Source organism: Bos indicus, chromosome 7 (assembly GCF_029378745.1).
Source record: "Bos indicus isolate NIAB-ARS_2022 breed Sahiwal x Tharparkar chromosome 7, NIAB-ARS_B.indTharparkar_mat_pri_1.0, whole genome shotgun sequence".
In the NCBI taxonomy this organism is placed as follows: Eukaryota; Metazoa; Chordata; class Mammalia; order Artiodactyla; family Bovidae; genus Bos; species Bos indicus.
Window position 1 is genome coordinate 27147847 of NC_091766.1, and position 144179 is coordinate 27292025.

At 40.5% G+C, this 144179-nt stretch overlaps 1 protein-coding gene and 1 pseudogene across 10 annotated transcripts; both read right to left on the minus strand.

Moving 5' to 3' along the window:
• Positions 1–1752: 1752 nt before the first annotated feature.
• GRAMD2B (GRAM domain containing 2B) lies at positions 1753–121385 on the minus strand. Of its 10 annotated transcripts, none has more exons than XM_070793233.1 (14): positions 121134–121382; positions 31319–31438; positions 28277–28388; positions 25733–25799; positions 24709–24812; positions 20759–20854; positions 18842–18913; positions 18649–18729; positions 15847–15958; positions 15056–15178; positions 14360–14447; positions 11902–12006; positions 6360–6453; positions 1753–2980 (listed from the first exon to the last, which is right to left on the minus strand). In XM_070793233.1, exons 1-14 carry the CDS (start codon positions 121259–121261, stop codon positions 2939–2941), a joined length of 1344 nt encoding a protein of 447 aa, XP_070649334.1. In that variant the 5' UTR covers positions 121262–121382; the 3' UTR covers positions 1753–2938. The 10 variants fall into 10 exon arrangements, with proteins under 10 accessions (XP_070649334.1, XP_070649333.1, XP_070649332.1 ...); XM_070793232.1 differs by having other exon boundaries at positions 14360–14450; XM_070793231.1 differs by having other exon boundaries at positions 15032–15178.
• Positions 121386–134999: 13614 nt separating this feature from the next.
• Positions 135000–135553, minus strand: LOC139183902 (large ribosomal subunit protein eL27-like; annotated as a pseudogene).
• Positions 135554–144179: the final 8626 nt, after the last annotated feature.

Here is a 144179-nt window from a genome sequence, read left to right on the forward strand (position 1 = left end):
ACAAAGGGAAAAGGGATTGGTGAGGAATAAATTAGCAGTTTGGGATTAGCATATATAAACTACTGTATATGAAACAGATAAACAACAGGGTCCTAGTACAGGGAACTATACTCAGTCTCTTGTAATAACCTAGAGTGGAAAAGAATACAAAAAGGGTGTGTATATGTGTGTGTGTGTGTGTGTGTGTGTATATTTCTGAATCACTTTGCTGTACATCAGAAATAAACAGAACATTGTAAATCAGTTATACTTCAATTAAAAAAAAGAGGAGAGACAGGAATGCATTTATTGTTTGAAAAGATTGCTCTTTCTGCATCTGTATGTATGTGTATGAATAATTTTTATCTTCGAAATAAATTAGGCTTAATACATAAAAAATGTGTCAGGGATGGTTTTAAAGAACTACATAAATGAATAGCTGGGAAATGCCTTGGAGTGTTGTGTATATTTAGGAAAATATCTTCAACATTCACACAGCTTGAGAGATCAATAATCATGTCTCCTTTCCATATGTAAGACTGGTCATTTCTACTCACCTAAATAGTATGTTTTTAATCACAGATTCTCTATGTAAGTCTGTCTGAAGATAGGTTCATCTGTGTCATATTTTTATCATACGGAATTTTTCTTTTTCTGAGTTACTTCATTTAGTATGATACTCTCTAGTTGCATCCATGTTGTACAAATAGCATCATTTTTTGTGGCTGAGCCGTAGTCCGTCGTATATATGGACCACATCTTTATCTATTCATCTGTAGATGGATGTTTAGGTTGTTTCCATGTCTTGACTATTGTGAGTGGTGCTGCTACGAACATAGGGGTGCATGTATCTTTTTGGATTAGAGTTTTGTCTGGATATATGCCCAGGAGTCAGATTTCTGGATCATATGGTAGCTCTAGTGTTTTGAGGAATCTCCATACTGTTTTCCATAGTGACTGCACCAATCTTCATTCCCACCAACAGTGTAGGAGAGTTCTCTTATCTCCACATTATCTCCATGATGCTTACCTTTTTAATGCTATTTTCTATGCCAATTTTTGACAGTGCCATTCTACACAGTGACATAATTTAAGTGCTCTGCTACTATTCAGTACATGTCACTAATGTTCTGCCCTTAAGGCTTCAAAGTATATTTTTGTATGTAAATCTTTGAGGAAATCTCTTATTGCTTTGGGATAAATTCCTGGATAGCCTTACTAATTTAGTGAAATAAAGGCTCCTCACACAGTTGCAAAATTTCTCTCCAGAGGTGGCTGACACTCTTGAATCTTTCATGGTTTTAACTATAAAACACTGACGTAGAACTTTGATAACACCGGACTGTCAGATATGCAAACATTTTAAGAAAAAATGAATACGGTTCCTATTAAAAGAGTATATTTCTTGCCCCACGAGGCCATCAGCTTTAGAAAGATTATCACATTTAATTCTCACAATGACACTTTCCCTTGGTACTTTTATCCTCATCAAAATGGGGCAAAATAACCAAATATCTTGCTTATAGTCACATAATTCAAAAATGTGGATCCAGGAATCATGCACTGATGTTCTGATAACAAAGCTCATTTTCTTTCCCCTGTATTGTTGTAACATAAGAACGTAAATCAATTTTTTTGCAAGTGAATACTAGGGAGGAAAAAAGAATGGGTGATTTGGAAGTAGTAGAGAGGGATGAGAAGCAGTTAAAAAGCAGTTAAAAAGTCTTAGTTACAAGAATTTACAGACTGACAAAAGACAGTGTTAGCAAGGTATTTAAACCAATGAGTATTTATTAAAAGCCAGGGGCGCACCAGGCACAAGTCCTGTCCACTAGGCTAACAAATACAAATGATGTAACCAATTCACTTATTAGCTTATCTGATTAAACAAAATACATTTCATAGAAATGATTATAAAATGCATTATAGATAAACAGAATATCTTTTATATTAACAAATCTTAGGGTACCTAAATAATTATTAATAAAAACCAGCCAATCCATATGGTAAATAGAAGTTAGCAAACTACCAGTTATATATTTTAGTCAGCAAAAGAGTAAAGCATGTTATCATCATGCTGATGGGTTTCACCATTAATTATAGACATCCTGTTTCAAAACAAACACAGTCCACCTACAATCTTAAAAATGCAGTATCTTCCATCCAGTATCAAATCACTATTATATTTTTTGGTTTAAAGATTAGTTTTGGTTTCAGAGTCAGTATATATTTAGTACTTTAGTCTCAAGTCTCACAGATTCTTGACTTGGGGTGGGTGAGAATTAATCCTACTAAGTATTAATGAGAGGAACAAAACAAAACATAAAATGGGATTGTTTAATCAGCTTTGCCTGATTTTCTTGCCAATACGCAGCTGAGACGTTAAGATACACATGTAACTTAAACCAGAACATAACATCAGAAAGGGAAAAAACCCCAAAACTCAAATGCTACTTGTTTGAAGCAAGTTTGTCCATGAGAGTTTTTTTTTTTTGCCCTTTTGGAAAGTCATGGCAAATTCTTTAAGGAACTGTATCGAGTTTGTTGGCACATGATTTATCCCTTCCGTTGAAGGCTGGCTAAGGCGGGGGTGGATACATGAGAGAAAAGGCTGATGGGTAGGACTGAAAAGGCTGGAGTGGAATATGTTTGCTGACACAGTCACAATAACCTGCCGAACCACAATCATCCAAGTGTCCGCCGGGCCCTTCTGAGACCTCCAGAGACGGGTGTTTTCTTCAGGCACCAGCGCTGAAAACTTCCTCAGAGAGTCAAGGTCAACTTTTATTGCACAGGAACCAGAATTATTCCCCATTCCCCCCTTTCCTGAGTCTGAGACCTCCAAGGGCAAGCGAGGCTGCCCGCCCGCTAGCTCCTCTGGCCAGCAGGGAGCACTCCACCAGAACACCCTGGGAGCACCTACTTGAAGGGAAGTGCGAGGTACTGCGTGGCTCGAGCTTCAGTCACCATTCTCAAGCAGCTTTTGTAAGTTGTTTTGTATCTTGAAATAATAGAGAGAAAAGCTCCTGTTAGTCCATAGAGTGGAGTATACAGTAATGGCGTATTTGCGGGGGTTCATATAATGCTTGAGATTAATCTCTTCTACCTTGAATTAAAAGCTACACATGGGTTAAATTTAGATCAGGCAAATAAATGCACTATCATGGCACAAAACTGTTGGACAGTCCACTTTAAAATGAAAAAAGACAGGGCAAAAAATGAAAGAATGGCACAAAGGTGACGATGTCAGTAGAGACTAAGAGAAATAGAACAAAAACCTTGGCAACACCAGGTGTGACCCAAGTGCACTCAGAGGCAATGGGAGACTGTCGTTGACAAAGCCCATCTGATGGTCTGAATCGGACAAACCACAATATAACATTCCCCAGAAGACAGAATTTCACAGGACACTGCCTAGCTGTGGATCTCAAGACCACAGGATAGTGTTGGGCATTGAAAATGGGTTTGGTAAATGTGTGGGTAAACGAATTTGAAAGAATCCAGAGCAGGGTGTTTTTAAGGATCAAGACTGTGAAGGGAATAGGGAACTCTGTGGAACAAGGGAAAGAGAACATAGTCTTCTTTTGCAGGAATATTCTGTGATGTCCTACTGGTATCCACAGAGTAAATGGAGAGGAGGAGGTCTAATAAGTATGTCCCAGGAACTTCATGTATGCTCACCTTAACCACACACACGTTCACACACACAGGCAGGTTTTCTATGCAAAGGAGATAAACGGGCAGTTTACAAAAGGAAATCCATATGAAGAATATATGAAATGATGTTCAACCACAGTATTAATCAGGAAAATGTAAATATAAACCATGAGATCTGACTTCACACTCGGTCTAGGATGTGGGAGGGGGCCAGAATGGCTTAAGATGGTGTCTACATTAGAGAATCTGAGGAGACATTTGAAGATAATTAGTGAACAAAGTCTTGTGCAAGTAAAAAAAAGAGGAAGGAGTTAAAATATTCTTCAATTTCCCACAGGAATGATTGAAAGGGCAGTGATGCCATGAACAGAAATGGGTAAGATATAAGCAGGCAGATCAGGAGGCTGAGACATGACCAGTCCCTGCGGGAGAATAAAAGAGAGTTGCTGGTGTTGAGTAGAAACAGCCGAGACGTGGCTCCTACCTCCCCATGGCTGCTCCACCTCCGCCATGCACTGCTAGGTCATCACCAGCCTGCCTGGGGAGGGCGGGGCTGGGGGGTACAGCCTGAGTAACAAGCACATGGGTGTGCCCTGGTGACTTTTTATGCCAAGATTCCTATGAGCAATGAGTGCAACTTATGATTATTTATAAGGTCAACACATTCATTTTGACCCTAAATCCCCTCTTTCCGCTTCTGCTTTGGGACACAGGTTTATGTTGGCACCCTAGCCAAGTGGCTGGGTTCTGCGCAAGACGTGGCCAGCTGTCTCTCCTGCTTTCCTGTCCCTCATTACAGAAAGTGTTGTCCCTGCCAGGATCCACAGGAGAATGGAAGAAATGCACAAGAGGGTGGCTGGGTTCTGCATGCTTCCCAGTCCAAAGAACATCACCAAGTGCCAGCATGAACAAAAGAGAAAATTATCACTCCATTCTCCAGGTCAGCATGGAAGTCAAGCATGTCTAAAGTGAAAGTCACTCAGTCATGTCCAACTCTTTGTGATATAGTCCATGGAATTCTCCAGGCCAGAATTTGGAGTGGGTAGCTTTTCCCTTGTCCAGGGGATCTTCCCAACCCAGGGATCAAACCCAGGTCTTCTGCATTGCAGGCAGATTCTCAACCAGCTGAGCCACAGGGGAAGCCCAAGAATACTGGAGTGGGTAGCCTATCCCTTCTCCAGCAGATCTTCCCAACCCAGGAATTGAACTGGGGTCTCCTGCATTGCAGGCAGATTCTTTACTAACTGAGCTATCAGGGAAGCTCTAAACATGTCTAAGCATTTCATCAAAGAAATTTTATCTTCAATTCTAGCAACTAATGTTTTAGAAAGGAAAACAGTTCTGGTTGCTACTCCATACCTTCTCTAGCTTGATTATGGATCGAAAAGAGAGAATGTCTGAGTCTGCCCACTGATACAGTAATTCAGTGGGAATTATCTGTCATGCCTTGGTTTAGAATAGAAACCTGTGGACTCCTTTGCTCTCCATACTTAAGTGGTTAAGTGCTAGATACCATTTGGTATCACAGGACAAACTTAATTTGACTCATTTGTGTTTTATGTTTCTTCCCAAGTAAGCATAACTGTACTATTATGGAAATCCACCAAATACCAAGCATTTGTGGCAGCAATTAGAATTGAATAATTCACTAAACCTTTCCTGAGATAAGGATCAAAACAAAGCATCAGATGGGAAGGAATAGACATGCTGAAAGAAGAGAGAAGAAATGTTAACAAGGTTTAACTTCAGGATATTTCTGGCTCCCACCATCTTCTCCTGTTTGCCTCACTCTTCAGTGACCTTATCCCCATGTCAGATATCACTTATCCTTGGGGCCTAGGACAAGAGAATAATTTCTAACCAAGGAGGAAAACCACAAAATCTACTATTAATAACAAGGAAAATGAGCTGAAACCTATTTCTTTGTGGAAAATCCCCTGGCGAGGTTTAGTCATTTCAATGGCTTGTTGCACACCCATGTGTGTGTAACCCCTGCCCTACGGTGGTAGGGGGCCTATAGTACCAACATAAACCTGTGTCCCAAAGCAGAAGCAGAAAAGAGGATTCTGGGTCAAAATGCATGGATTGACGTTATAAATAGTCGTAAGTTGCACACATTGCTCACAGGAATCTTAGCATAAAAACTGTCACCAAGCAGTAAGACCAATCTAGATAGCATATTAAAAAGCAGAGACATTACTTTGCCAACAAAGGTCCGTCTAGTTAAGGCTATGGTTTTTCCAGTGGTCATGTATGGATGTGAGAGTTGGATGGTGAAGAAAGCTGAGCGCTGAACAATTGATGCTTTTGAACTGTGGTGTTGGAGAAGACTCTTGAGAATCCCCTGGACTGCAAGGAGATCCAACCAGTCCATCCTAAAGGAAATCAGTCCTGAATATTCATTGGAAGGACTGATGTTGAAGCTGAAACTCCAATACTTTGGCCACCTGATATGAAGAGCTGACTCATTTGAAAAGACCCTGATGCTGGGAAAGATTGAGGGTGAGAGGAGAAGGGGATGACAGAGGATGAGATGGTTGGATGGCATCACTGACTCAATGGACATGAGTTTGAGTAAGTTCTGGGAGTTGGTGATGGACAGGGAAGCCTGGCATGCTGCTGTCCATGGGGTTGCAAAGCGTCAGACATGACTGAGCGACTGAACTGATTGACTGAGGCAGTAAGTATAGTGACTGCCCCAACACAGGAAAGAAAGCACTCACCTTTTCTAATCTCATTATGTTAGCTGTAAGCTCTTGGCACAAGGCCTCCACATTTAACTGTACTTGTGACCCCAGGCCAGATGGTGCTGTCTGTCTGTAAGAACCAAGAGAAAAATTACTGTGGGCAGGAATGGCAAAGAAACAAGTGGAATGAACACATTTTAAATTTATTTGAACAGAAAACTAGGTTATAATAGAAGACAGTGTGCATTTAACCTGCTAACATCAGAAAGGCCCTGCAGTAATCTACAACTCCAGACTAGATGTTTAGGAGACTAATTCTACAAAGATCAGCTGGAAATCTCTTAAGCTATTTTTGTCTAAGTGGCTGTGTTGTACCTCGGCTTCCAAACAAGAATCAATTATTCTCAAGCATGTGGTTTCTTAGACTCCTTTTATTAACCGCTGATACTTCCTCTCTGTCCATGATGGCATGCATTTTTAAGGACTATTGCTTTTCTCAGTCATATTAGTACTGTTTATGGGAGAAGCAATCATTTACACTAGAACTTTCATGTTTGAGCTTCCCTGGTGGTTCAAACGGTAAAGAATCTGCCTGCAATGCAACAGACCCAGGTTCAATCCCTGGGTCAGGAAGATCCCCTGGAGACGGGAATGGCAACCCACTCCAGTGTTCTTGCCTGAAGAATTCCATGGACAGAGGAGCCTGTCTTTAATCAAATTTCTGTTGATGTATGTGACTTCTGTATTTCCTTCCTTGAGACCTGCCATATAAATGTTAATTGCCCTTGTCTAGTAATATAACTGATTATTCACTATTTACCACTCGAGTGTTAAAGGCATGGGCTCTTACTCTGGGGTCCACTGGGGTCCTATACCAGCTAAAACTGTAGGACATTTAGAGATATGTATACATTTTCCTGGAGAGCTGCTCAAAAACCATTGATCAGATTTTCATGTTAAGGTCAAGCACCATTGTTTGTATTTTCTCTGTTTCTTGGTTGTAATTTAATTTTAGCTGTAAAGTGTTTTTAATTTAAGTATAGTTGCTTTACAGAATTTTGTTTTTTGTCAAACCTCAGCATGAATCAGCCATAGGTACACATATATCCTCCTCCCTCCCATCTCCCTCCCCATCCACTCTAGGTTGATACAGAGCCCCTGTTTGAGTTTCCTGAGCCATACAGCAAATTCCTGTTGCCTACCTATTTACATATGGTAATGTAAGTTTCCACATTAGTCCTTCCATACATCTCACCCTCTCCACCCCTCTCCCCATGTCCATCAGTCTGTTCTCTGTGTCTGTTTCTCTATTGCTGCCCTGTAAATAAATTTTTCAGTACCATTTTTCTAGATTCCATATATATGTGTAGAATATGATATTTATCTTTCTCTTTCTGACTTACTTCTCTGTATAACAGGCTCTAGGTTCATCCACCTCATTAGAACTGACTCAAATGTGTTCTTTTTTATGGCTGAGTAATATTCCATTGTGTATATGTACCACAATTCTTTATCCATTCATCTGTCCATGGACATCTAGGTTGCTTCCATGTTCTAGCTGTTGTAAACAGTGTTGCGATGAACAATGGGATACATGTGTCATTTTCAATTTTGGTTTCCTCAGGGTATATGCCTAGGAGTGGGATTGCTGGGTCACAACTTAGCTGCTACTGCTAAGTTGCTTCAGTCGTGTCCAACTCTGTGCGACCCCATAGACGACAGCCCACCAGGCTCCCCTGTCCCTGGGATTCTCCAGGCAAGAACATTGGAGTGGATTGCCATTTCCTTCTCCAATGCATGAAAGTGAAAAGTGAAAAGTGAAAGTGAAGTCGCTCAGTCGTGTCCAACTCCTAGCAGCCCCATGGACTGCAGCCTACCAGGCTCCTCCGTCCATGGGATTTTCCAGGCAAGAGTACTGGAGTGGGGTGCCATTGCCTTCTCCATCTTCCATAGGGGCTGTATCAATTTACATTCCCACCAACAGTGAAAGAGTGTTCCCTCTTCTCCAGCATTTATTGTTTGCAGACTTTTTGGTGATGGCCATTCTGACTGGTGTGAGGTGATAGCTCATTGTAGTTTTGATCTGCACTTCTCTAATAATGTGTGATGTTGAGCATCTTTTCATGTGCTTGTTATAAGCTGTGAAGTTTTTAGATGGCACTAACTGGTCTAATTTATTTTACATAGGATCCATTTTTGAGCCATAGATACTTGGTAACTTATTGATGATTATCTAAATGTTAAGAAAGCAAACATGTTTTTCATTGAGCAGAGGTGAAACAGTTTTTTCTTTAACCTTGATCCATAGTATCAAAGTCTTATATCCCAGAAAGGAAACTGAGTTTAAATCTTAAAAAATATATGTATTATTTATTTATTTGGCTGTACTGGGTCTTAGTTGCAGCATGTGGGATCTAGTTCCTTGACTAGGGACTGAATCCGGTCCCCTGCATTGGAGTGTGAGGGCTAGCCACTGGACCACCAGGGAAGTACCTGGTGAAATCTTTTGGTTTCTAAACGAGGGATATGAGACTCAAGGTACTGATTTATCCACATGAAATTCTGATAGTCCACAGGCTGTGAACCCACTAACAAAGCTAGTACAATGTATATATTAAAAAAAAATGGTTCTGTACCAATGAAAGCAGATTACAAGTGTGGGTTTAGCTACCTGGGCAGCATGGATGGATGACCCTGGATAAAGTAAGATACAGAGGAAATTCAGGTTCTGTTAAATTACTCTATTAACAGACTTTCCCATCATAGATGTTCCCTGACCTCATGTCATATGTGACCTCTATGAGTTTCCTTTTAAATGATTGTTTTTCAGACTGTTACCTCCTCTTGGGTTGACTAAATAGTAGAATAAATATTCCATTTGACTTTCATTAATAGAATTTCCCCCTCATTGTCACCAAGTTAATTAAATGATAACAGGACAGGAGGTACATTTCCCTAATAAAATCACTTATATCATTTATAGTGAACTAATACTAATAATAGTTTACAGTAATGTAGAGTCACCTTCTAGCTCTAGGTGTATTATTAACATTCTGAACAACATGGGAGAGAGTAAGGGCAGGGTATAAATCTGTCCCAAACCATTCATTAGACTTCTTATTATTGCTTCAAATGTATGTTCATGGTACAAAAATAATCTGTGTAACAGCATACACATAAGCCATAGAACAAAACTTTTAGGTAACTGTTACGAGTGTCAAGAAAGGCCCCAGAATGATATAGCATAATAGTTCTTAAAGTGTAGACCCCAGACCAGCACCAGAAGCTTGGAGAATGGGCCCTGCAGTCTATTTTAATAAGCTGTCCAGATGATTCTGATACACAATGAAAATATACTGACTCCCTTCTCAGTTATTCCTTACATGCAAGGAACCACTGGTAGACTAAGTTTCTATGGTCATATAGACCTGAATCCTGATTCTGTTATTTCTTTTTTTTTTTTACAAACTATTTCTCTGAGTCTCAGTTTTCTCATCTGTAAAGGAGGGAATAACACCTATCTTATAGGGTTACTTCCCTAGTGGCTCAGATGGTAAAGCGTCTGTCTATAATGTGGGAGACCCGGGTTCGATCTCTGGGTTGGGAAGATTCCCTGGAGAAGGAAATGGTAATCCACTCCAGTACTATTGCCTGAAAAATCCCATGGACAGAGGAGCCTGGTAGGCTATAGTCCATGGTGTCACACAGATAATACTATTTAGAAGCACTTTTTCAGCTAGATGGATATGTCTGGGTTTGTTACAGGGATTAAGGGAACAAGACTACAGACCTCACAGAGTAAATTTCTCCCAGCATATATCTGAACCACAACCCCTCAGGATCAGAAACTGGATTTGGGCTTTCCTGGTGGCTCAGACGGTAAAGCGTCTGCCTGCAACGTGGAGACCTGGGTTCGATCCCTGGGTCGGGAAGATCCCCTGGAGAAGGAAATGGCAACCCACTCCAGTACTCTTGCCTGGAAAATTCCATGGACAGAGGAGCCTTGTAAACTATAGTCCACAGGGTCGCAAAGAGTCTGGCAAAACTAAGTGACGTCACTTCACTTCTTACAGGGTTATGGTGAAGATATAATGAGAGAACATTGTTGGTGTGTGAAAGTATCTATTTCAACAGTTTCTCTAGCACATGATACATACTCTATAAAGAAATATCTCTACTTTTAAAACTTTAGCTAGCAGTATGCTTTTATTTTACTTTTTAGGGAATGTGTCAAAATCCTCATGTAAATAGGTTTATAGGAAAGACTGCTATGTCAATAGATTTAATTCAGTTCAGTTCAGTCGCTCAGTCGTGTCCGACTCTTTGCAACCCCATGAATCGCAGCACGCCAGGCCTCCCTGTCCATCACCAACTCCTGGAGTTCACCCAGACTCATGTCCATCGAGTCAGTGATGCCATCCAGCCATCTCATCCTCTGTCATCCCCTTCTCCTCCTGCCCCCAATCCCTCCCAGCATCAGAGTCTTTTCCAATGAGTCAACTCTTCGCATGAGGTGGCCAAAGTACTGGAGTTTCAGCTTTAGCATCATTCCTTCCAAAGAAATGCCAGGGCGGATCTCCTTTAGAATGGACTGGTTGGATCTCCTTGCAGTCCAAGGGACTCTCAAGAGTCTTCTCCAACACCACAGTTCAGAAGCATCAATTCGTCGGTGCTCAGCCTTCTTCACAGTCCAACTCTCACATCCATACATGACCACAGGAAAAACCATAGCCTTGACTAGATGGACCTTTGTTGGCAAAGTAATGTCTTTGCTTTTGAATATGCTATCTAGGTTGGACATAACTTTCCTTCCAAGGAGTAAGCGTCTTTTAATTTCGTGGCTGCATTCACCATCTGAAGTGATTTTGGAACCCAAAAAAATAAAGTCTGACACTGTTTCCACTGTTTCCCCATCTATTTCCCATGAAGTGATGGGACCGAATGCCATGATCTTCATTTTCTGAATGTTGAGCTTTAAGCCAACTTTTTCACTCTCACTTTCACTTTCATCAAGAGGCTTTTTAGTTCCTCTTCACTTTCTGCCATAAGGGTGGTAATTAGTTGGGGCCTATTAAAAATACTGTGGTAGAAAATCTTTACAGACACATTCAGTGAATTACTGGTCACATGGATCTTTATAGTGGTCAAGAGTTTTATAAATAAGTGAGTTCCTATAAAGAGCTATAAATGATGAAATGTGCTGAGTTACTTGAATTGCTTCTTTTATATGAATGACTTGACTCACTGCCATTTTACAAAGATAAACTTGAATATTTTAATAAATGGGCCAAGGTCACAACGGAGCTTAGGATAAGAGAACAAGATAATGTAAAATTAGGCTTGTTTCTTGCCTTCTTGTTGGCAACACTATAGCAAGTCAAAAACATGCAGAGTCAGGTCATTCATTTTTTTCTCCAGGGTCCACCTACCTCTTTATTTTCTACATGTACACTTAGCAAAATGTCTCACACAGAATGTATCCTCAATTAATGCTTGCCAGAAGGATGCCATGCTCAGGTCAAACATTATACCAATGTGAAAAGCAAGCAGAAGACAGCACTGGAGGGAACTGTCTTACTCAGTCTGATGGGTGTCCACAATGGAGGTTAGTGACCCCAGCTGCTCCTCCAGAGTATTAATTCTGTATCTCATGTAGAAGGTCGAGATGATCAGTGCACAGACACTGGAAAGAGATAAAAGAGAAATCATCAATTGGTTAATGGCCAGGGCCTGACTGATGTTCCTAAAGCAAGAAATGTAAAATCTATACATTCGAGGCAAGGAATTTACCCAAACTAACTTGACTACAGAGACTCTTGAGGTCTTGTGACTCACAAATTCCCTGCTTTATCTGAAAACCAAACTGGGCACATCCTCCTCGGTTGTGAGCAACAGCTTCGAACTGGGTCAGGCTATTTTCAGAAGAACAACTGGTTACAGAGAGGAAGCTGAGGGGGGATTTAAAAAAAGTCAATGCCTAAGTTTTTATTGAAGGGGATTAGTTGATTTACAGTGTTGTGTTAATTACTGCTGTACAGCAAAGTGATTGTTATACATATATTTATATTTTTAGAAACAGTCTTTAATACTATTTTTTGATATTCTTTTAAAATATTTTCCATTTTTTCAACATTCTTTTGTATTATCCTGTGGTTTATTATAGGATATTGAATATAGTTCTCTGTCCTATACAGTAGGACTTTGTTGTTTCTCCTATACAATTATATTTTATAACTGTATATAATTTGCATCTGCTAACCCCAACCTCCCACTTTATCCCCCCACCCTCTCTCTCTTAGAAACTACCAGTCTGTTCTCTGTGTTCATGCTGCTGCTGCTGCTGCTAAGTCGGTTCAGTTTCGTCCGACTCTGTAAGACCCCCATAGACAGCAGCCCACCAGGCTCCACCATCCCTGGGATTCTCCAGGCAAGAACACTGGAGTGGGGTGCCATTTCCTTCTCCAATGCATGAGAGTGAAAAGTGAAAGTGAAGTTGCTCAGTCATGTCTGACCCTGTGCGGCCCCATGGACTGCAGCCCACCAGGCTCCTCCGCCCATGGGATTTTCTAGGCAAGAGGACTGGAGTGTGGTGCCATCGCCTTCTCCCTGTGTCCATGAGTCTGTTTCTATTTCACAGATAGGTTGATTTGTGTCATATTTTAGACTCTGCATTTAAATGATATCGAAATGATATTTGTCTTTCTGATTTACTTAGTATATAATCTCTAGTTACATCCATGTTACTGCAAATTTCATTCTTTTTTATGGCTATTATTCCATTGTGTGTGTATACACCATATCTTTTTACATTCATCTGCTGATGGACATTTAGGTTGCTTCCATGTCTTGGCTACTATGAATAGTGCTACTAAGAACATCGGCGTGCATGTGTCTTTTTGAATTATAGTTTCGTCTGGAGATTTGCCCACGAATGGGATTGCCGGATCACATGGTAGTTCTATTTTTAGTTTTCTGAGGAAACTCCATACTGTATTCCACAGTGGTTGCACCAGTTTACATTCCCACCAACAGTGTAGCAGGGTTCCCTTTCTCCACACTCTCCAGCATTTCTGAGCTTTTTAACAATGGCCATCCTGACTGCTGTGAGGTGGTACCTCACTGTAGTTTTGCATTGCAATTTTCTAATAATTAGCAGTGCTGAACACCTTTTCATGTGCCTCTCGGCCATATGCAGCTGTTCTTTGGAGAACTATCTATTTAGGTCTTCTGCTATTTACCAATTGTGTTGTGGTTTTTTTTGTTGTAGTTGGGTTGGATGAACTGTTTATGTATTTTGGAAATTAAGCCCTTCTTGTTCACATCATTTGCAAATACTTTTGCCAATCTGTGGATTTTAATTTTGTTTACAGTTTCCTTTGCTGTGGAAAAGCTTGTAAAATTTTGACTAGGTCCCATTTGTTTATTTTTGTTATTATTTCTATTGCCTTGGGAGACTGAGCTAAGAAAACATTGCTAAGGATGTTTTGCCCATGTTTTATTCTAGGAGTTTTATGGTGTCATGTCTTATGTTTAAGTCTTTAAGCTATTTTGAGTTTAGTTTTGTGTATGGTGAGATGGTGTGTTCTAACTTCATTGATTTACTTGTAGCTGTCCAATTTTAAGGGGATGACATTTTAAAGTTGTTTTGGTTTCTAACCGGAGGACATTGGATAGATGAAAAAATAAACAAGAACAAAGATGCATCATATTTCAGGCAACAATTTCTCTACTAAGAGTATCTACTCAGAACTTAAGTCCTGGATCTGGCATATTTTGCTCTTTTTTCTTCTCTTCTCCGCTATTTATTTAAATAAAAAGGGATGAATATGAAAACATGACCTAAGTTTAAGAAAAAAATGTTGAAGTAGGAGATGAAAATTGCCCCCCGAAAGATCTGGGTCACATTAGAGACATTAGAGATTCATGGCTCTTAACAATGTGAAGAGATTTTTCCTTTAGTGAAATGAATCATTTTCTTAAGTCATTAACAGTAAAATACAAGTCTTAAGTCATTCACAATAAATACATTTACTTACACAATTGCATAGAATATAAGAATATGGTGGAGAGTTGGACATTTCTCAGACTTTACTCTGGGTATGATTCCAGTGGTTTCTGACTGACCTGCTGAATGGAAAACAAAATACATGTTTTAAAGTGATAACATATCTCCTTCATGCAGCAGTATCCCTATAGGGAAGAAGTACTTGAGAGACAGAATTATTTCCAGGCAATTGGAATCAGAGAAAATACTACCTGAAGCCTTCCAGTTTTCATTTCAATCAGTAGTTACAATTCCTTCCCACATGTTTCATTCAGTATTTTTGTTGAGAGCCTTCTCTGTGCCAAGCCTTGGGATAGTGAGTGACTGGTGAACAATAGAGACCCCAGCCTTGATCTCCTACCGGGACAACTGGTGACCAGTTATGATAATAATCAGTAAATAATAATTAAGTAATTTAGTTTTATGGGTAATTTTTGAATCATAGTCTCAATGTATTCAGAATGATGAAAGGTCCTCTACAGAAGCTATTCATCTTTGCATCCCTTACAGTAAAGCACAGAACTGGGTACTGTCTGTTGAGTGAATAAATGAACTAATATGCAAAGACCTACAGCAGGAAGAGAGGAGAGGGAACAGGAAAGGCAGTCATAAAGTGAAACATGAGGACCTTTTAAAGTTACAAGCAGATGCCCCCACTACCCACCTGGCATCATAATCCGTTCTTTACCATGCCCAGGGAGACTCTTGGCTTTTCCCTCAGGTACTCTGTTCACAAGGGGATCTGCCCGAGTTGGTTTTGCTTCTCCCTTGGAGACATTCAGAACTGTCTGGGATTCTGTCACGTGGAAATCTACCAAGATGAAACAGGGCCGGGTAAGTTTTCCCTCCAGTGCGTTGACACACGTAGGATCAACCACAAAGCAAATCAATCCCTGAATATACACATAATGGTCAGGAATATAAATGGATCTTCTCACAAGCTGGTTGAGTGGTTTGGGGATGAAATTCAATGTTTAAGCAAATAAGAAATAAAACGATACAAAGGCAGTTTGTCCTTATCCCACTGACTCATGGGGATCATTCGGCTATAATAATTAATAATATTATAAAGAAGAGGTAAGAAAATATTGCATGTTTCTGTCTTTCGACCACTCCAATATTGTGTCTATTTGAGAGATGATTTCCCCCCCCAACCCCGACACCACACAGCTTGTGGGATTTTAGTTCCCCAACCAGGGATTAGACCTGGGCCCTCTGCAGTGAAACCGTGGAGCCTCAACCACTGGACCATCAGGGCATTCTCAAAGAGACATTTGTTACATGCATTTAAACAGAAATGGGTTTTTACCACACAGGCAATTCGTTTCCCTTGAACTTTCAAACTACCCTTTGTTTAGAGTCCCATTTTAACTGTAAGCTCAGAAGATGTGTTGTTTATTGGTTGGTTTTGTTTTTGGTTGAGGTAAGGATGTTTTGTGGAGAATTACGTTTCAGTAAAGATACAAAAATCTCCCAGACCTCGAGAGTTCTCAGATTCAGGGGTCTGAGATCCAGAACTACTGTATCCTTCCATGTCTTGCCTTCTTCGGCGCACCACTCCATCCAGATCTGAGAATTCATCATTGAAATCCTGAAGGGAAATAATGAAATGCAAAGAGGCCCATTATCCTTTATTCAACATGTAGGCCTTTCACTTAGGCCTGACCTATAAAATACAAATAAGGAAGGATTACCCCATCCTACTGGGTTTCCTCAACAGATCAGAGTATCTGATTGCTGATTTTCTGGGCAGTCAGAACTCTGTTAACACACAGTGGCCAACTTGTTTGAAACAACAAATGTCTAGGGAAAAAACTGGAATGCTAATGGCAGAGAAGCTTCCGGGTAAAGCTGGAGAAGTCTCATTTGCATTTTGTAATGAGAAAAAGTGACTGAAATACATATATATAACAAAAAAGTTGCCAGAAAGTTCTAAATGTATGTTCTAAATGCAGAGTCCTTTGGAACGCAAGGAGATCAAACCAGTCAATCCTTAAGGAAATCAACCCTGAACATTCATTGGAAGGACTGATGCTGAAGCTTCAATATTCTGGTCACCTGATATGAAGAGCTGACTCAACGGGAAAGACCCTGATGCTGGGAAAGAGGTGGGTGACAGAGGATGAGATGATTGCATGGCATCACTGATACAATGGACATGAGTTTGAACAAATTCCTGGAGATGGTGAAGGACAGGGAAGCCTGGTGTGCTGCAGTCTCTGGGATCACAAGAGTCAGATGTGACTTAGTGACTGAACAACAACAAATGCAGAGAAAGGTTTTTTCAAATTATAGTTTTAACAGAGGTATTGGAAACAGAAAAGGGAAAATGGCTTAAGCAAACTGGACACTGAAGGGAGAGTTTTAGCTTTTTTCTTCCCTCAAACAAATCAAAACAGGGTCAGTAACATACTTCTAAATGACAGAAGGGTTATACAGGAGTGTGGAGTTGGGAAAAAGTGGGATGTTTTTGCTGTGTACCCTACTTGTTCCCCAAAGTGCTCAAGAAATGAAGAGACAAGAGGCGTCACTAAAATGTGCCGGTGAAAGTACAATTAAGGGATTAGGCAAAGGTACCGTTAGGCGAGCTTTTCACAATTTATTTAGCGACCAAGTGAAGAAAAGGAAACATGGCCTGTAAGCAAATTACCAACATCTCACCTTCAATTAGCTGTCTCTTGATCATTTCAACAGCCATTGCAACTTCATGCAAGAGTTTATGGGGGAAGGAAAATTAAACAATTCAAATCTCCTCAATTTAATAAGTATTAATGGAATGCCTACCATAGATCAGGCAGTATGCAAAGCTCCATACCTATGATTTCATGACTGCATTTAATTTTCACAGCCATGTAAGGAGCTTGGCATTTTACCAGATGAAGAAACTGAGTCAGAGTAATTAAAGAGCTTGCCTGATGGCATAGCTCAGCTGGGTGGAACTGAGATTTGAAACCAGGTGTGATGGATTCCAAATCATAAGTGTTTTATCCTATTTCTCACTGTTTTTTTAAGGTAGATTTTTTTTTTTAATTGAGATAAAATTCACCGATTTAAGTATACAATGTAGTGGTTTTCAGAATAATTAGATTATTGTACAACCATCACCCCTGTCTTATTTCTTGATATGCCCATCTCCCCACCAAAAGAAACTCTTTATCCATCATCAGTCACTCCAGTTTCTCCCTCCTTTCGTCCCCTGGTGACCACCAATGCATTTTCTGTCCCTATGGATTCATCTATTCTGAACATTTCATATAAATGAATCATACAATATGTGGCCTTTTGTGTCTGCCTTCTTCCCCTTAGCATAATGTGTTCAAGATTTATCCATGCTGTATTATGTATTGATAGTTCTTCCTTTTAGGTCAAATAATATTTCACTATATAGATATATTACATTTTATTTATCCATGTATCAGCTGATGGGTATTGGGGTTGCTTCTACTTTTGGGCTGTGATGTATAATGCAGCTATGAACATTCTGGTTTAAGTTCTTGTGTGAACATGTTTTCAATCCCAGTACTTTTTAACAGCTCTGAAAAAAAAATAAAGATGTGTAGATGCTGAAACTCTGGACTCATCCCACTTCACCAAAGGTATTAAAACATTTAACAATCATCAATTCGGGAATAACCATTTGAACAACATGGCTGGGACTTCTTGGTCTTATATTATACCATCTCAGGTATAAATCTTATACAAATTGGGGGGAGCTATTTCCCATTAGAGATTTACGCTATAGTCAAAACGTCTAAGGGAATCAAAGAATCTCTCTGCCTTTCACTTGGGCATTACAGCTTTCTTCTTCCACAGTTATTTCTGGGTATCCCTCATCATCTACTAAGCTGTAAAATCTTTGAAGGTAAGAACTAGTTTTGATTTTTCCTGGTGTCTTTATGGCTATACTATGCTAGCATGGTGCCTTGAACGCAGAAGACGTTCAATGATTTGTGGGACTGAATCATGCCCTCCCCAAATAAATTGGTGAATCCCTCTAAACAACACTGATAAATACATCAAGATTTGATGAATACCTTTGTGGACCTGTAACTGGCCAAGTCAGCCAACTAACCTGTTTCTTTTCTTTTGCAGGATGGCTCTTCAATTACCTGAATAAGTTTATGACTTCCTATGGTCCTCTCTTCTTCAGGACAGAAATGCCCTCTTCAACTCTGCCTCAGACACCATGGTCCTACGTTCCTCCCACACCCTGGTCATGGTGTAAGGAGCAGAGCCACTGTGGGACCTTCTTGCACTGTGATCATTATGTAGGCAACTCACCAGAGGCAGAGATGAAGGGCGGTCTGCCCGGAAACTGTTTTCAAGAGAAGATGGACTGGGACCACTGCCAATACCTGTATTCTGAAATTATTGAAACAAAATTATTTTTACAAAATGGAAAAACCAGATCAACTCCCAAACTAAGAAATACAGAAGAGAGAGAGCAGCTGAGGCTCAGAGATGTCATACTCACTTCTAAGTGTCCACACACAGATTTCAGTAGCTTGTAAGTTGAATCTCTGGAGAGTAAGGAGACAAATATGTACTGAAAAACAAAATAATAATTATTAACAGATACTGCTTGACTAGACAAGAGTTAAAAATTTTTTCTATCCATATTTTTTCAAACAATGTAGCCTATATTCTATATAGAGTCTATACTCTCCTTCCTCTCACCCACACATAGAGTTTTTATTCCATTCCTGGAATAAAGTGGATATGTTCTCCCACAATAGCAACAAAACTCTCAAACCGAACTTAAATAATAGAGAAATGTATAGCAAAAGGAAAGCTCTGATACCCTAACCTTGGTGCCCCAGACAAGCTTGGACAGAAAGGGACCTGAATAGTAAAGAAAGGCCCGTGGTGTTTTTGCCAAGTCCTCTTTTAAGTCTCTCTCCCGCCCCTCCCCACCTCCTTTTGAGAAGGTATTTAACAGTTCCCAAGGGTCTGCTGTCTCTGCTCTGACCTAGATTTCCATTGAAAATTTCCCAGCCGCTCTAACAGGCTCATTTTTTTTCAAGCCACTTCCAGATTCTTTCTTGCACAAATATGGAGATTTCCTAGTGGACGCTTATAAGTAAGTTATGAGAAAGAAGTAAAGTCAGAGCTAGACAAGTCATTTGGAGACAAATAACATAAGGAAAAATGATTTTACCATCAACCACATGTTAACAATAAAAAGGCTCACTCTTTTTCCATCTGTTCGAGTCACACAGTCTTTTCACACTCGCTTTCCAAAGTTTGTGACTACCCTCTCTTGCTCACCCATGAGAGAACTTGATATACTTTCCAAGCAAATACTGTATTCCAAAGTAGTTAACATGATGGGTTCTGGCGGTAGGTGGACCGAGTTGCAAATTTTGGCTCCTTTACTTACCAAGTGGGTGACACTGGGCAAATTGCTTACTTAATGCCTCTTAGTTTCTGTTTTCTTAACAGTCCCTACCCTCATAGTATGGCAGTGTGGAATAAACGTGTACATACAAGGAAAGTATCTTGTGTTTGTCTGGCAAGAAGTATCTGATGCTTGCTAGCCATTAGTATTAAAAAAAAAAAATTCTCACAATAGGTATCAGCATATTTCCTAACTCATCAGAATAGCTTATTTTAATCTTCCCTTCTCTTTCCTTCCCTCTTTAAGTTATTTAGTAAGGTTAGAAATTAGCTTTTATGCTTTCAGAAAAACAATAGGGAAAAGATTAAAAAAAAAATTCAAGTGAAAAATGAGTAACCAAACCATTCCACTGCCTCTCTCTTGCCAAGATGAAAGAAACATTGCTCTCCATGCAAATATTTCAGGTTGTCCATGCCTGGGGTAGCCCAAGGCCAATGACAACTCCAGAACGTCTGTATCAAAGAAGCAGAGAGGGAAGCAGAGAGGGCCTAGACTGGGCCTGAAGCTGCACCCGAATAGCAGACCCCACCTTTATGTTTTCAGGTTGGCTCTGGAGAGGCACCAATGGAGTTACAGGGAGACTGGCCACCCCCACCCCAGGGACTCCTCCTATCACCCTGCCTCACCCTGTAAGGAAGGCAGTGGTAGTGTTTTAAATAATAATAAAGAAATGAAATATATCCCTTTAGCTTGACCTGACCTGATAGATGTTAGGGAAAGGGAAGTTGGGAAAGAATTTTAATTTTTTGGACCTTGGTCAAGCAAGTATAATGAAGTCAGCAGGAAATTCAAAATAGGCAATGATTAGAATAAATCACCTTGTCAGGGGAAACCACACTATACAAATGTCTGAAACTGTGATTTTAAAAATTAGTCTTCTAGAGTAACTCCCAATTCATGGTATTTATGGTTCAGGGTCTTGGTACTTGGCAAGAGGCCTCTAAGGCAATGAAACCCAGACAAGGACAAAGCAGGGTGCCCACGCGTACTCACCCTGTCTGTGACTGTTGCTATAATCAGGGCATTTGGCACCAAGAGGGCAGTTTTGGTTTTCTTTATCAAGGTTACTGAGAAAGCTGGAATCGAGATCTGAAACAGAATCACTGAGTTAACATGGGTTCAGGCTTCACAGAGCAGCATTCCAAATCTTCACGTTAAAGGAAAAAGAAAAGATAAAACCAACAGCTGGCTCTTCAGTCTCCATGAAGCAAAGGGAATCTTAAAGAGTGGTATGGGTGTGTCACCAAGGTCTCAACCTGGTGTTTGCAAAGCAGGAGGATAAGTGTGGATCACTGAGTCTGTTGAAGGGTTTGGTGGGAAATCTTTATCTTTAGACATGGGAACAGAATGCAAAATGTACAGTCATTTTAAAGGTGATCCTAAGACCCTAAAGAAATTACGTGCTTTTGGTTACCCACTCTGAGCTCATCTCCAACCACCCTGCTCTCCTCTGTCCTTAGGGGAAGAGGCTGAAAGCACTGGTGTAGCAGACCCATTTGGAGACAGGAATCCTGGGACCTGAATTCTCAGTTCTGTTACTATCTACATGACCAATCCAACCTTGTAAGCTGTCCTTTCTTGGCCTCAGTTCCCTGATTTATAGGGACAGTCTTAACCTACTTCCCAGGATTTTCTGTGGATTAAATGAGATAACAGATGGAAAATACCTAGCACTCAATAAAAATATCATTCATTTCATCTGTCTCTTAAAAAAGAGGATGGGTGAAATAAAAGAACTAAGTTCTTTTCTGATTCAAACAATAAGAAGTAATGACAATTACAGCAGCTACCATTATCAATACCTATTCACTAGATGACAATTTTATTTAATTATGACATTCCTATAATATAGATATAAAGAGATAAGGATGTTTGTTTAGAGAGGTATATGACTTTCACCAGGGCTTTCCTGGTGGCTCAGATTGTAAAGAGTCTGCCTGCAATGCAGGAGACCTGGGTTCGATCCCTGGGTCAGAAAGATCTCCTGGAGAAGGGAATGGCTACCCATTCTAGCATTCTTGTCTGGAGATTTCCATGGGCAGAGGAGTCTGGTGGGCTCCAGTCCCTGTGGTCTCAAAGAGTAAGACATGACTGAATGACTAACACACATGACTTTCTCAGGGTCATAAATAAGTTACAAAGGTAGAATCTGAACCAATCTGATCCAAAATAGGGATTCTTTTTTATACAATGTACTGCAAGAACGTACCAGATGCCATAAATAGTAGATGTTCCTCATATTTTAATCAAACCTGGTTAATTTTTATGAGATCAACCAGGTTTGATCTCAAAGGAAAATGGATCATATTACTTTGATCCCTGAAAACAGAGGCACCCACACTCCTGGTAATAAGGGCCTGAATTTACCCACGGGTGCACACACTCACGTGAACATACATTTTGTAAAAATGCTTTATATATTCTGAAAGAAATCAACAGGGTCGGTTGGAGGGGAGGAGGGCCTTATGCTAGTACTTCCAGCTTGAACGACCAAAACTGAACTTGTAATTTTCTTATGCTTAAATTTAGGATATTTGTGTTCATACTGAGGTTTACAAGATGGAGTTGTTCTACTGCCCAAGATGGGAAGATTATGAAGAAAGAGGGGCTGATCTAAATTAGACACTAGAGGAAAGAAAGCTATTTCACCAAAGAACTCTACCCACAAAACTTTTGAAGTTGGGGAAATAATTCAGAAGCGATACACTGGGATTACTTTGGAAAAAAGAACTTAGTATCTTCCAAGAAAGATGATGATATAACAATGAGTCTAATTTCGATTCTCAGCAGCAACACGAATACACAGTGACAAGAGCTATAAATTTGGATTTTTGCAGAATCTGAGGCATGGAACACCCTTAAGATGGAATTTTCAATCAATTGCTTCATAAGTATAAAATGACAACTAGATAACACTGGAGAAATAAAGCATGAATCATTTCTCTGTTTGAGCTTAGATGGAATGTGATACATGCCTTTAATTTTACTAGCATCTGAAAATACACACAGGCTGAAAAGGTCTTGATTAAATTAAGGTTACACTTTATTATTAACATTTCTCCAGGGTAGGGTGCTCAGAAAATTCCCCTTCCTGGTGCAGATTGCTTGGCTCCTTTTAGTTCATGCTAGATTGCGTTTGGCCAAGGTCTGTTGGCAGGGAGCAAATTCTGCCGGAGGACTGAAGCCCAAGTTTCCATGACACCATCCTCAGTGGAGAAGGAATGTGCAAGTCACTATTGTGGTTCTTATCTTCCCACCCCTCTTAGATTAGATACAGCACAGGCAAAAGCAATCCCATGTGTCCTTGTCTTGAAAAATCCAGGTCAATCCTTTTTTTTTGGTCAGTTCTTTCTTAGCTAGAGGAGGGATTTTGAAACCATTACTAGAATAATATTAGCTTGAAACCACTTACTGGCTTTGTGAATTCCTCATCCCTTAACAAAGGCTAATTCTTTATTCTCTAATGTTTTCAATCCCTGCTGCTTTGGTCAGAGGTGTTGGCTTTTGCTATTTCTGAGAATTATCTTTATCCCACAGAACCGGAAGTCAGTCTCCTTATCCACTCTATGCACAAGAGCTTATAATCCAGAAATCTAGAAACATGGTGTAATATTACTCAAATCGCTTTCCATTATACTGATTCAAATAATACTGTGAATCTAAACTACGTTTATCTCAACACAACTCTATACAATAAAAATTACATGTTTGATGCTACTCTGCTGACTCAACACCAACATAAAGAATTTCCACTATATTTGTTAAGTGGCCTTTATTTATAAGACTGCCAGTAGCTTTAGGAAGAGTATTTAAATAAAACATATCTACCAGTCAAAACAAGAGGAGTTTTTAATCAGCTACTTCATGAATATAGAAGTTGCTTATTCATAATCATGAATCAGAATGATTAAAAACTCACCACGGTCACGCAAACCCCAGGTGTTTCTTTGCCTCCTTGTTCTGCTGGCCTGGCTGAACTGTGTGATGTGACGTCATAGCTCAAAGGGAAAGAATGTCAGTGGGAAGGAATAAGCTTTTTCCTTTCTTACATCAAACTCCCAAGGGCCTTGTTTTAAAAGGCGGTGCCCTGGGAAAACTACCAACTCCTTCAGGCTCTTCTCCTTAATGGCTCAGGTATCATGGGACTCTGCTCCCCCAAATCTGTATTTAGTGAGAAGGAAAAGATGTCAGTCCGCGTCTACTGGAGATTGTATGTGATTCCCAGACCAGGACCAAAAAGCTCCAAAGCCTGCTCATTTTGTATTAGTGACAAAGGGAGCTCTAATAAGTAGCTTATTTATAGGCCTGTTTACCTAGATTTCTCCTGGTAACTGTGTGAATATGGTGTAAAATTTTTTTTTTTAAAGAACTGTTTTGGGTTTAATGTATGTCTTTGAAACAAATTCTCCATATGAAGAACTTTGAGTGTGCTGGTGACATCTTGGTAAAAAGGATTTAAGGCAGGATTTTAGGAGGGATATATGTAAGCAAGGAAAAGAATGAAAAGAGTGTAAGTTAGGGAAAAAGAGAAGTTTGTGTCATCTAGAGGCATTTAGGGGGCTTCCCAGGTGGCTCTAGTAGTAAAGAACCCGCCTGTCAATGCAGAAGACGGAAGAGACACTGGTTCTATCCCTGGGTTGGGAATATCCTTTTGAGAAGGGCATGGCAACCTACTCCATTATTCTTGCCTGGAGAATCCCATGGACAGAAGAGCCTGGCAGGCTATAGTCCATGGGGTCACAAGGAGTCAGACATGACTGAAGAGACTTAGCACTCATGCAGAGGCATTTAGAACCTGTAGTATTTGGGACTACAGTAAAGGAAACTTGGTATAAAGGTATCATAATGACACAAATATTTATAAACATTGCTACATTTAACAATTAATATTAACAATATGTAAGAAAATGCAGGGTTAGTTTTCTTTTTCAAAAAATACTAACCTTAGTGTCTTTTCCAAAGACCTTGGAATGAAAACAAATCCAGTTTTCTGATACAAAGAGCTTCCCTTGGTATAATATTTCTTTCTGTAGAGCACATGTAAAACCTGGGAAGATATACACAGGTATAACATCATTTACAATTTCCATTTAAGATGAAAATTGTATATATCTGTTGATGACTCAGGGATGGGCAGATAACACACTCATGCTCAAAAGATCTCTCCCCTGCTTTTCCGTCATCTTTAGTGGAATGAAGCTAGGAGATGAGAGTTTGTTTTTTAATTCCAAGTCTTACAAACTTCAGTATAAACATCACAACAGAAAGGCAAGTCTGTCATTGAAGATGAGGGTTCAGAATGGTGCTTCAAAAATCTCCGTTTGGGGACGTGTGTCACCCTTGTGCTAATGTTGACACTGCTGCCTGCCCCTCCTTCCCTGGGATGGTCATAATGACTCTTTTGAAATAGATGGTCTCATTGTGGGAAGAGCGCATGACCCACACCTTCCTGTGTGGAGACAATGGCAGGAACCCAGCACGCTGCCTTAGCCTTGTGTACTGAGGGAGGCTGGAATGGAACCCTGGGTCCCTCTGCTCCCAGGAGGAGACAAGCAGGTGCTGAATGGCGTGCTGGGCCGGGTGTTTAGGTGTGACCGCTGAGCCCTGAACAGTGCAGGGGTCACCATGTCTGTCGACCTAGGTCTGTGTTGCTTTCTTCCAGTCTGGTCTTGCTTGGTCTTGTTATCCTAAAACTCAGCACAGTCTAATCACAATGCATGTTAGCACGAATATGGAAGGCGAGGACATTCTGGAAACCTCTGGGATAACTCTGTATCACATGGAGGGAGTCAGTTCCCCATTCTCCTCTCTTATCTCTCAAGGTGCTGGGTGAGAGCTGAGTGAGGTCAGCATTACTGTCACATCATGACTTTCAGAAACCTATTCCCCTTGGTGATTCAGTCCCCAGGCTCTTTCACCCCCAACACCAATTAGCATCTTTTCAAAGTCAACCAGGTCAGAACTTACTTTGTCTCAAAGGTTCCTCCGTGGGGACATCTAGAAACAGTTTGTGGAAGTGCATGTTTGCTTTGTCCTACAAGGAAGACAAAACACAGACAGAAGTCACTGTTCTCAGCATTCTTGTCAAACATAAACAAATTTTAACTTCAATCGAAATTATATAACAAGTCTCCCCACTCTTAAATAAAGAATCTTTAGGAATTCCTTCTCCCTGATCTTATAGTCTCCAACACAGTCCTTCAGGGAAAAACAGTGGAGGTCACAAAGGTTTCATTTTCCAACAAGATTAGTGACCTGCTGACTCGACATGTATCTATAATCATGAAGTAGCTGGTGGGCAGCTTTCTGCAGAAGTGGCTGGACAAGGGTATCCCTAATAAGAAATGAGGTACAACTGTCAGAATCTCACCAGGTAGTGTGAATCCCAGGGCACTCAAGATCCCAGTGAGTACTCTCAGAAGAGGGTAGTGGTTAAAAGCTCTGTATCAGATAACCCTGAGTTTAAGTCTTGGCTGCACCTCTTCTGTGGTATGTGATCCTGGCCTAGTAACTTAACCTCTCTGGGCCTCAGTTTTCTGTATCTGCGTCAGAAGGATGTCCTAGGGCTTAAATGGGGTGATATATCTCCAGGACCTGCTCTGGGTGTGTCCCTATCACTATTACTGTGGTGAAGGTATTTCCTTAACCAGTGTTGGGGGAGATGACAAATAGGATTTCACATGAAAGATTTAGCTCTCCAGGGCAGTGAAAGGCCCAAGAGTCTGAAATGCTACAAATCACTTCATCTTCAAGGCACCTGTTTCCAGTTATGATAACAATGTACAGACAGCACTTTACAGCCTGTAAAGTGAAAGTGAAGTCACTCAGTCGTGTCCGACTCGTAGCGACCCCATGGACTGCATCCTACCAGGTTCCTCCGCCCATGGGATTTTCCAGGCAAGAGTACTGGAGTCGGGTGCCATTGCCTTCTCCTTTACAGCCTGTAAAGGGCATTCACAAAACACCACTCCCAGCTCCACAATAACCTGGGAACTGATGTTCGTACTGCACCGTCCACTCCCAGCTCCACAATAACCTGGGAACTGATGTTCGTACTGCACCGTCCAGGGACCTGTGCCTCAGGGACACTTGGGGACTTAACTGGCTCCACACATCTACTGAGAGGTAGAGCTGGGCCCTCTGTCCACAGGATCACTCTTCTTCAAAAGCATCCAGCAGGCAGAATCTTATGAGCAGAAAAGAGATGCCACAAATTGGCCCTTGATGATTTACTATCTAAACTAGAAGTGGTCTCAATGGCATAAATGGTCCTAGTATGGCCACAAAGGTCATTCATACGACAGACAGTCCCCTCGAGACAACTAATTCATGGATGAACACTTCACATAAAGTAGGTTCGCTCATGCTGCTTCTTGGAGTACGTCTGGCATCCAGAAAGTTCCCTCTGATTAAAGCTAGACGTTGTTCTAAAACTTATGGTTACCAGTGGGGAAAGTGGGGGTGGGAGGGAGGCATAAATGGGGAGATTAGGATTGACATATACACACTATTCTAAAGAAACAGATAACTAATAAGAATCTACTGGATAGCATAGGAAACTCCAATATTCTGTAATGGCCTATCTGGGAATAGCATCTAAAAAAGTGGATATATGTATAACTGATTCACATTGCGGTTCAGCAGAAATGAACACAACACTGTAAATCAACTATACTCCAGTAAAAATTTAAAAAGCTAGGTGTTCTCTCAGAGCTTTGCTGAGATTTTCTTTTTAATGGCTACAGTGAGTACTGGCTGCATGCTTGATTTAAAAATATCTGGGCAATGAAATCTTCAAAAATGTGGATAAAAATCAAATTAAAAAAAGGCAGGGACTGATCTAAATTAAACATGACATGATAAACAAATGCAATGCATGGCTCAACTGGATTCTAGAGAGTGGGGGGAAAAAACACCTCTGTAAAAGACATTGACTACTGGGACAACTGTGGAATCTGAAAATGGATTTTACGTTAGTAATATCTTCATAAATTTACTATTTAGTTAAATTTCTCGGGTGAGTCAACAGTTTCTTGTTCTAGTTGTTAGGAGACACATATTCAAGTATTTTAGGAGTAAAGTGTCAAAAAACCCCAGTATGTCATACTCTATGCCACAGATCTGTCTGGGTATATTCTTCTGGAGAAGAATCATCACCCTGCTCCAGGCTTTGCTCCTCTGTGTGTACTTGGGAGGCCTTCTATTCACACAGATGCCTTATCAGGCTGTAACTGCAGTGTGAGGATGTCACAGTTCTCCTGCGCTTGGCTAATTATTAGACAAGCACATGAATCTGGGTTGGCCCCTGCTCTCTGGGTACTTGTCAGAGTACGGGGCCACAGTGCGGGACTCACTACCATTCAGCACATGCTGGAAGGTCAGCTGTGAAATCCCTTGTTCTCTAAATCTGTACCAGCGTTAGTCCTGGCCCTTGCGTTCCTTCCTCCAGCTGGCTTCAAATCAATGCCCCTTTTGCCCTCTGAGACGATACACATCTCGTTCCTAAATTACCTGGCTTGAAGATGAGGACTTTTTCCTTTCAATCTTAGAGTCATTCTTGCTTTCAGTTTTACAGTCGCTTTTCTCATTTGCTACAGGGGTCCCATCGAAACTGGATTTTGACCTGAGGAAAGAAAATCCAGGGAGTCTATAAAATGAAATTTTTTATGCTACCCACTAATTTTATTACTACATCTTAATTATCACGCCAGCTCACAACAAAGCCTTTCATTGGTTTTTCTCTTCTAGATATCAATGATCACTCAGTACTCTAAGGGCATTTACCCAGCAAGTGATGTGGGTGACGGGGTGATTTCAGCAGCTGGTCATCCCAAACTGCAGAAATCATATCTTATGGAAGAAAGAAGTATTGATCGAGCTGTGAAAGTAATTATATCATCTCAAAAGTACGTCAAGCAGTATACAGAGTAGTACTGGAGGCCAATAATGGAAGCTGCAGCTACAGTTCAATCCAGGAATATTTGGTTTCAAAATTCTGTCAATACTTCTCAAGTGTTAATTCAGTGAGGTGCTGCATTAAATGCATCAGAACAGACAAGACAGTCTTTATCCTTAAGGAGCCTGTGCACACATCAAGCATCTCTTTAAAAAGGCAGGATGTGATACAGCATCAAAACAATGCCTATCACAGGCGTTAGGAGGAGATACAGAGACAATAAGTCCAACAGGAGGGAAGAGAAGAGACCAACAGGACAACATGGGTTTAATATACTTGGCCTAACAGGATGAGCAGGAACTGGGTATGAGGAAAAGAGAGACAGATCATCACAGAGTGGGAATAAAGAAGTGAAATCATGATAAAAAAAAGACCATGTTTGGAAGTCCTTCCTTTGTTCTCATAAGGGCAGAGGTCAGAGCTCCCCGACTTCTTTCCAAAATGATTCCAGTCCTGCTTCTCCATTTGGGTAGCATTTGCATCTTCAACCATACAGCAAAACACAGCCATGTCAGTGTGGATTGAGTGCATGACTTTTAGAGGTATATGCATGAACAAGTTTCATGATACAGCTATATAGATTTTTTTCTGTTTCTTGGGGGGAACACGGCACATGAAATTCATGATTCCACAACAGGATTCTTTAGATCAAGGTGCAGTTAAAAACAATGTTTGGTTCAAAGTGAATTTAAGAAGACTCTTAAGCAATTGGGGTGGCATATGGGTGTGACCCAGAAATAGAAATGAAGTTAGAGAGACTTTAGGCTCTGGTTTTCTCAGCTATGAGGCTATGGAGCATGCAATGCCCCAGGCCTCTGCCAGCCCCTACAGTTTGTGTCCAAGATACTATCATTCAATTCAAGGCACAGAGATTTGGATTCAAGTACTGGCCATTGAACCAATTATGGATATAAATGCCTTTAGAATTCTAGGAATTACTTTAAAAAAAAAAAAAAAAAAAAACTATGAGTAAACATTTGTACTCTACTTGAAAATAAAACTTTTTACAAATGTCAAATTACCTATTATTTATATTAGCCACTAATTTGAATTTATCACCTCTATTGATTCAAATTAATAAATGTTAATGGTACTGTCAAGGCAATGATCAGACCTTTCGAAGAACTGTCGCAAATGTGACAGAAGGGCCATTGTGCCCTTGGTTCCAAGTGGCACAGGCAGAAGGGTTTGTCTGCACAGCACTGGCCTGAAGTAAGGGTGGGAGGGATGTTCATTTACACACATGATTTCTTTGTGCCTTTTCAACTTCTCACTTCTTACAAATGACTATGAGCAGGACCTGAAGCCTAGTGCAAATATTTTTATTCAAAAATTCAGAACTTCCAGACAGTGAGAGCAGAGCCTTCAACCAAGTGCAGAGCTCTCTGCACTACACAGATCAGACTTTGGAGAAGTTTCACAAGCCCTGGTGTTTGGTGTAAGACGATGAGTGTATTAGTCTCGTGTAAAGCCTGGGGAAGGTGGAGTTACATGTGTAGTGCATTTCAGAGCACCTGTGGTAGGCAGTCAATGGTGCCGAAAGTCACAAGAAACAACGGGCTTTATGTCTTTGCTGAGTAAGGCAGGATGCTCTGACAGGAAAACAGCTGCAGAAAGAACGGTTGAAAGTGAGATGCGCCACAACAGACTTGCAGAAAAGATGTAGAGAGAATTGGGAGTGGGAGAAAAGAACACGCAGGGGGCACAGTAAAGACTTATGCTTGGTCCTGAGTGAGGAATAGATTAGCAGAGAAGACGTGGGCTGGGGTGGCCAGGAAGGAAGGGAAAAGTAGGAGTTATTGAATCATCAGCAGAGGCCCAAAGTCGTAGAAGGCAGCAGTTCTGACAGTTCTAATAAGGGGAAGAGAGCTATCACTCCACTCGGTGTAGATGAACGGCCGGAGTTACTTGTGATTGATCGTTGGCTTAACCATTCTCCTTTAAGGGCAGAAAAGCAACTTGAAATTCCTACTTCTTTCTTCCATGTGAAAAAAAGCACATAATTGGTGCCCCTGAGAGTGATGGGGAGCAGAAGTCCATGTCTCAAACCTCCTCTCTCCTCACAGTCCCACGATCAAACTGAGCCTGGTTTCCAGCACTGGCCCCCGGAAACAGGCAGTGCACACCCTGCCCAGGGATCCCGGGCAAGGCTTTTTCCCTCCTCTCATTTCTGCAGCTGCCAGGGAAGCGAGACGGCAGCTGTGCACACCCAAAGGCTGAGCACACAGTTCAGCCGGGGTGGCCTCATCAGTAACGCTGCCAGTCTTTCCAGGTGCTTTCTAACTCTGTGCCACCCAGGCTTTATCACGTAGCAAAATCAGTGCTTAAGAAAGGGGCAGAAAGTTTGCAGAAGACTGGGGTGGGAAGGAGAAGAGAGACTGCTAGGAAGAGCTCAGAGAGAAAGCAGGTGCCAGTGCCTGGATGTGAAGGAAAAACACCTCACTTCTCTCTCAGGGGTGTTCCCTGCCTGTAGGAGAGCTTTCGTCTTAGCCACCACCATAAAACTAGAAATACCAGCTCTTTCCAGCAACCCCTCCCTCTGAAAAGCCAAAAAAAAAAAAACAAAAAAAAACAGAGGGAGTCATGTGAGGACTCACCGCAGGGAAATGGTTCTCTTCTGGTCCTGGGACTCGGCCTCGCTGGATGGGGTGGGAGACAGCGCTCCTGGCGACCTGCATACCTTCTTCTTCTCCTCCACACCATTCTCAGCCTCTGAGCTGGGGAAGAGAAAACGCTTCACCTTAGACATCCAGGGTGGGGAGGATGGAAAGACGATGACGTGAGCTCACTTTTCTGAGAGTGGAATGACTTTCAATCCTGCGACAGGCTGAAGTCAACAAGGACAGCTGTGCCCTTCCCATCCCTCCATTCTGGCCCCTCCGCTGGTGCCAGAGGAGGAGGAGCTCTGGGTCATGCTGGCTTCAGACACACCTGCAGGTTTACATGGAGGTAAATGTCCGACTTTGTAGGGACTCGCTGGCTCCCCGGTCTGTCGCCCATGAGCCCTGTACTGCCTGGCTCAGCCCTGCCCAGCACGGAGGTGGCAGATTACCTGGAGGCTGGGAGGGCCTCTTGAACCTGCTCACGTGTGGCCTCCTGCCAGGTGTGAGTTGTCCCCCAGGAGCCCCCACCCGTTTTGTTTGCATTTGTCACTTATCATCTTTTGTTGTAGACCTATAGGACTTGGCTTGGGTGGTTGCTAATTTTACCAAGTGCCTCTCTCAGCAATTACTATCTCTAATCCACACCACCACCTAGGCTAGGTGGGAATTACTACCCCCATTTCACACAGGAAGAACCTGAGGCTCTTACATGGTGAATTACTCACCCCAGTTCATAGAACTGGCCTGTCTGAGTTGTGATTCAAACTCAGGTCTGTCCATCTGAGAGGCCTTTGTGTAGAAGGCCATACTCAAATTTTCTTTCTTTGCATTCATCCATCCCCCCAACCACCTAATCTATCCTCTGAACCCTCTTACTAGTTCTGTGATGTGGAAGCCCCAGGCTGGGGTGAAAATCTCATTGATCTTTATACTGACCTCAGGGTCTAGGACAGTGCTGGTATGTAATCGTGCCTAATGGGCTTTCGGAAAACTAGGTCTGACCTTGGTGAAAGAGGGAGAAGACGGGACAGTAAGTCAGAGGGCCACATGCTGAACCATTAAGGATGGAGGAGGGCCAGTGCGGTGGACACAGGAAAAAAGTTCCCACAACCTAGTCAAGGAAATTGAATAAACCAAAAAAAGAAAAAGAAATCCACTCGAGAGTCCCTCTTGAAGTAGGGAGACAAAGTGTGTGTGGAACTTCAATAATCCACTTTAGCATTCCTTCAAATATTTACCAACCTCTCTGAAGGGTCAGATTCAGGCCCATCCTGGACAGCACCTTTGTGGACTCAGAAAGAGCCATGCCCAGTCAAAGGCACCCAGGAAACGGTGCTGTCTGTCTGATTTAGCCCAGTGGACACATGGCCTGCCAGAGAAACGGTGCCCCTCGCTCTGGGCAGAAAGAGCCCAGTGCCAAGACTTGGAGGAAGCATTTTGCTTACTGTGGTCATTTGCTGGTGTTGATCAATATGGGATTGACAATTACTGATTCTGTAATGTCTATGGCCAATTCAATTTGGGGTTTTTGTTTACTCAAAGATGCTAAGGAAACTCAAGCAAGCTAATTCCTAACACTGGTGAGATGATTCTTGGAGGCACCCCTTAGCCCAGAGGTCGTCTTGTCAGCAGCAGACTCTAACTGCTAGAATCCGAAAAACAGAGACTTGCCTGTGCTTGAGTGAGGAGGGCGTAGGGGAAGAAAGAAACCACTTCCTCAGTGCCTCTCAGTCACCGTAAAGTTACCATCAGTGAAGCTGAACTCTCACTGACAAGGCAGATGAAATAACAGGTCTCACTTAAGTCATGAAAACAAGGAAATCACTTTAAAAAACAAAACAAACAAACCAGAAACAAGAAGATAAGGTTCTTTCAAGGACACTGACTATAAGAATTAACTAAAAAAAAAAAAAAAGCCAAGTCAAGGATCCTTTTCTCTCAACAAACACTTGTTTATGGGTCCCTGCTAGCCCTGCTGGTGAGACGGATAAATGAGTTTCCATTTTAAGGAAGCAGAGAAGCGGGAGAAGATGCTGGGAACAGGGGATCCATCTTCACCAATCTTCTCCAATCTCGAACCCAATTTAAGCATCAGTTATGGGCCCTGAAACCTTCTCAGTAGGGAGTTTCTGAACAATTGCCATAGAGAGACAAGGGTGGCAATGCTTGGGAGATAAGACAGACACACTTATACTAACCAAGCCTGACTTCACCTGCTAGGCAGTAGCATATGTATTACCAGCTACCACATTGAAACCAGTGATGGTTTCAATAATACACTGCCACACACTGTTACACAATCTATAAATTAAAAAACCAGGTTGACAATCCCTATCAACAGTCTGATATTCCTTACTTCCTGGACCTCATTAGTTTGATGATGAGTTGATTCAGACTTCACAATGTTTCAGAATTAGAATTTTTATGTGGAGTCCACTATTATTCCTCCTGGAGAGTCTCTGAGTTTAGAGTAAACTCAACACCTCTCTCCTGTCATTTCTATCTCCCAGGCTCTTTGCCTCTCCTGCTGAGGCTGTGTTGTACTCAGGCACCATCACATCTCAGTGACGATTAGGTTCTGTCTCAGGTGAATGATTATACTGTATCTCAGATAAATGCAAACAAGTGCCTCACTTTGGTTCAGTCCAGGAAGCTGTGTTCCTTCCTAACTACAGTGATAAACCTGTGTTTGTCTCCCTTCAAGTTAAATTAGTCTAAGCTTGGGCATAAAAAAGGTCACTAAATTCCTTTATGGTAGTACCAGTGAGATAGTTTTACATCTACTATCATTTAAAAAACTCCCTGATTATCATTTCTCGAAACCACAGTCTTGCCCAGCAAAGGTTAAGAAGGGACCTGAAGATAGCATATGTTTCACCAGAAAATAAAATCCTGGAAATTGGATGGTCATGATTAAGGTCAGGTGTGTGAAAGCACAATGACACGGAAACCCTGTGCTGAAAAGTAGGCTGCCCCTGGACTTGCCAAGATCTGTAGCCTCAGACTTGCTCCTAGTATGCTGCCTGCTTGGCGACCCCGTGGCCGGTGGGCAAGAGTGGCTAGTACTTGGGAAGCAGAGCGATGGGCTGCAGGGACAGAGGAGGACCCTGGGGACCACTGTTCAGCAGCCATACGGTAACCAGAATCATAGTAACGGGAAGCAGAAAGCAGCATGGGCTACACAAGGTGCAGGAGCTGGTGATGGAAATTGGTACCTCTCCAAGACCTCTGAGCCTCTCCCAAGTGCAAAGCAAACTCAGTCTAGTCTGGGAGCAAACTAGATTTTGTAAGTCAGGAAGAATGGTCTTTCATTTACAATTCTGATGTAAGTATATCTTTATCTGGAAACGTTACATTGTATTTATCTATTGACATATTTATTCCTGAACAGGTACTAGAAGCACAACAATACAATTCAAAGTTACAAATGGAAAAACAAATCTCCCCTGTGCCCACCCCTGTTTCACGGTCACCCTGTTTCTCTGCAGAGGCACCTACTGTTCCCAGCTCCTGTGTATCCTTCCAGGGAATCTGAGTGCCCACGAGTGTGTGTGTGTTTTAAGCATAAGTGATAGCATGCTATTCTATACCCCTGACCCCCTTTTTTTCAACGTACGATATCTTGGTACTCTTTTCCTATTAGTACCCATAGAGCTTCCTCATTCTTTTTAATGACAGCATAGAGTTCCACTGTAATGGCTGACTTATAATTTAACCAGTTCCTTATTTATGGGCATTTAGGTGATTTCAGTCTTATCATAAATACAAACATTACTAAGAATGTCCTCATATGTTATTATGTGTGAATACATCCACAGGATAATTTCCTGGAAATGAAACTGCTGTGTTAAAATGTACACAAATAAAAAAATTTTTATAGTTATTGTCAAATTGCCTTTAGTAAAGGTTTTGTGACTCACACCCATAATATGTATCAGAGTTTACACATTTCTAACAAAGTGTTAAACTTAAAAAAATAATCCAGAGTGCCTAGCAGGTACCTAGCACAGAGAATAACAATCTTACCAATGACTAGTGTTAAAGTTTTTTTTTTTTAAACTGCTAAAATTTTTGATCTCTACAAATGTGAGAGGTAAAAAAAAAAAAAATCCCATTATAGTTTTGATTTACATTTCTCTTCTGATGAGTACGGTTGAGTGTATTTTCATATGTGTTCTTTATTTCCTGTTTTGCAAATTAGCTATTTGTATGTACATTTTGCCAATTTTTCTGATGGGCTGCTGATAGAAACATTTAGGGAAAACAATTCTGGTTATAACTGCATCACCAAATTCTTGGCAATATCCTGGAATTGACCTTTTAAATAAATAAACATTTAGAAAAGTTAAATGGATATTAGAGGTCAGCATAACGTTAAAATAAAACATTAATGACAAGTTAACTTTTCCTTTTTTCTGGATAGGCTTACTGGCAGATTTTAAAAAGAAAAGCCAAAAACATAGTATTCTTTGGTTTCAGCAAAACCTGTGATGAAACCTGACAGGCTTCCAGCTCGGGATGGAGAACAGGAGCACAGGTGTTTGCCTCTCCTTTCTGAGGCCTATTAAAATGAGAAATAATAATCCTGCTTACAATAATGGTGGGAGACCATCCACAGAAGATGATTTCCCCATATATCTGGAAAATGAAAGTGAAGTACAACATGAACTCATGCAGCAAAGCAGAGGAAGTCGTATTTTAGAATTTGGGCATCAGTGGAAGATAAGAGAATAGCAACCTATTTCTCAGAATCCAATAAGGTGTTATAAGAGGAGGATGTAAGAAGTGTGGAAAACATTAAACAAAATTAAAGGTGTGTGTGTAGGTGCTCAAAATCTCTGCCCATCCTCCAACTCACCACCCCCTGCCCGACCTCAACACCGAAATGTCAGTCAGCTACTCAGCCTGTGACAAAAAAAAAAAAAAAAAATTAGAAAGGTTGTCAATTTATTTTTTTAATATAAATTTATTTATTTTAATTGGAGACTAATTACTTTACAATATTGTAGAGGTTTTGCCATACATTGACATGAATCCACCATGGGTATACATGTGTTCCCCATCCTGAACCCCCCTGCCACCTCCCTCCCCATCCCATCCTTCTGGGTTATCCCAGTGTACTAGCCCCGAGCACCCTGTCTCATGCATTGAACCTGGACTGGTGATTCGTTTCACATATGATAATATACATGTTTCAATGCCATTCTTCCAAATCATCCCACCCTCACCGTCAAAAGGTAGTCAATTTAAAAAAACGAATAATTTAGCAGCAGGAAATCAGGGTACCTAGTATGGAGGGTGAAACCCCAGAATAAATCCCTTCTCTTTTTTCCATTTTGAACAAAGTGGTCCCAAGCTAAGTACCAATTCCCTATCCATGTTCTATTGAACTACTCTAATTCCTCATCTGACCCCCCACCGCCCACCAGTCCCTCATTCTTACATATGAAATGACAGCAAAGGATTGCTAGACCCTTGAAGAAAATCTGAAGTCTTAAAGAAAAGACCAGGATAAACCAACAAGAAGGTAAAACCCCTAGAAAACTGACTTCAGAGAACAGAAGAAAATAAACAAGCAAACAAGAAAAAGAGAAACCCAAAACCTTCTAATTAATATCTTCAGAGAGAAGACGGAACTCATAAAACAGACCACAGTATTATGCAAAAGGACTGAGTTCAAATCCTTAATAGCCTACAAAGCACTTCCAGATCTGCCCTCTCTGCCCCTCTGGATTCCTCTAACTCCCTTTTCTCAGTTTATGCTCCCACAAGAAAATCTGTGCACTGGCTGTTCCCTCTGCCTGGAGTGCCGTTGTCCCCATTAAGGGCAACACATAATTTTCTCTCTCCTTTCCCTAAGTCATTACTCAAATATTATGTTCTTAAGAAACACCTGAGGTAACAAGGTAAATTTGGCCTTGGAGTACAGAATGAAGCAGGTCAAAGGCTAATAGTTTTGCCAAGAGAATGCACTGGTCATAGCAAACACCTTCTTCCAACAACACAAGAGAAGACTCTACACATAGACATCACCAGATGGTCAATACTGAAATCAGATTGATTATATTCTTTGCAGCCAAAGACGGAGAAGCTCTATACAGTCAGCAAAAACAGGACCAGGAGCTGACTGTGGTTCAGATCATGAACTCCTTAATGCCAAATTCAGACTTAAATTGAAGAAAGTGGGGAAAACCACTAGACCATTCAGGTATGACCTAAATCAAATTCCTTATGATTATACAGTGGAAGTGAAAAATAGATTTAAGGGACTAGATCTGATAGGGTGCCTGATGAACTATGGACGGAGGTTCGTGACACTGTACAGGGGACAGGGATCAAGACCATCCCCAAGAAAAAGAAATGCAAAAAGGCAAAATGGTTGTCTGAGGAGGCCTTACAAATAGCTGTGAAAAGAAGAGAAGCGAAAAGCAAAGGAGAAAAGGAAAGATATACCCATTTGAATGCAGAGTTCCAAAGAATACCAAGGAGAGATAAGAAAGCCTCCCTCAGCGATCAATGCAAAGAAATAGAGGAAAACAATAGAATGGGAAAGACTAGAGACCACTTCAAGAAAATTAGAGGTACCAAGGGAACATTTCATGCAAAGATGGGCTTGAAAAACAACAGAAATGGTATGGACCTAACAGAAGCAGAAGGTATTAAGAAGAGGTGGCAAGAATACATAGAAGAACTGTACAAAAAAGATCTTCACCACTCAGATAATCATGATGGTGTGATCACTCACCTAGAGCCAGACATCCTGGAATCTGAAGTCAAGTGGGCCTTAGGAAGCATCACTACTAACAAAGCTAGTGGAAGTGATGGAATTCCAGTTGAGCTATTTCAAATCCTAAAAGATGATGCTGTGAAAGTGCTGCACTCAATATGCCAGCAAATTTGGAAAACTCAGCAGTGGCCACAGGACTGGAAAAGGTCAGTTTTCATTCCAATCCCAAAGGAAGGCAATGCCAAAGAATGCTCAAACTACTGCACAATTGCACTTATCTCACAGGCTAGTAAAGTGATGCTCAAAATTCTCCAAGCCAGGTTTCAACAATACATGAACCATGAACTTCCTGATGTTCAAGCTGGTTTTAGAAAAGGCAGAGGAACCAGAGATCAAATTGCCAACATCCGCTGGATCATGGAAAAAGCAAGAGAGTTCCAGAAAAACATCTATGTCTGCTTTATTGACTATGCCAAAGCCTTTGACTGTGTGGATCACAACAAACTGTGGAAAATTCTGAAAGAGATGGGAATACCAGACCACCAGACCTGCCTCTTGAGAAAGCTGTATGCAGGTCAGGAAGCAACAGTTAGAACTGGACATGGAACAACAGACTGGTTCCAAATAGGAAAAGGAGTACGTCAAGGCTGTATATTGTCACCTTGCTTATTTAACTTCTATGCAGAGTACATCATGAGAAACGCTGGGCTGGAAGAAGCACAAGCTGGAATCAAGATTGCTGGGAGAAATCTCAATAACTTCAGATATGCAGATGACACCATCCTTATGGCAGAAAGTGAAGAAGAAATAAAGAGGCTGTTGATGAAAGTGAAAGAGTAGAGTGAAAAAATTGGCTTAAAGCTCAACATTCAGAAAACAAAGATCATGGCATCTGGTCCCATCACTTCATGGCAAATAGATGGAGAAACAGTGGAAACAGTGGCAAACTTCATTTTCTGGGGCTTCAAAATCAGTGCAGATGGTGAGTTCAGCCATGAAATTAAAAGATGCTTACTCAATGGAAGGAAAGTTATGACCAACCTAGACAGCTTATTATTAAAAAGCAGAGAAATACTTTGCCAACAAAGGTCCATCAAGACAAGGCTATGGTTTTTCCAATAGTCACGTATGGATGTGAGAGTTGGACTATAAAGAAAGCTAAGCATTGAAGAATTGATGATTTTGAACTGTAGTCTTGGAGAAGATTCTTGAGAGTCACCTGGACTGCAAGGAGATCCAACCAGTCCATCCTAAAGGAAATCAGTTTTGAATATTCATTGGAAGGACTGATGTTGAAGCTGAAACTCTAATACTTTGGCCACCTAATGTGAAGAGCTGACTCATTTGAAAAGACCCTGATGCTGGGAAAGACTGAAGCTGGGAGGAGAAGGGATGACAGAGGATGAGATGGTTGGATGGCATCACCGATCAATGGGCATGAGTAAACTCCAGGAGTTGTTGATGGACAGGGAGGCCTGGCGCGCTGCAGTCCATGGGGTCGCAAAGAGTCGGACACGACTGAGCAACTGAACTGAACTGAATGAGACCTATTTATGTAATCAAAGGGTTGGAAAATAGCATCAAGATACAGAAATCTGAAAAGAGAAAATGTAAGAGGGAAAACAAGACATGTTTAAGCCAGGTACTTCCTTATCAAATGAACAGGAATTCTAAAAAGAAAAGAAAAAAAGGAGAAGGTATTATTAAACAAAAAATATGAGTGGTAAAGAGGTCAAAGAAGGGCAGAGGTTCCTAACTTCTTATTCTAAAAAGTTGGGAGTCAAATTAACTTCACAAGATATTTTGGTCAGGGTGTTTTTTAAAGAGGCAAATGCATGAAAATAGGAAGGAGAAAGTGATATGCAGGAAGAGAGGCAAGCAGGGAAGTTAGTATAAATGAGTTGACACTTATGTTCCATCAAAACAGGAAGCTGAGAAGTAGAGAATTAGTAAGCAAGAAAGAACAGGATGCATACATTTTTATAGATAATGAAGTAACACTACCACTAAAATCAAGCATTGTTAAAAGTTATTGGGGAGGCAGATGAAAAACTTAGCAGTTTGTTTTTTCTCTGGAGTAAGGCAGCAGAAAGAAGCAAATTAAACTGTAGTTAAGTTTGGTTCTTAATGAGAGAGGGCTGTGTTTAGACTTTATTTGGTTGGTGGCTGCTGCTGCTGCTAAGTCGCTTCAATCGTGTCTGACTCTGTGCGACCCCATAGACGGCAGCCGACCAGGCTTCCCTGTCCCTGGGATTCTCCAGGAAAGAACACTGGAGTGGGTTGCCATTTCCTTTCCAATGCATGAAAGTGAAAAGTGAAAGTGAAGTCGCTCAGTCGTGTCCGACTCTAGCGACCCCATGGACTGCAGCCTACCAAGCTCCTCCATCCATGGGATTTTCTAGGCAAAAGTACTGGAGTGGGGTGCCATTGCCTTCTCCTATTTGGTTGGCAGTGGGGATTAATTGAAGATTTTTAGACAGAAGGGATGAAACGATGAAGATGAGATATTACTCAGTGCTTACCTCTTCTGGCACATACAAGGGGCCTGATGATACACGTCCTCATGGAGGGTTACACTCGCATCAATGTACAAGAACAGGGAATGGGCGCAGGTGGGGGCTGGAGACAGTGAGAACACAGAAAGGCAGATGGGGGAGGAGTCTGACCTCCAGAGAGGCAGACGCTGGAGAGATAATTGAGAGATAACACCAGATCAAGTGGGAGAACAAGCAATGAAGAGGAACATCCAAGATAACCCAAAGGTTATCTGGGGAGTGGAGAAGATCAGCACCACCAGGGATAGTTACAGCGAACACAAGAAGAACTGTAGTTTTGTGGGAGTGATTTTGCAAATCTAGTTTGCCATATAATAGACATATATTGGTAGCAGGTAAAAAAACTATATGAAAACCAGCAGAGCCCAGAGAACAACAAAAAGATACTGTCTTCGCAGAGGAAGGTTTCTTTCAGTTGGAAATGATTTCTGTTGAGTCCCAAGCACACTGCCATAGCGAGTGAAAATGAAAGATGCTCATTCATGTCCGACTCTTTGTGACCCCATGGACTATACAGTCCATGGAATTCTCCAGGCAAGAATACTGCAGTGGGTAGCCTTTCCCTTCTCCAGGGGATCTTCCCAACCCAGGGGTCAAACCTAGGTCTCCTGAATTGCAGGCGCATTCTTTACCAGCTGAGCCACAGGGATGCCCAAGAATACTGGAGTGGGTAGCCTATACATTCTCCAGTGGATCTTCCCGACCCAGAAATTGAACCAGCGTCTGCTGCATTGCAGGCAGATTCTTTACCAACTCAGCTATCAGGGAAGCTCTAAATCTTAGCTGCAATATCAGGGCTGGAGGAATGGCTGAGCACAGACCACCAGCTGGCCCCAACATGGCCCTATAACCTGGTTCCATGAACAATCATATTATTCATTCCTACCTTTATACCTACTCCCAATTCTATTTTCAGCATTACTGGTTGGGGCATAGACTTGGATTACTGTGATATTGAATGGTTTGCCTTGGAAATGAACAGAGACCATTCTGTCATTTTTGAGATTGCATCCAAGTACTGCATTTCAGACTCTTGTTGACTATGAAGGCTAGTCTATTTCTTCTAAGGGATTCTTGCCCACTGTAGTAGATATAATGGTCATCTGAGTTAAATTCACCCATTCCAGTCCATTTTAGTTTACTGATTCCTAAAATGTCGACGTTCACTCTTGCCATCTCCTGTTTGACCACTTCCAATTTGCCTTGATTTATGGACCTAACATTCCAAGTTTCTATGCAATATTGTTCTTTACAGCATTGGACTTTACTTCCATCAGCAGTCACATCCACAACTGGGTGTTGTTTTTCCTTTGGCTCCGTCTCTTCATTCTTTCTGGAGTTATTTCCCCACTGATTTCCAGTAGCATATTGGGCACCTACCGATCTGGGGAGTTCATCTTTCAGTGTCCTATGTTTTTGCCTTTTCATACTATTCATGGGGTTCTCAAGGCAAGAATACTGAAGTGGTTTGCCATTCCCTTTTCCAGTGGACCATGTTTTGACAGAACTCTCCACCATGACCAATCTGTCTTGGGTGGCCCTACATGGCGTGGCTCATAGTTACACCAAGTTAGATAAGGCTGCAGTCCATGTGATCAGTTGGGTTAGTTTTCTGTCACTGTGGCTTCCCAGGTGGCTCAGACGGTAAAGTGTCTGCCAGCAATGCAGGACACCCAGGTTTGATCCCTGGGTTGGGAAGATCCCCTGGAGAAGGAAATGGAAACCCACTCCAGTACTCCTGCCTGGAAAATTCCACGGATGGAGGAGCCTGGTAGGCTACAGTCCATGGGGTCACAAAGACATAACTGAGGGACTTCACTTTCACTTTCTTTCTTTTTGTAACTGTGGTTTTCATTCTGTCTGCCCTCTGTTGGATAAGGATAAGAGGCTTATGGAAGCTTCCTGATTGAGGGGGACTGAGGGGGAAACTGGATCTTGTACTGATGGGCGGGGCCACACTCAGTAAATCTAATCCAATTTTCTGTTGATGGGTGGGGCTGTGTTCCCTCCCTGTTGTTTGACCAGAGGCTAAAATCAGGTGGAGGCAATGAAGATAATGGCCGGTGCATGCACTGCTGCACTCAGTGCCCCCAGTCCTGCTCAGGGGGGCCACCACTGACCCACGCCTCCGCTGACGACTCTTGGACACTCATGGGGAAGTCTGGGTCAGTCTCTTGTGGGGTCATAGCACCTTTCTCCTGGGTCCTGGTACACACAAGGTTTTGTTTGTGCTATTCAAGAGGCACAAGATATAGAAAAGGCAGAGGAACCAGAGATCAAATTGATCCTTTGGATCATCGAAAAAGCAAGAGAGTTCTAAAAAACATCTACCTCTGCTTTATTGACTATGCCAAAGCCTTGGACTGTGTGGGACACAATAAACTGTGGAAAATTCTGAAAGAGATGGGAATACCAGACCACCTGACCTACCTCCTGAGAAATCTGTACGCAGGTCAGGAAGCAGCAGTTAGAACTGGACATGGAACAACAGACTGGTTCCAAATAGGAAAAGGAGTACATCAAGGCTGTATATTCTCACCTTGCTTATTTAACTTCTATGCAGAGTACATCATGCAGAATGCCAGGCTGGATGAAGCACAACCTGGAATCAAGATTGCTGGGAGAAATCTCAATAATCTCAGATATGCAGATGACACCACCCTTATGGAAGAAAGCGAAGAAGAACTAGAGAGGCTCTTGATGAAAGTGAAAGAGGAGAGTGAAAAAGCTGGCTTAAAACTCAACATTTAGAAAACAAAAATCATGGCATCTGGTCCCATCACTTGATGGCAAATAGATGGGGAAACAGTGGAAATAGTGACAGACTATTTTTTGGGCTTCAAAATCACTGCAGATGGTGACTGCAGCCATGAAATTAAAAGATGATTGCTCCCTGGAAGAGAAGCTGTGACCAACCTAGGCAGCATATTGAGAAGCAAAGACATTACTTTGCCAACAAAGGTCCATCTAGTGAAAGCTATGGTTTTTCCAGTAGTCATGTATGGATGTGAGAGTTGCACTATCAAGAAAGCTCAGCGCCAAAGAATTGATGCTTTTGAATTGTGGTGTTGGAGAAGACACTTGAGAATTTCTTGGACTGCAAGGAGATCCAACCAGTCCATCCTAAAGGAAATCAGTACTAAATGTTCATTGAAAGGACTGATGCCGAAGCTGAAACTCCAATACTTTGGCCACTTGATGTGAAGAACTGACTCATTTGAAAAGACCCTGATGCTGGGCTGGGAAAGATTGAAGGTGGGAAGAGAAGGGATGACAGAAGATGAGATGGTTGCACAGCATCACTGATTCAATGGACATGAGTTTGAGCAAGCTGTGGGAGTTGGTGATGGACAAGGAAGCCTGGTGCTGTAGTCCATGGGGTCGCAAAGAGTCGGACACGACTGAGTGATTGAACTGAACTGAATTCTGTTTTCCTTGATTTTCTTTCAAAGCCTAAGGCAACTCACAATAACTTTAAAGTGTGTTCAAATATTAAGATTTTGATTCTGAAAGAAGAGAAGCTCAACTCAAACTGGCTTATGTTTTTATTTTTTAAAAAGCCATCCACAAGGGCTTCTGTCACTGCTTGAGGATGAAGTTAACAGTAGAGAAGAGCTGCAGCTGCAGACACAACCTTGGAGACACGCAGCAGTGATCTCCAGGGTCTCCCTCTCCAAGTCTTCTGGGACATCAATGCCCCATTCATCCCCCTGAGACACTGCCTCCATTATGTCATGCCCCTGTTCCAGAAGTAACAACGGCTTCCTATTGAGCATGAGAATGAGGCATCTGGATGTGAGTCAAGACTCTCCAGAGTTTTGCAGTCTCTCTCTACTTTCTAAAATGATTCCTCCATTCCAGCCATGTTGGGCCTCTCACCATGGTGGTTTAGTCGCTAAGTTGTGCCTGACTCTTGCAACCCCGTGGACTGTAGCCTGCCAGGTTCCTCTGTCCATGGGATTCTCCAGGCAAGAATACTGAAATGGGTTGCCATTCATTTGTCCAGGGGATCTTCCCAACCCAGAGATAGAACTGGGGTCTCCTGCATTGCAGGCGGATTCCTTACTGATTAAGTCACCAGGGAAGCCCATAGCCTTACTTATGTATTTCATCCTTCCTCTGTGTATGGCTCTTGGCTCGTCTAGCCTAGACTGTCCTTTCTGCTTCTTCCTAACGACCCACAACTATTCATTGTTCCATGCCTAGGACATGTCCCTCTTGATATTAGCCCCTATCTCTTTACCTCTAATGTCTGGACATAAAAAAATTATGTAATTAATATTCATTGACTGGACAATTTTGAGTATGTATAGAGTTCAGAACAATAATCAGCACTGGAAAAGGGGCTTGAGCTTAAATTTAATCTCAAGAACTATGTACAAAACTCCAAGTGTGATTTTAAATTCTGTTGGAAGAGGACCAGGCTGAAGATGGAAGAGGGGAGAAAGAAAGTCATCTTTTCCTTTCATTGATTCATTGATTTCCTTTCATTGATTGTGTGCAAACTTATCTTTCAAAATGATCATTAGTTAGGTGAATAATAATTTGAAATATATGAAAACTGACTGTCTTCATTGTTGGAAGAAACAATTGTAAGCAAAATCATAATCAAACTAAGTAACTTCTCGACAGTGGTATTTTGACGCCAAGCACAACTGGAAAACAACAAAAGAAAGTGACAAGAAAATGAATCAAGGAGACAGCAATTGACTTTTCCAATTTCCAGGAAAGGTAGATTGATGCTGCTGATAGCTCTGTTTTGTTATTTATACCCTCAGCATGTAAACACAATTTTGTATAGTACATTGCTCATGCTAACAAAGTTTCTAAAATATATATATCTCCTTCAAACTAATAATCTTCCCAGGGGCAAGAACTTTAAATATTTTTTTGTATTTCTATCTCTACTCTTGTTTTGAAAGTGTTCTTCCACCAACTGACACTTTTAATATACCTAAGATACGTTAAAGGAAATCTATTTAATTAAGGCTTTGGCCAGAAGGAAGTGTTTGGGAACGACTTAGATTTTTAAAAGTGTAATGAGAAACTTACCAAAACAGAAAGATAAGAATGAAAATTTCAGGTAGGGCATGAAATGCAGGAAATTGCAGCCCACTCCAGTACTCTTGCCTGGAGAATCCCAGGGACAGAGGAGCCTGGCTGCCTACAGTCAGTGGGGCCATAAAGGGTCACACACGACTCAGCAACTAAACAACAACACAGGATTAACAAATTTTCAGCTATTATGGCAAATATTCAAAAAATCATAAATATCAAATAAGATTGGAAATTACTCAGGTACTATTGATTCAGTCAGTTCAGTCGCTCAGTCGTGTCTGACTCTTTGTGACCCCATGAACCGCAGCACACCAGGCCTCCCTGTCCATCACCAATTCCCGGAGTCCACCCAAACCCATGTTCATCGAGTCGGTGATGCCATCCAGCCATCTCATCCTCTGTCGTCCCCTTCTCCTCCCACCTTCAATCTTTCCCAGCATCAGGGTCTTTTCAAATGAGTCAGCTCTTTGCATCAGGTGGCCAAAGTATTGGAGTTTCAGCTTCAACATCAGTCCTTCCAATGAACACCCAGGACTGATCTCCTTTAGAATGCACTGATTGGATGTCCTTGCAGTCCAAGGGACTCTCAAGAGTCTTCTCCAACACCACAGTTCAAAAGCATCAATTTTTCGGTGCTCAGCTTTCTTTATAGTCCAACTCTCACGTCCATACATAACCACTGGAAAAACCACAGCCTTGACTAGACGGACCTTTGTTGACAATGTAATGTCTCTGCTTTTTAATATGCTGTCTAGGTTGGTCATAACTTTCCTTTCAAGGAGTAAGAGTCTTTTAATTTCATGGCCGTAATCACCATCTGCAGTGATTTTGGAGCCCAGAAAAATAAAGTTTCTGTTTCCACTGTTTTCCCATCTATTTGCCATGAAGTGATGGGACCAGATGCCATGATCTTAGTTTTCTGAATGGCAAACCACTTCAGTATTCTTGCCTTGAGAACTGTAGATTAAGCACACACAGAAGAAAACTAAACCCACTGTCAAAAGAACCCCATTAAAATCCAGAATATATAAAAAAAGTTAAGACCTCTATTTTGGGTTTTTCAGAAGTAAGTGGAATCCTTCTCACAGCAGATCAGTTTGGAACCCCATTTTAAAGGAACAGAGGATCAAGAACTGGGAGGATGAGGATTGCAGGCAAAGTCATAAAAACTTTACAGTATGCAAAGAAGGAGGAAAAAAAAGAACAAGTGCTTTGTATCAGGAATGCCAATGAGAAGGTATCTGTAGTGTTAGAATCTGGGAGGTGAGTAGGACTACAAAGAACTGGGTGTCTGAGGTGCTGTCCTTAAGCCTGGAGGGATGAGGGTGCAGCTGAGCAGAGGAGTTCTGAGTCTGCAAGAGACTAACAGAGCCCTGCCACGGTCTCCTGAAATGAGGCTCAGCTTTATGGAAATGCGACTCCTAAGAAGATTGGTGTGTATTTTCTGATATGTGGGTGCTGGAAGAGGATCCCGTTAGGGAGTTCCATTTTAGAGGCACTCTTCCAGGAAAGAGAAGGAATGAGGACCAAGTGGTAAATGGGAAAAGGAAGAGGAGGGAGAGACACCCCAAAGGGATGGAGTCTTAGTACACTGCATTGGTAGAACAGTGTTTTATGTTCACGGAAATTCCTTTTGAGTTAGACTTCCTTTCTCTTGTTACCATACCTACAGTAATAACTTTTATCTGGAGAGCAACAGAGAAACAGAACGTACCATGCCAGAAATGCATGCATTTAGCCAGAAGGGAATATTTTACCACTGAATAGCACAGTAACATTTAAGGTTAAAGAAAACTCTAACACTACAAGGCCATTTAGAAGTTGACTTGGGAAGAGAGAAACATTTGCTTTGTTTTCAGGAATCCTGGTCCCTGTGGAGACCAGCTGTGTTCCTCCGGCCCTTAGCTATTGCAGGAGGTGTTTGGACTGGAAGCATTGGAGATATGAGCTGTCTCCTACTACCCTGGTGGCCATCTGTGATGACTTAAGTGTTTTCTTTCCTCTTATACCCTTCATTTCCTGGAACTCTATCTTTCAGTTTCATGTAGGGGAGGAGGAGAAAAGATCAAATGCAAGAGAGCTGAAAGACCAAGGTACGTAGGCATTGAGAGTTAAAAGTTGCCACAAGAGTCCAAAATAGTACCAGAGAGCCATCTAGAAACTTATTTCTCCTTTGATTCCCCCCACTTAAAACTGGCAGAACCACTGTCTCACTGTCCTGTATTCTGATCTCAAGGTGCAGAACTACATGTGTATGAGGACAGCTCGTGATGGAGCACACAGGAATTTCCCAGAGGTCACTGGGAAATGCCACATCATCCCCGGTGAAGAAAATGGGCATGGGACCTTCTGGATGTCATTACCACAGCGGAGAATTCTCTCTGCTTGAGTGCTAGACAGTATTACTGAAACTCAGGATTTCTTCCTAATGAAAAAGTAATGGGACTCAATTTCTAAAGAAGACAGAGACTATCACTTTTTAAAAAATGGGAAAACTCTACATTAGAGAAAACAGTTTTCATTAACAGGCTTTGGTTTAACCAAAACACTTCCAAACTAGACATACTTAGGGGAAGAACAGTTCATGCTACCCTATGGTGAAAATAAAAGAGTACATTTTTAATTATTTCAATATGGAATTCCATAATTATATAATATATATAAGTAGTATATATCAGAATATTAATATCATAAAATATCATTAAAAGAATACATATTATATGCTGTATAACATGTATTATATAATATATAATTGATATATGTATCAAAGTATGGAATAATTGTAGAACTAGCAACTCTGTTGAAAAGAAATGCTTATAATTATAATTAATGTAATTTATACATAATAATGAGTACCTCTTTCAAGGAAATAAATAGTAAAAGTCTAATAAATCTTACATCTGATATCCTTATTTCCTATCCTTTATCTCTCCCACTACAAATATGCATTTTCTCTACCTGTGCTAAAACATATATTGCTTTGGAAAACACCTATTCTTGGCCCCTCCCCTCTTCCTTGCCACACCCTCCTGGTGGACTTTCCAGATGACTTTCCAGTTGCATTGTTCTTAAAGAGCATTCACACCCACACCACCATGCCATACTAGTCCTCATGCCAACCTTATGAGCCAGGTATGTAAGACAGGGGTTATCCATATTTCACACATAAGGAAACTCAGATGAAAGCCTTGAGTGACCAAAGAACAATCTGAGTGACTGGAACCTCCATAGTTCTAATACTTTGACTATCCGTCTCCTACCAAAGCTAGTCAGACACCAAAAACTGTGGATTTTACATCCTTAACATATTCCACTTATGACCCCTCCTGCTCTTTCCCAGGACTACTGGGTTAGCTAGGGTCCTGTGTTTCCTGTCCATACCCCTAAACTTCCCCACCTCATCTGAATGATATCCAACACTTTCTCCTTCCATCTGTGTGGAAGATCACGTTGTCCTGTGATCTTTGAAAAGCCCAAATATACTATAACATTCACATCATCTCCCCAACCTCACCTCCACTGCCTACAGGATAAAACTGAAGTTGAGTACAGGAGGCGTTCTGCAATCTGGAGCCTCCTCACTGGCATTCACCCTCTTGCCATGTTCTGTCCAGCCCTGTGCTCGGGCTGCCCAAGCCTTCTTTCATGGTTCTGGCAAGCACTGGGCATCTTCCAGGATTTAGCTCTGGCTGGGGTCTCCTCCTACAGGAAGCCTTCCCCAGTCCTTTCTGTGCCCTGAGGACCAACCCTCCTTTACTTAATGATTCTCCCCAGTACCCTAAAAGGTACGACTGCCATGTGAACTGTATGCTTTAATATGGGGTTTAAGAATTATGAATGGGCTACTATTTGTTCACCTTTACTCTTAGACCGTAACCCCTGGAGGGCAGGGCCTGGGTATTATCTATCTCTGTATGGGACGTGGGGGTGGGGCCCGGGGAGGGGGGACTCTATTCATTTCATGTTCCTTATATCACAACTGAGGCCAGATATATTATTTCTAGCCCAGAACCCTTTTTTAACTACAAAGACCTTATAAATAGCAATAAGAAGCGATATACTCCACTGTGAATTCCTGGACTCAGGAAAACTGGCATGGGAAAGATCAGGGAACTTTTCTGCTGGAGGCTGGGTCATATTTGGCAAACTTAGACGAAAACTTTGGAAGGAAAGTTATGACCAACGTAGATAGCATATTCAAAAGCAGAGACATTACTTTGCCAACAAAGGTTTGTCTAGTCAAGGCTATGGTTTTTCCTGTGGTCATGTATGGATGTGAGAGTTGGACTGTGAAGAAGGCTGAGCGCTGAAGAATTGATGCTTTTGAACTGTGGTGTTGGAGAAGACTCTTGAGAGTCCCTTGGATTGCAAGGAGATCCAACCAGTCCATTCTGAAGGAGATCAGCCCTGGGATTTCTTTGGAAGGAATGATGCTAAAGCTGAAACTCCAGTACTTTGGCCACCTCATGGGAAGAGTTGACTCATTGGAAAAGCCTCTGATGCTGGGAGGGATTGGGGGCAGGAGGAGAAGGGGACGACAGAGGATGAGATGGCTGGATGGCATCACTGACTCGATGGACGTGAGTCCGACTGAACTCCGGGGGTTGGTGATGGACAGGGAGGCCTGGCGTGCTGCGATTCATGGGGTCACGAAGAGTCGGACACGACTGAGGGACTGATCTGATCTGAGACTAAAACTAATCAGTAGCAGTTTCAGTGGGGCCATGCCCTGCCTTTCCAAGCCTGCCAGACAAAGATCTGACAAACGGAACCTGCAAATGTTGGGGGCAGAGAAGAAACATTCCCATTGAGGAAGCTTCAACCATTCCTTCCTCCCAAACTGGGTGAAAGGTAATGGACTCAACCTTAGGAAGGGCAAATGAGCTGTCATACAGCTGGGAGGGGCTGCTACACCTTAAGTGGCTTTCCTTTAAGAGTTTAAAGGGCAATGCTTGGTTATTGCAGATTCTAAGAAATAGAAAGAGAACAGGACTGCTTTTCTTCATTTTGCACCTCTGAACTGGATTAAGGCTCAAGGAGAGGAATCAATGCTGTGACTTTCTAAGAGTAACCCAATGCATGGTTTCTGGGAGTGGCATCTTCACAAGGGATATTTATCATATTTCAGTGTCTTGATAAGAGCCTGACTTTCTCATCTCCACACCAGATCCTCCCTTCCACAGCATGTGTTTAAGCAGCACTGTACAGAGCTGCTCTCTGTCACATCAAAGTTGATTTTAGAAAACACATTCTGTTTTCATTTAAAAAAAAGCAGAGGAGGAGGAAATAAAGGAGTTTACATGAAGCTAGGTGGCACTGACAAGAGGAATAGTGGCAATTTTTGAAGATCAGGCATAGATTTCATCAGAAAAACTTGGACTCTCTACTTCTTGGGGTTAGTAATTTACATCATGTGTTGTGCTGTGCTTAGCCGCTCAGGAGTGTCCGACTCTTTGCGACCCCATGGACTGCAGCCCACCAGGCTCCTCTATCCATGGGGATTCTCCAGGCAAGAAAACTGGAGTGCGTTGCCATGCCCTGCTCCAGGAGATCTTCCTAACCCAGGGATGAAAGTCAGGTCTCCTGCATTGCAGGTAAATTCTTCACCAACTGAGCCACCAGTGAAGCCCAAGAATACTTAAGTGGGTAGCCTATCCCTTCTCAGGGGATCTTCCCAACCCAGGCATCAAACTGGGGTCTCCTGCATTGCAGGCAGATTCTTTACCAGCTGAACTACCAGGAAAGCCCAATTTACATCATAGCTGAGTAATTAAAGCTACCCTTTCACTTACTTTCATAAATGATTGCAAAAATTTCCAACCACCTACTTTGAAAATTTTATAAAATATAGTAGGCAGAAGAATGATTATCTACTCATAGCTCAGATGAGTATCTTTTTTCACCTGTATCTCTGTCCATTCCTCCCACTTCATATTTTTGTGCAACAAATAGCCACATTATCTTCACATCTGTAATTAATACATAGCTGTAAAAGATAAGCACTTTTTCAAAAAAGATAAACACAATACCAGTAACATTCAAAAAAGGATTAGTTAACTAATTGTAATCAACAAAAAACATGTGAAATCTAGCTGTTCTTCAGGGAAGGTTTTGGCATTACAAATTATTATTTTTTAGAATAAACACTTTATTATTTCAGGGTGGAAGACAATTTCTTTCTTTCTTTTCTTTTTTTGCCACGCTGTTCAGCGTGTAGGATCTTAGTTCCCTGACTAGGGATTGAACCTGTGCCCCCTGCAATGGAAGCACAGAGTCTTAACCACCGGACCGCCAGGGAAGTCTCTAGCATTATGAATTATTAAGGAAGAGTAGCAGAGCATGCTACCATAAAAGATGTCAATTTGGTATTATATAATGATTTTGAGCTACTTGTAGGTACCTGAAGAACAGCGAATTCCAGGAGGGGCTTTCTCTGAATGTCTCATGTCTGCCTGAAGACAGATTCTCCCAGAGGAACTCAATTGCCATAAATCTCCTCCCCAAGTCTCATCAACCAGGGAGGACTGACTTCATCAGAGAGGAGACTAGGAGCTTACACCACACCCAGACAAATTCTGTCACAATTATAACACCTCCCGTTTATTCTATGGGCCCTTCATCTTTCCTAAAAATCATTTACTCTCCCCCAGGAGGACTATATCCTCTCTCCTCTTTCTTTTTTAAGATGGTATTTAATCCTGAATTCTACAACCACCTGGAGTTACTCATTTTCCCCTGGGGAATCTCCCAGGTATACATGAATTCTACCTGTTAATAAACTTCTCTTTGCTTTTCTCTTGTTAACCTGTCTTGTATTATAGGTGTCTCAGAACCTATATATATATATATATATATATATATATATATATATATATATAGCTAAGAACTCAGAAGGGTAGAGAGAAAATTATTTTTCTTGCTGTCCAGTATTTAGGACTGTAGGAACTGAATCATCTCTAAACAGAAATGGATATTTGAGCATCCAATATGGGATCTGGGAGAGTTCACATTTCTTGTATGAGTCCATGTGGCTGTTACCAGCTTGGCAGTAGAAGGAACCCACCTTGGTATCTTTACTTGCTAGGCGTACCTTTTCTCTTGGGAGCCTAGGTGCCCTGGCTACTCTGGGGAGAGTAAAAAACAGACGTGAAATTCCCTAATCTCAATATGTGGGCCAGATTAGGTTTTCTTGGGGGTGAAGGAAAAAAGATTCAAAATTACATGGGTTAACATGAACATAAACGAAAGTGAAGTCGCTCAGTCATTTCCGACTGTAATTATGAGCAAAGAGCATCCAACTGAATGAGCTACGGTAACTCTAGGTGGGACCATGGAGTCACGCCTGTAGCCTGCCTGCGCCTCATGCAGCAGCTGCTCCTCTCCAACCTCCCCCCGCTCACATCCAAAGGACAGCCTCGAGAGAAACCTAAGCAGAGCAGACACAGTTGGTGATGTGATAGTGCAGCTGCCATTTCCTCTGGCCCATCAACAGTAGGTGTCAGCGAAGCCTCGGGCTATCCTGGCACCGAGACTCTCTGGGCTTTCCCACACATGTGGTCCTCTGCCTTTGAGAATTTACAGCGTTAGGTCACACCTCCTGAGCACAGAAGAGTGTCAGTTCTGCACCATATAAAAAGCAAGCAGGATGTAGGTTTGAAACACAATCTGGAGTTCTAGGTGCAAACAGCAGCACTCTCAAAGCATTAGATTCTACCTCACACGGGTCAGAATGGCCATCATCAAAAAGAAAAGGGAACCCTTTTGCACTGTTGGTGGGAGTGCAGACTGACACAGCCCCTGTGGAGAACAGTATGTAGGTTCCATAAAAAACTAGGACTAAAACTACTCTATGACCCAGCAATCTCACTACTTGGCACATACCCTGAGGAAACCATAATTGAAAAAGACACACACACCCCAGTGTTCACTGCAGCATTATTTGCAATAGTCAGGACATGGAAGCAACCTAGATGTCTACTGATAGATGAATAGACAAAGAAGTTGTGGTACATACATACAATGCAAAAAACTCAGCCATAAAAAGGAACGAATTTGAGTTGAACTGAGGTGGATGAACCTAGAGCTTGTTATACAGAGCGAAGTAAGTCAGAAAGAGACAAATATCGTATATTAATATATATATGGAATCTAGATTAATCTATATATTAATCTATATACGGAATTCCACATATATATGTGTATATATATATGTGGAATCTAGAAAAATGGCTCTGATGAACCTACTGATACGTGAAGTAACTGAGGGTGTCTCTCCACCACAGCAAGGTCAAAGTCATCACTGTGTCAACCTCTCCGCGGGGACAACAGTAGGTGACTGGGTAGAAGGTGTCTTTGGAAACACAAGAGAAGAGAGATGTGAAAGAGGATGTGGGAGGGCTCTGGGTCCTCAAGGTTTTGCCTGGATCCTATTTTCTTTTAACTAGCTAATGGAACCCTGGGCTCAGGACACAAATATACAGACTAAAACAACACGTACCAAAACCAAGACCGAGAAGACAAATTAGGCTAAAAAATGTTTCTGTCCTCCAGGGTGTGTATTTTAGGTGTGCTTGAGCCATGCAGTTTCTGGTAAGATCAGTCTGTGAATTCTACAATTTAGCGGTTCTCAGAGTGGGACCTAAGGACCTTCTATCTCAGACCCATCTGTGGTTAGGGGAGGGTCTAACCACACGTTAACGTAAAAATGCACGTTCTTAGCCCACCTTCAGACCCCTTGAAGTCTTATAATCATTAAAATCTTGAAACTACTGAGCTGAGTGTCAACCAAGCCAAGATTACTGAGCCGAGTGGAAAACAACTGACTTTTTTTTTTCTTTAAAACCAGCAATTGTATGATGAGGACTGGAAGAGAAGGGTTAATTTATCAGCACAAACAAGTACTTCTGGAAAAATAATCCCCCTTACCGAAGAATGTGTAATTATACTTTAGGAATGAAGTTTCTATGTTAGTTAAATGTACTATCTAAAACTCTTTGGTAGACACAATTACTGGTTGTTTTTCTTTTCCTTTTTTTTTTGCTTTGATTTATGGTTTAAAAAAAAAACAAAGCAAAAATAAGATGGAGAAGCTCCAGACAGTCAACAAAAACAAGACCAAGAGCTGACTGTGGCTCAGATCACGAACTCCTTATTGCCAAATTCAGAATTAAACTGAAGAAAGAAGGGAAAACCACTAGACCTTTCAGGTATGACCTAAATCAAATCCCTTACGATTATACAGTGGTAGTGACAAACAGACTGAAAGGATTAGATCTTACAGACAGAGTGCCTGAAGATCTACGAATAGAGGTTTGTAACATAGTACGTTTCCAAGGCAAACCATTCAATATCACGGTAACCCAAGTCTATGCCCCAACCAGTAATGCTGAAGAAGCTGAAGTTGAACGGTTCTATGAAGACCTACAAGACCTTTTAGAACTAACACCCAAAAAAGATGTCCTTTTCATTATAGGGGACTGGAATGCAAAAGTAGGAAGTCAAGAAACACCTGGAGTAACAGGCAAATTTGGCCTTGGAATATGGAATGAAGCAGGGCAAAGGCTAATAGAGTTTTGCCAAGAAAATGCACTGGTCATAGCAAAAACCCTCTTCCAACAACACAAGAGAAGACTCTACACATGGACATCACCAGATGGTCAACACCGAAATCAGATTGATTATATTCTTTGCAGCCAAAGATGGAGAAGCTTTATGCAGTCAACAAAAACAAGACAAGGAGCTGACTATGGCTCAGATTATGAACTCCTTATTACCATTCAGACTTAAATTGAAGAAAGTAGGGAAAACCACTAGACCATTCAGGTATGACCTAAATCAAATCCCTTATGATTATACAGTGGAAGTGAGAAATAGATTTAAGGGACTAGATTTGATAGACAGAGTGCCTGATGAACTATGGACTTAGGTTTGTGACATTGTACAGGAGACAGGGATCAAGACCATCCCCATGGAAAAGAAATGTAAAAAAGCAAAATGGCTGTCTGGGGAGTCCTTACAAATAGCTGTGAAAAGAAGAGAAGCGAAAAGCAAAGGAGAAAAGGAAAAATATAAGCATCTGAATGCAGAGTTCCAAAGAATAGCAAGAAGAGATAACAAAGCCTTCCTCAGCGATCAATGCAAAGAAATAGAGGAAAACAATAGAATGGGAAAGACTAGAGACCGCTTCAAGAAAATTAGAGATACCAAGGGAACATTTCATGCAAAGATGGGCTCGATAAAGGACAGAAATGGTATGGACCTAACAGAAGCAGAAGAAATTAAGAAGAGGTGACAAGAATACTCAGAAGAACTGTACAAAAAAGATCTTCACAACCAAGATAATCATGATGGTGTGATCACTCACCTAGAGCCAGACATCCTGGAATCTGAAGTCAAGTGGGCCTTAGAAAGCATCACTACGAACAAAGCTAGTGGAGGTGATGGAATTCCAGTGGCGCTATTTCAAATCTTGAAAGATGATGCTATGAAAGTGCTGCACTCAATATGCCAGCAAATTTGGAAAACTCAGCAGTGGCCACAGGACTGGAAAAGGTCAGTTTTCATTCCAATCCCAAAGAAAGGCAATGCCAAAGAATGCCCAAACTACTGCACAATTGCACTCATCTCACACGCTAGTAAAGTAATGCTCAAAATTCTCCAAGCCAGGCTTCAGCAATACGTGAACCGTGAACTTCCTGATGTTCAAGCTGGTTTTAGAAAAGGCAGAGGAACCAGAGATCAAATTGCCAACATCTGCTGGATGATCGAAAAAGCAAGAGAGTTCCAGAAAAACATCTATTTCTGCTTTATTGACTATGCCAAAGCCTTTGACTGTGTGGATCACAATAAACTGTGGAAAATTCTGAAAGAGATGGGAATACCAGACCACCTGACCTACCTCTTGAGAAACCTGTATGCAGGTCAGGAAGCAACAGTGAGAACTGAACATGGAACAATAGACTGGTTCCAAATAGGAAAAGGAGTACGTCAAGGCTGTATATTGTCACCCTGCTTATTTAACTTATATGCAGAGTACATCATGAGAAACGGTGAGCTGGAAGAAGCACAAGCTGGAATCAAGATTGCTGGGAGAAATGTCAATAACCTTAGATATGCAGATGACACCACTCTTATGGCAGAAAGTGAAGAGGAACTAAAGAGCCTCTTGATGAAAGTGAAAGTGGAGAGTGAAAAAGTTGGCTTAAAGCTCAACATTCAGAAAACGAAGATCTGGTGCCATCACTTCATGGGAAATAGATGGGGAAACAGTGGAAACAGTGTCAGACTTTTTTGGGGCTCCAAAATCACTGCAGATGGCGATTGCAGCCATGAAATTAAAAGATGCTTACTCCTTGGAAGAAAAATTATGACCAACCTAGATAGCATATTCAAAAGCAGAGACATTACTTTGCCAACTAAGGTCCATCTAGTCAAGGCTATGGTTTTTCCTGTGGTCATGTATGGATGTGAGAGTTGGACTGTGAAGAAGGCTGAACACTGAAGAATTGATGCTTTTGAACTGTGGTGTTGGAGAAGACTCTTGAGAGTCCCTTGGACTGCAAGGAGATCCAACCAGTCCATTCTGAAGGAGATCAGCCCTGGGATTTCTTTGGAAGGACTGATGCTAAAGCTGAAACTCCAGTACTTTGGCCACCTCATGCGAAGAGTTGACTCACTGGAAAAGCCTCTGATGCTGGGAGGGATTGGGGGCAGGAGGAGAAGGGGACGACAGAGGATGAGATGGCTGGATGGCATCACTGACTCGATGGACGTGAGTCTGAGTGAACTCCGGGGGTTGGTGATAGACAGGGAGGCCTGGCGTGCTGCGATTCATGGGGTCGCAAAGAGTCAGACACGACTGAGCGACTGAACTGAACTGAACTGAACACAATACAGGAGGCGGTGATCAAAACCATCCCCCCCACCCTCCAAAATGCAAAAAGGCAAATGGTTGTCTGAAGAGGTTTTACAAATAGCTGAGAAAAGAGGAGAAGCAAAAAGCAAAGGAGAAAAGGAAAGATAAACCCTTCTGAATGCAGAGTTCCAAAGAATACCAAGGAGAGATAAGAAAGCCTTCTTAATTAAACAATGCAAAGAAATAGAGTAAAACAACAGAATGGGAAAGACTAGAGATCTCTTCAAGGATGTTAGAGATATCAAGGGAACATTTCATGAAAAAATAGGCATAATAAAGGACAGAAATGGTATAGATCTAACAGTAGCAGAAGAGATTAAGAAAAGGTGACAAGAATACACAGAACTGTACAAAAAAGATCTTAATGACCCAGATAATCACGATGGTGTGATCACTCACCTAGAGCCAGACATTCTGGAATGTGAAGTCAAGTGGGCCTTAGGAAGCATCACTATGAACAAAGCTAGGGTGATGGAATTCCAGTTGGAGCTATTTCAAATCCTAAAAGATGCTGCACTCAATATGCCAGCAAATGTGGAAAACTCAGCAGCGGCCACGGGACTCGAAAAGGTCAGTTTTCATTCCAATCCCAAAGAAAGACAATGCCAAAGAATGTTCAAATTACTACACAATTGCACTCATCTCACATGCTAGCAAAGTAGTGCTCAAAATTCTCCAAGCTAGGTTTCAACAGTATGTGAACCAAGAACTTCCAGATTCTCAAGATGAATTTAGAAAAGGCAGAGGAACCAGAGATCAAACTGCCAACATCTGTTGGATGATAGAAAAAGCAAGAGAATTCCAAAAAAACATCTACTTCTGCTTCATTGACTACGCTAAAGCCTTTGACTGTGTGGATCGCAACAAACTGGAAAATTCTTAAAGGGATGGGAATACCAGGCCACCTTAACTGCCTCCTGAGAAATCTGTATGCAGGTCAAGAAGCAACAGTTAGAACCAGACACAGAACAATGGACTGGTTCCAAATTGGAAAAGGAGTATATCAAACCTGTATATTGTCACCCTGCTTATTTAACTTATATGCAGAGTACATCATGTGAAATGCCAACTGGATGAAGCACAAGCTAGAATCAAGACTGCCAGGAGAAATATCAATAACCTCAGATATGCAGATGACACCACCCTTACGGCAGAAAACGCAGAGGAACTTACTATAATCATAGATGTTGTTTGGGCTTCCCTTGAGGCTCAGCTGGTAAAGAATCCACCTGCTATGAGGGAGACCTGGGTTCGATCCCTGGGTTGGTAAGATCCCCTGGACAAGGGAAAGGCTACTCATTCCAGTATTCTGGCCTGGAGAATTTCATGGACTGTTAAGAGTCCATGGGGTTGCAGATCAGACATAAGTGACTTTTGCTAAGATATTGTTTAAAAGTTCTTTACATCTTAAATAGGGTTTTGAAGGAGCTTATTTCAAAATGATGACTGATGTAAATACTGAGGTAAGGAAGGCAGCTGAATATGAGATTAGGAGTTAATGGGTTAATATGGTAAATTTAAATCCAATAGCTTGACAATACATCAGGGAGACAAGTTATGAGCCTTTCTTCTGTCATGCAGATTTAGGCTGGATATTCTTACAGGCTTATCCTTTCGGAAGAATTTTAGAATCATTCTGTAATTAAAAAAAAAACACATTTATTTATTTGGCTGTGCTGGGTCTTAGTTGCGGCACAGGGGGTCTTTCAGTTACAGCATGAAAATTCTTAGTTGCCGCGTGTGGGATCTAGTTCCCTGATCAGGGATGGAATCGTTCTCCCTGCATTGTCTAGCCACTGGACCACCCTTAATGTTTCTTAAGAGAGTCACTGATATTCTGTTTGGTTGTACTGAATTTATAAATTTAAGGAATGAAGCTATCTTTATAATGTGAAGGTTTCCTTTTAAAAGGAGGTAACCACTCCGTTTAAGTTGTCCCATTTAGTAGGTATAATTCCATGGACTGTATAGTCCATGGGGTTGCAAACAGTTGGACATGACTGAGTGACTTTCACTTTCACTTTAGTAGGTATATAGTTTTACTTTAAGTCCTAACATCTATTTCTGGGAGTTTTCAGCTCTCAGGGTCTTTTCTTCCTCCAGTTTACTTTTCAAATTAGCATTGTTAGAAAGTAATTGATTCTTTAAAAACATTTTATTGGCTTATAGTTGACTTAAAGGGCTTCCCTGACAGCTCAGCTGGTAAAAAGTCCACCTGCAATGCAGGAGACTATGGTTCAATGCCTGGGTCAGGAAGATCCTCAGGAGAAGGGATAGGCTACCCACTCCAGTATTATTGGGCTTCCCTGGTGGTTCAGTCTGTGAAGATTTGCCTACAATGCAGAAGACCTGCGTTTGATCCCTGGGTTGGGAAGATCCCCTGGACAAGGGAAAGACTATACCCACTCCAGTATTCTCGCCTGGAGAATTCCATGGACTCTAGAGTCCTTGAGGTCACAAAGAGTCAGACACAACTGAGCGACTTTCACTTTCACTATAGTTGACTTAAATGGTGTGTTAGTTTCTGCTGTTAATTTTTAAAATATTTCAGATACCACATGTATACCTGTGGTGAATTCATTTCGATATTTGGCAAAACTAATATTGTAAAGTTTAAAAATAAAATTAAATTAAAAAAAATATTTCAGATAATTAACTTATTGAATATTCTTGTTTCTAAATTTGTTAGCTTACTTGATTTTAAACACTAAAATTAATTTTTACCTGTGCTCAGCATACAGAAGGTCCAACCTCCTGTGAGTTACACTGACCTAGTTCTTTATTGCTTTCATCCTCTAACATACTGGTCATGTTCCATTTCTTGAGAATGTTGACATCTTGGTCCTTCAAAGTCCAATGTTCAAGAGGGATGGCATCCAACAACTTGGCATTAAGTCCAGTGACCTTTATTTTCACTTCACAATTTCCCAGTGGCTCTGTAGTAAAGAATCTGCCTACAAAGCAGGAGATGTGGGCCAGATCCTTGGGTCAGGAAGATCCCCTGGAGGAGGACACAGCAACCCACTCAAGTACTCTGGCCTGAAAAATCCCATGGACAGAGGAGCCTGGTAGGCTACAGTCTAACAGGTTACAGAGAGTGGGACACGACTGGGCAGCCATGCACAGAATACAATAGAATAAACCACCACCAGTGTCTTGCTTTCAACATTATTCAGATTGTTCCATCCAGAAATTGAGGACATCTCTAACTTTCCACTCTCAGCCTGTTATCTCTCCAGTTTCCACCTCATGTACTTTTTGGCCTCACACAGACTACAGTCCTTGATATTTCCATGTTCTTCTAGTTGAATCAATCCCTTCTGGATTTATTTCTTGAAGCAGCTCAGACCACACATATATATACACACACATGACTGATCACCTTTAGTTTGCAGTTATGCCCATTCTTTTGCACAGCCATTCAGCACAACTACCCCAAGACCAGCTCTGCACACTGTTAAAGGGGGAGAACTCAGCCCTTATGCTGGACTGGTACATTTGTTGTCAGCTGGGCCCTTGCCAGTTCTCTCCCATTCCCTCAACTTGTGTGCCAAACATTCTGCAGGCTCTCAAGTCCCTAACCAAACACAGTTCATACCTTTGGATGAAACGGTTTACCTTATCACTGTGCTGAGTCAACTGAAAACTGAAGTATTCAGACAAGGGTATGTCTTCCCCTGACTACCATCACCTAAACTTCCATCTACTGCATCATACATTCCTCCAGTTGATGTCCAAGCCCACTTTCTGATACCTCTGACCTTGTTCTATCAGTTATTCTATCTTTGGGCCACATCTTCATCTTTTCCTCTTTGCTGGTTCTTTCTCCTAATTTATATACAGGCTCACGAAGCTCTCCATCAAAAAAGCCAAAATCTTATGTAGTTCTCACTTCCTAAGGGTTACCTTCCTGTTTTTCCTTCAGTTCTCAGTCAAGGCTGTCAAAGCCAGTCCACCCATGCTGGGTCTGTTTCCACATTTCCCATTAACCCACTCTACCACAGTCTGGCCTCCATTCCCACTGCTTCACTAGTATTTCTCTGGCAGAGTTCACCAGCAATCTCTACATTGCTAAATGCCGGTGGCATGGAAGGAGCTCTCTCAGTGCTGCTGTTGGTGGCACCTCTCACTGTTGACTGTATCTTGAGATTTCCCTTCTCTTGTTTTTTCCTCCTGTTTCTACACCATTCTGTTTGTTTGCCTTTGCTTTATTTTCTGCTCTACTATTTATTCTCCATCACCTTTGCAGCCTCTTCTTTGACCTTTATTTCAACGCAGCATCATTCCTAGGTTCTCTCTTTGGTCCTCTTTGCTCCACTGGGAAATTCCATCCATTCCATCCACTGGGAAATTCCACCCACTGGATTTTAACTATCACTTCTATGCTGGCATTTCCCAGCTCTGTGTCCCAGCTCTGACCTTCTGGGGTATTTTCTGATACCAACAACCAATTCTCTGATTCTCCAGATACCAACTGGATATCCAACAGTCCAGTTCAATTCTGGCACTAATGGCCCACAGTTGGATCCAATCTCATAGGTTAAGGGCTTGACTGCCTCTGCTTCAGATGTCAGCTGCAAGTCCCAGGCCAAGTGGCTATAAATCAGAGGTTTCCAAGCTACCTCTCTCCTCCCCATTCGGTTTGATACTTTGCTAGAATGGCTCATAGACCCCAGGGGAATGCTTAACTTACATTTACTACTTTATTATGCAAGACGACTCAAGGATAGCCAGATGGAAGAGTTGCATAAGGCAGGGTATGGGGGTGTGTGGACTTTTCATGTTCTCTCCGGGTGCACTGCCCTTCTAGTATCTTGATGTGTTCATTCACCAATCAAGTGCATCAAATCTTATTATACTACTTAATCTCTTGGTGCCCTCCCCTCCCAGGAGGCCAGGGATGGGGCCAAAAGCTCCCAACCTCTAATCACCTGGCCTTGCTGGTGGCCAGCCCCACCCTGAGGCTATCTAGGTGTACTGCCCTAAACCATCTCATTAGCATAAACTCAGGTGTGATCAAAACGCATCATTATGAATAACAAGGGACACTCCTTCCTATCAGGAAATTCCAATTCTGGGACTCTGTGCCAGAAACTGGGGATAAAGACCAAATATATTTATTACAGAACAAACCTCCACCCCAATCTCTCTTTTCCTATGTTCCATGGCTTAATTAACAGCATCACAATCCATGCAGCCTTCATGGAGAAAGAAGATAAGAGTCTCTCTACCTTCCTTCTTCTGTCAATCCAATCCATCACCTGGTTCTTCCGATTTTATCTCCTTGACATTTCTCAAACCTGTTCTCCCATTTTCCTACTAAATTAATCTCATTTGGATTGTTTCACAGACAGCTAATCCTTGCTTCCTATTTTGTTCTCCATCAAGTCTACTTTAAACCTTGCTACTGGACCTGAAAAACTAAAACTTGACTTTATCACATACCTGTGTGAACCTTTCAGTGACTCCCATGTCTTATAGGTAAGTCCAAGCTCCTTCTCATGGCATACAAGGTCATCCTCTGTGACCTTCCTTCAGTCCATTGCGTCTGCCCAGGTACTGCCACTGAATATATATTTTATGTTCTAGTAATATTAGTTCCCCATAATCACCAGACTGTTTCACATTACTCTGCATTCATCTAGGCTATTCTGTTTGGAATAAATGATCTCTCTAATTTTTTTTTTTTAGCTAACTAACTCCTATTCCTCCTTCAAAATTTGGGTATCACCATTTCTTCTAAGAAGGCTTTTATACAATCCCTGCACTGGGCTGGTTGGTTCTCCACTATTCTCTTAAAATGCCCGTACAATATTCTTATTTATCACAATAGGCTGAAGTTGGTATTTAGCGTCATGGTAAGATACTGCTCAAGTTATAGTGAAATCTGCTGTGATGTTCTTGAGGGCAAGGTCCACATCTACTATATCCTAATATTCCTATAACACACTATAGTGCTTGACGATAGTATCAAGCACTTAACACAAAAACTGTGCTAAATTCCAACTACTGCTACAAATAAAAGTACTTTAAAGGATACAAAGTGTGTTAAACTGCTGTGTGTGTGTGTGTGTGTGTGTGTGTGTGTGTGTGTGTGTGTGTGTTAGTCAGTTGTCTCCGACTCTGGGACCCCATGGACTGTAGCCCGCCAAGCTCCTCTGTCCATGGAATTCTCAGGCAAGAATACAGGAGTGGGTTGCCATTCCCTTCTCCAAGGGATCTTCCTGACTCAGATACCAAGTCAAGGACACCAGCTTACTCTTTCCAATTAAAATGCTGTTAATACTTACTAATTGGAAAGGATAAGCTAGTATCCTTGACTTCGTATCCGAGGAAAGGGCTTTTTAACTTTAAATTGTCTTTTGTATTCAAGTGCTATATATGATTACTTTCAGATTTGAAGTAGACCAGAGAAACCTGCAGTGCCACTGGTAATGAATTTGCTCCCCGTTTGTGTTATATAGGTTTTACATTGTTACTTGCTTAGACCTTTCTACTACAAGTTGTTCAGAAGGCATTGTGGTCCTGTCACCTGTAGCCAAAGGGCAAGCCAGTGTTGTCCAAAACCGACATGGATGCTGATGTGTATCTATAAATATGTGGGAGGGACTTGAGGTATGTTTCAGCGGCAGTCTGCCTTAGCCAAGTATAAGTTAACCAAAAAGAAGGAAAAAAAAAAAGAGGCCAAACCAAGTAAGAAAGCGAGGATTCTATTCTTATTCAAAACACTTTCCTCAGCGTGTTCAGTCTGATAGAATTCTTCACATAAAGGCTCCAGAAGAGCGCAGAGAAGTAGGGCAGTTTCTTCAAAGAACTCATACTCTTCAGGTTGGAAGGGATTGAACAAATCAGGTCACTCAGCCCTCTCTCTTTATAGAGGAGTTAATTGAAGACCAAAGAAAACAGCTTCCCCAAAGTTCAAAGAATCAACAGTATAGCCAAAGCCAGAAGCGAAGCACAGAGAGCCAAGCAGGGGAATTCTATTGGTAAATGGGGGCTCCAGGTCCTCCCCAGTTCTGCTTTCCTGCCCCGACCAGTCAACAGCCCAGCCACAGCAGACCCTAAGGATTCATCGAAAACACACATTTGAACTTCCAAGCCTGCCCTTGCTCACCCCTCACCTGGAATAATTTTTCCCTTAGCTGAGGACAAATTCTTTCTTACCCATCAGCTGCATTTTAGACACCAGCACTTAGCTCAGCTCACCTCAAAAAAAAAAAAAAAGGCCAGAAACAAAACCCGCAAACTTTTCAGAAGCCAGGGGTAGAAGAGAGATGGAAGTCTCCTTACTGTGGTGCCCCCAATTCCTTGACGAATCTATGTCTGGCACATGACACTCAAAGTCTCTAAGGGAGCTGTGTGGAGGTAATGAGCTATACCATTTCTATTAGCATTTGAGAATTATTGCGGAATTTTTATCACATAATATTGCTTGTGTGTGTGGGGTGTGTGTATGTGTGTGTGTATGTGTGTTCCACGCTCCTCTCACCAGACTGAGAGCTCCTAAAACTCTCACTCAGATGCACTGTCTACATCTCTCTCAGTCATGCATTCCCAGCACAGAGTACATGATTAAGAACGAGGTCCCATCTCACGCCGGTCAGAATGGCTGCTATCAAAAAGTCTACAAACAATAAATGCTGGAAAGGGTGTGGAGAAAAAGGAACCCTCTTACACTATTGGTGGGAATGCAAACTAGTACAGCCACTATGGAGAACAGTGTGGAGATTCCTTAAAAAACTGGAAATAAAACTGCCATACGACCCAGCAATCCCACTGCTAGGCATACACACCGAGGAAACCAGAATTGAAAGAGACATGTGTACCCCAACGTTCATCGCAGCACTGTTTACAATAGCCAGGACATGGAAGCAACCTAGATGTCCATCAGCAGACGAATGGATAAGAAAGCTGTGGTACATATACACAATGGAATATTACTCAGCTATTAAAAAGAATGCATTTGAATCAGTTCTAATAAGGTAGATGAAACTGGAGCCTATTATACAGAGTGTAATAAGTCAGAAAGAAAAACACCAATACAGTATATTAACACATATATATGGAATTTAGAAAGATGGTAATGATGACCCTATATGCGAGAGAGCAAAAGAGACACAGATGTAAAGAACAGACTGTTGGACTCCGTGGGAGAAAGTAAGGGTGGGATGATTTGAGAGAATAGCACTGAAACATGTATATTATCATATGTAAAACAGATCGCCAGTCCAGGTTCGATGCATGAGGCAGGGTGCTCAGGGCTGGTGCACTGGGATGGCCCTGAGGGATGGGATGGGGAGGGAGGTGGGGGAGGGTTTCAGGATAGGGAACACATGTACACCCATGGCTGATTCATGTGCATGTACGGCAAAAGCCACCACAATATTGTAAAGTAATTAGCCTCCAATTAAAATTAAAAAAAAAAAAGAAATGCTTGCTTAATTACACTGAATTAGAGAAGAGTAGAGATATGTTACATAGAAGTTACCAAACAACACGAGATTCAAATCAGATCTGAGATATGCTATGATAAGGAATCCATTCCAACTCAAAAGCAAGAAAAGGGAATAACAAAATATGCTTGTTTTTAAGTAGGCTCCAGGACTGGTAGGTAGTAGACCAGTCGGCTCACAGATATTAACTAGCAGGTAATTAGAATGGGAAAAAAACAAGAACAGAAAAATGGAAAGCCTCACAAGCTTCATAGCTAATTGATTGCTATCATATGGGAAAGGCATGAGTCATGCCTTGAATACACCAGTGGGAAAGTCCATCTGGTATAAACTGAGGATATGGGGAGTGGACCTGAGAAAATATAATGTGTATACAAATTCCCACAGTGTGTAACGAAGCAGAAGAGAGAACAAGATGATTGTGATAGCTGAGCCTTTTGCTTACGTCACTGTCTATATACACTGAAGAAGATTTTAGAACAGAACAATAAGTAGAACATTTTACTGTTTTCATAATGAGGTTACAAAGTAATAAGCCTAAATTGGGTGTAGAAATTGGTTTGTAAGTCTCATCAGAAATTCCGACTTATTATTTTATAGTCACATCTTTTTGGATCAAAAATGATCTTATCCATAGACTGGTTTAAAGGTGTTTAAACTATTCTTATTCACCAAATTTGGTTTCAGGCTGTTTCCCAAAGTTGAATTCATTTTCAAAGAAAGAGGATTTGCCAACCTTATGACTATTCAAAGAATGAGCTCCAGGCTCTGAAAGTAACTTCACAAAAATTTCAAAAAGATTCTGTGCAATTGCAGAATTTTTACAAAAGTTCTTGGTCCCTTCGGCAATTATTTAAAAAAATTCACATGGTTTTAAAAACAAAATCGGTCACATTACTTCACAGAAACACTATGTACTTCTGCAAAGAAGAACCTAAGCATGGTTTTTAAAAATCGGAATCTGAATGACTGCTATGCAAATCACCATGTGAAGCTGGAACTGAAACAATAAAGTTTCAGGTCTACATAGTCAGGTCTGAGCTCAGATAGAGACAAAAGAATCCAGAAAGGCACCTGTGTCTGACAGTACACAGAGCACTGGCTCCCACCTGGCAGCTACAGGTGCTCTCTCTACTCTGTCCTCTAAAAGACCATTAGAAATACTTTCAGTGTTAGAACTGTAGAAAGGAAGGAAATGAGAAAGAAAGGAAATGAGTCTTGGTTTTATAGTTGAGAAAGCAGACCTATAAAAGTTAACAAATCTAAACTGGGCTGCACAGATACCTAATGGAAGCCACTTTGTCTTCTGCATTTTTTGCTCTTCCCAACTCTAGTGAGCCTGTAGAATTAATGATTTTAGGAGCCTGGCTCAGATTAGACTGCCTATATTTGAATTCTGGCTCCAACATTTCAACAGCTATTATAAACTTGGGCAAGTCACTGTGTCTCTGTTATGCATAAAAATGTGATGGTAACTGTCCCTTCCATTGTACATGTATATATATACAAGTACTTTGAAAAGGATCTAGCATATAACAATAATATTATCTCATCTCATCTAAATATATCAGCTGCTATATTTGATATACATTTTCTGGAGCTACCTAGTTTCTTCTTTGAAAGAAATCTCAAAAAAAAAATATTCCTTTCCTTTACTCTTTTTTGTATGGGGAAAGGCCCCATCTTCATCTTGGTGACTGCCATGACACAGCACAGTGCCCAATACACAGAACTCCTTAATAAATGTCAGCTGACAACATGAGCAAATCTCTCTGGTCCTTATCAACTGTTAAAATATTGCCTTTCTCCTGGCTCATATACCATTTATTATTCTCTCATCTCAGGTTCTGTTGAGAAGTATGACATGTGGTGATTTCAGAATTTGAATTTAGAAAATGTGTTGTGATTCTTTGTATATAACAATTTCAGAAAAGATTCTGATCAAATCAGGAAAAAATATAAGCTATCTACCAGGTTCATGTCAAAACTAGTTCAACTTCAGATGAGCGGAAGGGGAAGAGGGAGGGGAAAAAACATTCTTGACAGTTTGCATAGGCTCTCAGAGGACCACCTTACATGTTATACAAACATTTAAGTTGTTAAGATCTAATGAGGAACCATTTTCCTATGAATTACAGAAACAGTACAGTGATAATAAAACTTGTCATGATGAATAGTTTTCCTTCACTGTTGACATGGCAACTCAACTCACAATGCAGCTTTTATAGCTCTACACATTAGATGTTTCAAAATAATCTGTAGGATCATAAGATAACTGTTTTCAGATAATCCTTAACAGTAAAAGACACAAAAATTAGAGTATTCTGAGTTCTTCCCATTTTTTAACTCATTGAACAGGATGCAAGACACAATTTGAAAAATCTAGAAGGTAATAAACATGGATATAATCATAAACCTGACATACACAGACTTTAAGAAAACACCAACACTTGTACAGAGATTAGCATCTCCATTAGGGAAGGAGAGGCATGTCAGCCACCCAGCTTCAGTGACAAGACACAGAACAGCACCGGGAGAGACAAGGAGGAGCATCTTTCAGGAGAGAAGGGGGAGATTAGACAGGTCAGTGGTGAAGTACCATTTGTTTTTTCATCTTTTCAGTATGACTCAATCTTCCTCTCGTCTTTCTAAAGCTCTTCTATTCTCTCCCCATCTGCTTACTCATTGCCTCCAATGTCACATTTCCATTTCTCCATTTCTGTTCTCTGCTCTGCTCTTGTCTCGTCACTACTGTGACTTTTATCTAGTTGTTCACGAGGTAGTCCAGATTTCTTGCTGCTTCATTTGACCAGAAGTCTTTCTAGGCTCATCCAGGTAGGACAGAGGCAAAAAAAAGATTAGAAGATGAACTGGTAACTTGAGGATAGGTCAGTAGGACATCAACTCTTCCATCTAACACTCCAAGTCTACCTGGCTAAGGCAAACCTCTGTTCTCATGGATTTATTTATTCATCAATATTTAAACTCTGTATGTCATCTTGCTCACGCTCAGTCACTAAGCTGTGTCTGACTCTTTTCGACCTCATGGATTGTAGCCTGCCAGGTTCTTCTGTCCATGGGATTTCCCAGGCAAAAATACTGGAGTAGGGTGCCATTTCCTTCTCCAGGGGATCTTCCCAACCCAGGGATGGAACCTGTGTCTCCTGCATTGGCAGGCGGGTTCTTTACCTCTGAGCCACCAGAGAAGCCCAGGTCACCTAGATAATTAATTATTCTGCAAAGAAGTTTGGGAAAAGTTGCTCATGAGAATAATGGCTGCTGTTTATTGAGCTCTCTTACGGTGTACAGTCCAGATACTGTAGGATCACACTTAATCCTCCTGACAACCTCATGAGGTGCTTCATTGTGCCAAGTACAGCACACTTAAGAGTCATACTGGGAGGTGGCTATTCTAAAGAAAAAGAAAAATCAACAAAAAAACTTGACTCTGGCTTTAAATGACAATAGCATAAGAACAAAATCCAAAGGGACTTCTCTGGTGGTCCAGAGGATAAGACTCCATGTTTCCAATGCAAGGGGAACAGGTTTGATCCCTGGTCAAGGAATTAGATCCCACATGCTGAAACTAAAGATTCTGAGGCCCCAACTAAAAAAGAGAGCCTGTATGTTGCAACTACAAGATCTTGCATGCCGGAACAATCAGTGATCTCAAGTGCCGCAAATAAGAGCCAGCAGCACAGCCAAATAAATAAACAAAATACATTATTAAAAAAAAAAAAAAGAACAAAACCTGAACTCTTGGCAAGTGGTTACCTTTGAGACAAGGAACAGGAACTGTCAAGTAGAAGAGAGGAGGAATACTTTCACTTTTCATTTTATACCTATCTATACTGTTTTAATTTTTTAGCTTTTAAATATGTTAGCACATATGGGGGAACGCTATAGTCTTGTTTAAAAATCTCTTCTTTGTAAATTTCATCATTAAAAATAATCCAGTAATAAATGTTACCTGCAAAATTTTAAGAGATTGCAAAAACAGGTCCCAAGTATGACAGCCTGAGTTAACTTTTTAACACTGTCGTTTGGGGTAAGTTTTCAAAATCGTAAGTATTAATGTCACTCAGTTAACAATGCAACAGATACCTGTTATGTTATTAAGTGTAAGGTACTGACATATCTTTAAGGTGCTTACAGTCTTGTTCCCCTGCTATGTGGAAGCACTTTCTCTTACATCTAACCACGGGCCCTCATACACTGCTAGTGGGCATGTAACATGGTGTAGCTGCTTCAGTAGTCTGCCAGTTCCTCAAAAAGTTAAAACACAGAGTTACAATATGATCCAGTAATCACATTTCTAGGTACATGCTTGAGAGAAATGAAAACATATATCCACAGAAAGACTTTCACACAAGTATTCAAGGCAGCATTACACATTATGTTCATGAACAGGTGGACATACAGACAAATGGTCTATCCACACAGTGGAATACTATTCGGGAACGAAAAGGAATGGGCCACTGACACATGCTACTTCATGGATGAACCTCAAAAACATGATATTAAGTGAAAGAAGCAGACACGAGAGGTCACAAATTACATGTGACTCTATTTGTATGAAAAGCTCAGAAACAGGAAATTTAGAGAGACAGAAAATAGTGGGGCTGGGGATGAACTTTAACTATTTTTAAAACTACAATTTATGTCGTGCTAATGGTAGTTAGTATAAATGGGCCCAATGGCTCTTAAAGGGGAAGTGTGTGAAAATGTTCTAAAACCTGGTTATAGTGATGGCGCACCACTCAGTAAAGTTATTACAAGTCACTGAATTGTCTACTTGACACAGGTAAATTTTATGATGTGTAAAATATGCCTCAATAAAGCTGTTAAAAATCACCAGCATCTTTGGTCATCGTGTCCCATCATGAATGTGGGAACCTCTAGTATGTGTGGAGTGACCAATGAGAACATATGAATTAGTTTATTAATAAATTAGGGACTGGAGTTTAAGTTGGTTCTGCTTCTCTTCTAAGGGTAAATAATCAAATTTAGGCATAGATAAAAATACCCTCTTTTCTTTAAGGAGTAAGAAGTCACTTTAAGTCACTCAAGTGGCGGTGGAGGAGTTTCTCCTGAGGACCTGTGCTTTATGGCACTTGAAAACGTGTAAAATGCCTAAAGCTGGGCACTTAAAGAATTAGGAAGATGCTGAAGGACAAGTCTACTGAAAATTTAGCTAATGGAAACAACTCAGCAGTTTAAAGATGAGGAGCCATGAGGCAGAGCTTCCCCACCAGCATCTCTTACAAGCGTCCTATAATAATAAATCTATTAATATTGCTTATCAAAGGAAAAAAGATGAGGAGCCATGCAGAAAAGCTCAGAACCAGGACGCAGGATGTATAATCAACGGGTCAGAGAGAAATGCACTGATAATAGCTGTGTGCGTGTGTGTGCACTCAGTCTTGTCCAATTCTGTGACGCCATGGCAAGAATATTGGAGTGGGTTTCCATTTCCTTCTCCAAGGAATCTTCTTAACCCAGGGATCAAACCGCGTCTATTGTGTATCCTTCATTGGCAGGCGGAATTTTTTACCCCTGAGCCATCTGGGAAGCCCTGATAGTAGATGGGAGAACACCAAATCAGTAAGCAACATGGAAATGAGCTTGCAGGCCACTGAAGAGTTATGGCGTGGGATCCTTTTAGCATAAAGTAACGACCAAGCTGCCAAGTTGGATTCGTGGAAATGTTTAGTGGCTATCATGAGTGCCAGATAAGTCTAGTTGATGGAACAGAGGCTTACTTAACAGGACTGGCACCTGTGACTGTTAGAACTAGGCCTTTTGAATTTTGACTATTTTGTTTAAGTACATTTTATGTCACGCTTCTTCCCCACCCCACAGCATGTCCCAGACCTTCAACAGCAAGCACTACCACATGGTTTCTGGAACACTAACCATTTCAGGAGAATCCCATGGACGGAGGAGGCTGGTGGGCCACAGTCCACAGGGTCGCAAACAGCTGGACACGACGGAGCGACTTCACTCACTTACTCACAACCATTTCAGGAACTAGGTGAAATGAGTTTCTGACGTTTCCCAGTTAAACCTCAAAGTAAACCTATATGAAACAGCTGACTTTATTTATTTTTTGTCGTGCCATGGGGTTTGCTGGATTTCCGACCAAGGACTGAACCCGTGCTCTGGGGCAGTGGAAGCTTGGAGTTCTAACCACGGACTGCCAGGGAATTCCCACAGCTGACTTTATTATTCTTTATATAAAAAAGCTTGGAGGTGCTAAGTAACACCTCCAGGGTCACATTCGTAGAAGACAAGAAAGTCATATTTCAAATCCTCGTTTTCTAGAGCCTGCGTTCTTAATCTTTTTCTGTACTGCCTTGACAAATTAGCAATTTCTAATGACATTTAGCCATGGAGCTGATTTGGGTCATTAAATTTCTTTTCAAAACAGTTCAAACTAAAACACTGTTTATTTTTCTCCATTTTTTCAAACTCCTCAATTAAGCACTGTACCTTAATATAATTTAAATATTTTCTAATATGTTATAATTTTTTCCTCTTATCCAGAAGTTTATATTAAAAAGTACCATGGATATCCTGTCAGAGTTACCTGAAAATTAGAATTAAAAAAGAAAAAAAATATACACACCTATGGGAAGATATATAATATACAGATAATTATAGAGATTTTCTTACTAAATAGGCACTTTCAAAGTCTGGAGTTAAGAAAGCACTAAGAAATCAAGCTACATTCAATAAGTATTCATCTTTACTCCTCTTGCTTCCAATGCAAGATCAAGCCCCAACTGCAACCCTTCTGTTTGTCAAGTACCCACAAGGACAATGTAATTGGAAGATAAATACCTTCACTACAGGTAATTTATTTTTACTTGAATTCACTATTTAAAGTATATGTCGCAAATAATTATTATTTCTTGATAATCCCAGAGAACTTCCTTTTAAGGTAAAAATGCTTGTATTGCATACTTCCCTGGTGGCTCAGAGGTTAAAGAGTCTTCCTGCAATGCGGGAGATCCAGGTTCAATTCCTGGGTGGGGAAGATCCCCTGGAGAAGGAAACGGCAACCCACTCCAGTATTCTCGCCTGGAGAATCCCATGGATGGAGGAGCCTGGTAGGCTACAGTCCACAGGGTCGAAAAGAGTCGGACACGACTGAGCAAATTCACTTTTTCTTTCATTTACCTTCTCTTTCTCCACGTATAAGAAACTGAATAAATTTCTAGAATTATTATGTCCTAAGGTATTAAAGCTTACATGTTTAAAATTCAAACTGCAGGGAATTCCCTGGCGGTCCAATATTTAAGAATTCACCTGTCAATGCAGGGGACACAGGTTAGATCCCTGCTCGTGTGGGCATGCCAAGGCACAGCTAAGCCCACTGCTTTAGAGCCTGTGCTCTGCAACGAGAGAACCCACTACTGCAATGAGAAGCCTGCACATTGCAACTAGGGAGTAGCCCCTGCACGCCATAACTAGAGAAAGCCTGCAGCTACAAAGACCCAGTGCAGCCAAAAATAAATCAACAGCTGTGTACTAAAAAAATTAGTATTAAAAAAACCAAATTGTATCACAAGTATATATGTGATATAATTCATTATTTGAAATATGAATCAACTGCCCAGAATTCTGTATTAGTTTTAGATACTTTTTGAAATTCATTAAAAGTAACTTAGATCCATCAGAGACTTTAAGACATAAAAGTGTATCTAAAAAAGTTAGTCTATGTTAGAAATATCTATGTATTGTGAACATGAAAGAAATCAAGAATGAAAAAGATAAAGCAGAGAAAAACTAGGCTCTCAAAAAGAAATATGTAGCGAAAACTACCAATTCTTGGTTAAAAAAAGGGGGAGTGTTATTTTTTAAGTCAAATATGTATTTCGGTGGTAAGCAAATGTGCAGTCTCACTTCTAGCACAAAGATGAATAAATAAGCCACAGCTCTCAGGCAAGTAATTGCTGCTATGGCTGCTAAATCGCTTCAGTCGTGTCCGACTCTGTGCGACCCCACAGATGGCAGCCCACCAGGCTCCCCCGTCCCTGGGATTCTCCAGGCAAGAACACTGGAGTGGGTTGCCATTTCCTTCTCCAATGCATGAAAGTGAAAAGTGAAAGTTAAGACGCTCAGTCCTGTCTGACTCTTAGCGACCCCATGGACTGCAGCCCACCAGGCTCCTCCGTCCATGGGCTTTTCCAGGCAAGAGTACTGGAGTGGGGTGCCATTGCCTTCTCCGCAGGCAAGTAAAGGTATCTAAAAATTCTCCTGCTACTGACAGAAAATTTGATTAAAAGTATAATTTCCCCTGAGATAGTCAAACTGAAAGTCAGCTATAAGCATATTACATACCTTAAGTAGGTGGGATGGGTCTTAGCCTTCATAGTTCATCAACAGATAGTTACTGAAAGTGATTATTTGCCAAGTTCTTTGAGAAATTCAATACAAAAAAAATGTGACTGGAGTTTGCAATTTATTTGGGGACAGTTAACTAAGGTACACTGGACTAGTGTCTGAATTAATACATGTTAACAAAGCAGTACTCTGTACATACTAAATGTTATGTAAACATTATTAATAAAAATTAATAACAGTAGCAGCTCACGTCTCTGGGCTGACCACATACATACAAAGCGAGCACTGGTAAGAAAGAGGAGAGTGTGGCCAGTGATAGGAGAGGCTTTAAATGAAGGAAAGCTTGAGCTGATTTACAGAAGTATCTTAAGAGAAAGAAGAGAGCACACTGCTTGAGCAAAGTAATAGAGCTGAGGAGGCAGGAAGGATGAGGAAGCTTGATTCAGTACTACGACTGAATACTACTTATTCTTCTGCGTTATCACCTCTGAATTACAGAGCTGCTGCTGTGACTGTTGGCTGCAGAATCGGTGCGAGCTTCCGTGCAAGCTGACTAGTACTAGGAAACGTATATTAGGAAATGGTCTATGTGTGTCCAGATCACCAACGGTCTTAAAATCTTGGCAGAGGACCCTGTTTCTTAGAGTAGGTCATAGAGGGCCATCAAAGTTTCCACAGTATAGGAGTAGAGATAAAGATTCAAGTTCAGGCTCTAGACTTAGAGGAGTCCTGGACTTGAATATGAGCTGTTCTCTTATTAACTGTGTCTCTGCCTGCCGAGTTACTTCTCAGAGTTTCAATGTTACTACTTAAAAATGGCCATAGTCATAGTGTCGACCTGAATTTGTATGAAAATGAATGCGAAGTTTTGAGCACGTGGTCTGTAACATAGCAGGCATTCTCCATAATTGGCATCTATTATTAATTAAGAGGCTAAGGTCTTAGGTGATGAGGCTCCTGTGGGTGAAGTTACAGATGTAGAGACTGGGGAGGGAGCAAGCCATTCTAACACTCTTGAAGAAAATGTCCCTTGGGACACCCAGGTTTCAACAACTTGGGAGTTTAGTGATAATTAATCTAAAACAGGAAATTCAAAACAGAGAAGTTAGACTTGAGTTTCCAAGCATAAAAATGTCACCATGACTTCAAATATGGAGTCATCACAGCAATATCACTGTGATAATATATCTACCTATGTCTTTAAATGATATTTATTCTGTTACCAAAGCAAGAGGTTAAGAGCTCAGAATAAAATGGTGTCTAAAATCTTAGACTGAATCAGAAGTGACTTCAATGGATCTAGGAATTACCATTTTGTTGGGAAAAGCAAACCAAAACCCCAATAAACCAAGGACTGCCAAGTGGATAAACATCCGAACTGTGGAGAAGATTCAGTGGTAGGCCAAACTTTTTATAGATTCTTTTGCGTTTAATGGTAATACACATATGTGCCTCCCCTCAATGCTACTCTTGGAGGTACAGAAGGATGGATACCGAATCACATTCATTCTTGTATTCCCCACCGTTATTGAAGAAACAGTAAATATTCCAATATTTATAGAACTGAAATGAATTTGTGAAATGCAATGTTCCGAAGGAAGGGGCTGGCCATTTGGGGCCTTGAGCTTCAGTGCTGTTGTGCTTATATTCTACATAATTATTTTCTCAATATCTAAAGAGTTTTAGTTTAACTAAATTAGTCTAAATAGCAGACATTTAGTCTATAATAGATGATTGCAATCAATCAAAATGAGCTCGTTGACTGAGTACCTAAAGGACTAGGAATGTGACAACTTAAAACTTAAGATCTGTGGGGTAGACTTGACTCATTCTGCCTTATGTAGCTGGAAATAAATACTGCCTTTGGATGAGTTCTGAACTAGGAGTTTAGAGTTCCAGTCTTCCCTGTGCCCATTACCACCTCAGACATCTATGAAATGGTGACACCTCTTATTCAGGGAAGTAAAGTTCATAAAAGAATGATTAAGTATAAAGGAAATCTACATCATTTGCTAGTTCATCTTTTTCTTGGGTTTGAATTATTAGTATAAAATATGGATTTTATTTGAGGGCGAGGAAACAAGAATATGTTGTGAGAGTTATACCTATAGGAATTTTTCCCTCAATCATCTTTTTTCAATCAGTAGAAAGGAAAGAACATCAGTTTATGTTGAGGAAGATGGAGGGAAAACGTAAGAGAAGCCAAAGAAAGCAGACACTGGAAGAGAATGTGACCAAAACTTTTGAAACCACAAATCAAAGCAGTGAATAAAAGCTATTCTTTTTTCTAAAAGGTCAGCTCAAACTTCAATAAATAGGTGGAATATGCTTTTGCAAATGCGCATCTTTATGTTGAACCAGGCTGTGTTTTTAAAAAACCAGTAAGTGCTGAAATAATGAATGATGGGGATTGGATTTTTTTAATCTTTTCTCTTTTTTGGGGGGGGATTGAATCTTTACTATTAAAAAGTGTATCATCTTTTTATATTAGTATCAATAAAGCATTTTAGATACCCAACAGCTTGGTACCATAAAAAGTAAAACTGGGCTTATTATTTACTTTACTCCTACTTAATGTTAGAGTGATGCAGAAAATAAGCAAATAAAGATTCTTCTCCTTTTTAAAAGAAGAGTTTAGAAATAACAATCATACAACAACCATAATGCTGGATTTTTTTTTTTTTTAAGTACACGCGATAAATGTTACACGAAGCCAATCCTTGTGATCAAATATTTGAGTTTCTTAAACCAGAAGAGTTTATAGGTCAAACAATGTGCAAATCCTATTACCCACAAGAGTCCTCTAAGAGGACAGTCACCGTCCAATATTTGTTGTGTTTTATTTTGTTATACTTTTATTGTGCTTCCCCACCCCCGCATCCTCCCTTTTTATACACGTTTAAAAACTGTGTAACAAGTTTGTGTTAAGTATCCAACAAAGGCAGGCAGTCTTTGAAGGGGAGAAATAAAACATGTTTCATGTTTTCCACTATTTTTGCGGTCTCTAGAGGGTAAACAGGGAAGGGGATGAGGGAAAAACACCCTCACGTCCGAATCAGAATGCCAAAATACGCATCGTTGTGAAGCTATTGATGAGATGCCATCTACGGGACAGCGGCATCTCCACACGCGTCCTTAAGAAGTAAGACAATTAGAATAAATGTGAAGCGCTGTTTCTCAGCTTGGAAATCTGAAAGTTCGCCCCAGACCTCCCTAGGGATTTATAAAACACCAACGGTGCTTTCGGCTCAAATAATTCCCAGCCCCGCGGGAATGCATGCTGCAGTGCATTCCAAAGAACTCTGCCATGCCTTTTCTCTACTATAGAATCGGGGGCAAAAAAAAGAGGCCGGGCGCCACAGAAGAGTTCAAGCACAAGTCTGTCCACGTTTAAAGCTCCAGAAAGCCGTGTCCACTTCCAACTCGCCCCTGGCGGAGAAGTTTGGGCAGCGCGCGTCCTCCCGCCCCGGCTGGGTCCACCGGAGGATACTTACTGGGCTGAGCCAACTTTGCTCTCCCTCTTCCCGAGCACTTTGGCAGACTTTGTGTCGTCCACATCTTGCTGTAGTTCGGTCATCAGGGCCACGTCTGGAGGGCACCTTCACACCGTCTCCTCCTCCCCGCTTCCCCGGCTCCCACCGTCCGGGTTGCAGGCCCCGCGAGCCCTCCGCGCCCTCCCCCGCGCCCTGGGCCGCTCGGTGCATCCGGGCCGCCCGCGCCGGGGGCCGCCAACCTGGACACGTTCGGGCCGGCGCGATTGGTCCGGGCGAGAGGGGCCGAGCCGGGAGGGAGGGAAGGGGAGGGTCGAAGCGAAGTGACAGCCTCTCCTCCCAACCCAGGAGGCAGAGGAAGAGAAAAAGGAAACCTGTAGAACTCGTCTTTCTGGGAGAGGAAGCTAATTGGCCAAGCAGGTGAAATATTTGCCTAACCCGGCGCCCTATAAGTAGCCTCCTAGGAAACTGGGCCTTTTTTTTTTTCTCTTCTATTTAGACTGTAACTATGGAGGTTGAACAGTGGGCAACCAGCTTAGATACAGGAAACCATAGGGCTTATCGCGCACGGATGCGCTGGGTAGGCAGGCCTGTTCCCCAGCCCACATTATTCAAGCAGGGAGTAGCCTTCTTGAGGACTGCCTGACAGAGCTTAAGCAATAGGTCGGTCGTGCAGCAGAGGTGATATGAGCTGGTTGCCTGGTTAACCCTTCCTAGTTGATGAGGGTAGAGGGGCGGATGGAGAAGCAGCCATCACAATCTCACCAGCAACTTGCCTACTATGCGCCCAGCCAATGAAACGAATGCCTCTTCTTCCCCATCTTGCTGATTCTATCTGAAGTTTTGTGTTTGGAGCATCCACTTACTCAGAGCTACCATGTTCCAGGCATTACTCTAAACATCCATTTAGTAGAAAGAGAAAAGAAAAAACTTTCCTCTGCCCTTCTAGGTTCTTCTGGCTAGTTGAAGAATTACACTGAAGTGAGATAGATTAACAGGATAAGATCAAATTTAATTACCTGCGTTCAGGGAACTGCCCAAACATATGAGACCCAAGAACAAGTCAGGCAATTGAGGCTTATGAGCCACCTGAGAAAAGAGAATAGGGCAGGCAGGGATTTGGGACTTCAAAGTGTCAACTGAAAAAAAAAAAAAAAAAAAAAAAAAACCTGCCCAATCTAAAAGTTGAGAATTATGTTTTATTTGGCAGACTTAAGCCCAACAGACAGCATTTCAGATAGTACTAAAAGGCTGATTGAAGTAAGGGAAGAGCCGGGATATATAGGAGTTTTGGCAACAAAAACCTTAAAAGATGACTATTAATCAAAGAATAATTGAGCTTCCCAGGTGGCTCTAGTGGTAAAGAACCCACCTGCCAATGCAGGAAACATAAGAGAGGTGGCTTCCATCCTTGGGTGGGGAAGATCCCCTGGAGGAGGGCATGGAAATGCACTTCAGTATTCTTGCCTGGAGAATGCCATGGACAGAGGAGCCTGTCGGGCTACAGTTGATAATGTGGCAAAGAGTTGGACACAACTGAAGTGCCTTAGCATGCAAAGAAAAAACAGACATCTCAGTTAATGAATTTAGCACTTTTCTAGGAGGAGAAGGGGACAACAGAGGATGAGATGGCTGGATGGCATCACCGACTTGATGGCATCACCAACTCGATGGACATGAGTTTGGGTAAACTCCGGGAGTTGGTGATGGACAGGGAGGCCTGGTGTGCTGCAGTTCATGGGGTCACAAAGAGTCGGACACGACTGAGCGACTGAACTGACTATGTATGGGGAGATGCAAGACTCTGTATTTATTGAAATCGTTCCTTGATATCCACCTTAACTGTCTAGGGCCAGTGTCCTTTTTTCCATCCTAAATCCCATCAGGGTGCACAGTTGATGGGGCTGTAATATCTGTTGTTTACTAATACGGCAGGCAACATTCTTATCCACAAAAGGGAAGGAAGGCCATTCACAAAAAGATTAAAATGAGCAAATATTTGATAAAATGTTTGCTGGGCCATACAGAAACAATGGAACACAGAGAGGAATTTTAACAAACAGACTCTGCTTAGGTTCCTCCCTGTGTACACGCCTAGTTTGTATCATACTGTAGTAATCTACAGTGACAAGTCCCTTCCTGGATCAGGTCTTCTAGCTAAATTTTCTTTGGCAGTTAGAGGAGAGGTCAAAGATTCTTCTCCAATCTTTTGAGCCTTGATTATTTTTAGCTTGAAATAATCTGCATGCCAAATGGATACATTTCGGAATGGCAAATTTTGCTCCCCTACAATAGCAAATAAGGTATGTGTTGGTAGATTTCTGATTTACTACAGAGTAGTTAGGATTAAGAAAAACGAATATAAAACCTTATTGTTGGAGGTTTAACTTTATGGCTGGGAAAAAAATGACTGACTCTATGCTCTGGGGCTGCTTTCAATTTTTCTTTTAAAAATGATTTTAGATTTAAGAATAATTACAAAGAATAGGCAACCATAACATTTATTTGTGGAGGGAAAATGTTGCCTGCCAACAAGCCACTGGAGCTACCCACAACTGTGCACCCTGAGGGGATTCACGATGGAGAAAAACAGGATACTGGCCCTAGACAGGTAACGTGCACATCAAAGGTATTATTTCAATAAACCCAGATTCTTGCATCTTCCCTTACATAGAAAAATGCTAAATTTATTAATTTGAAGTTTCTGGCTTTCTTTAACAGTAATCTTTTGGTTCAACTACCTGTGTTGTTAGGGCTTTGTTTTTGTTTTTTGCAAAAACTATAATCTGGCTCCCCCCTTACCTCTTTGGAACAGTGCCTCAGAGCAATCTGAGAAACTGTCTCCCATTCCATGGAATACAATATAATTCTCAGCTTTTAGGTTGTGCACTTTTTTCAGTCAACAATGTGTGTATAAAAAAACCAAAACGTATCCTTCTAAATAACCTCAAACATTTTGAAAGTGAAAGTCCTTTCCGAAGTTTTCCTGTTCCCTCTATGTTTAGTAGCTGAGAGGACAAAAACATCTTTTTGTGACCTTCTTGCTCCAAAAATGACTCTCATGACACTTGAAAAGTAAGTAAAAGAAAAAAGTTTACAGAAATTCCATTTGAGTTGGCTTGGTCAGACCTCTCTCTCTCCCTGTTTTTTTTTTTTTTCCTCTGCACGAGCCTCTCTGGGCAGGGTGGGGAAGGCTCTGGGTGACCCAGAGGCTTGGAGATATTACTCATGCCTTCAGGCTCCCGGTCCCTTCTTTAATTCACCATTGTACTTGGGATGGGTGTGGATTTAGAATATAGAGGAGGTTATCACCATCCCAAACTCTGGGTAGTGACTCTCTCATTAAAACTCAGGTGTACTTCAAGCCACCCTCACTGCAGGATTTCAGATCAGAAATGACTTTTCGGCCCCCTAAGTAATTTTTTTTTTATTGCTGTTAAAGTATGTAACATAATATTTTAAGCATTGGTAAGTGTACAATTTAGGGACATTACATTCATGATGTATGTAACCATCACCACCATCTAGACTCAAAACTTAAAAAAATCACCCCAACATAACTATATCTATTCAACAATAATTCCTCCATCCCACCTTCTCCCAGGCCTTGGTAACGTCTATTCTATTTTCTGTCACTATGAATTTCTCTATTCTGGGGCCTTCATGAAAGTGGAATCAGACAACATTTTTCCTTCTGTGTCTGCTTTATTTCATGAAGCATAATGTTTCCAGGTCCATCCAAGTTGTAGCATTTATTAGTATTTTATTCTCTTTTTTGTTGTTGTTAAATAATATTTGATTGTATATGCATATTCCACACTTGTTTATTCATTCATCCCTGGAACACTTGGATTGTTTCTACCTTTTGGCTATTGTGAATAATTCTGGAATGAACACTGATGTACAAATATCTGTTTGAGTTCCCACTTTCAATTCTTTTGGGTATATACCTAGGAGTGAAATGCTGGATCTTTTGGTAGTTCTAGGTTCAACCTTTTCAGAAACCATGGTCAGATTTCTTCTGATGCATGAGTAAGGGCCAGTGTTCATAGCTTCCCTGCACAGGCTTACAGTTGAACTAAGTTCAGTTGCCCTGAAATGTGTTCCTCAGTGCCTGAGATGAGGAATTCCAGAAGTGTGATCTTAAGTGAGAAAGGGAGAGAAAGGTAGGGGTAAGGGAGGGATTTGAGGAGGAGCAGGTGGGGAAAATAGTTGATAGTGTGGGGAGGAATTAGAAAGGAGCTAGGGGGACTTCCCTTAGTCCAGTGGCTAAGACTCCCTGCTGTCAGTGCAAGGGGCCTGGGTTTGATCTCTGATCAGGCAACCAGATCCTGGATCCTACAACAAAGATCCTGTGTACTGCAACTAAGACCTGGTGAAGCCAAATGAATTTTAAAAAAAGAAAGAAAGGAGCTAGTAAATGACATTATTTTACTTAGTGGCATTTGATTAAGTGTAAAAGATGCTGTCAGACAGCTTCATAATTTGAGCTGTTCTACAATAAGGCTTCCCTGGTGGCTCAGTGGTAAAGAATCCTCCTGCCAATGCAGGAGACCCAGGTTCGATTCCTGGATCAGGAAGATGTCCTGGAGAAGGAAATGGCAACTCATTCCAGTATTCTTGCCTGGGAGATTCCATGGACAAAGGAGCCTGGTGGGCTACAGTCCAAGGGGTCTCAAAGAGTCGACACAACTGAGTGACTGAGCATGCACAGCAGTGAAACAATAGGGGAAACTTAATTATAGTGTGATAAAATAGACATAAGATTATGTCTAAAATACATTTTGGGGATACCCTTTGATTTCACACCAGTGAAAAAAAAGCTCTACCCTCTATTTTCCTTCCTACAAGCCTCTGGGAACAAAATTTCTTCTTTCTGATATCAAAGAAAAATTCTAGCTGATACTTTTTCCAGGTGTTGAAGCAGTTCTAGCAGAAAATGTCTAACCTATCACCTTTCAGGATATAGGGGTTTCCATTCAATAGCTTAGAATATTGTGAATAGAGAACATTGCCTGACATTTCCTAAACAAAGTATGTTGCCCATCATCTCTTTTCTACAAGGATCAAGCCATTAGCCACTCCAGGTAACCATCGATGGTGCACCCTGAGGGGAATTCAGGATAGAGAAAACCAGGAAGATTTTATGTACTTTGGATACTGGTCCTAGATACTAGATAGTTAAGATGCATACATATCTAAGGAATAATTGTAATGAACTGAGTCTTATATCTTCCAGCATATAGAAAAACATTAAAAACATTGAGATGTCTATTCTTTGTGATTAGCAGTGACTTTTTGACATTTGACTGCATATTTTTTTTCCCCCCAGCAAAAAATTCGTATATATCCTGGCTCCTCTGTTGCCTCCTCTACCTCTTTGCTATGAGAGACTGTCTCCTGGGACATAGTCTTCAGTAAGATCCTCAAATAAAGCTCAACTCGAAACTTTCAAGTTGTGCAGTGTTTCTTCAGTCAAATATTGATCAGATTGTGGTCTGCTTTTAACATGATCAGATACACTGGACATCTGTCCATAGTCTTGGGGCAGAGTTCAAATATGAGTTTGGAGATTTGAGTGGCTATTTGGTTGCAATGTATGGTCAAGTAGTTATGTAATTTACAACACAGGGCAGGGTATGTAATTATTAGTCAATATTAGCACATGTAAAGTGTCATCACAATCCTGTAATTTTATGCATAATGTCTGATGACGTATGTCTTAGAAGATGTTGATGCTCTTATCAATATGCAACCTGGAAGTGCTGTAATAATTTAACTATGCATATTATTTAATATACATCACAAGTCAAATAATTTTAGGAACTCTCTTCGGACCATTCCTGTTTTCAATTTAAGGTCACTATGCAGAGGAGAAAATGAGAAAAGATTGAGAGAGTTCAGAGGAGCGCTAGTACAGTGACTGGAGAAGGCAATGGCACCTCACTCCAGTACTCTTGCCTGGAAAATCCCATGGATGGAGGAGCCTGGTAGGCTGCAGTCCATGGGATCACTAAGGGTCGGACACGACTGATCGACTTCACTTTCACTTTTCACTTTCATGCATTGGGGAAGGAAATGGCAACCCACTCCAGGGTTCTTGCCTAGAGAATCCCAGGGACGGGGGAACCTGGTGGGCTGCTGTCTCTGGGGTCACACAGAGTCAGACACGACTGAAGTGACTTAGTAGTAGTAGTACAGTGACACTTAAAAACTTAATTAGATGACTTTAAAAAAACTTATATGAAAGTTAAGAAGCATTATGTGAAGGGGACCTCTACTGAGTGATTTTTGTCAAAAATTAAGGAAAGTTTCCTAATGAATACACTCATTAAATGTTGGAGTGGGAATGTATATAGTAGGCTATGAAGTCTCCTACTGTAGAGGCCTTTGAAAATATTTAAAAAATCAAATAGAATGGGACTTCCCTGGTGGTACAGTGAATAGAAATCCACCTGCCAATGCAGGGAACACACATTTGATCCCTGGCCTGGGAAGAACATGCCAAGGAGCAAAAAAAGCCTTTGTGCCACGGCTACTGAGCCTGAGCTCTACAGTCCAAGAGCTGCAGCTACTGAGCTGGAATGCTGAAACTCCTGAAGCCTGTGTGCCGAGAGCCTTGCTCCATGATGGAAGCCACAGCAATGAGAAGTCTGTGAACCACGACAAGGAACAGCCCCCTTTCTCACTGCAACTAGAGAAAGCCTGCACACAGCAATGAAGACCCAGTGGAACCAAAAGTGAATGAATGAATGAATTAAAAAAATCAAATACAATGATTTCAAGCCAGTATTTCCCAAGCCAAGTTATTCTGCAGATGGGGAAATTTGAAATACTCGATTTCTTTTTTTTTGTTGAAATACTCAATTTCTTTCTCTAAGGATGAGGCAAGAACTAAGTTTAGCACCTGTATTGAAATGAACAGGCAAGATCATAAGGGCTTACTGCTCTAGGGGCAGATAGTGGTTGGGAAAAACTAGTATAAATCTGTTTCTATAAGAAAGCAGAAGCAATAACAAAACTCTTCTAGCTCAGTACTCTGTTTTTAAATTGAAAAAAAAAAGGAGGGGTCTTCCCCAGTGGTCTAGTAACTAAGACTGAACTCTTATGCAGGGGGTCAAGGTCTGATACCGGTCAGGAAACTAGATCCCACATGCCACAACAAAGCATTCCAAATGCTGCAACTCAAAGATTCCATATGCTGCAACTAAGACCCAGTACAGCCACATAAACAAGTAATAATAAACTCTTATATAAATAAAAAATAAAGTACCACCATATAAACAATGAATTAAAATCTACCCTGAAGTTATGTGTCTATTTTCTGTGTGATAAATGTTAAAAACCACAACATGTAAAGTGGGGAGGCCTCTGAGACCACCCCGTACAGTGCTTTTCACACTATAAAGTTCTGGCAGACTGGTTAGGGGAGGAGCTGGCATTTGAGCTTAGGTCGTCTGATTCCAGTCTCTACTTCTGACCACTAACACCAATACATAGCCTGTCCTGCTTCCAACAGAACTCTTCCGCTTGTATCTCTTTCATTGATTTCTTTTTTGTGTTAGTTTCAGTTGGAGAGAGGGGGGAAAGGGTTGTGTATCACACACTGCCCAGAGTTAAAAAATCAAACCCCTACTATGATTTTTCATATAAGGGGAGAGTGAAAAAGTTGGCTTAAAACTCAACATTCAGAAAACTAAGATCATGGCATCTGGTCCCATCACTTCATGGCAAAAAGATGGGGAAACAATAGAAACAGTGACAGAGTTTATTTTCATGGGCTCCAAAATCACTGCAGATGGTGACTGTCACCATGAAATTAAAAGATGCTTGCTCCTTGAAAGAAAAGCTATGACCAACCTAGACAGCATATTAAAAAGCAGAGACATTACTTTGCCAACAAAGGCCCATCTAGTCAAGGCTATAGTTTTTCCAGTAGTCATGTATGGATGTGAGAGTTGGACTGTGAAGAAGGCTGAGCGCCCAAGAATTGATGCTTTTGAACTGTGGTGTTGGAGAAGACTCTTGAGAGTCCCTTGAACAGCAAGGAGATCCAACCTGTCTATCCTAAAGGAAATCAGTCCTGAATATTCATTGGAAGAACTGATGCTGAAGTGGAAACTCCAATACTTTGGCCACTTGATGTGAAGAACTGACTCATTTAAATAAGACCCTGATGCTGGGAAAGATTGAAGGTGGGAGGAGAAGGGGATGACAGTGGATGAGATGGTTGGATGGTATCACCGACTCAATGGACATGAGTTTGAGTAAGTTCTGGGAGTTGGTGATGGACAGGGAGGCCTGGCATGCTGCAGTCCACGGGGTTGCAAAGAGTCAGACATGACTGAGTGATTGAACTGAACTGAACTAGAGTTTAGTGACTTACCCAGAATTACAGTGGTCCCATGAGGATGAAGAACCAGCTTTTCTGACTTCCAGTGGGTGCTTATAAAGGAGAATAAGAGAGTGAACAGTGCAAACAAAGTTTGTTAATTGCAGAGGCACCTGCCTTATTAAAGAGTTGGGGGTGGGCAAAGCCCAAGGACCCTTAGACATATGTTATGCTTACAAGGAACATAATGTATGAATCTAGAGCTATCTTTTTCTATACAATTCAAATTTTTTATCTATTTATTAATTTTGTCCGGGCTGGGTCTTTGTTGCTGCACAAGGTTTTCTCTAGCTGTGGTGGGTGGGGGCTGCTCTCTAGTTACCGAACACAGACTTCTCACTGTGGTGGCTACTCTCATTGTGCAGCACAGGCTCTAGGGCGCATGGGCTTCAGTAGTTGTGGCCCACAGACTCAATATTTGTGGCACATGGGCTTAGCTGCTCCGCAGCTTGTGGGATTGTCCCGGATCAGGGATTGAACCCTTGTCTCCTGCACTGACAGGTGGATTCTTTACCACTGAGCCACCAGGAGCTAGCTTTGGTGGCCGCATTTCACAGTTATCTGCAGTTATTGCTGCATGACTAACCACCTCAAAGCTTGGTGGCTTAAAACAATATGTATTATTTTCTCTTATGGTTCAGTGTACTGATGGAGCTCAGCTGGCTAGTTCCCATTTGGGGCCTTTCATGCAGCTGCAGTCAGATGGCCCCAGGGTTGGAGCCATTTGAAAGTTCAGCTGATGGATGTGCGCAGTCATATCCATGCTTCAACTGAGATAAGTGAACTGGCTGGGGACCAGCTGAACATTTGAGTCTCTCTGCATGGCCCTCCACGTGGCTAGATTGGGCTTTCTTACACATGGAAGTCCCAATATAGCTGGACTTTTTAACTTGGGGGTTGGCTTCCTCCAGAATATGTGTTCCATGATACCGAGATGGAATCTGCAAGGCTTCCTATGCGATAGCCTGGGACATCAGGTGTCACCTCTACTTCATTCTGTTGGACACAGATGAGGCACAGTGCCAGCTCAGGTTCAAGGCAAAAGAACTACCCAAGGTGTGAATACCAGGAGTGCAGTTCACTGTGGGCCAACTTTGGAGACCAGCTACTACAGTGCAGACAAGAGATTAGGTCCTCTGAGGCTAGATACATTGTCATTGGGCATGTGCGTAAATGGGCATTTCTAACAGCACTATTCTAAACTTGAGAGATATGGACATAGACAAAACAAGAAAAACCCATACTGCTTACATTCTAGTGGAAGAGATCAAAGACTGTTTTACATAGGAAGATCAAGGAAGCCTCTGTAACAGGTGACATGTCTGCTGAGACTTGAAGGAGAGGAAGACAGAAGCTATATGATATCTGGGGGCAAAGCTTACCAGCCACAGGGAAGGACATGGGGAAAGGCCTCCAGGTGGGACTAAGCTTGGCATATTTGAGGAGGGGCAAGAAGGTCACTGTTGTACACCTCACCTGGAGTAAAAGGAGGGAAGAGAAGGGTGGAGGGAGATGGTCTCATAGAGATATTATCTTCTCTGCCCATTTGTTTATTATCTGTCCTCTCCTGCCTGAATGAAATCTTTTCAAAAATAAAAGACTTGTCTGTTGTGTTAGCCACTGTATTCACAGTACCTGGTTCATGTTAGATGCTCAATAAATACGTGCTGAATGAATGAATGAATCATTGAATGACTGTTTCCAGCCAGTGGTTCTCAACCACACTCCAGCTCTCCTGAGATGTTGATGTTGAATAATATCAGTCTTTTTTTTTTTTTTTTCAATTTGCAGGGGGTAAAAAAAGAGTGCATGAAAAGAAATAGAACTTAAATCCTTTCTAAATCCTCCCTCCCAATTTAGGAAGGAAAACCTTAGGCCTGTGCTGCTTCTCCCTTGTCTGCTAGCTGAGGACAAGTGCTTCAAACAGGTCAGAGAGGTCACATGACTCCCAGATGGTCTAGCTCCGGAGGAAGTCCAAGAATTACTGTTTATAACCCACAGGCAACAATTTAAAGTGATGGAATCACTCCTATTTTCGTAGAGAAACATTCATACAGCTACTTCCTTTGCTTGTTTTGGGAACTAAGGATCATGCCATGAGCATGCCGACTGGCCTTTCTCTTTCTTTGCACCCTGGTTTGGCATGTTCTGTTTCCCTCCCTATGAAATGTTTGACAAGGCAGTCTGTGTAGCACAATCAGCACACTGTTTCAAAGCCAGGTAACATTTAATTATTATTAGTTTCTTCAAGTTGCATTTTTTCTTAATGTCACCAATATCATAGACTTTTAATGGCTTTTCATTCTTTTTTTACATACCTTCATTTTTTTTTTTTTGACAATTCCTGTTAGCATTTGGTTATCTCTTCTTCCAATCTGTTCTCCATGTAGCACTATTTATTTTAAAAAATTTGTCTAACAAATAACCTGACAAAGAAGGAACATGGGAGAGGGAAACAAAAAACACCTCAGGCAAATAAAATTTATTTATCTCTCAAGTTTACTTTGCTTTTACTTTTTGGCTGATTCATAAACAGAACCTACATTTGAGGCAAATTGTGCAGTCTATCTGTCCTTCCTTTTTCCCTTCCTTTCTTCCTCCTTTCCTTTTCCCTTCCCTCCAATCAACACTTTTTGATGCCTTTTATGTGCAAGGCTATATTCTGGGTGTGGTTTCCCTGATGGCTCAGCAGTAAAGAATCCTCCTGCCAATGCAGGAGACTCAAGAGGTGTGGGTTCGATCTCTGGGTCAGGAAGTTCCCCTGGAGAAGGAAATGGCAACCCACTCTGGTATTCTTGCCTGGAGAATCCCACAGACAGAGGATTCTGGTAGACTACAGTCCATGGGGTTCCAAAGAGTCGGACATGACTGAGCACGCACGTAGTCACACAGGCTGCTTGCTGTGAGTTTGCAGTGCAATGGGAAAGTTCATTATACAGATATTTACAAAACATACACACACAAAACCTTAGTCAAAAACACCTTCATATATCACAACAAGACACTTGGATCAAGTAACATCATGATGTAAAGTCATGGGAGGGGCAGGAGATGGACATTTGAGTCTTCAGGTTCTTGTTTTTTGGGTCATACACCAGCCACCCCCTCCTCCATCCCCAGACATCTGCACAACTTGTTGAAAAGGCTCTAGGCTGGAAGTCAGGAGGACTGGGCTCTAGTCCAAGCACTGTGCTTGGAGCTGGAATGTGGATCTATTCATGGAACATGGCATTGAAGTAACAACACTGGCCTCAAGGGAAGGACCCTATATCTCACAGTTGTAGCTTCATCACTTTCTGCTTTACACAGATTGACTGTAAGAATGAGGAAAAAAAAAAAGCAAAACACCTTTTACACAGAAATGTTGCATTTACCCATTGCAAAATGCCAATTTTAAATAAATTAATTTTTTACTCTCTCATGAGGAGAGAGTAATCATGGAAACCTATTTCCTGTGGGAAGCTAGGGCCTTGACCTCCTTCCTGTAGGACTTTGTGCTTCTTTGCATTCATTTCTACTTTTAAAAGCAAACCAGATGAAAAGAGAATGTTTTCCTATGTGTTAAGATCACAGACTAAGTAAAATCAGAATTTAATTTTTAGTTTGAGTAGTAGTCAACAAAATGAAAAGTTCATCCTCCGTATCAAAAAATGTGTGTGTGTTTTTTTTTAAATGACATATAGTAGAGGGAGATTTAGACATTGGAAATGCTTGGTGGTATAGAATCCCAAGTCCCCAGGTTTCAAAAATATATTGTAGAAAATTGTAGTAGACACTGCAGAGAAACAGGGGATGAGAGCTGTTGGGAATGGTTTTGGTTCCTAGCTTCTCAGTTACCTGCCCCAGGTGGTCCTACAGTATTTGCTTTTCTGCCCTTGATATCTAAGTGTTTTCCCATGCTATCCTGTCAGTAAACATATCCCTTGTTTGAGCTAGTTGAATGAATTTATCCCCAATTAAAGAGCCCTAGGAGGGGTGGAGAAGGGAATGGCTACCCACACCAGTATTGTTGCCTGGAGAATTCCAAAGACAGAGGTGCCTGATGGGTTACAGTCTATGGGGTTGCAAATAGTTGGACATGACTCAATGACTATCATTTTCACTTTCAGGAGGGGTGGATGTAGTGTAAAACCAGAGCACAGCTAAGAGTCAGACAGATCTTAGAGTCCTAGTATGCACCGTACATCCTGGACCAATGCCTTAACCTCCTCTAAGCCTCAGTTTCCTTATCTGTGGGGAAAGAATGGGAACAGAAGTTAAATTATCTTGAAGGCTCATTGGGGAATTTAAAGAGCAAATATATATAAAGGAATTAGCACACATTGCCAGGTACATAGTAAGCACTCAAGTTGTATGAACTACTGATGATCCTTATTACATTATTACTGAGCAAGATAATATCTTAACAAATGAGGGTACTGCCCTCCTTAGTTCATCAGCTCTCAGTATTTAAAGACAGTGTGTGGAGCATTATGTCACATGCTAGACAGATTTACAAAAGCTGTAGATGTAACTTCTCTTCCTCTGAGTCCTCGACCCTCTTCAGGTTGGTTTTCTCATGTCAGAAGCCAAGGCTGCATCCTTGTATCAGTGGCTTCGATATGTTTAACTTGCTGGAACTCAGCTATAATCTCTGGGTCATCCTTTGTTTTTTCTTTTCCCTCCTCTTGCTCAGATGTCTTTGCCACTGTAAAAGCTTTAGCTTAACTGGTAAATGAATCGTTGGAATCAAGAGTTAATCAGCATGAACTTTTATGGATTGAAGGCTTGTGATAGCTAAGATGACTGTATATCCTGGTTTGCTTGGGTTAGTCCTGATTTAGTTCTACTATTCTGGCATACTTATGATAGTGGCCCCTTTTACTCTCAAAAGGTGTGCCTATTTGGATAATTTATTGATAGCCAGCATATAGTACTGGCCAAAGTGAAATATCATGTCAGTTCAGTTGTTAGACTAGGCATCTGATGGACCAGACTCTTGGATCTTATTGTCTTGCTGCTCAGTAGAGTACCCTCTGTCACTCACTGTGCCCCCAAATTTATTCAATAACCTGAAAGTATGGAATGCTGGGGTGAAAATCGTTGTATACAAGAACGTCAAATTACCACAGTTACTTGAAAAACAACTCAAAGTTCATGCTCCATTAGTGTCAAATTGTTCACAGAGTTGATAGCTTCATGATCCAACCAGGAGTTTGGGTTTAAGTGTCTCACTGTTATGACTTATCTTGACTTTGCTAAACACAACGCAGACTTTTTGGTTAGACCTAATTGAGTTGTACTTATGTTGATACTGAAGTTGTAGACAGTCCAATTTAATTCTCCAGATGTCTTCTTTTATCATGTGTCTTCAGAAGAAAGAACTGGCCGCCTGACTCTTCTACGGAAAGAATTTGAAGTCTGCTGCCTCTGTTAACCAGGTTGTGGTTTTTAGTTTACCACTTAATGAGCTAATTCCTTAGAGCCTTGGGTATCTAATGGTTACTAAACCACCAATGTAAGTTTTGTAAAGAAAAACTCTTAGAACAGAAAACAAAATATCAGGTTTAGGATTCCTTTACTTTTTCATTTATCATTTTCTATTTTTGTTACCTGCTTTGTTTAAAATGTGAATAGTAGTTACCTTGTGGGTATGGACTAAGAAGAGGGTAGAGAACTTTCAAGGGCACTAGAAATGTTCTATATATATATTTGAGTGTGGTTACATGGGCATATGCCTAGGTAAAAGTTTTTGAGTGTACTGCCAAAATTTGTGCATTTTAATGTGTATAATGAAATAAGGAAAATCACTCAGGTCGTGTCTGACTCTTTGTGACCCCAGGTAGCCCGCCGGCCTCCTCTGACCATGGAATTCTCCAGGCAAGAATACTGGAGTTGGTAGCCGTTCCCTTCTCCAGGGAATCTTTCCGACCCAGGGATCGAACCTGGGTCTCCTGCATTGCAGCAGATTCTTTACCATCTGAGTCACCCGGGAAGCACAGATGTATATATAAGGTAAACCTCAATTAAAAGAAGTAAAATGAAGAGCATCAAATCTCTTTAGTCAGAGCTACTTTAAAAAAATGTATTCTGGTTAATAAAGTAACAGAGAGAAGAAACAAAACACCTACATAAATAAAGTTCTTTATATCTATTTTTTTCTCTTAGTTATGAATATGATCTTTGTTTCTTACTGTTTTCTATGGATGTATATCTTATTATCTCCATCTTTGATAATAAAAGTTGAAATTATGACAAAAGAGTTTTTTAATAGGACTTTTTCTTCTTACTTCCATTCACATGTTTACTTCAGTATGTGACATTACAAAATTTAAAACTCTTAACTATGAACCTTTTGCACAACCCATGCAGTATCTACTGAAAGCTTCCTGAGCCATATCAGTCACAGCTTATAAATAGTATGTAGCTTCACCTCTTGATTTCCAGTTTATCATGTGATGGTTTAATAAGTCAGCTGAGTTATAGAAACAAAAACAGCAAAAGAAGCAAATAGCATTTGAAGAAAGTGAAAGTGAAAGTCTCTCAGTCGACTCTGAGTTTTGAAATCTCATGGACTATAGCCTACCAGGATCCTCTGTCCATGGAATTCTCTAGGCAATAATACTGGAGTGGGTAGCCATTCCCTTCCCCAAACAAATGCACTGCAAATTAGATCTAACGTATATTTTAGAAAATATTTGATGCCCTCAAATATCCTCTTTTACTTTACTATCTGCCTCCAAATGGTACCCTACTACTGTATAGCCACACAGTGATCTAAGATTTAGGTCAGTTCAAGAACTTTAATTATATACAGTTAAAGAAAAAGTAAGGGGGAAGGGGTTTCTCAGGTGGCACAGTGGTAAAGAACCTGCCTGCCAATGAAGGAGACCCAAGAGATGAGGGTTTGATCCTTGTGTTGAAAAGATCCCCTGGAGGAGGGCATGGCAACCTTTCCAGTTTCTTGCCTGGAAAATTCTATCAACAGAGGAGCCTGGCGGGCTACAGTCCATGGGGTCGCAAAGAGTCAGACATGACTGAGTGACTGAGAATAGTACACACAGCTAAGGGAAAAGAGAGATAAAAATTACTTGAGTGCCTTCTATGTGCCCGGCACTGTGCGTAGATAGCTAATCTTCACAACAACCCTATGAGGATTTTCGTATTGCATCAATGAAAAAACACTAAGGTTCAGAAAAATAAACAACTCTTCAGAGATCACACAGCTAATAATTCAGTTATGTTGATTTTTGAAGCTTACTCCTTTTGTGTTATCTCCAGTAGTATCACAAGAGGTGGGTTCTGAAGTGATGAAAAAATTCAAAGGGATTTTAGAGATAATCTCATCAGTCCCACTTGTTTGGAGGTAAGGAACTGGGTCTAAGGAGGTTATTTTTTGTCTACCTGGACAGCACACAGCTCAATTGTTATTTCTTTTTGGAAGCTCCCTCTACTTCTCTCATCTCCCTACCTCATCCTGCCTCACTAACCTACCCTAATCAGAATTAAAATCATTTGTATATATTTTATGGTATGAAAGAATGACTTTTGGAGCCTGAGTTTAAATCCCCTACCATGTATGAGATGCGTGACCATGATTAAGTTACTTAACCTCTCTGAGCTTCAGTGTCTTCATTGTGAAAAAGAAGAAAATAATAGTACCTGTCTCATAGAGTGGTTGTGATAATTAAATGTATTAATAAAACATGGATTAAATTTAATGTAATAAAACATAGATAGCCTTTCCCCCAATAAACCTATGTTGGACATGTGTAGTGAGCAAGGAACTTTGTTAGAGACACTGAAATTTTGTTCTTATTCATTGCACAGTATAAGCTCACTTCATATGTTTCAGGGTATTTCTGTTCAGTCTCTATATACAGGACCTTTCTCCTAGACCATTTACTAACAGTGGAAAAAAACAAGTAGATTGATGTTCGTGATATGCTTCATAGGCTTTATTTACAAGTGGAACAATATGACTGAGCGACTTCACTTTCACTTTTCACTTTCATGCATTGGAAAGGAAATGGCAACCCACTCCAGTGTTCTTGCCTGGAGAATCCCAGGGATTGGGGAGCCTGGTGGGCTGCCGTCTATGGGGTCGCACAGAGTCGGACATGACTGAAGTGACTTAGCAGCAGCAGCAGCAGCAGCATATATTGTCATGTGATTAAAATGTTCATTGCATCAGATTGTACTTTCCTTTTCTCTTTCCCTTTGGAAGCCTACTAGCAGCAGATGCTATAGAAATTTAAGGGCCCTGGGGACACAGAATCTGCCTCTACCAGAAAAATAAACAAACAAAAAAACACCGGAAGCCCTTTAAAATGGGGTATGGTATGTAATAAGTGTCTCATGAATATCAGTGATTCATTTTTGTTGTTATGTAGCATAATATTTCTCTCTTGATTTATGGTTAAATGTGTGTAGGCTTGCCTTTCTGGTGGGATTGAGATGGGTCTGGCACATCTTGGTAATTCTCCCTTCAGTGCTAAGATTGATTTTTAACAATTCTAGACACAGGAGTTCCTCAGCACTCTGGTGGTTAAGAATTTGCCTTCCAATACAAGGGGTGCAGCTTTGATCCCTGGTCAAAGAACTAAGGTCCCACATGTCAGAAATGGAGGGTACAACAAAAAATTTAAAAAAGAAACAAAAAACCAATTCTAGACATAGAACAAAGACCTGTTGAATTGATTTCATTTACCTAACTAATGAGTTTTCAAATCTTCCAAATATCACTAGTTAACAACTCCATCCCCACTCCAGTACTCTTGCCTGGAAAATCCCATGAATGGAGGAGCCTGGTAGGCTGCAGTCCGTGGGGTCGCTAGGAGTCGGACATGACTGAGCGACTTCCCTTTCATTTTTCACTTTCATGCATTGGAGAAGGAAATGGCAACCCACTCCAGTATTCTTGCCTGGAGAATCCCAGGGACAGAGGAGCCTAGTGGGCTGCCGTCTATGGGGTCGCACAGAGTCGGACACGACTGAAGCGACCTAGCATAGCATCAACAACTCCATCAAGGGCAGAATCCAAACATTATCCTGCTATTCTTGACAACCCTGATGAAAAGATTTCTCAGTTAGCATTTATCCCAAGAATTCCTCATTGCTTTTAGAAATCTAAAAGTACAGGGGTAGTTGCATTTGCTCATGATTCAATTCAGGAATTAGTTATTTCTCTGTTGTTCCTTTAGGGGATTAACATCAAGCATGTGTTGCCTTTCTATCCTTGGTGTTATGTGGTTGATGCAAACTGGATTACTGTAACAAGCAAGGAATCCCAGCATGTGCTGTCTGCCTATAGCTTCCCATTTCCACCGGCACTGTTTCTTTAACTCCACCTTCAAGCTGCCAGGAGAAAAAGTCAGGTCTTTATCTCTTTTTGCCTCCCTTCACACTACACTCTCTATCAAGTATTCCCATCACAAAAAAGTCCAAGGCTTCATTTCCTTGGGTTGTGTCGAGACTGGAATCCTGAGATTTCCTGATTTCAGGGAGGTCACTGTTGTTTTTTGATTTCCACTCAGAAAATTTAACGTCGGCATTTCAGTAGCACGAAACTATTGTTTTCCAAAGTATGGTATATGGAATATTTCTAAAAATGTGGACTACCACAATCAAACATAATTAGCATTCTATCCTTTTTTGGCAAAGTTGTGTGTGTGTGTGTTTAATGACAAACTCAGCACTATTGTCTTAAGATTCAAATATTGTTTAACGTCTCTGAGTTTTGGAAAAATGACGCTATTATTCCACTGTGTAAGTTGTTCCTTCCAGATAACCTCTTCCTTAATAGCAGAACCCGGAGGATGAATACATGTATTTAGAAAGCCTCCCTGGCCTTTGTGAAGGTTTGGAGCTGCTACTGCAGCTGCTAAGTTGCTTCGGTCGTGTCCAACTCTGTGCGACCCCATAGACGGCAGCCCACCAGGCTCCCTCGTCCCTGGGATTCTCCAGGCAAGAGCACTGGAGTGGGGTGCCATTGCCTTCTCTGCAAGTTTGGAGACTTTTGAGTTATTCGGTGTGAATCTTTGAATGTGTCAAACTCAGTATCAGGAAATCTGAAATTGCTTTTAAATAAGGTAGAACTCATCATGCAAGTGTTTTGATGTATAAATTACAAGAGAAATGTAACTTTATGAATACTTAATTTTACATTAAGATGAGTTTACTTCAAGAAGAGAGCATAAGCAAAACATTCTCTGACATAAATTGTACCGAGATTTTCTTAGGTCAGTCTCCCAAGGCAATAGAAACAAAAACAAAAATAAACTAGTGGGAATTAATCAAACTTACAAGATTTTGCACAGCAAAGGAAACCATTGGGGAAAAAAAAAGAAAATCTACAGAATGGGGAAAAATATTTGCGAGTGATGTGACTGACAGGGGCTTAATCTCCAAAATATACAAATTGTACAACTCAATAACAAAAAAACAAACAATTGAAAAATGGACAGGACTTAATAGACATTTATCCAAAGAAGAAATACAAATGGCCAGTAAGCACTTGAAATGATGTTCAACATTGCTGATTATTAGAGAAATGCAAATCAAAATTACACTGAGTTACTACCTCACACCAGTCAGAATAGCCATCATTAAAAAGCCTAAATAACAAATGCTGGAGAAGATGTGGCGAAAAAGAACCCCCCTACAATGCTGATGGGAATGTAAGTTGGTATAGCCACTATGGAAAACAGTATGGGAGGTTGCTCAGAAAACTAAAAACAGAGTTACCGTATGAACCAGCAATTCCACTCCTGGATGTATACATGGACAAAACTGTAATTCAAAAAGATACATGCACCCCTCTGTTCATAGAAGCACTATTCACAATAGCCAAAACATGCAAACACCCTCAATGTCCACCAATAGACTAATGGTTAAAGCAAATGTGGTACATATGTACAATGCAATACTGCTCAGCCATAAAAAGAACAAAATGATGCCATTTGCAGCAACATGGATGCAACTAGAGATTATCATACTGAGTGAAGAAAATCAGAAAGAGAAAGACAAATACTATATAACATCACTTACATGTGGAATCTAAAGTATGGCACATATGAACCTTTCTGTAAAATGGAAACAGACTCATAGACATAGAGATCAGACCTGTGATTGCCAAGGGAGAGAGGGGAGAGCCAGAGGGATGGACTTGGAGTTTGGGGTTGGTAGATGCAAATTATTACATTAAGAATGGATAAACAGCAGCAAGGTCCAATTGAATACTATACAGCACAGGGAACTGTATCCATCTCCTGGGATAAACCGTAATGGAAAAGAAAAATAAAAAAAAGAATGTATGTGTGTGTATAACTGATCACTTTGCTGTATAGCAGAGATTGGCACAGCATTGTAAATTAACTTTACTTCAATCTAAAAAGAAAAGCTTACTTTCATGTTTTTTCCTACTGTCTCTCCCCCTAGCATCTAAACTATATGAGGGCTGGTTCATTGTCTCTTGTTGAACTCTCTATTTCCAGTACCTACGAGTAGTGCTCAGTAAATATTTCCTGAACAATGAATGATGACAATTAGGAAAATACTGCGTATCACAGGCAACATCCAATGTAGAAATGCATTGTGTTCTAAATGACATTTTGCATATCATTGTTTGGGATGCAGAACACATTTTTTTCATATTAAACAGTACTGTGAAAAAGAACTCAGATCCATAGATTCATTCTTAAAAGTGAGCTTATCCCATATTACAAATTCTACTGCTTTTGCTATGCTAGGAGCAAACTTTTGGGGGGTTAGCTCAGGAATCAAATCATCACTTTAAAATTTGTACAGCGATGAGATATTTTATCCCACAGGGAATTCTGCACTGACTTCAAGAACAGGTTTCTCTCCATGTAGTTTCCTCCCTGGGTGAATATTTGTCAAAGGAATCTAGAGAGATAGGGTTCCCTGGTGGCTCAGAGGTAAAGAATCTGCCTGCAACATAGGAACTGCAGGAGATGCAGATTTAGTCCCTGGGGCAGGAAGATCCTTTGGAGGAGGGCTGGGCAACCCACTCCAGTGTCCTTGCCTAGAAAACCCTGTGGACAGAGGAGCCTGGTGGGCTACAGTTCATAGGGTTGCAAAGAGTCAGACATGACTGAAGCGACTGAGCATGCACACAGGCGTCCAGAAAGACAAGGAACTGGCTGTCAAAGGGTAAACACTGTCTTCTCCAGGGCTTTGGGAGACACTCTACCCTAAGTCAAGCTCTATAGAGGTACTCACTTTCCATTAAATTCCGAGAACTTTCCACTCAATTATGAGGACTTCTAATTTTCTATACATGGCCTCTCTCTATTAGCCACAATCCTGTATAAAATATTGAAAAAAACCTCTAGAACTAATTTTGACTCTATTACCGATCTAACAAACCTATATCCAAAATTCCTGGGGACAGGTGTGTTTTGGAATTCAGAGAGATTTTTGGATTTTAGGCAGGTAATATGACATATGTTGCATGTTATATAATATCACCAGCTTGTAATTCAACACAATAATATTTCTTTAGCTAAATGAGTGAATATTCCCATGAAGTGAGATAAATAGACATTGTTCATAGCCTTAAATCTCTTCAATTCAGTTCTGCAATGTGTGCATGTGCTCTGGGTTGTGTCCAGCTCCTTGAGACTCCATGGATTGTAGCCCACCAGGCTCCTCTGTCCATGCGGATTCTCTAGGCAAGAATACTGGAGTGGGTTGCCATTTCCTTCTCCAGGGGATCTTCCTGACCCAGGCATTGAACCCGTGTCTCTTGCATCTCCTGTATTGGCAGACAGATTCTTTACCACCAAGGCACCAGGGAAGCCCATTCTCCTGTTTAAGTAGAAATAAAGTAGACCTAAATCCAGAAGTTTCCATAAAACACTGCTTCTCATTCTAGAAACTGAGATAGCAGGCTCTCTCCTGCTGCTTTTGACTTTTCAATCCCTGACGTTGTTTTGTTTTTTTCTTATTCTCTTCTGCATTCTAGCTTTGATTAACACATAGCTCGCTTTTAGAAGTTTTGGGGATTAGTCTTAGCAATAAAAGTAAAGTGTTTTTTTTTTTTTTTTTTTAAAGAAATGAGCTTTTGTTAGTGCCAGAATATTTTCCATGAAGGCATATTTGTGAGTACTCTGTTGCCTGGAGCCATGCTGGGAGGTTCAGTGAGTCTAACCCCCTGGAATTTCCCTAGAGTTTCTCTCCTCTACCTCCTGACAATCTATGCAAACTCTAAGGTGACTTTTAGCTACAAAAGGTCATTTTTCCAAGCTATCATGTGATCCAAGTCTAAGATCATAGTTGTTAAATTCAGATTAAGGTAAACTAATCATGTCCTGGAATGTGCTGATTAGGTAAATAATCAGAAATGAACTTCAATAACCAACATTAATAGGCAAGGATAGATTATAAATACTTAACCAGCTTTGTTCATTAAGGGATTTAATTCTGAGACTAATGTTTTTAATGTTAACCATTAAAAAAAAAACCTTTTTCGATATATACCAGCCTTGTGTTTCTTTCTTAATTATGAAATACTGTTATTCCATTTTTCCAAAGGAAAACTTTTGGGTTGGCCAAAGAGTTATTCAGAAAATCTGAACAAACTTTTTGGCCAACTCAATATCTTCTAACCATGAAACCTGTTGCAAGAGCAACAGGATGATTCTAAATAATTCACTTTAGGAAGATAGACTTGAGGTTCCTTATTAATGCAATTTGGAGACCAACAGTTATAACTTCAATGGCTTGATCCCAATAGTATCCCAAATACTCTTTATGCTAGCCTTCAGCTGTTTCATAACTAAGTGTTATCAATCTGGTTGGCTCATTCTTGGTAAGAATAAAAACATATCTGGGGCTCTTCAAATGTAGGAAAAAATATGGATTTTACTTCATAGTTTCTTGAGGTTAGGAAAAATTTCATAGGTCCTGCCTTAGATGTATGTTTGAGTCTCCTCTGTTGGATGAGTGCAGGAACCATGGTTATTTAATTTACCTGTGTGTAGCCTATGTTGTGGAGAAGGCAATGGCACCCCACTCTAGTACTTTTACCTAGACAATCCCGTGGACGGAGGAGCCTGGTAGGCTGCAGTCCATGGGGTCGCTAGAGTCGGACACGACTGAACTACTTCACTTTCACTTTTCACTTTCATGCATTGGAGAAGGAAATGGCAACCCACTCCAGTGTTCTTGCCTGGAGAATCCCAGGGACGGGGAAACCTGGTGGGCTGCCGTCTATGGGGTCGCACAGAGTCGGACACGACTGAAGCGACTTAGCAGCAGCAGCAGCAGCCTATGTTGAGCCTTCAGAGTAAGTATCTGATAAAAGGAATGTAGAATATTGAATGAAACTATCAAAGACTTGAAAACTCTGACTACAGGAACTCATTACCATTCAAAACAGCCTAATTCATGCTTGGGCATTTCTGGTTGTTCAGAGTTCCTCTTTACAATGGTTCGGTTGTTATCTCTTCCCACATATTTGTTCCATTTTACCCCATCAGGCTGCACAGACTTGCTCTACAATGTGACAAACCTTTAAATATCTGAGCTCACCCTCATGCCCTACTCTCCCCGCCTGGCCTCTGGGCTTTGCTTCTGCAGACTAATAACCCTAGTTCATCCACAAGTGGTGTAGATATTAGTGTCTCTGCATGCTTTCAGATTCCCCCACCTGTAAGTAGGCAGGATGGTCAGAGAAGGCCTGACTTGCATGGGCTGGTTACCTTCTGCATTCTAGAGTCTATTGGTGCTTTTTAATATCAAATTAACTTTCTAATTTTTTTTGATAAATCCATTTTTTCAGCTTTTCAGAGAGAACTTCTAATTTAGTCTGGACAGATCCTACCTAAAAGGAAGGCAAATTAAATGGGAGATAATTATTATCTTGGAGGTAGGTTTAATCTGCTAATGGTTTATCTGTTGTGTCTTGTTTCCAAGAGGACTTATCTGGATTCAAGATAATTTGAATCTTTGTGAAGATTAAATCTAGGGAGTTAGATGGAGCATTTCTCCCTGTGTGATCTCTGTCAGGAATGTTTCTTTTGTGGCATCCAAGCCAATCATTAGGACTGCCAAGTCTGATTCTGGGAAACTAAGGTCTCCCCATGTGGATGCCTGACAGTTATGATAGAATTCTGAAGATTTTGAAAGGCAGTTGCTGAAAATGAATTTACCATATTTTTCCCCCATAGGGCTAAAAAGACACAGTTTAGCAAAAAGAATTTATTGATTTTTCATGAACTTTAATATTGTCAGATAATTTTTAAATCAAACTATTAATTGAGGGCAGGAGAAGAAGGGGGCAACAGAGGATGAGATGGTTGATGGCATCGCCGACTCAATGAACATGAGTTTGAGCAAACTCTGGAACATAGTGAAGGACAGGCAAGCTTGGCGCGCTGCAGTCCATGGGGTTGCAGAGCATCTGATACGACTTAACAACTGAACAGTAACAATGACATTAATGTAGAAGATGCAGGTACATGTAAATATGTAGGTATTTTTACTAGAAATAATCTATGAGTGAGATAAAATGTTCACATTTGGGTAGAGAAATAAAATTGTAAAGGAAAACAAAATTCTTTGCATCTATTTGAATCCTCTGAAATTACAGTCAGTTTATAATTGTTTGGGGAGGTGGGATGATGGAAAACAGGAGGAGCAAGAGAAGGAAGCTGATGGGTGAAGGTAGGGAGTGGAAAGGAGGAGAGGGGTGGGGAGTGAAATGGGACGGTGAAGGTAGAATGTCTAAGTATTTCCAAGTGGCCAGAGAGTCCTTTCCTGCTTTCTTGCATGCACTTTGAGTTCTGCATTATGATATATTTAGTAACTCAATGGTCAAAGTTAAACAATTCTTATGTAATAGAAATTCATTGCCCTGGGAAAAAAGACTTCCTTTCACTTCCCTTTCACTTCCCTTTCACTTCCTTTTTTAGACGTATTCTAGTTGATTTATGGTGTTAGTTGGTTCCAAAAAGAGCGGGAACAGCCAACAGATTGTTCTACACTTCCATGAGATAGAAGATTATTCTTATTCAGTATTTGCAGGAAAGAAAAGGACTAAATTGGAGCCCTCCTGCATAGGGCTTATTCCTCAAGGTTACATCTTTGATGATCACATCTGGGCTAATAAGAACTGCTGGGCTGATAAGTATTCCGAGGGTGTGTCATGAACTCTGCTCTTACTGATAACCATTTCAGCATCTGTTCATCTGTGAGGATTCTTTATGGAATGCCAGGGCATTCCATTCTTACCTTTTGGTAAGAATCAAAGAATGTTTGTAATTCAGACATTCTTCTTTCTGTTGGAACATGTAGGTGCCCAGAAAGGAACAGGGGTTTACTTTCACTTGGAAGGCTGGAGAGTGGAAGGCCATGATGGTGGTAACAGACAGGACTTTAAGCTAGAAACTCCTGGGACTACTTCAAAGTGATCAGGCCTAAGTGGTCCTAAGACTAGTGAATCAATCTTCTTGCCAAGGTTGTGGAGTCAATAGACTTCTGACTTGAAAACCAAAGCTTACAGTGTCCCCCTGGCCCTGAAATCCTTCTGAGTCTATTTCAAAACTCTTAATCCTCTTCCTCTTTCCCTCAAGAATCTATTTTCATGGGATGCTGGTTTTGAGATCTTCATTTTCCACTCCTGTGCAGAGATGAGGTAACATAGCATGTCTGAGACTTCTAAGAAAGACCTGTTTGCAAGGTTGACTCATAGTTGGCATTTGGGAATTTGGATTTTGGGGTATTTCCACTGTTCTCCACCTCACTGAGCCTAGAATATACAGATAATATAATTTATGCCTATCATCTGCCTTTTTTTGGCTGCATCACACAGCTTGTGGAATCCTAGTTGCCCAACTAGGGATTGAATCAAAGCCCTCAGCTGTGAAAGTGTCGAGTCCTAACCACTGGACCACCATAGAATTCTCTGATCATCTGCCTTTTTTTCTGAGAGTTTGTATTTGGAGTATGAACTAGGCAGAGGGTGCCTAAGTGACTAGCTGCCAATAAAAACCTTGGGTTCTGAATCTCTAATGGGCTTCTCTGGGCAGAAATATCATAAGCATGTTGCTACATTTTTGTTGCTGGGGGAGGAATGCATTCCCTGTAACCCAGGGAGGGAGAGAGCATTAGGAATCCTGTACACAGACTCCTGACTCCACCAGTATCTTTTCCCCTTATGGCCCAACTTACTATGTCACTGTAATAAATCCTAGCCACGTGTACAACCATATGCTGAGTTCTGTGAGTCTTTCTGGGGCTTCCCTGGTGGCTCAGATGGTAAAGAATCTCCCTGCAATATGAATCTCTGAGTGTGGGCTGTTCTGGGGGACCTCTGACACAACCCCTTTCTTATAGTACTCTTGTATTCCTATCCTAATGCTACACAATTCTGGTGAAAGGGTAAAAGGGAAGCATTTTTAAAAAGTTAAGTGTCAAATAAAGAAAATATTGATCTAGAAGTTCTGGTTCAGTAAAAACATGTCATTCCTTTTAAAAGTCAGGAAGCCAATTTAAAGAGCTTGCCGGGTGGTTCAGTGTTAAAGAATCCACCTACCAATGCAGGAGATGCAGATTTGATCCCTGGGTTGGGAAGATTCCTTGGAGTAGGAAATGGCAACCCACTCCAGTTTTCTTGCTTGGGAAATTCCATGGGGAGAGGAGCCTGGCAGGCTACAGTCCATGGGGTCACGAAGAGTCAGATATGAGCACGCATGCACAAGCCAATTCATCAGTCATGGAAAACTTATTTACATACTTTATACTTACAGAATATGAACTTGCAAAAAAAATAAATGATTTCTTATAATCTTTCACTAGCATTTAAAAAAATAACAGCTTAATTGAGATATATGTCATATACCATCAAGTTCATTCTTTTGAAGGCTATGTGATTCAGGGGTCTTAGTATCATTATATAGAGTTATGCAGCTGTTACCACTAATTCCAGAACATTTTCATTACCTCAAAATGAAACCCTGTCACCATTAGTAGTAAATCCCCATTGTCCCTTTTCCTTAGCCCTTGGTAACCACTATTCTACTTTCTATCTCCATAGATTTGCCTCTTCTGGACACTTCATATAAATAGAATGATGAAGTCTTTTGTCACTAACTTCTTTCATCCATGTTGTGACGTGTAACAGTAGTTCATTCCTTTTTTATACCAAATAATATTCCATCTTGTGGATATACCACATTTTATTGATCAATAGATAGGCATTTGGGCTTTTTTCCACTTTTTAGCTATTATGAATATTCATATTCAAGTTTTGGCTTAGACAGGTGTTTTCAGTTATCTTGGGTATATACTTGGGAGTGGAATTGATGGGTCACACAGCTACTTTAAGTTTAGATTTTAGAGGAACGGCCAAATTTTTTCCAAAGTGGTTGTACCATTTTACACTCCCAACAGTGTATGAGGGTTCCAGTTTCTCAAACATGCTCACTAACACTTGTTTTTTTCTCTTTTTTGAGTATAGTCATTCTACTAGATGGGAAGTGGCATCTCGTTGTGGCTTTAATTTGTATTTTCCTAGTGAATGATAATGTTGATCACCATATTACTTCTTATTGGACATTTATACATCTTTTCTGAAGAAAAAGCTACTCAAATCTTTTACCCATTTAAAAATGAATTGTCTTTTCATTATTGAGTTGTAAGAAATTCTTTATATACTCCAGATGCTATACTTTTATCAGAAACACAGTTTATAAATATTTTCTTTCATTCTGTGGATTGTTTTCATTTTCTTGATGGTCTTTGGTATTTATCGTTGATGGGGTCCAATTTATTATTTCTTTTGTAACTTAGGCTTTTGGCGTCACATTTAATTCTCCAGTTTTGGTGGGGATTTAGATCACCCCACTTACTTTAGAATGTCCACACCCATTAGCCAGTACTGCTACTCCATGATGGAAGGAGATTAAAAGTGGAAGGGGTTAGAGTATAGCGAGATAGAAAGAGCATGCGCCTAAAATCTAAAGATTGAGCCCAACTCATCTGTCATGGAATATAAGTACTTAATTTTCCAAACTTCAGCTTTCTATTTGCAAAATTGGGTAGTTACTACTTCATAAGGCCATTGTGAAATTTGAATTAGCTAAACTGCAAAAAGAGTTTACCGTGGTACCTGGCACATAGGAGGTATCTAATATACACTAGTCTATTGTCATTTTTATTAAGAGAAGGTGGAACTGAGCCTGGACCTAATCAAGAATTACTAAGTAGAAGTAGAGCTATCACTCTGTTTCTGTGTATTTTGGATAGGCTGCTAAAACTACATAGAACTGCAGATTTGCTTATTATTATATAGTTTTCCAGCACTATGGAAAAACCTGATAGGCACACAGTAGGGATAATTTTATTTCTTTTGAATTCAGGAATAAACAAAGCTATTTCTCTTTGGGATCCAAAGAAGAGACCTAGACCCAAAAAACTGTGGTGTCAGCATCAGCATGTGTTTCTTATTATTTATCATTAATTTAGGGCCATTTATACAACTATGAAATGAACAAAACTCTCTACCTGTCACTTAGGTAAGGGACTTTAAGAATGGTCACTCAATATTTCCATTAAATATTTTCCATACTTTACAACATCACTTTAGAACTAACCCATTCATTTAGTGCTCACATAAACAGAGTAGTTTAGGGCATAAAAACATACTCTGTTTTATTATGAAAAACCCAGGTATTGGGGAAAGTTCAAAGTAAAACCATCTTAATAGGCTTCTCCTGTGTGGCAGTTAGACTAATAAATGAGGCAGTTTCCAGTAGAAATATCTTATTGATAACTTAAGAGAAAGAAGCTTTTTAATATCTTCTGTTTAACCAACTCGACCTAAAATTTTGTTATTTTATTCATCATCGAAAAGTTCAACTCTTGCTCAGTAATTGGCATAATTATACTTCTTAATGTGGAAAATTTAGCAAATATTAAAAACCCTTTTGAAAAAACCCATAATAATCCTATGCTGCGAAACATTTAAGCTCTGCCACACGATTTTCTATTTCACTTGTTAAGTTGCAATTCAGAAATATTTAGTGATTACTTCCATCCTTAATAAGGCCAGAAGACTAGCCAATAAACTTAAGGGGATACAAAGATGAATAACACATTCTTTCTGACTAAAAATTTGGCAATTCAGTAGGTGATCTAGAGGCAACATGCTATCATTAATGGGAGAACGACAGTAGGATAAGATGAAACATTTCATAAAGTTGATAAAGCAATTTGTGAGGTGATAGCCAAAGTTAGAAATCAGCCAAAGGTGTGTTAAGTAACATTTATTGCCTGGAAAATTCCATGGGCAGCTGAGCCTGGTGGTCTACAGTTCATGGGGTCGCAAAGAGTTGGGCATGACTGAGCATACAAGTTCACAGGTAGCACTTATATATGGTAGGCAGATTTCTAAGCACTTAAATCCAGTTATTCATTCAATCCTTACAATGGCTTTTTGAAGTAGGTGCTATCACCCTTCCCCCACTTTAATAGGAGAGGCAAATGAAGTACAGACACGACAAGCTACTCAAATGAGGTGGGCTCCCAGGCAATCTGGCTGAGGAATTGGTCTTCTTAACTACTCTCCTACGCTACTTCTTAACTCAGAGAAGAATTATTATTAGTAGAGTAGCTTTTGGATTTGTGGAACCTCTACTTCTTCAAAACTCCCCAGATGTGGGATATAATAATGCATATAAATAAAAGATCTGATAACTCCTTTCTCTCTTTTAAAGATGTTACCACCTTTATGTTTTACTCTAAAATTACATTCTACATTAAGCATATGTCACATACTGTAGTATATATGGATTATATAATGTGGTCATCTTGTATGACAGTATGAATGGTCTCCTTCAAAGTATGTCTGTGTAGGGAATACGTTTTATTTCCATATTTTCCAATTTTGCAAATACCCTTTCATACCATCACAATAGCTTCCTGCATAGATTTTTTAAACTGTTAGATTATTTCCCATTTTGCTTTTATGAAATATTGATGATAATGTCTATTAGTCTTGACTGAAAACTTCAGCAACTACAGCAGGCTCAGTTTTGTAGGGTCTAAAGCCTAAACAATATGGAGGACTTCTTTCAGAAGCACTACAAAATTAGGTGCAAAGAATGAATATTGAATTAGAAGTGCTTCATTCTGATAGGCCCTAAAAGTTTCAGCTTAATTAGCCTAAATGATAAAGCACCACTTCAGATAGTAACTAAAATAAAATTTGAAAAAAATTCCACAAGAATAAAATACCCCAAAAGAGTACTTCACATTTTTTTTTCCTCAGAAGGATCTTGTAATTTTAAACTTTATATATCACCTCATCTGATTTTTTTTTCTCCTTTTAATTTCTCAGTTGTCTGGAAAAACTTTATTCACAACAGATCTCTCCATTTTGTGAGATGAGGAAGAAGAAAGGGTCAGTGATTTGCTCTATGTCACAGAAGCCTGTTAGGGGTCTTTCCACTATTCTTTTCAGCAGATGAATTTGAAGAAAGAATATTTTGTATCAGACACAAAGAAGCTTCTTTTCTTAGGGTCATTAGTGTTACTTTACTGGAGAAGAAGCTAAGCTGGGACAAATTTACAACAAAGTGAAAGCCCAAAATGTGGAATTCCTGAGTACAGAACATTGTTGGACAAATTTACAACAAAATTCAAAGCCCAAAGTGTCGAATTCCTGAGTATAGAACATTGTTTCACCTTGTAACTGGTAGCAATGTTGGGAAAACCTTTCATTTTCATGTGACACAGACATTTTGAACCTTTTTTTTTTTCCCTAGAGATAATCACATCCCTCCCTGCCCCCTGCCTCCACACAAAGTAGTGTAATTTTGAGGAAACTACTTAGCCCAGCATCGGTTGTTTTTTTTTTTTTTTTTTTTAAATTCTTATTTCATATTTTTCTAAGACCATCATAACATGGACTTCAGTCACAATTAAGAAATGAAATACTTTGACAGCTGCTTGGCTCTTCAAGTTTGAATCTTAAATTCTCAAGTGTTTCCATGTTTCAAATAAATAAAAAAGTATTTTTTTTTAGCTTCATCTACTTTACCCCCCTGTTTTTAGCTCTCATTGAATTGTTTTATTGTTTAGTTGACTTTGGGAAGATCTGGAGAAGGAAATGGCAACTCACTCCAGTATTCCCGCCTGAGAAATCCCATGGACAGAGGAGCCGGGCGGCCTCCAGTCCATGGGGTCACAAACAGTCGGACACGACTGAGCAACAAACATCCACACCTGTGCATCACCCGTGCAAGAGCCCCTACCTACCCTGTTACCAGACAACGGTTGTGAAAGTCAAAGTGAGAGGGATCTAACCGGGTCTCCTGCGTTGCAGGCAGAGTCTTGAACGCTGAGCCAGGGGGACTGTTCGTGGTCCTACTTAGTCATTGGTCAGCGCCGCAGCTGGACTTGCCCACAAGCAACCGTCAAAGAGCCGCCGGTTAGCGAGCGCATTGAATCAATGGTGGGCCTGCGCAAAGTGGCAGTCTTCATACAGAGAGCAATGTAAGAGGCCATTCCTGGCCTTCTACCCCAGACCCTCCAGTTCACAGGCTCTGGGCCAGCAGGTGAGTGGTGGGTGGGGGTTGGGGGTGGCGGGCCCAGGGAACAGGCTAAGAGCTATGTTTTGCAGGGCTCTAGAGCCCTCAGCAAGGCTGGTCGGGCCACGGTGGAGCCTCTCCCCGATCCCTGCCTCTGCGACCTAATGGCAGGAGCCGTTTGCTTAAGATGCAGTCTTCGGGACCTGGCTCCCATCATTTGGGTGGCCTGAGGACCTGAGGGCCAGTTGGCTGGACAGGGTCTGGGAACCTGGCCCTGAGGGAGCTGCCAACTGATATCTGCCTCCTTAGCCAGGACTGGGACCTTGGAGGGTGAAAACTATGCCTTGGAATCTTGCCCTTTCTTGTCAGAACAGAGAAAAACATTCATTTGATAGAGATTTACGGGAACATCCTTACCTGACCATGACCCGAACTCAAGAATGAAGGATGTGACACCAAAAAGTTTGCAAAACTTATTACAAAAGGGCTTCGCTGAAAACTTTCAGGGAGCTTGGGGGTTTTCAAGTCATAACTGACCTGTCTCTTTGATGGTCCTGCAGTAAACCTTTCTCTGTTCCAAACTGTGACATTTTGGTATTGTTTGTTCTCTGTGTATTGGGCACATGGACTTTTGGTATTATTTATTGTTGTTGTTTAAGTTGTCATATCTGACTCTTTTTGGGACCCTGTGGACTGGTAGCCTGCCAGGCTCCTCTGTCCATAGGATTTCCCAGGCAAGAATACTGGAGTGAGTTGCCATTTCCTTCTCCAGGGGGTCTTCCCAACCCAGAAATTGAACAACAAGTAAGATTGAGTGTGTGATAAATGCAGTAATGAAAGTAAACAAAAGGTACAATGTAAGTCCAGAGAAAGGGGGATGAGGTCAGGGTAGACTTTCTGAAGGCGGTGGTACCTGGTCCAGCTTTGAAAGACAGCTCAGACTTGACTCTGCCCGTGTGTCGTAGGCAGTGTGTGTGTGTTCGTCAGTCAGTTGTGTCCCACTCTTGTAGGCAGAGAAGAAGGTTCAAAGGCCCAGAATTAGCATGTGTAGCTGGAATGTAATCTCTCTGGGATACAAACAGGGCAAGAGATGTGACAGAGAAGCCGACCAGGTCACAGAGTGCCCTCCTCACAGTCCAAAGGACAATGCTCAGAGATAAATCAACACTCTCGTATGATACGACCATTCCTGCTTCCAAGTTTCTTTTTCCTTTTGCAGGAGCATGGTTGGAGTGAGAAAGGCTTCCCAGGTGGTACAGTGGTGAAGAACCCACCTGCCAAAGCAGGAGATTCAATAGTGGGTTCGATCCCTGAGTTGGGAAGATCCTTTGGAGTAGGTAATGGCAACCCGCTCCATTACTCTTGCCTGGAATATTCCATGGACAGAGGAGCCTGACAGGCTACTTGGGGTTGCAGAGTCTGACATGACTGAACACATACGCTTGGAGTGAGGCTTGTTCTTGGCATCCTGTTCTGCCCCTTTGGGTTTGTTGGAGGGAATAAAGTAAAAGTTTCTTTTCCTCCAGGATCATCCTGGCAGCTGTGAGACTTCCACATTAGGAAAAGTTTATTCTGTCCCACAAACATTTTGAATGTGTAGTTTATTTCTAGATCTAAGTATTGCAACATTGAGATTAACAGGAAATATGCTGTGGGAAATTATAGCTTGGAGAGTTCAGTCAATAATCTTCAAGGTACATGCACCTTCCCTACCCTTTATGGTTGTCTGAGTGTGTGTCTGTCTCCAGCAGAAACTGAAGTCCCTTGGAAATAGGATCTGACTCTTTAGCCATTTCTTTCTTTTTTTTTTTTTTAATTTTTTCTTTTTATTTTAATTGGAGGCTAGTTATTTTACAATATTGTAGTGGTTTTTGCCATACATTGACATGAATCAGCCATGGGTGTACATGTGTTCCCCATCCTGAACCCCCCTCCTACCTCGCTCCCCATCCCATCCCTTCTTTAGCCATTTCTTTACTCCACAGGAGTCTCTCCTTATCATAGAGTTTCTTCTTTGTGCTAGGTGCTAGGGATACAGAGACAAGGATGTGTTCCTAGCCTCTAAGAGCTCTAGGTGACAAGTGAATATCACCATTATTACTCTCCCATTGCCTTATAATAATCACAGCTAGTGTCAGAACATTTGCTGTGTGCCAAGCACCTTCTGTATTATCTCACTTAATACTCTCCACAATCCTATGATTATCTCTGTCTTACAGTTGAGGAAAGTGAGGCACTGAGGAATTACACAGTTTAGAAAGTGATGAAACCAGATGTACACCAGGCAATACTCCCTAGACAGAGCATCCTTACCCAGACATCTTAGAAAGTATTCTATAACTTTCTAATAAATGAAATTACCCACCATACTTGTTCTTTTGTTATTGCTCAAAAGTACATAGAGCAAATACCATTGTCTTTTAACATAAATTTAACTGAAACTCACAGGATCATAAAAGGACTAAATGTAAAAATCAGAATCCCAGAAAAGTCTTCTTAACTTCGTTTTTTCAAACAGAGAATTATGCCTGTCTCTGAAACCAGTGTCCCCTCTGGGGTTGTAAAAATCACCATGAAGAAACTGAATGAAATGACCCTTGAAGTTTGGATTTGATTTTTGGAAGTAACCCAAATAATTGGAGCCAAGCCAGGTGAATAAATTGGTTAATGAAGTTGGATAACTATTTTGCTTTTGTAACTGGCTGCCTATTCACTGCATGAACTCATTTCACTGCTTCAGTTTTGCCATATGGCAACAACATAAAACTTCTCTTCCTTTTCTGTTACTTGCTTTCCTCACCTAAGCAACATAGAGAGTAACCATAATCCATCTATCACAGGAAAAAGCCACCAAAGTTTATAAGGTCATATCTTTAAAAAGTTCCCTTGAGTGTGCCACACTGCAAATAGAGGAGACTATTATTGTTACTGCTGGCTTATGTAGAAACAGTTACTCATTACTTATGTACTTCTTGGCAGGGCTTTCAATCTCCCTCATCCAGCCCCACATAGATACACATGGAGGAAACTCCTAGAATTTCCACATCAGTTACCCTTGGCTGGTTTTATTTGGTTAAACATGGAGGAGAGGTAGAAGGGAGGAAGGGAGGGAAAAAGAGATAGAGAGGGGAGGAAAGAGATGAAGGCATGGAAATGAGTCTGACTTTTAAAAATCTGTTACAACAAAAAAACTCTTAATGAAAGTGGGACTTTAAGCTAAACTTATCCATATCCATAGATTTACATGAAGTTTTAAGACTAAAAGGCTCAGATCTCCTGGAGAACACAGATACAGAAACAATTCGAATCAGGAGTATGTCAATCGGGAGTATATCAGGAGTTTGTGGATCGAAGGCTTATACTACTTTAGGGTCTTCTTTAAGAGAAATTAGGAACAAAAAAATTAGGCATGAAAGGGAATATATATTTAGAAAGAGAAAGGAAGTCAAGTTATTAGTTTAGAAATAGCTGACAAACTCCATCAATATCTCCAAATCCAAAAAACTAATGTAACACTCTTATAAATTAACTGCCTGACATATTCTATGCTGTTTTATTTTTAACTGGTACTTGTTGATCCTTTCATATGGCACAAGTTTTGTAATTTTCAATTAGAGATAATACAGTCTTTAGAAAAAGTTTGAAATTGGAAGTGTTAGTCACTCAGTCATGTCCAACTCTTTGCAACCCCATGGACTGTAGCCTGTCAGGCTCCTCCATCCGTAGGATTTTTTTAAGCAAGAATTCTGGGGTGGGTTGCCATTTCCTTCTCCAGGGGATCTTCCTGACCCAGGGATTGAACCTGAGACTCCTGCATTGCCAGCAGACTCTTTACCATCTGAGCCACCGGGGAAGCCATGAGTTTTATCAATAGGTTAGACATTTTCAGACAGTTTCAAACCTGTTCTTGATAATGTCATACTAAGCGGAGAAGGCGATGGCACCCCACTCCAGTACTCTTGCCTGGAAAATCCCGTGGGTGGAGGAGCCTGGTAGGCTGCAGTCCATGGGGTCTCGAAGAGTCAGACATGACTGAGTGACTTCCCTTTGACTTTTCACTTTCATGCATTGGGGAAGGAAATGGCAACCCACTCCAGGGTTCTTGCCTGGAAAATCCCAGGGACGGGGAGCCTGGTAGGCTGCAGTCTATGGGGTCGCACAGAGTCGGACGCGACTGAAGTGACTTAGCAGCAGCAGCAGCAGCAAGATGTACTATGTGATACACAGACACAATGGCTGCTTTTAGTATTACCTTGGGTTTGTGCTCCATAAAGAATTCTGACAAATTGTGCAATGAGCATAAATAAAATTCGGTATACTTATATCAGCTGCATTATGAAGCATCAAGTCATAACAGGAGAGAGAATTTCTGGTTTGACTTGGTGTTAGTGAGAACAGAACCCAGAAGTTACAATTTACATGTGTGATGATGGGAAGACCTTGCCGGAGACAACCTTTGGCTCTGTACATTTCCAACTTAATTTCTCTTCTATTACCTACGTGCTTCTGATGCATGGCACTTGTAGGACATGTTTATATGATGGAATCATCTTGGGTCCTGCACCTTTTCCCCCTCTAACATTTATTTATTTATTTGGCCATCACAGGTTTTAGTTTCAGCATGCGGGATCTTCACTGTGGCATGTGAACTCTTAGTTGTGGCATGTGGGATCTAGTTCCCTGACAAGGATTCAAGCCTGGGCTCCCTGCATTGGGAGCACAGAGTTTTAGCCACTGGACCACCAGCGTAGTCCCTGTTCCTGCACTTCTGTGTCACCAAGCAAGGTGAATTTGCTTAGTGGAGTATTCCTGGAAGCTAGGAGGACTAGTGATAACTTAGCACATAGAAATGATGGCAAATCACATAAATATATTCCCCTATCTCTAATTAAATGTATCTCCAAACAACTTCCCCTTAGTTCACAGTGCCAAAAATGCCCTTGGCTACCTGACTGGAGGGGACATGTAACAGAGAGAAAATTGGAATGAAGAGAAGGCAATTATAATTGTAGTTAAAATATTATCTGAAAAGTTTATTAAAATGTACAACTACATGAATATCTTGCTAGGGACATTCCCAGGGCCTTGGAAGGGCCCAAATAAGTGAAGGTAGAAGATTAAGCTTCTTTTCTTTTTATATAACCATAATAAATACTTCCCTTTTGACAATACACTCTGATACATAGTTAATATGGGATAATAAGAAAAGGCTTCTAGTTTTGAGGGCAGAAGTAAGGGGGCAAGGGAAGAGCTTTGATGTTATACTAAACCTTTCAGGAGGTGCATCTGGAAAGGTGAATGGGAATTTTCAGACTTACTCCATTTACAAAAGCCTGGTAATAGGCTTGAGCATGCGTATTGTGAGAATCATTAGACAGTAGGGAAGTGTCTGGCACAGTTTGGGAAGGAGACTGTAGGTCCCTCCTCTTCTGGCAATGTTAGTGCTGAGGAGTTCTCTTTTCTTCTTAGAAAATTCTAACTCTTCCATCAAAGAGGCCTCTTCCTCTGTATGTCACCTCCTCATTCTAACTTCTGCTACATCATTGTACCCCAAGGCCCAGCAGAGTTCACTGATCCTGCCATCTTGCCCTCACCTGCTCACCTGACCCCACCTCACCTCACTCCATTCACTGAAATACTTGCCTCGTACTCAGGACACTATTATCTTTCCCCTTAACACAGTCCTGCTTTCTTTGATTGCTAGCCTTCACCCCTGTTCCTGCAGAAGGAAGCTCATTTCCTAAAACTCAACCTCCCTTTAGCTTCTAAATATCACTCTTAACTCTTCAACTCCTGTGAACAGGAGCTGAGGCCATGGGGCTTACCTAGTAAAAATGGATCAAGGTATAGTATCTATTGTGTTCCTGTTCTTCAAGTACCAAATAGTCTTCTATCCTTTCCCTAATTGCAGAAATGGGACTGGCTAAGAAAAAGCAAGGCTCTTGGGAGGGGAGAGTGGAAAGGAAGAAGGGTCAACATCTCTTCTACCACTCATTGATGACATCTGATGAGCAGAGGACTGGAAGCAGAGTCGTTGGAGCCACTACGAGGGGGCACAGTGAAAGTGACTCAAGGCTGTTTTGAACCTACCAAGTTCATCGTCCACTGCAGCCTGGAGTGGTTCCCCAAACCATAGCCCAGCACTGGGTCTATCCTAGTTTCACATTCCAGCTCGGAACTGCCCCATGTTTGCCCTCTTTTGTTGTCATCCTGGCCCTTGTTTATGCCCTCAAAGCCCATGGCGCTCCTTTTAACACATTAGCTTCACTGGGCAACTTTCATCTTTGTCTAAAATGGAAATAGACTGACAATCTAAAATGAAATATTTTGGAGAAACACATTTTTTAAAAGCAATAGACCTAATGGCTAATTTGTATAGTAAATCTCCAAAAACTAATTTAAAAATACCTGATTTTTATTTGCTGAATGACTAGTTTATCGAACTGTTAATTCATCCGAGCCTTTTCCAGTCTATTTATGAAGATTAAAGCAATTTGTGTTTTTCAAGACCTTCCAGTGTTCTGTGTTTTGGGAAATGATGACTTCTCATGAACTTCAGATGAAGTGCTATATGCTTTATGAGTGCCAGAGATTTTCAAATGAGGATTATCTTAGTGGAGGCCGGAAAAGCACTCAGTAGTTTCAACAACCTTTTAAAAAACCTCAACAAGAGGTTTTTCTTTAACCTCAGAAAAGTTGATAAAATCTGAAATAAAAGCATTCCCTTTTAAATTAGGAACAAAATGAAAAAGCCTGGAATTACTATTTATATTCAACATTATATGGAGTTTCTTATTGTATAATTAAATAAAAAAGATTTAAAAGGACTAAAGTTCAGAAAGGTAAAAAAATTTTTTTAATTTCAAATAATATTATTGTCTACAAAAAACACAGTCTACAGATTATTAACATTAATAAGATTTAGCAAGAATGTGGAACATAAGATCCATTTAGAAATTCAATTATATTTCTGTACAACATCAACAAAATAAAATGCAATTAAAATTTCTAAAAACAACAAAGGTGTAAAGTACCTAGGAATAAGTCTAACAAATGATGTGCAAGACTTCTGTGAAGAATTCTCTAAAACTTTATCAAAGGATATTAAAGATGTAATAAATGGAGGCCCCATCATGTATATGAGTAGATATATTGAACACCATAAAATGTCACATTTTCTCAAATTGAGCAATAGATTTTCTGCAATTTCAACTTTTAAAATAAATCTTTACTTGACAAGCCACATTCTAAAATTTAAATGGAAGAGCAAAGGGTCAAAAGTAGCAAATCACTTCTGAAGTAGGTAAGAAGTCTTGTCTTATCAGATAAAAAACTTTCCTTGTAAGTGACAGTAATGAAGACAGCAACGTGTGATAGAGCTGCATTGCAGATTAATGGGGAAGGAAAGACTGTTCGATAAATAAGGTGGGAGGATTCATTATCCATATAAATGATTAGATGATTCCTTAATTCACAGCAGTAACAAAAATAATTCCAAATACATGTGCTGTACTGTGCTTAGTGGCTTAGTCATGTCCAACTCTTTGTGACCCCCTGGACTGTGGCCTGCCAGGCTCCTCTGTCCATAGAATTCTCCAGGCAGGAATACTGGAGTGGACTGCCATGCTCTGCTCCAGGGGATCTTCCTAACCCAGGGATCAAACCCAGGCCTCCTGCCTTGCAGATGGGTTCTTTATGGTCTAAGCCATCAGGGAAGAATTCATTATCCCTATAAATGATTAGATGATGCCTTAATTCACACCAGAAACAAAAATATATTCCAAATACATAAAGGATCCTAGTTTGAAAAGAAAACATATTTTTAGAGGAAAATACACAAGCACATTCTTATAACCTCAGAGTGGAAGGAGTTCTTAAATTACAGAAAGTGCAAATTATTAAGAAAATGAGATATTGCCTTACAACCAGTCAGAATAGCTATTATCAAAAAGACAACAAATAACTAGCATTGGTGAGGCTATGGAAAAAAGGGAAACTTCATGCACTGTTGGTGGGAATGTAAATTGGTACAGCCACTATGAAAAACTGTATGGAGGTACTTCACAAACTTAAAAATAGAACTATCATACAATTCAGTATTTTTACTCCTGGGTATTAATACAAAGAAAATAAAAACACTAATTCAAATAGATGTATGCACTTCAGTGTTCATAGCAGTATTATTTATAAAAGTCAAGATATGGAAGCAACCTAAGTGTCCATCAACAGAAGAATGGATAAATGTTTGGTATATATATACAACAGAATATTACTCATATACTATAAAAAGATTGAAATTTTGTCATCAACAGGAATGGACCTGCAGGACATTATTTTTAGTGAAATAAATCAAATAAGTCAGAGAAAGAGAATGTATGATTTCACTTATATGTGAAATCTAAGAAATAAATGAAAAAATATAACAAAACAGTAATAGACTCACAGATATAGAGAACAAACCAGTGATTACCAGAGAGGAGAGTGGTAGGGTCAGGGACAAAATAGGTCAAGGTGATTAAAAGGTACAAGCTACTAGGTACAAAATAAATAATTGACAAGGATGTAATGTTTAGCACAGGGAATATAGTCAATATTTTATAGTAACTTTGTATGGAGTACAGTCTATAAAAGTATTGAATTACCATGCTGTACACCTGAAATGTTGTAAGTCAACTATACCTCAATTTAAAAAAAACAAACTAATAAGTTAAAAATAAGAGCTCAGACATAATAGGCAACTTGAACAGACAAGTCATATGCTGGAATAAAACATTTGCAACATACAAAGCTAACAAAAGATCAGTATTGGGAGTATTTCAAAAGCTATCTAAAAATAAGGAAAAATTAGTAATCTCTCTCCATTTCTGCTTCCCCAAAGGGTCATAAATTCATAAACAGTAATTTAAAAGACGAGGAAATGAAAATGACCAATAAACATACTGAAAAGATGCTTCTCTTGTCTTAATAAGAGACATGCACATTAAAACTGTTTATTTTGAAATGCCATTTCACACCCTCCAGATTAGAAAAAAATGAAAATTTAGATAATGGCAATGTTGATGAAGCAGAATAACTGCTGGTGGTAGCATCAATGACACAGTACTTTGAAATGGAATTTGACTTAATGAGTAAAGTTAATCATGTCCATAAAATGCCCCACTGTTCCTCTCCTAGGTAGGAACCTTGGAGACACTCTTGCACAACACGACGGACACCTGGGCAAGATGGAGCATTGCTTGAATGAGCAACAAACAGGAAATATCCAGAGAAGGGCAAAAAGGAACATCACATCATGATACTCCCCTAAATCTTCTAGTGGTGTCCCACATCAATTAGAGTAGAATTTTAAACTCCTTATCCTCTGCTTGTCTATCTGATTTCATCAGGTGCCCATTGTGGTTCCTCAGGACACATGTCTTCTCCACTTCAGAGCAACTTGCTCCTTTCCAGTAATTTTGTGCTTGGCTTTTTCATCCTCAAAGTCAGCCTAAATATCACTCAGAGAGTCCTTGACTAGCCACTTCATCTAAACTAGTTTTTCCCATCTTATTCTCCATCTCTGCCTTGTAATTGTTTCCTATAATAATACATTAATATTTAAATTATGCATGTATATATGCATTAATTCATAGTGTTTTTTTTTTTTTGCCTATGTTCAATGTTAAACTCATAACTTTCATGAGGACAGGGACTAGGTCTATCTTGCTTTTGATTGGACTTGCTATGTCTTCCACATAGCCTGGCATATAATACTTAGTCAATAAATCTTTGTTGAACTGAATGATTGAATGAAAAAACTGCATAAATTCTATGTGTCTGTTTGAGTAGTTTGTTGATCTGAGGGTACATTTGATTAGCTTTAGTTCATGGGAAAGATAATGGGATAATACAACAGCCACATAAATTCCCAACATTTATTTAGAAGGTAAAGGAAAGTGTTTATCTTTTTTGATTCTTTTTTAAATTGAAGTATAGTTAATCTTCAAGGTTGTGTCAGTTTCAGGTGTACAGCAAAGTGATTCTGTTATATGTATACGTATATTTTTTTCAGATTCTTTTTCCTTATAGGTTACTACAAGATTTTGAGTATAGATCCCTGTGCTCTACAGTAGGTCCTTATTGGTTTCTATCTGATTTTTGACCTCAAATAATTAACCAACACATGACTGAGTGCTTCAAAAAATTATTTTAAAAGATTTTATACACAATATGTTAAGTAGATCTTTCAACTAGACTAAAATTCTAGAGCCAAAATATTCGGAGGTATGAATAATGTTTTAAGATAGGTTCCAATACACATAAAAAAACCCTTACATATACTAATATATAGATTTAATTTTGAATATTCAAAGATGCAGGTAAAATAGGCCTGGGCTCTTTTAAAAATGTCTTAAATATGGATTGATTTAGATTTTTATTTTATTAGTATTCCATTTATCTATATTTATTTAAGTCATATGTATTATATTTACTTAAATTATATTTTGCATATTTTATACATTTTAATAGTTTTATACATTTAATTTAATTTTTCCTGTTTAGATCTTGAGCTACAAGAAGAGTTTGCACTACAGTCAATGTAAAAGAAGGATTGGGTAGGCAAAGTAATTAAAGAAACAAATTTCAGGAAAATATGGAAATAATCCAAGAGTTTTACATTTTCAATTAGAATTGTACTCTTACTCAAACAATTATAATGCAAGTAAGGTAGATTTATATTATTGATGGATAAAAAAATTAAACTAACTTTAAATAGATGTATTGAGAAACATTTTATGTAAATTCAGGCTCTTGATGTCAAAAACTTTTAAAAAATGAATTTGTCTTCCTAAACTGACAGTCTAATATGTGAATGCTATTAGTGGGATTTCTTTATTTTCTATTTAATTTTTAAAAGCTATAATTTTGAGTACTTTTTTGCATAAATGATTTAAAATGATTAAAAAATAAATCAGATGATTGACTTTCTGGATACGGTGCTATGCAAAAGTGAAGTTTAGATGTGGAGGTTCCTCTTCTACCTTGACTTGATTACTTTACATGGAAGTTACATTAACATTTACATTAGATGGAAAGTAAATTTTAGGTGGTTAGCATGCTGTAATGTATATAGAAGTAGAAATAAAATGTTATAAACATGAAACATAATATTATAGACCAACATCACCTCCATTAAAAAATTTACACCAAGGTTGTATGAGTTATAATCTGTAAAAATTTGATTGCATTGTATATCTGAAACTAACATAGTTTTGTAAATCAACTAAACCTCAATTTTAAAAAAGTTGGATGAAAAACTTTCTTGTAATGGATTTTTGGTTTCCCCATTGTATAAGTTGCTGGAGAATTATTCTGAGACAAATGAATGAAGAGTAGATAAATGAATTTTCATTAAAAATATAAATTATCAGAGTGGTGTTCATGTAGGTATTAACAATTATAGCTAAAAAAGATATGTTCTGAATCTAGTCAAAGCTGCTATAAATCGTTTTACAGTAAGTAGCAGGACCAGACCACAGCCAGTATTATTTTAACATTTAATTTAGAAAGCTCCAAAGAAGGAAACTGTTTTGATATTTTAATAATTACTGTTCTGATACTTGGGTTTCCTGGTGGCTTAGATGGTAAAGAAGCTGCCTGCAATGCAGGAGACCTGGGTTTGATCCCTGGGTTGGATCCCCTGGAGGGGGGCATAGCAACCCACTCCAGTATTCTTGCCTGGAGAATCCCCATGGACAGAGGAGCCTGGCAGGTTACAGTCCATGGGATCACACAGAGTTGGAAACAACTGAATGACTAAGCACACAGCATATTCTGATACTTATACCATAATTTTGACAGCAAAGGGAGGTTTTTGGTTTAACTGTTTGATTCAATGGACATGAACTTGGGCAACCTCTGGGAGATGGTGAGGGACAGGGAAGCTGGAGTGCTACATTCCATGGGGTCTCAAAGCGTTGGACATGACTTGGCGACCAAACAACAACCACCGCACCACCACCAACAACAATTTGGTTTCACTTACTATGAACCTGAGAGTGGGTCAGGAATCAAGTAACCGCATAGCTGGCGAGTTTTCCGGTACGTATTAAATAGTGCTAACAAGTCAACAACAATTATTGTCCCTTCATGGTGATAAGAGTTCTATTTGTTCAACAAATCACATCCTTTGCTAGGTACTCCCTTAAAATCTACCAGCCCAGGGGCCTGGGCTGTGCCCTCTCTTTCTCTTTGGCAGAGTCCTCCCTTTGGGGATGAGGAAGGAGCTCTCCAAGCAGTATCTGTTGGGTGGCCAAAGCCATGGGGTCAGGGGCGGGCAGAGAGGATGTACCCACCTGAGAAACACTGAGCCGGGGCTGTCAGGAATGCTGTTCTGGGCCTCTGCACCCAACTTGCCTGGGCTGCCTGGAATCTCAGACCGGAACATTGTATCATTGCCTGATGAGAGCCTTTTCTTCACCATTGTACACTTGTCAATCACCAACTCAAGAAGTAAACTCAAGGGCTCATTTTTGAAGCTCCCCAATAATGTGAAAATCTCTGAGTTTCAGCCTTGTTCGGTTTCTGCATTGCAGGAAGCTCTTTCTTCACATGACTCCTAATCTAGCTGAGGTGATTTTTTTTTTTTTTTTTGAAGCCAGTTAATGAGTAACATGTAAGTATAACATGGAGTGGTTTTCATCCTACCCACATTTGCTCTGAAGGAGAAATAAACATGTTTGGCAGACTCAGCTTTCAGTTTACTAATAGGAACACCATATGACTCTGGATTTAGGCAGAAACGTCTATGGAAACTCAAAGACTTAAAAGACCGAGATGCAGAGACAGGCAGTAACGAAACATTAAAAGCAGAAATGTTTTCTTTAACCTCCCGAGTCTGATCAAAAGGGCAGGGAATGCGCTTGACACCTTTACACGTATAGGAAATAAATAGCCCATGTTTGGTAAGACACACAGGAGGCTGTGTGCTGTGGTGCTGAGTCTCTGGGACCTGCAGAGCTCTAGAGTTCTTATGGAAGTGATACGTTCAAAGTTAGGGGAGCTTCAACATTCAGGCTATGTATTTTGCTGTTATAGAAAACTGTACTTAGTATCAAAATGGTGATGACAATAAAGACAAACAAACAAAAAAACACTAGGAGTTAAGGGCTGAGACTCCATTCATTGCATGCTGGCTGTCTAACCACAGGCGATCCCAACCCTGCCAAGCATATCAACAATGTGTCTCTCACTAGATTAGAAGGAAATCATATTGGAGAATATTCTACATATTATCATTATTGTCATTTATAACCCTACTAAAAGTGTGGAAGTGAAAGTGTTAGTTGCTCAGTCCTGTCCGATTCTTTGTAACCCAGTGGACTGTACCCTGCCAGGCTCCTCTGTCCATGGGATTCACTAGGCAAGAATACTGGAATGGGTTGCCAATCTCTTCTCTAGGGGATCTTCCTGATCCAGGGATCAAACCTAGTTTTCCTGCATTGCAGGCAGATTCTTTACCGCCTGAGCCAGCAGGGAAACCCACTAATAGCAGGAGGGAAAATTAATTTACTGTGTGATGATCTTCAGATCGTCAATCACTTAATGTTTCCTCACAAGAAAAACATCAGGTTTTCACCAGTGTCACTAGTGGCAGGGAAGGATTTAGTTCAAAGGAGCTATATTCTCTCTCTTCTGTTCCCCTTGTGATTAGTCAGTGACATTGGAGAATGACTGCCTTAAGTGAAGTGCGCAGATTCTGATAGTGGAAGAGAGCAAAGTTTCCTGGGAAATCAAACCTTTAGCCTTGCTTTTGTTAGCACTTTGCTCTAACCAGCTGATAACCGGTCAGGGGTAGGTTTTTGCATCTCTGTGTGCAGTACTGACTCTAAGCATACTTTTGAAATTATTAGACAAAGTGTATATTTCAGTAGGATTTTACTGGTGCCTACCAAAATGACCAGTTTATCCCAGTTTGTCCAGAATATCCTTAATTTTTAGCATTGAATGCCCCACATCCCAGGAACCTCTTGGGGTTGGGCAAACCAAAGCAGGTGGTCACCCTGGCTCCAAGTGTTGTCTTGTTACAATTCTGACAGTGCATTGCACCCAGCTTCCCTCCTAATTTTTTTTTAATAGTGCAGTATACATGTTTCTCTTTTTCCCTTTATGTTTCCCCTTATGTACCCCTTTTGTGTTGCAGTTATGTTAGAAAGATGTTAGGTAAGGTAATTTATACTAAAGTGGATGGATTCATCAAACCTATCATGACCTAGTGATTATCGTATGAAGTCAGACAGAGGAAGACAAATATGATGCCACTTATATGTGGAATCTAAAAAATGATACAAATGAATTTATTTGCAAAACAGAAATAGACTCACAGACATAGAAAACAAACTGATGGTTACCAAAGGGGACATGTAAGGGATAAATTTAGAGTTTGGGATTAACAGATACACACTACTATATGTAAAATAAACAGCCAGAACCTATTGTCTAGTACAGGGAACTATATTCAGCATTTCACAATAACCTGTAATAGAAGAATCTATTGATAAAACCTGAATCACTTTGCTGTACAGCTGAAACTAAGGCAACATTGTAAACCAACTATACTTCAATAAAAAAAAAAATCCATTACCAAACTTCTATCCTAGCAGCAACCTATAAGGTAGTTTCTGCTCCTTATAAATAAAAAAGTCTCATCAGCACAGATACTACAACTAATTAAACATAATGTTACTGTTTCCCAGGCTGGTTTGGATTTTAACTGGGGGCAATGCTTAACTCAGGACAAAATGTTTCAAAAGGAAGTCCTAGGGTCAGCAGTCTTTGGACATATTTTTAAATAGAGAAGATTTCTTAATATTCACTCAATCAACAATATTTTATCAGCAAGTTTCCATGCTAGCTGCAGTGAGTGATACAAAAATATTTAAAGAAATGGGTCCTTGCTCCAATACGTAGCTAGGAAGAGAAAATATACGTAATTGAAAAGTTAACTAACCAATGAAAGAGGGAGGAAAGCAGTCAATTATAATGCTTTGGAAGCAGAAGGGAAAGCGTGGATTCACTACTGCCATCACCTGGTGTTAAGGTTGTTTCATAGAGGCAGCAATGACTAGCCTACGGGAGGCAGCCCTGAAGTAGTGGAAACAGTACTGACTGAGTTCTTACGTAAGATATTGAGTTCATTCCTTATTATAAGAAACTGTGTCAGAGATTTGCTGAAATTCTAGAGCATGGGTCACAAACTCAAATGCCTTCAAGACCCAGAAGATAAGTAAAACCATGACGGGGAGAGGGGCCGTAGAAGTCTGTAGAAAGTGGCAGAAAAGTGGAGCGCTCATGCCCTCCCTAGAACTTGTCAGTGTGAAACCACAGATGCTGGTGGGAGGGGGCAACCTACACTTGTCTGAAGGCAGGATTCAGTCATGGCTTTTCCACTGAATTCCACTTCCTGATATGAGCTACCTATAGTCAGTCTTAAAAATGTTGCTAGTAGTTATGTCTGCACTTTATGTTCAAACAGGAATAAGGTTCTGATAGCACATGACCACTGAAAGAAATATGACTGATTAGTTTCTAAATGGATGGCAGTTGACAGCTATGCATTAATCTACACCTGCAGACACTCAGCTGCTGCCGTTTGACCCCTTTGGCTGTGTTTAGATGTGGCCTATACTCAAGGCACTTTTAGCCGTTGCCACAACTTTCATTTTTATGTGGAAAAATGGAAATAAAGACCAGGTGACAGAGACACTGGCAAAAAAAAAAAAAAAAAGTATGGTCTATGATAACAACCAGAATACAATGAAAATAAAGATAGCAGAGACCTTTCATATCTTTCCATGGAAAGAGAGATTAATAAATAAAACTAAACAAGACAAAAACTACCAACTAGAAGGCAGTTTTAAGTAAGACCACCGAGGATGGAAATACCTCATTTTTCTGATGCTTTCCAGTAAGTCACAGTGCTGTATTTTTATAAACAGAGATTATAAAAGGCAAAGTGGTTGACTGAGGAGGCTTTACAAATAGCTGAGGAAAGGCGAGATGTGAAAAGCAAGAGAGAAAGGGAAAGAGGTACCCAACTGAATGCAGAGTTCAGAGAATAGGAAAGAGAGATAAGTCCTTCTTCAATGAACAATGCAAAGAAGTAGAGGAAAATAATAGGATGGGAAAGACTGGAGATCTCTTCAAGAAAATTGGAGATATCAAGGGAACATTTCATGCAAAGATGGGTGCAATAAAGGACAGAAATGGTAAGGACATAACCAGAGGCAGAAAAGATTAAGAAGAGGTGGTAAGAATACACAGAATTGTACAAAAAAGGTCTTAATGACCCAGGTAACAATAATGGTGTGATCACTCAACTAAAGTCAGACATCATGGAGTGTGAAGTCAAGGGGGGCCTTAGGAAGCATTACTACAAACAAAGCTAGTGGAGATGGTTGAATTCCAGCTCAGCTATTTCAAATCCTAAAAGATAATGCTGCACTCAATATGTCAGCAAATTTAGAAAACTCAGCAGTGGCCACAGAACTGGAAAAAGTCAGTTTTTTTCCCCAAAGAATGTTCAAACTACCAGACAATTGTGCTCATTTAGCGTGCTAGGAAGGTTATGCTAAAAATCCTTCAAGCTAGGCTTCAGCAGTATGTGAGCCAAGAACCTGCAGATGTAGAAGCTGGGTTTAGGAAAGGCAGAGGAATCAGAGATCAAATTACCAGTATTCATTGGATCATTGAGAAAGCAAGGGAATTCTAGAAAAACATCTTCTTCTGCTTCATGGACTACATGAAAGTCTGACTGTGTGGATCACAACAAACTGAGAAAAATTCTTAAAAGGATGCGCGTATCAGACCACCTTACCTGTCTCCTGAGAAACCTGAATGCGGGTTAGAACAATGCAACTGAATGCAACAGAATGTTACATGGAACAACAGACTGGCTCAAAATTGGGAAAGGAGTATGTCAAGACTGTATATTGTCACCCTGTTTATTTAACTTATATGCAGAGTACATCATGTGAAATGCTGGACTGGATGAATCACAAGTTGGAGTCAAGATTTCTGGGAGAAATAGCAACAACCTCATATATGCAGATGACACCACTCTAGTGGCAGAAAGTGAAGAGGAACTAAAGAATCTCTAGATGAGGGTGTAAGAGGAGAGTGAAAAAGCTGGCTTAAAACTCAACATTCAAAAAATAAAATTATGGCATCCAGTCCCATCAAATTCATGCCAAATAGAAGGGGAAAAGGTAGACACAGTGACAGATTTTATTTTCTTGGGCTCCAAAATCACTGCAGATGGTGACTGCAGCCATGAAATTAAGAGGCGCTTGCTCCTTGTGAGGAAAACTATGACAAATCTAGACAGCATATTAAAAAGCAAAGATCACTTTGATGACAAAGGTTCATATAGTCAAAGCTATGGTTTTTCCAGTTCAGTTCAGTTCATTTGCTTAGTTGTGTCCAACTCTTTGTGACCCCATGGACTGCAGTATGCCAGGCTTCCCTGTCCATCACCAACTCCTGGAGCTTACTCAAACTTGTGTCCATTGAGTTGATGCCATCCAACCATCTCATTCTCTGTCATCCCCTTCTCCTCCTGCCTTTTTCCAGTAGTCATGTACAGATGTGAGAGCTGGACCATAAAGAAGGCTGAGCGCTGAAGAATTGATGCATTCTAATTGTGGTGCTGGAAAAGACTCTTGAGAGTCCCTTAGACATGAAGGAGATCAAACCAGTCAATCTTAAAGGAAATTAATCCTGAGTATTCCCTGGAAGGTCTGATGCTGAAACTGAAGTTCCAATATTTTGATCACCTGATGTGAAGAGCCAACTCACTGGAAAAGCTTCTGATTGCTAAGAAAGATTAAAGGACAAGGAGAAGAGGGTGGGAGAGGATAAGATGGTTAGATGCATCACTGACTCAATGGACATGAATTTGAGCAAACTCTGGGAGAGTGAAGGACAGGGAAGCCTGGTATGCTACAGTCCATGGGGTTGCGAAGAGTTGGACATGACTTAGTGATTGAACAACAATAACAACAATCATCTGATAAATTGTGTAGGAGTTACAGTATATTCTGTTTTGTTTGATTTTATACAAATTGGCAATATTAATAATTTCCAGAGAAATATTTATGAACAGTATATGATTTTTAATGTCCTCATAGTGGATTTTTGGGGTATTATTATTATTTTTTATTTTTTTATTTTATTTTTTATTTTTTTAAATTTTATTTTATTTTTAAACTTTACATAATTGTATTAGTTTTGCCAAATATCAAAATGAATCCGCCACAGGTATACATGTGTTCCCCATCCTGAACCCTCCTCCCTCCTCCCTCCCCATACCATCCCTCTGGGTCAGCCATACCACCCTGAACGCGCCCGATCTCGTCTGGGTATTATTTTTATTGTGGTTAAATAATGTGGTTAATGTGGTTCATAATATTTTACCATAAGGTTTATAAGACAAAATACATAAAATATAAAGAAAGTTTAAAAGTCACCTATAATCCTCAGTTCCCAGGAATAATCTTAGTGAATATTTTAGCATTATCAAAATTATGTTTTTCTCTAGTTAAGTTCAGTCATTCAGTCGTGTCCGACTCTTTGCAACCCATTAACTGCAGCATGCCAGGCCTCCCTGTCCATCACCAATTCCTGGAGTCTACCCAAACTCATGTCCATTGAGTCAGTGATGCTATCCAGCCATCTCATCCTCTGTCATCCCCTTCTTCTCCTGCCCTCAAAATTTCCCAGCATCAGGGTCTTTTCAAATGAGTCAGCCCTTCACATCAGGTGGCCAGTGTATTGGAGTTTCAGCTTCAACATCAATCCTTCTAATGAACACCCAGGACTGATCTCCTTTAGGATGAACTGGTTGGATCTCCTTGCAGTCCAAGGGACTCTCAAGAATCTTCAACACCACAGTTCAAAAGCATCAATTCTTCTGTGCTCAGCTTTCTTTATAGTCCAACTCTCACATCCATACATGACTACTGGAAAAACCATAGCCTTGACTAGACGGACCTTTGTTGGCAATGTAATGTCTCTGCTTTTGAATATGCTGTCTAGGTTGGTCATAACTTTCCTTCCAATGAGTAAGCATCTTTTAATTTCATGGCTGCAATCACCATCTGCAATGATTTTGGAGCCCCCCAAAATAAAGTTTGCCACTGTTTTCACTGTTTCCCCATCTACTTGCCATGTTTTACTCTAAAGGACTGTCAAATTGTTAATCCTGGAAAAATATTCAACATTTACTAAACAGATTTTTATTGTTTGTAAGGGGGCTTGCATTCAAAGTGAGGAATAAACAGATATATCTTTTCAGTCGTGCCCACCCCCCGCCCTCCCCAAATGGAGCATCTGGGGCCAGAGAAGTTGATGTAAAGCCAGAAAAGACAAGTTTGGAGAATTTCATGAGACAGATTTGAGCAAGATTTGTTTGGGAGTAAGCACAACACTGGCCAAGATGTTTCTAGTCTAGGGACTAGATGGTAGATAATGAGATTTTAAAACGAAAAGGGACCTAAAGATATTTCACATTATAGATGTATCCAGAAGGGTTAGATGACTCACCCAAGATCATGTGAATAATTATATAGTAACAGAGGTGGGGCTGCCTCCTGGACTCTCTCTTCATTCCTGGCCTGGTAACCTGGCTCCTGTTCACACCATGAGGGTCTGCAGGATTCCTCCTCTTGTCACTCACAGGAGAATAACATATCAGGGAGCAGCAGCAGCTCACCTGTATTTGCTGTTGTCTTTATACATTTCATTTCTCACTGCTATTGTGTGAAGCAGCAGTTTTTCTTTTAGATATTAACTTTTTTAGGCTTTGTCATTAATCATAATATTTAAAATTTTCTCCAGCTTTCTGAATTTCAGGGATTTTTCTCCCTATATTTTGCTATTGGATTCTAGGGCCAGTACACATTTTATTTAAAAACATTGACTCTAAAATTAAAAAAAAAAAGAACTTAAAAAAAAAGACATAATTTCTCCTATAACATTTATCTCAACAAAAGAGCTTTCCAATATGTGAGGCTTTTGAATAAGCATTTAATGTAACAGTAAAAAAAAAATAAAAATAAAAACACTGACTCTCTGTGCTTGAATTCTTATGATGCAACTTATTAGCTTTAGTTTTCTAATCTGTGCAATGACTAGTAATAGTACTTACCTAATAGGTTTCTTAAAAGGACTTCCCTGGTGGCTCAGATGGTAAAGCGTCTGTCTACAATGCAGGAGACCTGGGTTCAATCCCTGGGTTGGGAAGATTCCCTGGAGAAGGAAATGGCAACCTACTCCAGTACTCTTGCCTAGAAAATCCAATGGACAGAGGAGCCTGGTGTCCATGGGGTCGCAAAGAGTCGGACACGACTGAGCGACTTCACGTTCACGTTCAGGTTTCTTGGGAAAGCAAATTAGTTAATACTTGCAAAAACTTTGAATATTGTCTGGCACATAAGGAGCACTCAGTAAGTTGCTATAATTATTACCAACTTTTATAATTATTTTTATCAACATTTATAAAAGTGGGAAAAGGCAACCCACTCCAACATTCTTGCCTGGAAAATTTATAATAAAATTATAGGGCCTTATGTACAGTAACTAACTGTTTTTCAAGGTTTTCAGAACAGCCTAATATATTATTTACATAACATAAACTCCACCTGTTTAAAGTGTATAACTTAGTGGTTTTTAGTTTATTTACAAAGTTACACAACCTCCACCATCGTCTAATTTTAGAACATTTTCCTCACTCCAAAAAGAAACCTTGTACCCTATGAGCAGTTACTCTGGATCCCCTCACAACCACCTTTCTCTGCCCTTAGCAACTGCTAATCTACTAATGTAACTGCCCTATATAAGAGAAAGTAAGTACATTATCTGAGTATTTTACATAAATGAGATCATACGTAAATGAAATCATACTATATGTGATCTTTTTTGACTGGCTTCTTTTACTTAGCATGTTCCACTGGCTTCTTTCACTTAACATGTGATTTCATCCACATTGTACCATGTATCAGCAATTTATTCCATTTTGTGAGCAAATAATATTCAACTGTGTGGATACTGGAGAGGGAAATGGCAACCCACTATAGTATTCTTGCCTGGAAAATTCCATAGACAGAGGAGATTGGTGGGCTACAGTCCATGGGATTGCAAAGAGTTGGACATGACTTAGCGACTAAACAACAACTACGGATATACCACGTTTTATTTATCCATTTTTCAGGTGATGGGTATTTGAATTGTTTCCACTTTTTGGCTTTATGAGTAATGCTGCCATGGAAATTTGAGTACAGGTTTTGTGTGGTCATATATTTTCAATTATCTTAGTTGTATACCTTAGAGTAAAACTGCTATGTTTAACTTTTTAGTTCAGTCGCTCAGTGGTGTCCGACTCTTTGCGACCCCATGAATTGCAGAATGCCAGGCCACCCTGTCCATCACCAACTCCCGGAGTTCACTCAGACTCACGCCCATCGAGTCAGTGATGCCATCCAGCCATCTCATCCTCTGTTGTCCCCTTCTCCTCCTGCCCCCAATCCCTCCCAGCATCAGAGGCTTTTCCAATGAGTCAACTCTTTACATGAGGTGGCCAAAGCACTGGAGTTTCAGCTTTAGCATCATTCCTTCCAAAGAAATCCCAGGGCTGATCTCCTTCAGAATGGACTGGTTGGATCTCCTTGCAGTCCAAGGGACTCTCAAGAGTCTTCTACAACACCACAGTTCAAAAGCATCAATTCTTTGGTGCTCAGCTTTCTTCACAGTCCATCTCTCACATCCATACATGACCACTGGAAAAACCATAGCCTTGACTAGACGGACCTTTGTTGGCAACGTAATGTCTCTGCTTTTGAATATGCTATCTAGGTTGGTCATAACTTTTCTTCTAAGGAGTAAGCGTCTTTTAATTTCATGGCTGCAGTCACCATCTGCAGTGATTTTGGAGCCCAAAAGATAAACTCTGACACTGTTTCCACTGTTTCCCCATCTATTTCCCATGAAGTGACAGGACCAGATGCCATGATCTTCGTTTTCTGAATGTTGAGCTTTAAGCCAATTTTTTGACTCTCCTCTTTCACTTTCATCAAGAGGCTTTTGAGTTCCTCTTCACTTTCTGCCATAAGGGGGGGTGTCATCTGCATATCTGAGGTTATTGATATTTCTCCTAGCAATCTTGATTCCAGCTTGTGCTTCTTCCAGCCCAGCGTTTCTCATGATGTACTCTGCATAGAAGTTAAATAAGCAGTGTGACAATATACACCCTTGACGTACTCCTTTTCCTATTTGGAACCAGTCTGTTGTTTCATGTCCAGTTCTAACTGTTGCTTCCTGACCTGCATATAGGTTTCTCAAGAGGCAGGTCAGGTGTTCTGGTATTCCCATCTCTTTCAGAATTTTCCACAGTTTATTGTGCTCCACACAGTCAAAGGCTTTGGCATAGTCAATAAAGCAGAAATAGATGTTTTTCTGGAACTCTCTTGCTTTTTCGATGATCCAGCAGATGTTGGCAATTTGATCTCTGGTTCCTCTGCCTTTTCTAAAACCAGCTTGAACATCTGGAAGTTCACGGTTCACATATTGCTGAAGCTTGGCTTGGAGAATTTTGAGCATTACTTCACTAGCGTGTGAGATGAGTGCAATTGTGCAGTAGTTTGAGCATTCTTTGGCATTACCTTTCTTTGGGATTGGAATGAAAACTGCCCTTTTCCAGTCCTGTGGCCACTGCTGAGTTTTCCAAATTTACTGGCATATTGAGTGCAGCACTTTCATAGCATCATCTTTCAGGATTTGAAATAGCTCAACTGGAATTCCATCACCTCCACTAGGTTTGTTCATAGTGATGCTTTCTAAGGCCCACTTGACTTCACATTCCAGGATGTCTGGCTCTAGGTGAGTGATCACACCATTGTGATTATCTCGGTCGTGAAGATCTCTCTCTTTTTTTTTTTAATTTTATTTTATTTTTAAACTTTACATAATTGTATTAGTTTTGCCAAATATCAAAATGAATCCGCCACAGGTATACATGTGTTCCCCATCCTGAACTCTCCTCCCTCCTCCCTCCCCATAAGATCTCTTTTGTACAGTTCTTCTGTGTATTCTTGCCATCTCTTCTTAATATCTTCTGCTTCTTTTAGGTCCATACCATTTCTGTCCTTTATCGAGCCCATCTTTGCATGAAATGTTTCCTTGGTATCTCTAATTTTCTTGAAGAGATCTCTAATCTTTCCCATTCTGTTGTTTTCCTCTATTTCTTTGCATTAATTGGTGAGGAAGGCTTTCTTATCTCTTGCTATTCTTTGGAACTCTGCATTCAGAGGCTTATTTCTTTCCTTTTCTCCTTTGCTTTTCGCTTCTCTTCTTTTCACAGCTATTTGTAAGGCCTCCCCAGACAGCCATTTTGCTTTTTTGCATTTCTTTTCCATGGGGATGGTCTTGATCCCTGTCTCCTGTACAATGTCACGAACCTCCATCCATAGTTCATCAGGCACTTTATCTATCAGATCTAGTCCCTTAAATCTATTTCTCACTCCCACTGTTTAATCATAAGGGATTTGATTTCAGTCACACCTGAATGACTTATTGGTTTTCCCTACTTTCTTCAATTTAAGTCTGAATTTGGCAATAAGGAGTTCATGATCTGAGTCACAGTCAGCTCCCAGTCTTGTTTTTGCTGACTGTATAGGGCTTCTCCATCTTTGGCTGCAAAGAATATAATCAATCTGATTTTGGTGTTGACCATCTGGTGATGTCTATGTGTAGAGTCTTCTCTTCTGTTGTTGGAAGAGGGTGTTTGCTATGACCATTGCATTTTCTTGGCAAAACTCTATTAGCCTTTGCCCTGCTTAATTCTGTATTCCAAGGCCAAATTTGCCTGTTACTCCAGGTGTTTCTTGACTTCCTACTTTTGCATTCCAGTCCCCTATAATGAAAAGGACATCTTTTTTTGGTGTTAGTTCTAAAAAGTCTTGTAGGTCTTCATAGAACCTTTCAACTTCAGCTTCTTCAGCATTACTGGTTGGGGCATAGACTTGGATTACTGTGATATTGAATGGTTTGCCTTGGAAACGAACAGAGATCATTCTGTCGTTTTTAAGATTGCATCCAAGTACTGCATTTTGGACTCTTTTGTTGACCATGATGGCTACTCCATTTCTTCTGAGGGATTCCTGCCCACAGTAGTAGATATAATGGTCATCTGAGTTAAATTCACCCATTCCAGTCCATTTGAGTTCACTGATTCCTAGAATGTCGACGTTCACTCTTGCCATATCCTGTTTGACCACTTCCAATTTGCTTTGATTCATGGACCTGACATTCCAGGTTCCTATGCAGTATTGCTCTTTACAGCATTGGACCTTGCCTCTAATCACCAGTCACATCCACAACTGGGTATTGTTTTTGCTTTGGCTCCATCTCTTCATTCTTTCTGGAGTTATTTCTCCACTGATCTCCAGTAGCATATTAGGCACCTACTGACCTGGGGAGTTCCTCTTTCAGTATCCTATCTTTTTGCCTTTCATACTGTTCATGGGGTTTCAAGGCAAGAATACTGAAGTGGTTTGCCATTCCCTTCTCCAGTGGACCACATTCTGTCAGATCTCTCCACCATGAGGTCTGGCCCCCACGGGCATGGCTTAGTTTCATTGAGTTAGACAAGTATGTGGTCCTAGTGTGATTAGATTGACTAGTTTTCTGTGAGTATGGTTTCAGTGTGTCTGCCCTCTGGTGCCCTCTTGCAACACCTACCGTCTTACTTGGTTTTCTCTTACCTTGGCGGTGGGGTATCTCTTCACGGCTGCTCCAGCAAAGTGCAGCCACTGCTCCTTTCCTTGGACGAGGGGTGTCTCCTCACCGCTGCTCCTCACCTCACCTCACCTCCTGACCTTGAACGTAAGCATCAAATTGCTTTCCAAAATGGCTTCACCATTTTATATTTCAACCAGCAATGGATGAAGGTTCCAATACCTCCATATGCCTGCCAATACTTATTATTTTTTTCTTTTTGATTGTAGACATTCTAGTGGATGTGAAATGGTATCTCATTATGGTTTTTATTTACATGTTCCTAATGACAAATGATGTTGAGCATTTTTCTGTGTTTATTGGCTATTATAACTCTTATTCGGAGAAAAATCTGTTTAATCCTTTGCTCATTTTCAAGTTGTGTTGTCTTTTTTATTATTGAGCTGTATCCTTCACATATTCTGGAAATAGGTACCTTTTCCAAGATGTGATTTGCAATACTTTCTCCCATTCTATAGGTTTCTCTTCACTTTCTTGATGGTGACCTTTGAAGCACAGAAGTTTTAATTTTGGTAACATCCGATTGATCAATTCTCTCTTTTATCACTTGTGCTTTCGGTGTTATACGTAAGAAATAATTGCCTAACCGAAGCTCATGAAGATTTACTCCTATGTTTCTTCTAAGGGTTTTATAATTTTAGCATTTACATTAGTGTAAGGTCTCTGATCCACTTTGAGTTGATTCTTAAATGTATTATTTGTTAGGGGTCCAACTTCATTCTTTTGCATGTTGTCCCAGCACTTAACTCTTTGGCCAGTTTTCCTGACATTATTGTTGAAAATTAATTGACCATAAATGTTAGGTTTTATTTCTGGCTAACTATTTTAACAATATAATCAGAAATTTATTAACAATTGATTAATTTTATCAACACTGTTTCTTTTGAAGACGTGTGTTTTTATCTTTTTTATAAGATCTGGTCTACATAAGTCCAGGACCAGCATTTTTGGTATTTTCCCTTTATCCTTCTTGGTAATCCTGAAATCGTGTTTTTTAGGTGGTTGTTTATTTCACCTCTTTGTAACAGTGATATAACAAAGAACATTAATAGTAATGATTCTCTACAAAATCTTCAAGCATTTATAAGGGAATGAACTAAGAGACCAGTCTTAAAGACCGGCAAAGAGAAAGAGATTCACTTACTAATATGTTTCTATTTACTGTTGATTACTTTTCTTCAATTTAGCATTCATCTTGTAACATTAAAAAAAAAAAACCGTAACGAATGGTGAGGCTGGGCTGAATTTACAACAACTGACTGTGATGGCACTGTCTGTGATAGTTTAGTCTTAAAAAGTTATTTTATGGTATCTTTAAGATGTGAGTCAGAATAGAAGTGTGAAATTTATGGAAGAAGAAATATACATGGATAATAAATAAGTGAAAAATATTCTCTACTAATTATAAAAAATGCAGATGATGACCTAATTGGGTAACAAATTAGCAGAGTTTTTTTAAAGATCACCAAATTTGTGGTGATGGTAGTAGGCTGTTTTTTTTTTTTTTTGTATTTTAAATGACTGAAACAAGACAAACCTAAAACTGCAGCTTCTGGAAGAGCCATTTGTCCTTGTGGGTCTTATATTGCTCTTTGAATGTGACCTTGGTGTCTTGTTGAGAGTAGGATCTCTGAAGATGTTCTTATTGACAATGATTTTGTCCAAGGGAATATCCACAGAGTACCTTGTGGGGCATGAGGTGATTATAATTATAAACTTTCATGAAAGACTTGATCTTTGACCTCTTAACAATTTTCATCTTGTTAATGGTGGCTGTCCATTTGTGGTCAATTCTAACCCCAAGAGCATGGTTGTACGGTTGGCCTGAGGTGCTATTACCAATGTTCTTCATGATGACCACTTTGTGTCTAGAGTAGCATCTGGCCAAGATCAGATTCATAATATTGGATTTCATGAACTTGCCCATTTCAGCAGCACCACTTGAGATTACAGCTAGTGGTAGGCTTCTTAACATGTATGTGTTCAATGCTGGAAATATCCCATAAAGGAGTTCTCATCCTCATTTTGTGGAGGAGGAAGCTGAGGCTTGTGAGTTTCATGAACTCATCCCACATCTCACAGCTTGTGTGTGACCGAACTGAGACTCAAACCTAGGTATAGATGCTGATCCCTTCCATAGCCACAGGGAGAGTTTAGCCCAGACTGGTCAGAGGTCATCGTGAGATTTCTGGTTAAACCAGAGTTTGAATTCTGCCCTATGTTTCTGTGCAAACTCTATAGAGTAAGGTGGGGTTTGGTGGTTGCCTGGACCATCGTGGGGCTGAGGAGAGAGACTATTTCTCTGAGAAATTGTGTTCCAGTGTTACTTGTTAGGTTTTCAGGGAGGGAAGATAAAGAGTAGAAGTGGATTTATTTGTTGTGTAATTTCTGTATTCCTGGCACTTTACATGTAGAAACTTATTTAACCTTCCTGTAATGCTAGGAAGCGGGTATATTTCTCATCATTTCAGAGATAAGGGAACCAAACTCAAGAAAAACAGCTTCTTTTGCTAGTTCACACATTCAGTTAAACAGCAGCAGAGCTGAAATTTAAATGCAGGCCTATAGAATCCAAAGTCTTTCCGCTATTATACAGTTTTTCTGAAAGGAAAATAAAACACATGGTTCCTGTTCCTGATTTCTTCAACATACTTATTATATCACATTTTATGTTCCCATCATGCCTCATGCAGTGTATGCCTTCACAGTATCTGTGTGTACCTATTGTGATGCCTTCAAATGTCATTCTGAGGCCTTCTATTAATTGCCCTGGGTCTAGGGGAGACTGATCACCTTCCCAGAAGAGAATCTTTTGCAGATAGGATTCTTTGAGGGATATTTAAGCAGTTGCATTCATAGTTGGACCTGTAGAGGAATTAAAATAAAATCCAACACCTTACCACATACATGGTGCCCTGCTAGTAGTTTTACAAACTTTGAACTAATAAACACAGTAAAAGTCAAAAAACCAAAAGCTTAATCTACAGTGTCTGCTTATAAGGAAGTCAAAGAATCTAACCTAAAACCTAATCTGTCTTTCTAAATTAAAAGGAACTTAAACCCAAAACTTGCAGAGTTGCACAGGAAGTTGCATGAGTAGCAGTGCAAGTATGTAATCATCCTCTTTCCCTTGTGTAGAACATAATGAGTTCTCCTGGACAAACTGTGTCCCAGATTGCAACCATACTTCCAAGTCCTTCCTAGAATTGTTCATGGTCTCCCTCTGCTTGAGTTCGCCCTCTTCAGCTTGAATGACATGAAGAACTTTAAACTCTGCCAGGTCTCCTTTGCAATCAACCTATAAGCAAAAGGCATTTGTATCAGAGATTCCTGAGCACCAGGGACCACCCTTGTTTGTGCTCAAATCCTTGATGATTAAACATAGAAACTTCCCCTGATAGGATCTCCTTCCTGTGGAGACTTTCTGTCCTAGAGATACCCAAAAGACCCTTAATGCAGCAAAGAGGCAACATTCTACACTTAACTACTTTTTCCAGGTCTGAGACCTGTCACAGTTCCAGGTCAGGATCCTTTGGCTTCGCTGCTTTCCCCTGGAGCCTACTCTTCCAGGGCATGAGCTGTGCTTGGAGTGTCTGCTGGATGTTCCTCTTTGCTGCCAGAGCCTGTTGTATTTTCCACACCTTCTAGAAGCTAACTAATCTTCAAGAAACTTAACTGATCTTCAAGAAACTCTGAAGAGTGTCAGGAAGGAACTTTGAGTTTACTCCTGACGTGGCCAATAACAGGCCTTTCAGCCAAGTGGCCTGTTCTTCCCTCACAAATAGTATATAAAAGAGTTTCTCTTTCAGGGTCTGGTTAGAGGGACAGATCAGCCACATCTGAAACCCACATGTGAGAGTCAGCAATTGACCACAGAGACTTTCTATGTGACTCCTAGGATAATGTTATCCTGTCACCTCAGGAGCTTCATCTTTTCTTGAGGCTGGTGTGGGGTTACTTTCATTGACCCCTTATTCATAATGATCTTTGTCTTACACAAAATTTGATGTCTTTCCTCACTTTAGAAAACAGTAAGTGCCTGCTACCTCAGAGGTTCTACCCTAATTCTTCTTAAATGGTCTTCAGTTTACTTCCTGAAGTTCATGACGGTATATTATTTAAATTAAACACGCCCAGCATAACTTTCATATTTATTTCAATTAAACATAACAAATTTGATATTATCAAAATATTGATAAAACATCAATATTTTATCACTCATGTCTCATCTGTGCTTTCTATAATCAGAATATACCTTTTTTTTTTTTTTGAAGAACATGTTTTATACTGTATTCATCATGGTTCTTTCCTTACTGTGGAGGCTCAGTAAATACTTACTGGTGATAAACCTGCTATACTTAAGGCAATATTTACTGGGAAATTGATCTTTTTTATTCTTCCTTCTTTTTAGCTGTTCTACCATGACACTAATACAGACACTTAAGTTGCTCATTAACTAGAAAAATAATAAAATGACATTAAAGTTCCTTTTTTGCTCTGTTTCAGACAAAAGTCTAATTGACTGAACTCAAATGTAAATATTTTAGAATATCTAATTCATTTTAATCTAAGACCATTGCACAACAAAATGTATGTGGGGAGATGATTTATTTGTATAGGAAATACTAAGATGAAGGTTTACATAGAGCAGAAAGAGTACAATTTGCTTGAGTTCAAAACTAGATAATAGAACTAGAGACTTCCATGCATAAGATTGTAAAATGTACACATAAAATTATTCTCTATCATTTCTTTCCTACTCTTGCATGCAAAATTTGCCTTTCCATCCTGTGTTAGATTGAAGGCATTAATGATCTCAGTTAAATTAATGGCTTCTCTCTGTCCATACTATTTGTCTGATAACCTTGGAGTCCCTGATCCTCTAACTTGGGCTGCCTTTGTGACTTGCTTTGGCCATATAACATAGCAGGAATGATGTGGTGACAGGTCTGAGTCAAGAAGCCAAGTGTATTTCTGCTTCCTTTCTGCCTCTTCTGTGGTCACCATGGCAACATGCCTGAATTAGGGGCATGTTCCAGGTGAGACCCGGTGGAGCACGGATGAGTCATTCCAGCTTTCACAGACCACTCAGCTCCTGGTTGACCCGCTATTTGACACGTGACCGAGTCCAGCCAGAATCTAATTGGTCTAGATCAGTAGAACCACCTGCTAACATGTGGATTATAAACAATAAGTAGCTATTTTAAACCCATATGTCTTGAGATGGTTTGTTATACAGCAGTAGCCAACTTCTTCAGATTCTACATTCTTATCACTAATGGAGTAAGATGATAATAGCTCCTTTTAGGGGCACGTATATTTTACCTGTTGTGAACTGCTTGAGTTACATGAAAGTAACTTTGAGAGTGTCTTCAGTTTCACTAAGTGGACAGAGGGAACTTGGAGACTGTAGTGGAATCTTCCTGGGGGAATAGCTGAATATACTTCAGAACACTTTTCTCATTAGAAATAAGGAAAGGTAGCTTTAAGGTAAGGTAGGGTAGAAGACATCTTTTAAAGACATAGACCAGCCCACTGTTGGGCTTCCCTGGTGGCTCAGATGGTAAAGAATCCACCTGCAATGTAGAAGACCTGGGTTTAACCCCTGGGTTGGGAAGATTCCCTGGAGAAGGGAATGGGTACCCACTCCAGTATTCTGGCCTGGAGAGTTCCATGGACCGTATAGTTCATGGGGTCGCAAAGAGTCAGACATGACTAAGCAACTTTCACTTTCAGCATGCTGTTACCACCACATCCCGCTCTTCCCCAGCCTCCCCTTCAGCCCTCCTACTCCCCATGAAAATCCTACAGCAGCACCTGCCGTTTACTCTTGTCAGGTCTGTTCTGGAAGTCCTTCTTCTTACCCCTGTCTTGACCATGTTCTATGTCTTTGCACTGAAGCTCTTGTGACTTCTTTGGTGTAAGACAAATTAGGCTTCCAATCCAGCTCATGTCTGATGTGTGATGGGCCCTCAGGCATGCCAAGGTGTTTTTTTTTTTTTTTTTTTTTTAGTATTTATTTATTTATTTATTTTTGGCTGCACTGGGTCTTCGTTCCCTTTGCACGCGCTTTCTCTCATTGTGGCGAGTGGGGGCTACTCTTTGTTGCAGATCACAGGCTCTAGGCATGTGTGGACTTCAGTAGTTGAGGACACAGGCTCAGTAGTTGCGGCTGGAGGACTTTAGAGTGTGGGCTCAATAGTTATGTCCCACAGGCTTAGCTGCTCCGAGGCATGTGTGGTCTTCCCAGACCTGGGATGGAAACCGTGTTCTCTGCATTGGCAGGTGGGTTCTTAACCACTGTGCCACCAGGGAAGTCCACGCCAAGGGTTTGATGTCCTTGTGCTCCAGTCTTCTCTGCAAAATGTTGGTGAGAAAGTGCGCTCTGTGATGCACTATTCTTTTTCTCCATGGTGTAATCTTACAGTTAGGGGAAAATATTAGCTATTGCTTTAAAAAAGTTAGTTGAATGTTCTTTTGATCACTGGTAAAAGATACTTTCTACTGATTTAGAAACTTTGTGTTATGGGTCAAAGCTTTAGCAAATAGTAACTTAAATATTAATATATATCTTTTCTGGATTCTTTTTTACTATAGGTTATGAGATATTGACTATAGTGCCCTATGCTATACAGTAGGTCCTTGTTGTAAGAAATCTGTTGAACTTTAATAACTCAGGCTTGACAGAGATCCTGGACACTTGTGAACACCTTACAAAAACCTCATTTTGAAGATGTGGAGACAGATGATTCTTAAGATTTCCTTCAGTTGTAAAGACATCTGAGCTAATGGAAATATTTTAATTCTATTGGAATGTACTGCAGAATCCACTTTTACCAAGGAATGAAATAGGGGAAAAAAGTAATGTCTTGTTGATAGTCTACTCTGTCTGACATTTAGATATTTTATGTATTCATTTATTCCTTGCAATAACCATATAGAGTATTATTATTCTCACCTTAACTACATCATATTAGAAATAACCACTACAGTCTTATTGAGAGAGTATCAAGCACCAGTGTTCTTGCCTGGAGAATCCCAGGGATGGGGGAGCCTGGTGGGCTGCCATCTATGGGGTCGCACAGAGTCGGACACGACTGAAGTGACTTAGCAGCAGCAGCAGAATTTAATTCTATTTACATGCTGATGACCATCAAATCTTATAATCTCCCCCTAACTTTTCCCATATTAAATAAACTTCTCAAACTTACTCTTACCACACCAAAATGTTGAGGTCATAGCTCTCCTCCAAATATTTCCACTCAGAAAGGAAGATGCTAAGGGAAAAACAAGCCCTAAAACAGCCTTCCTTAAGCCCCACTCAGAGAAAGACTAAGATAACTGAAATAAGTTCAAGGAGAAAGATGCTGAGTTGTTTTGGTGTGTTATGCTCCTTTTCTAAAAGGTGGAGAGACCTGGAGGAGAGAGATAAAAGGGAAAATGAATATACTGTTTACTCAAAGGGAAATGTACATGAAAATTCCATCTTCAGAATCCTGGCACCATCTAGTGGTTAACACATCCTGTTTCAGAGACCAGTCATTTTTGTGGATGGTATTAACAGTTCTCAGACTTTCCTGGCCGGAGAAGGCAATGGCACCCCACTCCAGTACTCTTGCCTGGAAAATCCCACGGACAGAGGAGCCTGGTAGGCTGCAGTCCATGAGGTCGCAAAGAGTCGGACACGACTGAGCGACTTCACTTTCATTTTTCACTTTCATGCATTGGAGAAGGAAATGGCAACCCACTCCAGTGTTCTTGCCTGGAGAATCCCAGGGACAGGGGAGCCTGATGGGCTGCGGTCTGTGGGATGGCACAGAGTCGGACACGACTGAAGCGACTTAGCAGCAGTAGCAGTAGTAGACTTTCCTGGTATGTCTCAGAATCCTGTGTGTTCAGTCCCTTCAATTGTGTCCGACTTTTTGGGACATCATGGACTATAGTCTGCCTGGCTTCTCTTTTCATGGAATTTTCCAGGCAAGAATACTGGAGTGGGTTGCCATGCCCTCCTCCAGAGGATCTTCCCCACCCAGGGATTGAACTGGATCTTCTTTATTGCAGGCAGATTATTTAGGGCTGAGCTACCAGGGGCGGGTTTGACATAGGGCTTAGGCATGAGAGTTTTGAAAAAACAAGTTACACAGGTGATTCTGCTTATAGCCTCTCATTTGTATGACTTTCCCTCTCCTTTCCTTCACCCCTTGTAAGAAGTATTTATAGAGGATATTTTATACAATAGGATCAAATTGAATTTTGAGAAATGCTATTTTGAAATTCTGAGGATTTTGTGACACATTCAAATCAAAACAGAGTTGAGAAGTTGTATGTGTATGAGGAGTGGTGTAGGGTGGCCCCAAACCAGTGTGGCCAATCATTGCTCTGGTCAGCCAATAGCCAATGAAATAGGATACAAGACATTTGTCATCTATTTTCAAGGTTCCTCTTAAATTTTCCATCGTCTTCTATCCTATTGATTTTAATACTTAAAACTTTTCACCCTTTTATTTTGAAGGTTTAAGTCATCTCAAATTTACAAAATATTTCAAACATACCAAGAATTTTCATAACCTTTCATCCAGTTTCCTTAAGTGATAATACATTGTGAAACCACACCACAATTATCAAAATCAGCAAATTAGCATTGATACTATTACCTTACACACAGACTGTAAATTTTCTAATTTTTCCCCTAGTGCTCTTTTCTTGGTCTGCAATTCACTCCAGATTCTCATATTTTGTTTAATTAATGTCTCCTTAGCCTCCAGTCTGTGACACCCCTTAGTTTTTGCCTTTCAATAAACTTGATTTGACCCTTTAAAAGTACTGAACAATTAGTTTTGGAATATAATTAAATTTGTGTTTTTTAAAAATTTTATCTTATGAAGAATAGTTGATTCAAAATATTATGTATTAGTTCCAGGTGTACAACATAGTGATTCAAAATTTTTATAGATTATACTCCATGTTTCAGTTCAGTTCAGTTGCTCAGTTGTGTCCGACTCTTTGCGACCCCATGAATCACAGCATGCCAGGCCTCCCTGTCCATCACCATCTCTCAGAGTTCACTCAGATTCACGTCCATTGAGTCAGTGACGCCATCCAGCCATCTCATCCTCTGTCGTCCCCTTTTCCTCCTGCCCCCAATCCCTCCCAGTGTCAGAGTCTTTTCCAATGAGTCAACTCTTTGCATGAAATGGCCAAAGTAACTGGAGTTTCAGCTTTAGCATCATTCCCTCCAAAGAACACCCAGGGCTGATCTCCTTTTAGAACGGACTGGTTGGATCTCCTTGTAGTCCAAAGGACTCTCAAGAGTCTTCTCCAACACCACAGTTCAAAAGCATCAATTCTTCGGCGCTCAGCTTTCTTCACAGTCCAACTCTCACATCCATACATGACCACTGGAAAAACCATAGCCTTGACTAGACGGACCTTTGTTGGCAATGTAATGTCTCTGCTTTTCAATATGCTATCTAGGTTGGTCATAACTTTTCTTCCAAGGAGTAAGTGTCTTTTAATTTCATGGCTGCAGTCACCATCTGCAGTGATTTTGGAGCCCCCCAAAATAAGTCTGACACTGTTTCCACTGTTCCCTATCTATATCCCATGAAGTGATGGGACCAGATGCCATGATCTTTGTTTTCTGAATATTGAGCTTTAAGCCAACTTTTTCACTCTCCTTTTTCATTTTCATCAAGAGGCTTTTGAGTTCCTCTTCACTTGCTGCCAAAAGGGTGGTGTCATCTGCATATCTGAGGTTATTGATATTTCTCCTAGCAATCTTGATTCCAGCTTGTGCTTCTTCCAGCCCAGCGTTTCTCATGATGTACTCTGCATAGAAGTTAAATAAGTCGGGTGACAATATACAGCCTTGACATACTCCTTTTCCTATTTGGAACCAGTCTGTTGTTCCATGTCCAGTTCTAACTGTTGCTTCCTGACCTGCATATAGGTTTCTCAAGAGGCAGGTCAGGTGGTCTGGTATTCCCATCTCTTTCAGAATTTTCCACAGTTTATTGTGATCCACACAGTCAAAGGCTTTGGCATAGTCAATAAAGCAGAAATAGATGTTTTTCTGGAACTCTCTTGCTTTTTCGATGATCCAGCGGATGTTGGCAATTTGATCTCCGGTTCCTTTGCCTTTTCTAAATCCAGCTTGATCATCTGGAAGTTCATGGTTCACGTATTGCTGAAGCCGGGCTTGGAGAATTTTGAGCATTACTTTACTAGCCTGTGAGATAAGTGCAATTGTGCAGTAGTTTGAGCATTCTTTGGCATTGCCTTCCTTTGGGATTGGAATGAAAACTGCTCTTTTCCAGTCCTGTGGCCACTGCTGAGTTTTCCAAATTTGCTGACATATTGAGTGCAGCACTTTCACAGCATCATCTTTTAGGATTTGAAATAGCTCAACTGGAATGCCATCACCTCCACAGCTTTGTTTGTAGTGATGCTTTCTAAGGCCCACTTGACTTCACATTCCAGGATGTCTGGCTCTAGGTGAGTGATCATACCTTCGTGATTATCTTGGTCATGAAGATCTTTTTTGTACAGTTCTT

What these genes read in the sequence shown, in the direction of transcription:
- GRAMD2B (XM_070793230.1), bottom strand. Translation starts at nt 121,261, where the DNA reads ATGGTGAAGAAAAGGCTCTCATCAGGCAATGATACAATGTTCCGGTCT. An exon ending in AAGAGAACCATTTCCCTGCG is followed by an intron (nt 28,389 to 31,318) that starts GTGAGTCCTCAC and finishes TTCTTTCCTCAG; the next exon opens with GTCAAAATCCAGTTTCGATG. An exon ending in TCTTTGGAAAAGACACTAAG is followed by an intron (nt 20,855 to 24,708) that starts GTTAGTATTTTT and finishes ATTCTGTTTCAG; the next exon opens with ATCTCGATTCCAGCTTTCTC.